The 144,179-nt window shown below is 42.0% G+C and overlaps 4 protein-coding genes and 3 long non-coding RNA genes across 7 annotated transcripts in view; 3 read left to right on the forward strand and 4 right to left on the reverse strand.

Moving 5' to 3' along the window:
- LOC115122204 (microtubule-associated protein 4-like) overlaps positions 1-22,699 on the forward strand; it is a 201,373-nt gene extending 178,674 nt beyond the window's left edge. Inside the window, 8 exon segments of the mRNA XM_065006905.1 lie at positions 2,728-2,804; positions 2,807-2,998; positions 4,205-4,267; positions 11,983-12,075; positions 13,709-13,790; positions 14,055-14,167; positions 17,749-17,926; positions 18,689-22,699. Coding sequence (XP_064862977.1) covers positions 2,728-2,804; positions 2,807-2,998; positions 4,205-4,267; positions 11,983-12,075; positions 13,709-13,790; positions 14,055-14,167; positions 17,749-17,926; positions 18,689-18,693 — 803 coding nt within the window. The 3' untranslated portion in view covers positions 18,694-22,699.
- Positions 22,700-31,740: 9,041 nt separating this feature from the next.
- Positions 31,741-59,289, reverse strand: LOC115104847 (myosin-7-like). The gene is made up of 39 exons (XM_029626176.2): positions 59,235-59,289; positions 58,848-58,893; positions 57,163-57,371; positions 55,733-55,876; positions 55,485-55,641; positions 55,368-55,395; positions 55,172-55,277; positions 48,972-49,064; positions 48,521-48,584; positions 48,332-48,430; positions 47,796-47,899; positions 47,040-47,178; positions 46,826-46,944; positions 46,472-46,621; positions 46,210-46,380; positions 45,736-46,045; positions 45,566-45,639; positions 45,172-45,377; positions 44,949-45,072; positions 44,301-44,437; positions 43,956-44,211; positions 43,486-43,728; positions 43,227-43,403; positions 42,984-43,129; positions 42,819-42,909; positions 41,941-42,330; positions 41,709-41,835; positions 41,493-41,611; positions 41,210-41,406; positions 39,320-39,503; positions 38,791-38,956; positions 34,988-35,112; positions 34,592-34,900; positions 34,281-34,484; positions 33,883-34,179; positions 33,639-33,743; positions 33,444-33,539; positions 33,204-33,338; positions 31,741-31,789 (listed from the first exon to the last, which is right to left on the reverse strand). Exons 3-39 carry the CDS (start codon positions 57,361-57,363, stop codon positions 31,769-31,771), a joined length of 5,814 nt encoding a protein of 1,937 aa, XP_029482036.1. The 5' UTR covers positions 57,364-57,371; positions 58,848-58,893; positions 59,235-59,289; the 3' UTR covers positions 31,741-31,768.
- Positions 59,290-67,209: 7,920 nt separating this feature from the next.
- On the forward strand, positions 67,210-73,347 carry LOC115104848 (uncharacterized). The gene is made up of 2 exons (XR_010460447.1): positions 67,210-67,464; positions 70,819-73,347. It is a non-coding gene; the product is annotated as an uncharacterized LOC115104848 (long non-coding RNA).
- Positions 71,797-86,459, reverse strand: LOC115104846 (myosin-7-like). The gene is made up of 40 exons (XM_029626174.2): positions 86,395-86,459; positions 86,223-86,264; positions 85,008-85,216; positions 84,540-84,683; positions 84,292-84,448; positions 84,175-84,202; positions 83,979-84,084; positions 83,737-83,829; positions 83,253-83,316; positions 83,066-83,164; positions 82,554-82,657; positions 82,237-82,375; positions 82,023-82,141; positions 81,669-81,818; positions 81,404-81,574; positions 80,929-81,238; positions 80,759-80,832; positions 80,365-80,570; positions 80,142-80,265; positions 79,485-79,621; positions 79,140-79,395; positions 78,685-78,927; positions 78,426-78,602; positions 78,183-78,328; positions 78,017-78,107; positions 77,539-77,928; positions 77,308-77,434; positions 77,092-77,210; positions 76,809-77,005; positions 75,849-76,032; positions 75,026-75,191; positions 74,603-74,727; positions 74,212-74,520; positions 73,901-74,104; positions 73,503-73,799; positions 73,247-73,351; positions 73,052-73,147; positions 72,799-72,933; positions 72,424-72,472; positions 71,797-71,924 (listed from the first exon to the last, which is right to left on the reverse strand). Exons 3-39 carry the CDS (start codon positions 85,206-85,208, stop codon positions 72,452-72,454), a joined length of 5,814 nt encoding a protein of 1,937 aa, XP_029482034.1. The 5' UTR covers positions 85,209-85,216; positions 86,223-86,264; positions 86,395-86,459; the 3' UTR covers positions 71,797-71,924; positions 72,424-72,451.
- A 45-nt stretch (positions 86,460-86,504) lies between these two features.
- Positions 86,505-92,231, forward strand: LOC135563734 (uncharacterized). Its single transcript, XR_010460448.1, has 2 exons — positions 86,505-90,388; positions 91,140-92,231. It is a non-coding gene; the product is annotated as an uncharacterized LOC135563734 (long non-coding RNA).
- Positions 92,232-119,592: 27,361 nt separating this feature from the next.
- LOC115104849 (solute carrier family 22 member 17-like) lies at positions 119,593-134,808 on the reverse strand. The gene is given in 11 exon segments (XM_029626177.2): positions 119,593-121,219; positions 121,393-121,504; positions 124,074-124,297; positions 126,020-126,125; positions 126,247-126,362; positions 126,882-127,047; positions 128,826-128,980; positions 130,543-130,646; positions 132,888-133,330; positions 133,333-133,414; positions 134,536-134,808. Coding segments are annotated over 10 exon segments (1,725 nt in total). The 5' UTR covers positions 133,355-133,414; positions 134,536-134,808; the 3' UTR covers positions 119,593-120,942.
- Positions 134,809-138,373: 3,565 nt separating this feature from the next.
- Positions 138,374-141,386, reverse strand: LOC135563875 (uncharacterized). The gene is made up of 2 exons (XR_010460613.1): positions 140,031-141,386; positions 138,374-139,788 (listed from the first exon to the last, which is right to left on the reverse strand). It is a non-coding gene; the product is annotated as an uncharacterized LOC135563875 (long non-coding RNA).
- Between the last annotated feature and the right edge of the window lie 2,793 nt (positions 141,387-144,179).

A 144,179-nucleotide genomic window follows, 5' to 3' on the forward strand; every position in this document is an offset into this window, starting at 1 on the left:
ACTGGGGTTTACAGTGGTCCTGTCTGGTTTATACTGGGGTTTACTGTGGTCCTGTCTGGTTTATACTGGGGTTTACAGTGGTCCTGTCTGGTTTATACTGGGGTTTATAGTGGTCCTGTCTGGTTTATACTGGGGTTTACAGTGGTCCTGTCTGGTTTATACTGGGGTTTACAGTGGTCCTGTCTGGTTTATACTGGGGTTTACTGTGGTCCTGTCTGGTTTATACTGGGGTTTACTGTGGTCCTGTCTGGTTTATACTGGGGTTTACAGTGGTCCTGTCTGGTTTATACTGGGGTTTACTGTGGTCCTGTCTGATTTATACTGGGGTTTACAGTGGTCCTGTCTGGTTTATACTGGGGTTTACAGTGGTCCTGTCTGGTTTATACTGGGGTTTACTGTGGTCCTGTCTGGTTTATACTGGGGTTTACTGTGGTCCTGTCTGGTTTATACTGGGGTTTACAGTGGTCCTGTCTGGTTTATACTGGGGTTTACAGTGGTCCTGTCTGGTTTACTGGGGTTTACAGTGGTCCTGCCTGGTCCTGTCTGGTTTATACTGATTTATACTGGGGTTTACAGTGGTCCTGTCTGGTTTATACTGGGGTTTACTGTGGTCCTGCCAGATTTATACTGGGGTTTACAGTGGTCCTGTCTGGTTTATACTGGGGTTTACTGTGGTCCTGTCTGATTTATACTGGGGTTTACTGTGGTCCTGTCTGGTTTATACTGGGGTTTACAGTGGTCCTGTCTGGTTTATACTGGGGTTTACTGTGGTCCTGTCTGATTTATACTGGGGTTTACTGTGGTCCTGTCTGGTTTATACTGGGGTTTACAGTGGTCCTGTCTGGTTTATACTGGGGTTTACAGTGGTCCTGTCTGGTTTATACTGGGGTTTACTGTGGTCCTGTCTGGTTTATACTGGGGTTTACTGTGGTCCTGTCTGGTTTACTGTGGTCCTGCCTGATTTATACTGGGGTTTACAGTGGTCCTGCCTGATTTATACTGGGGTTTACTGTGGTCCTGTCTGATTTATACTGGGGTTTACAGTGGTCCTGTCTGGTTTATACTGGGGTTTACAGTGGTCCTGTCTGGTTTATACTGGGGTTTACAGTGGTCCTGTCTGGTTTATACTGGGGTTTACAGTGGTCCTGTCTGGTTTATACTGGGGTTTACTGTGGTCCTGTCTGGTTTATACTGGGGTTTACAGTGGTCCTGTCTGGTTTATACTGGGGTTTACTGTGGTCCTGCCTGATTTATACTGGGGTTTACAGTGGTCCTGTCTGATTTATACTGGGGTTTACTGTGGTCCTGCCTGATTTATACTGGGGTTTACAGTGGTCCTGTCTGGTTTATACTGGGGTTTACTGTGGTCCTGTCTGGTTTATACTCTGAGCTGACCTACAGTGCCCTCTGTAATTATTGGACTGACAGTGACACATGTTTTCTGGTTTTCAAATGGTACACTGACTATGAGGTTAAAGTGCAGACGGTCAGCTTTCATTTGAGAGTATTTTCATCCATGTCAGGTGAGCCGTTCCCAAATTAAACTTATTTTTTTGTACATTGTCCACCCATTTTACGGGACCAAAAGTTTTGGGGCAAATTCACTAATGTGTATTAAAGTAGTCAAAAGTTTAGTAATTGGTCCCATATTCCCAGCACGCAATGATTACATCAAGCTTGTGACTCTACAAACTTGTTGGATTCATTTGCAGTTTGTTTTGGGTTGTGTTTCACATTCTTTTTTGCCCAATAGAAATGAATGGTAAATAATGTATTGTGTCATTTTGCAGTCACTTTTATTGTAAATAAGAATATAATATGTTTCTAAACACATTAATGTGGATTCTACCCTGATTTCAGATAGTCCTGGATGAATAGTGAATAATTATGAGTATTATGAGTACATAATTATGAGTACAGACGCACCAATATCATACCCCCCAGTAATGCTAATCTCCCCAGTTATTGTAATGGTGAGAGGTTAGCATGTCTTGGGGGTATGATATAAAATGCTAATCTCCCCAGTTATTGTAATGGTGATAGGTTAGTATGTCTTGGGGGTATGATATAAAATGCTAACCTCCCCAGTTATTGTAATGGTGAGAGGTTAGCATGTCTTAGGGGTATGATATAAAATGCTAACCTCCCCAGTTATTGTAATGGTGAGAGGTTAGCATGTCTTGGGGGTATTATATAAAATGCTAACCTCTCCAGTTATTGTAATGGTGAGAGGTTAGCATGTCTTGGGGGTATGATATAAAATGCTAACCTCCCCAGTTATTGTAATGGTGAGAGGTTAGCATGTCTTGGAGGTATGATATAAAATGCTAACCTCCCCTGTTATTGTAATGGTGAGAGGTTAGCATGTCTTGGGGGTATGATATTTGTGTGTCTGTAAAAACTGTAAAAAGTTCTGAAGTACAGAGCCAAAATAACAAACATGTCGCTGTTCCAATGATTACAGAGGGCACTGTATATCATTTATCTGTTTACTTTTCCCTCTTCCTCCTCCTCTCCCTCCTCCTCTTCCTCTCTCACCTCCTCTCCCTCCTCTTCCTCCTCCTCTCTCTTCTCCTCCTCCCTCCTCTTCCTCCTCTCTCTCCTCCTCCTCCCTCCTCTTCCTCCTTTCTCTCCTCCTCCTGCTCCCCCTCCTCCTCTTCCTCCTCTCTCTCCTCCTCCTCCCTCCTCTTCCTCCTCCTCCTCCTCCTCCTCTTCCTCATCCTCTAGCTGACTCCACCCGGCCCCGGACCAGCACCAATGCCACCCCCCGTGTCCGCCCCACCACCACCAAACCAGCCCCCACCCCTCCTCCACAGTACCAGAGAAGAAGCCCCCTGGGCCCCGTCCCCCCCGTCCCACCTCTAACACCACCTGGGGCAATGTCAGTGCCTCGGGGACCACCTCCCACCCAAGCACAGCCCCCGCACCTGACATCCGCAACGTGCGCTCCAAGATCGGCTCCACGGACAACATGAAGTACCAGCCCGGAGGGGGGAAGGTAGGGAGTCGTGCATCAGTGATGGAGGGGGTGCTTTTGGGTATTGGGGGGGGGATACCATGTTGATGAGCCAGGTTGGGTTTTATACATTAGGTATTCTGTTTCACAGATGGCCTTGCTTTACAGACACTGTTGTTCTAATATTCTGTAGGGTTCTCCATGTTGACCATCTAATGGCTTTACCTCCTACAGCCAGGTTATGTTCAGTAGATGATGCCCCAGTTAACAAGCTATTTTCCCATAGTACCCTGCTCCTAACACCACATCCCGCATTCCCAGTTAACAACCCCCTCCTGCTGGTATCTTCTCCCAGCTAGTAACTGGTCCCAGTTAGTAACTTGTCCCACCTAGTAACTGGTCCCACCTAGTAACTGGTCCCACCTAGTAACTGGTCCCACCTAGTAACTGGTCCCATCTAGTAACTGGTCCCACCTAGTAACTGGTCCCACCTAGTAACTGGTCCCACCTAGTAACTGGTCCCACCTAGTAACTGGTCCCATCTAGTAACTGGTCCCACCTAGTAACTGGTCCCACCTAGTAACTGGTCCCAGCTAGTAACTGGTCCCACCTAGTAACTGGTTTCACCTAGTAACTGGTCCCATCTAGTAACTGGTCCCAGCTAGTAACTGGTCCCATCTAGTAACTGGTCCCATCTAGTAACTGGTCCCATCTCGTAACTGGTCCCAGCTAGTAACTGGTCCAAACTTGTGTTCTATTTTAATTCAAAATGTTTCCCAGTTAACCTCAGTTAACTCTGTGACTTCCGCCATAAATCTCCATTTGATTCCATTGACCATCTTGCATCCATCCTGACATCTCACCCCATTCTCTGAATCTAACCTCTGTACAACTTCACCTCTCACTTTATTTTTCCTGTCTGTCCCCTTATACTATACCTTTCACTTCTACTGTCAAGTGTCAACATGATGGAATGACCAAGTCTAATGTTGGACTAACCAATAACCAACGTTGATAGAAATATGGTTCCACATGTTGAGCTATGGACCCCAAACTGCATGTGCCCAGTAACACAGGCATGCACCTTCTCTGAAATAAACATAGCCCTGCTGTTTTGGATACATCCTCAAATTAGAGGAGGTAGTCCTGCAACCCCCTCTCCTCCCTACCCCCCTCCCTTCCTCTCTCCACCCCTCCGTTGATTTTCCTGTGTGTAGTATTGACCCAAGGTGGGCCTTGTCTCCCCAGGTCTCTGGCAGGAGCGACGCCCTGGGCCAAGGCTCCTCCTCCAAAGAGACCAGACAGGCCAAAGTGAGTTCACCCCCATCTCTCACCCCCATCTCTCTTACCCTCTGTTTATGACTCTCTATTTACTACTCTCTGTTTACTACTCTCTCTCTTACTCTCTATTTACTACTCTCTGTTTACTACTCTCTCTCTTACTCTGTTTACTACGCCTCTCTGTTTACTACGACTCTCTGTTTACTATGCCTCTCTGTTTACTACTCTCTCTCTTACTCTCTATTTACTACTCTCTGTTTACTACTCTCTCTCTTACTCTCTATTTACTACTCTCTGTTTACTACTCTCTCTCTTACTCTCTGTTTACTACGCCTCTCTGTTTACTACGACTCTCTGTTTGCTATGACTCTCTGTTTACTACGACTCTCTGTTTGCTATGACTCTCTGTTTGCTATGACTCTCTGTTTACTATGACTCTCTGTTTGCTATGACTCTCTGTTTGCTATGACTCTCTGTTTACTACGCCTCTCTGTTTACTACGCCTCTCTGTTTGCTACGCCTCTCTGTTTGCTACGACTCTCTGTTTGCTATGACTCTCTGTTTACTACGACTCTCTGTTTACTACGACTCTCTGTTTAATATTCTCTCTTACTCTCTGTTTACTACTCTCTGTTTAATATTCTCTCTCTTACTCTCTGTGTACTACGCCTCTCTGTTTACTACGACTCTCTGTTTAATATTCTCTCTTACTCTCTGTTTACTACTCTCTGTTTAATATTCTCTCTTACTCTCTGTTTACTACTCTCTGTTTAATATTCTCTCTCTTACTCTCTGTGTACTACGCCTCTCTGTTTACTACGACTCTCTGTTTAATATTCTCTCTTACTCTCTGTTTACTACTCTCTGTTTAATATTCTCTCTCTTACTCTCTGTTTACTACTCTCTGTTTACGACTCTCTGTTTAATATTCTCTCTATTTACTACTCTGTTTACTACGACTCTCTGTTTACTACGACTCTCTGTTTACTACTCTCTGTTTACGACTCTCTGTTTACTACTACTCTCTGTTTACGACTCTCTGTTTACTACTCTCTGTTTAATATTCTCTCTCTTACTCTCTGTTTACTACGACTCTCTGTTTACTACGACTCTGTTTACTACGACTCTCTGTTTACTACGACTCTCTGTTTACGACTCTCTGTTTACGACTCTCTGTTTACTACGACTCTCTGTTTACTACTCTCTGTTTAATATTCTCTCTCTTACTCTCTGTTTACTACGACTCTCTGTTTACTACTCTCTGTTTACGACTCTCTGTTTACTACTCTCTGTTTAATATTCTCTCTCTTACTCTCTGTTTACTACGACTCTCTGTTTACTACGACTCTGTTTACTACGACTCTCTGTTTACTACGACTCTCTGTTTACGACTCTCTGTTTACAACTCTCTGTTTACGACTCTCTGTTTACTACGACTCTGTTTACTACTCTCTGTTTACGACTCTCTGTTTACTACGACTCTCTGTTTACGACTCTCTGTTTACGACTCTCTGTTTACTACGACTCTCTGTTTACGACTCTCTGTTTACTACGACTCTCTGTTTACTACGACTCTCTGTTTACGACTCTCTGTTTATGACTCTCTGTTTACTACGACTCTCTGTTTACGACTCTCTGTTTACGACTCTCTGTTTACTACGACTCTGTTTACGACTCTCTGTTTATGAATACTCTCTATTTACTACGACTCTCTGTTTACTACAACTCTCTATTTACTACGACTCTCTGTTTACGACTCTCTGTTTACTACTCTCTGTTTAATATTCTCTCTCTTACTCTCTGTTTACTACTCTCTGTTTACTACCCTCTGTTTACTACTACTCTCTCTTTTTACTACTCTCTGTTTACTACAACTCTCTGTTTACTACTCTCTGTTTACTACTCTCTGTTTACTACTGTCTGTTTACTACTCTCTGTTTAATATTCTCTCTCTTACTCACTGTTTACTACTCTCTGTTTACTATCCTCTGTTTACTACTCTCTCTCGCTTACTCTCTGTTTACTACTCTCTGTTTACTACTCTCTGTTTACTACTCTCTGTTTACAACTCTCTGTTTACTACTCTCTGTTTACTACTCTCTGTTTACTACTGTCTGTTTACTACTCTCTGTTTAATATTCTCTCTCTTACTCACTGTTTACTACTGTCTGTTTACTATCCTCTGTTTACTACTCTCTGTTTACTATCCTCTATTTACTACTCTCTGTTTACTACTCTGTGTTTACTACTCTGTTTACTACTCTCTCTTACCCTCTGTTTACTACCCTCTGTTTACTACTCTCTCGCTTACCCTCTGTTTACTACTCTCTGTTTACGACTCTCTGTTTACTACCCTCTGTTTACGACTCTCTCGCTTACCCTCTGTTTACTACTCTCTATTTACTACGACTCTCTGTTTACTACCCTCTGTTTACTACTCTCTGTTTACTACTCTCTCTCTTATCCTCTGTTTACTCCTCTCTGTTTACTACTCTTGTCATTGTCTTCTAAAGTGTCTTTTCATATCTCCTTCAACCTTCCCCAAACTGTTTATATCTCCTCCATTCTTCCCCAAGCTGCTCTCCGCCTTCTGTTTGTTAATGAAAACATTGCGGGGTTTTTTTGTGCCACATTTCATTCTTCACACACGGAAGCACATGCACTCACTCATTCTCTGATTGTCCCTCATTCACTGCATGGACTGACGGACTGCTGTCTAAAAGTAGATGAACAAGTGACTGACCGACCGACTGACACTGTTCCTGACTTTTCCATTGTGAGAATGAAGCCTGAAAAGAGAGTCATGATTCACTGGTGTGACCTCACAGTGGACTACACACCAGTTTGTTTACAGCCAGACAGCGCTCACAGTGGACTACACACCAGTGTGTTTACAGCCAGACAGCGCTCACAGTGGACTACACACCAGTTTGTTTACAGCCAGACAGCGCTCACAGTGGACTCTACACCAGTGTGTTTACAGCCAGACAGCGCTCACAGTGGACTACACATCAGTGTGTTTACAGTCAGACAGCACTCACAGTGGAGCTCACACCAGTGTGTTTACAGTCAGACAGCACTCACAGTGGACTACACACCAGTGTGTTTACAGTCAGACAGCTCTCATCTCTCTGGAGTTTATCATCAATGTGAGATTTCGTGGCAGCGGACCACAGAAAAGAAACAAGCGTTTAAAATACAACCGTTCTGATTCATGTTGTATTTCAGGTTTCACCTCAAAAACACAGTGATTGTTGAGATATGGAAGAATGGTACATGGGATACCAGATCGGATGGCGTACTCCTCACAGGACCTCATACAGTAACACAAGGCTCAAACCAGAGCCAGAGAGACGGGAGTCCATGTTGACAATGTTGCTTGACAGCATATATACAAATATATACACTGCTCAAAAAAATAAAGGGAACACTTAAACAACACAATGTAACTCCAAATCAATCACACTTCTGTGAAATCAAAACTGTCCACTTTGGAAGCAACACTGATTGACAATACATTTTACATGCTGTTGCGCAAATATAATAGACAACAGGTGGAAATTATAGGCAATTAGCAAGACACCCCCAATAAAGGAGTGGTTCTGCAGATGGTGACCACAGACCACTTCTCAGTTCCTATGCTTCCTGGGTGATGTTTTGGTCACTTTTGAATGCTGGCGGTGCTTTCACTCTAGTGGTAGCATGTGACGGAGTCTACAACCCACACAAGTGGCTCAGGTAGTGCAGCTCATCCAGGATGGCACATCAATGCGAGCTGTGGCAAGAAGGTTTGCTGTGTCTGTCAGCGTAGTGTCCAGAGCATGGAGGCGCTACCAGGAGACAGGCCAGTACATCAGGAGATGGGGAGGAGGCCGTAGGAGGGCAACAACCCAGCAGCAGGACCGCTACCTCCGCCTTTTTGCAAGGAGGAGCAGGAGAAGCACTGTCAGAGCCCTGCAAAATGACCTCCAGCAGGCCACAAATGTGCATGTGTCCGCTCAAATGGTCAGAAACAGACTCCATGAGGGTGGTATGAGGGCCCGACGTCCACAGGTGGGGGTTGTGCTTACAGCCCAACACCGTGCAGGACGTTTGGCATTTGCCAGAGAACACCAAGATTGGCAAATTCGCCACTGGCGCCCTGTGCTCTTCACAGATGAAAGCAGGTTCACACTGAGCACATGTGACAGTCTGGAGACGCCGTGGAGAACGTTCTGCTGCCTGCAACATCCTCCAGCATGACCGGTTTGGCGGTGGGTCAGTCATGGTGTGGGGTGGCATTTCTTTGGGGGGCCGCACAGCCCTCCATGTGCTCGCCAGAGGTACCCTGACTGCCATTAGGTACCGAGATGAGATCCTCAGACCCCTTGTGAGACCATATGCTGGTGCTGTTGGCCCTGGGTTCCTCCTAATGCAAGACAATGCTAGACCTCATGTGGCTGGAGTGTGTCAGCAGTTCCTGCAAGAAGAAGGCATTGATGCTATGGACTGGCCCGTCCGTTCCCCAGACCTGAATCCAATTGAGCACATCTGGGACATCATGTTTCGCTCCATCCACCAACGCCACGTTGCACCACAGACTGTCCAGGAGTTGGCGGATGCTTTAGTCCAGGTCTGGGAGGAGATCCCTCAGGAGACCATCCGCCACCTCATCAGGAGCATGCCCAGGCGTTGTAGGGAGGTCATACAGGCACGTGGAGGCCACACACACTACTGAGCCTCATTCTGACTTGTTTTAAGGACATTACATCAAAGTTGGATCAGCCTGTAGTGTGGTTTTCCACTTTAATTTTGAGTGTGACTCCAAGTCCAGACATCCATGGGTTGATAAATTTGATTTCCATTGATAATTTTTGTGTGATTTTGTTGTCAGCACATTCAACTATGTAAAGAAAAAAGTATTTAATAAGAATATTTCATTCATTCAGGTCTAGGATGTGTTATTTTAGTGTTCCCTTTATTTTTTTGAGCAGTGTATATCCTGACTGATGGTTTTAACATGTGCCTGTCTGCCTTACCGCATAGTGTTAAATGCCCTGAGACAGAGTCGTTGCTGAGGGCTGTTCTCAGTCATTAAGTCATTATGTGTTTCTGAGTTCTGCTCAGTCACACTCTACTAAATCTCTATAATTATCACATTGATACCCACCAGTGTCCTATGGTTGTCAAGGATCTGAGCTTAAACCTCCTACTGCTTAGTGTGTGTTTTTGTTTAACTACCTTTGTTACGGACCAGAATTCCTCACTAGAATAGTAAAACAAGAAACATTTGGACAAGTGGGGACATTTTAGGCTTAGGGGTTAGGTTTAGTTACAGTTAAAGTAGGGTTAGAATTTAGGTTCGATTTAGGATTTACGGCTAGGTTTAGGGTTAGGGTCAGGTGTAGTTTTAGGGTTAGGGTTAGGGTCAGGTGTAGTTTTAGGGTTAGGTTTAGGGTCAGGTGTAGTTTTAGGGTTAGGGTTAGGGTTAGAATCAAGATTAGGGCTAGGAGTTACAGTAAGGTATAGTTTTAGGTTTAGGGTTACAATTAAGGATTGGGTTATAATTAAGGTTCGAGTTAGATTTAGGGTTACGGGTTAGATTTAGGGTTACGGGTTAATAGGATTTTGGATGGGAATCAATTATTTGGTTCCCACAAGGATAGCTGTGTGTGTGTGTGTGTGTGTGTGTGTGTGTGTGTGTGTGTGTGTGTGTGTGTGTGTGTGTGTGTGTGTGTGTGTGTGTGTTCATTTACTTAACTTTCAGCACAAAGGTGGGTGCAGTGATTTCTAACAAAAATGTCAACAGTTTGACGTTTTGTCACGTTCCTGTCTAAATCCAAGTAGTGGGTTTGTGGGTTTGTGGGTTTGTGGGTTCGTAGCACTAATTTCATTTTGTCACACTGTGATTATCGGTCTATGTGCTAACAAGTACGAATGTCTCAATATGGCTGGATATCATCAGAGTGACTATTAAACTAACAGTGACTTACTCCATCCACTTAAGACCATTAAAAGGGCATATCAAATCAAATCAAATTGTATTTGTCACATACGCCGAATACAACAGGTGTAGACAAGCATTTCGCTACACCCGCAATAACATCTGCCAATCACGTGTATGTGAACAATAAAATATGATTTGACCTTACCGTGAAACGCTTAGGTACAATTCCTTAACCAACAATGTGGTGCATAGCAATATACATAGCAATATACATAGCAATATACATAGCAATATGCATAGCAATATACATACCAATATACATAGCAATATACATACCAATATACATAGCAATATGCATACCAATATACATAGCAATATACATAGCAATATACATAGCAATATACATAGCAATATACATAGCAATATACATACCAATATACATAGCAATATGCATAGCAATATACATACCAATATACATAGCAATATACATACCAATATACATAGCAATATGCATACCAATATACATAGCAATATGCATAGCAATATACATAGCAATATACATACCAATATACATAGCAATATGCATACCAATATACATAGCAATATACAATATACATAGCAAAATACAATATACATAGCAATATACATACCAATATACATAGCAATATACATACCAATATACATAGCAATATACATAGCAATATGCATACCAATATACATAGCAATATGCATACCAATATACATAGCAATATGCATACCAATATACATAGCAATATGCATACCAATATACATAGCAATATGCATACCAATATACATAGCAATATGCATACCAATATACATAGCAATATACAATATACATAGCAAAATACAATATACATAGCAATATACATAGCAATATGCATACCAATATACATAGCAATATGCATACCAATATACATAGCAATATACAATATACATAGCAAAATACAATATGCATAGCAATATGCATAGCAATATACATAGCAATATGCATAGCAATATACATAGCAATATGCATAGCAATATACATAGCAATATACATAGCAATATGCATAGCAATATGCATAGCAATATACATAGCAATATACATAGCAATATACATAACAATATACATAGCAATATACATAACAATATACATAGCAATATACATAGCAATATGCATAGCAATATACATAGCAATATACATAGCAATATACATAGCAATATACAATATACATAGCAATATACATAGCAATATGCATAGCAATATACATAGCAATATACATAGCAGTATACATAGCAATATACATAGCAATATACAATATACATAGCAATATACAATATACATAGCAATATACATAGCAATATACATAGCAATATACAATATACATAGCAATATATATAGCAATATACATAGCAATATACAATATACATATACATAGCAATATACATAGCAATATACATAGCAATATACATAGCAATATACATAGCAATATCACCACAGTTCTTGTAATTAGCACTCGTAACAACACAAGTATATTAGCAACAACATACAATACGCAACAGGAGGAAGCATCACTATCATACAATCCCATTTAAAGAGGGGTCTGTTTCAATACGGCAGCAATTGAGCGTCCTCAAAGGGCAGGTGTGGATGTGGGACCCGCATGTGTGACTTAATACACCTCTCTGTCTGTGGCCTCTCGATGTTTCTGCACACTTCTCTTCCTTCCTCGTCACAGCACTATCCCGACCTTCCCTCTAACCTTAACCCCCACGGTGACCCTACTCTTCCTCTTTGCCTGCTATGCTGTGTTTGTAGGTTCAGATAGTCACCAAAAAGCTGGACTTCAGCCACGTCACCTCACGCTTGGGTTCCAAGGACAATATCAAGCATGTTCCTGGTGGAGGGAAGGTTAGTACCGGATTGCAGCTTAGCTTCAATGGCCCCCAACCCCATACGACCGACCGCACGTCATGACCAATAAATACCACGGAGGGTTTTATTTATTAGTCTACTGAAGCCTCTGCTGGAACAGGTTTGAGACAGGCTGAACTAGACTGATACAAAAAATAATAACTCCCGCCCGTTTATTGTAGACTTTTCGGTTGGAGACCTTTTTCAAGAACCTGACTCAAATGATCTGAGTCACTGTCCTGCAATTGACATTTATTGTCAGGATTCTGTTCCAGTCTCGGAAATGCTACAGTGGTGCCCCCTTTTGGCACTGGCACGTCATTGCCTGAACGCAATTATATATTTATTTTTTCAATTAAATGTATATATACAGTGGGGCAAAAAAGTATTTAGTCAGCCACCAATTGTGCAAGTTCTCCCACTTAAAAAGATGAGAGAGGCCTGTAATTTTCATCATAGGTACACTTCAACTATGACAGACAAAATGAGAAAAAAAAATCAGAAAATCACATTGTAGGATTTTTAATGAATTTATTTGCAAATTATGGTGGAAAATAAGTATTTGGTCAATAACAAAAGTTTATCTCAATACTTTGTTATATACCCTTTGTTTGCAATGACAGAGGTCAAACGTTTTCTGTAAGTCTTCACAAGGTTTTCACACACGGTTGCTGGTATTTTGGCTCATTCCTCCATGCAGATCTCCTCTAGAGCAGTGATGTTTTGGGGCTGTTGCTGGGCAACATGGACTTTCAGCTCCTTTCAAACATTTTCTATAGGGTTGAGATCTGGAGACTGGCTAGGCGACTCCAGGACCAAAACTTTTTTGCCCCACTGTATTTTGGTGGCCCCAATTTTCAATCTTTCCTCATCGCTGCAACTCCCCAACGGGCTCGGGAGAGGCGAAGGTGGGGTCATGCGTCCTCCAAAACATGACCCACCTAACCACGCCCCTTAACATCCGCCAGCTTAACCTAGAAGCCAGCCGCACCAATGTGTCGGAGGAAACACCGTTCAACTGGCGACCCTCCCCTAACCCGAACAACGCTGGGCCAATTGTGCTCCGTCCTACGGGACTCCCGGCCACGGCCGGTTGTGGCACAGCCCCGGAATGAACCCGGGTCTGTAGTAACGCCTTAGACTGCTGGTCCAAGCGAGAGGCCCAGAGACACGTCACTCAATCACAGTTTTTTTTCTTTCTGTTGTTTTTGGACATTGGCGACAAGAGGCTGTTGTGTGATATATTTTTTTCAGCCAGCATGGTAGCTCTAGATAACCCTCCTCTGCAGTGCCTGCTACTGCCCTTGGCTTAGACTTCTCCTGTCTCTGTCTCTCTAACTCACTCAACACCAAACACCACCCTTCCCTGTCTGACCTCTGACCTGCACAGACACTCAACTCTGATTGGCTCTCCATGCATACTTCCTCCTTTGATTGGTTGTGCTCTTATTGCTACTGTACTGTATACGCTGGACACATTGGTAGAAGGGGCAGTACAGAACAGATGGCTGATGATAAAGGTAAATAGATTCAACTGCACGGCGAAGAAGATGGCTGCCATGGCTCTTTGACCGATTTTCATGAAGGATCTCTTCAGTGTGTGTAACTGGGTCTGTTGTACGGTTTGCAGGTTCAGATACTCAACAAAAAGGTGGACTTAAGCAAAGTGACATCAAAGTGTGGCTCCAAGGCCAACATCAAACACAAGCCTGGTAAGGTTTTCTTGGATAGACCTGTTGAGTTGTCATCCTGTATGTACACAGTAATTAATGTATCTCTATGGGTTTGATTGACCACAGCACCTTACTGTCATTATCTTCTCAACTCTATACAAATATTGATAGATGAAATCCAAAAGTAATCAAGGAACATTCAAACATGACTACCAAAGATGATTATAAAGATTAAACAAAACATCCATAATCACCAACTGATATATTCCTCAGACCTGTGCAGTGACTGTGTGTGTCCTGCAGGGGGCGGCGATGTGAAGATCGAGTCCCAGAAAGTGAACTTCAAGGATAAGGCTAAATCCAAAGTGGGTTCAATGGACAACCTGTGTCACGGGCCCGGCGGTGGCAACATCGAGGTGAGGTCACCAGACAGAGGAACCTCATACTGAGTAACTTTGTACTCCTACTAACATACACATTACAGTTTAGTCTGCTGCATGTCAGATGTTCAGCCTGGATTAGTCTCGTACGTCTGATATGTTCAGCCTGGTTTAGTCTCGTAGGTTTACTGCATGTCAGATGTTCAGCCTGGTTTAGTCTCGTACGTCTGATATTTTCAGCCTGGTTGAGTCTCGTACATCTGCTGCATGTCAGATGTTCAGCCTGGTTTAGTCTCGTAAGTCTGATTATGTTCAGCCTGGTTTAGTCTCGTACGTCTGCTTCATGTCAGATGTTCAGCCTGGTTTAGTCTCGTACGTCTGAGATGTTCAGCCTGGTTTAGTCTCGTAGGTTTACTGCATGTCAGATGTTCAGCCTGTATCAAATGGCATAGTCGAGATAACAACTTGGAAATGTGATCAACACAATGAAATGACATTCTGAAAAACATTTAAGGGAAGATAGCCAACAGGTACGGTAAGTCTGGCCCTGTTTACTGACCGATGGTCAAGCCACGTTATTAAGTAGTATCTGGCCCTGTTTACTGACCGATGGTCAAGACACGTTATTAAGTAGTATCTGGCCCTGTTTACTGACCGATGGTCAAGACACGTTATTAAGTAGTATCTGGCCCTGTTTACTGACCGATGGTCAAGACACGTTATTAAGTAGTATCTGGCCCTGTTTACTGACCGATGGTCAAGCCACGTTATTAAGTAGTATCTGGCCCTGTTTACTGACCGATGGTCAAGCCACGTTATTAAGTAGTATCTGGCCCTGTTTACTGACCGATGGTCAAGCCACGTTATTAAGTAGTATCTGGCCCTGTTTACTGACCGATGGTCAAGACACGTTATTAAGTAGTATCTGGCCCTGTTTACTGACCGATGGTCAAGACACGTTATTAAGTAGTATCTGGCCCTGTTTACACCGATGGTCAAGACACGTTATTAAGTAGTATCTGGCCCTGTTTACTGACCGATGGTCAAGCCACGTTATTAAGTAGTATCTGGCCCTGTTTACTGACCGATGGTCAAGCCACGTTATTAAGTAGTATCTGGCCCTGTTTACTGACCGATGGTCAAGCCACGTTATTACACTGTGGACAATATCGGCTGTGGAATGTGTTGCTCCCCACTATTTTGCTTGTTTGTTTGTGTGTGTGTGTGTGTGTGTGTGTGTGTGTGTGTGTGTGTGTGTGTGTGTGTGTGTGTGTGTGTGTGTGTGTGTGTGTGTGAGAGAGACAAAGAGAGAGAGAGAGACAAAAGTGAGAGAGACAAAAAGTGAGAGAGACAAAGAGAGACAAAGAGAGAGAGAGAAAGTGAGAGACAGAGGGAGAGAGACTGAGGGAGAGAGAGAGAGAGATAAAGTGAGAGAGACAGAGAGAGAGAGACAGAGGGAGAGAGAGATAAAGTGAGAGAGACAGAGAGAGAGAAACGAGGGAGAGAGAGAGAAAGTGAGAGAGACAGATACAGAGAGAGAGAGAGAGAGAGATAAAGTGAGAGAGACAGAGGGAGAGAGAGAGAGAAAGTGAGAGAGACAGATACAGAGAGAGAGATACAGAGGGGGAGAGAGAGAGACAGAGAGGGAGAGAGAGAGAGATAAAGTGAGAGAGAGAGAGAGACAGAGGGAGAGACAGAGAGAGAGACATTGCTTTGGCAATGTTAACACATGTTTCCCATGCCAATAAAGCCCCTTGAATTGAATTGAGAGACAGAGAGAGAGAGAGAGATAAAGTGAGAGAGACAGAGAGAGAGATACAGTGAGAGAGGGAGAGACAGAGACAGAGGGAGAGAGAGATAAAGTGAGAGAGACAGAGAGAGAGATACAGTGAGAGAGGGAGAGACAGAGACAGGGAGAGAGAGATAAAGTGAGAGAGACAGAGGGAAAGACAGACAGAGAGAGACAGAGACTAAAACACTGTATATATATAATATGACATTTGTAATGTCTTTATTGTTTTGAAACTTCTGTATGTGTAATGTTTACTGTTCATTTTTGTTGTTTTTCACTTTATATATTCATTTTGTATGTTGTCTACCTCACTTGCTTTGGCAATGTTTACACATATTTCCCATGCCAATAAAGCCCTTGAATTGAATTGAGAGAGACATTGCTTTGGCAATGTTAACACATGTTTCCCATGCCAATAAAGCCCCTTGAATTGAATTGAATTGAATTGAATTGAATTGGGAGAGAGATAAATAAAAATAAGCAATGGGGGGGAGCATTGTGTTTAGTTTCTCTGTACTCTTTCCTCACTGTGTTCATAACAACACTTGAAGACGCTGGGAGGTGTTTTACTAATGACTGTTGACAGCATGGTTCTCTCTTCATGTGGCACCTCAAGAATCTCCCTCCCTCCTCCCCCGTTTCTCCTCCTTGGAGATGTGGGAAGACTGGACCTTCAGACATAGCAGTTCTAGTCTGAGCAACAGAGAAAGACCGGGTGATGGAAGGGGGGAGTTGGGGTGGAGGAGAGAGAGAGAGAAGAGGAGGGGAATGTGCACCCTTACAGTGGGGAGATGAGGGGGAATGAGGGTCAGACACAGACTGATTCCCCCAGAAGAGGACATGTGTGAGGGGAGTGAGGGTAACCAAGAGGAGAGGCTGGTAATACAGGAAGGAACTACTATGGCTCCTCTCCTAGGGACCCTCCATCTTTTTACAACCATCTAGGTGGGTAGGGGATGTCTGTGCATCAGCCAGTCCTATCTAGTGTGATGTCGCCTGTCCCCTCAGCCTATCACAGTCCATAATATCAGTCACATGACCATCATCTCAATGGCTGCACCATTCATCTCCTCTGGCACTGGGAATGAACTTGATCTTTCTACAATGCATAGAGAGTACATAGTTGATCATAAACACACACGACGGGACATGTTCTCAGTTGGTCCTCCATCACATTCTTTAGGATTTCATCTCAACAATACTTGTATACAGTTGAGAATATAATGACAGTAAGGTGCTGTAGGTCTGTTTCAGAGATGTTGTAGTATGCCTACACATGCCTATCATCTTACACAACACTTGACCAGTCCATGTTTACATCATAGTTGTTCTGGTACTCTCTGTGATTTCGGCAGGAACATTTCCTTTGAATGAAAAATGGTCAAAAAAAACATGGGTTTGAAATATATTGAAATACCAACTATCTAAATCCACCTGGATTTTGTCATTGATCCCTTCCATTGTAGTCTTTTTGTGAAATAGAGACACATGATTTATGGACCCTGACATACCGTACTCCTAAACCCCAGTCTAAAGATTCTGATTATTATTATTCCGATTGTTAAATATAGCTGAAGGTTATATTCCTCATCTAACATTTTTGATTTAATATAAGCTCTTTATTTTCCACTTGATTTGATACCGTTAAACCACTCACCCTGGTACTGCAATAGGTTTAATGAGTTTCTTACCATTTGAAGACAACGTCAGCGCCTGTTTTCTTTGAGTACTCTTTTTGTTATTGTCCCACTTGTCCTACTGTACACACACTGAAACCCCTGTTCCATTACCCCAACTGACACCCTGCCACTGTGTTTGTTTCTAGGCTGAGGGGGCCCAGGAGATAGCAGAGGGGAATGAGGTTCCCCCCAGTGATACCCCAGTTCCAGCCACGGTGCCAGGACAGGCAAGCAGCCCCTCCCGGGAGAATGGGGTAAAGGAGGATGCCCCCTGCCAGGACCTCCATGACCCCCAGGGCCTGGACTCAATCATCCCTGAGACAAGTAAGTAGAGAGGGGATGTCTGGTCTGGAGAGGGGCCTTTTGAAGTTGGGATACAAAGTCCCTGACCTCCACATTACCTTTGACTTCTTATTCTACAGGCTTCTAATTCTTCTTTGTGTTATCCCTCTACCCTCTTCATCTCAACATCTCCTGTCCCACACTCCTCTCTCCTTCTCTCCTCTCTCTCTCCTCTCTCCTCTCTCACCTTCTCTCCTCTTTCTCCTTCTCTCCTCTCTCCTTCTCTCCTCTCTCCTTCTCTCACTCCTCTCTCCTTCTCTCCTCTCTCACTTTCTCTCCTCTCTTCTCTCTCTCCTTCTCCCCTCTCTCACCTTCTCTCCTCTCTCTCCTTCTCTCCTTCTCTCTTCTCTTCTTCTCCTCTCCTATCTCCTTCTCTCCTCTCTCTCTTCTCTCACTCCTCTCTTCTTCTTTCCCCTCTTCTTCTCCTCTCCTCTCTCCTTCTCTCCTCTCTCACCTTCTCTCCTCTCTCTCTTCTCTCACTCCTCTCTCCTTATCTTCTTTCTCACTTTCTCCCCTCTCCTCTCTTCTCTCTCTCCTTCTCTCTCTCCTCTCTCTCCTTCTCCTCTCTTCTTCTCCTCTCTATCCTTCTCTCCCCTTCTCTCCTCCCTCTCCTCTCTTATTCTCTCCTCTCTCCTTCTCTCCTCTCTTATTCTCCTCTCTATCCTTCTCTCCTCTCCATTTCTCTCCTTCTCTCCTCTCTCCTTCTATCAACTTCTCTCCTCTTTCCTTTTCTTCCTGCTACAGATTGAGTCTTTCAAGCTCAACTTCTGCTAGAAAGCCTGCTCTCGCACGGATCACGGCGCCGACATCATAACCTGGCCAGCCCCAGACAACAGCCCCTCACACCTGCAACCCAGTGTCTCTCTCAATGACTTCCTGGCCTCTGCCGGCTACCCCCAGCCCCTTCCCTCTTCCCCCCGCTAGGGCATGGGGCAACGGCACACTAGCAGGACTCGGATCATGACCCTCAACCCCACACCCCAGTTCCAAACACCTCACCCTTCCTATGATCTAATTCATGTATCATGTTATTACGCCTACCCTGCGCTACCTACCTACCGCTGTCCTGTTCCCATTGGCTGAGCTGACATTGTACATACAGTAGACCAAGCTTCAGGCAGGGTGGGATATCAATGGGAGGGTAACGGAGGCTTGCCATGTTCTCTCTGATTTGTCTGGTTGTGCTAATCTTGTATTAATGTGCTCGGAGGACTTTCCTAGGATCATGGCTTTCCGTTGGTCCCTCTGATCAGGTGATGGGAGGGGCGATGGGCTGTGTTGTATATGAACCTTTTCCTTCCTGGCTTTCTGACAACAGCGCTCATTTTAGATCATGTTTCCTGGTCTCTACAAGAGCAGAACATGGCAGTCACAGTAGCAGACGCCAGTCATGTCCAGTATTACAGTACGTACTAGTGCCGTTTTAGTGAGAGCGTAATCTACCAGGCAACAGCGGCCTTGAACAAACCTGTTTGCTTCGTACAGACACCCCCATAGACACTACCCAATGGGAAACCCTCCTAGACTCACCTGTGGGTTACGTACGGAGAGTAATATGTGTGTAGCACCCCTTTACTTGTGAGCATGTAGGGCTGCCGTGTGTTCCCAATAACCATTAATTATTCACTCAGTATTCACTAACCATCAATTCACTCACTGGTTCACCTCCCTCCTCTCTTCACTGTCCATCATCAGTGCATTTGAAACTAGTAGACTGTTTGAACAGTAGGCTATTTAACTCTCTTTAATCTATGTGTTTGTGATGGTGTGTTTGAGTGAATTCTGCTGTAACAATGAGCTGTGGTGTTCTGTTCCGTTTATTCTCTCTCTCTCTCTCTCTCTCTCTCTCTCTCCTTTGGTTTATTTTCCTCATCTGTTTTGGTAGAAGGTTTTTCTCATCGTTTCCTTCTTTATTAGTATTCTTTCTCGTACAAGCAATACGCTGGATGGTCTATTTACCGTTAGGACTCAGAGAGCTTCTTGAATACACGCAAACATTTTTTTTCTTTTTTTTTTCTTGAAACAAAGGCACACAGTCATGAGGACGCAACTCTGTTTAGGGCTTTGAGACCGAGGAAGCATGTTGGGAATGTGAGGAGGGAGATAAAGACGGATAAGAACAGAGAGACAACGAACACTGAGGCGTAGTGAAAGACGTGTCCACTTCAGTGTGTTAAAACCACAATGTGATGGCAGTGGAACATTCCATGTTCAAAACAGTTTGCGTATATAATATGTACAAACTGTTCTGAACGTTGAATGTTCCACTGTCAGAATAGTAGTCTGGGAAAGTTGAAGAAAGTAGAGTTTGGAAGCTTTTATTTTGAATACAGTACAAGGGACTTGTGTGAAGATTAGTTATTTGAAGGGAAGGGTGTTGGAAATTGGTGGAGCTGTGTGTCTTGTACGTGCCTCCTGTCCTGTTTACCTGAAACTGGGATGGAACTCGGGCTGGAAGCTCAAGCTGATGGGCCCTTGTCCCTGGAGAGTAACAGACCCGTCAAGCCGCCTGGTGGCTCTGTAGTCTGATTAGGATTTACAATAATTCTATTTTGTAACTAATCCTTGTTGTTGTTCCATTTCAGCTCTTTTCTGAGGGTTCTGGCCAGATGTTTTTTGACAGTTATAAGTGGACTAGCTAAAGGACTTCTCTTGTCAGGCTATTGGCAGTGGAACATTCGATGTGGCTTATTGTACATGTAGTAATGTATCCAACGATTGCCTCCAATTGCTTTATTTTAGTGCATGGCAAGGTAATATCATGCCCAGAGCAGAAAGCCTATGTGCATTAAGACTTGCAGTGTTGTGGTTCAGTATATTTGTCCTTGGGGGCAAATCATAGTCAGTGGTTTATCTTTCCTTATTATTGCGTTCTTTGCTTTAGACAGTGGGCAGGAAGAGAGTCAGGGGCAGGAAGAGAGTCAGAGGCAGGAAGAGAGTCAGAGGCTGTCATTTTGCCTGAAAATTCTATTGCGGTTTGGTATATAAATCAGCTATACGTTCATCGGGTTTATTTGTGTTGTACTCAAAATGAGGACAGTACATCAAGTAATGTTTTTGAGTAATGATCTGTTTTTTCCCCCACGCCCCGCTAATTCAAATGTAGACCTCCTAAAAGTAGCACCAACACTCCAATATGTGCAAGAATAATACAACTGACATTTTTTATATCCTCTTAAATCAGAGGTATGGAAACTATTAAAAGCACCTTAAAGGCTTGAATATATCAAAGAGGGTTCACCGTGATGGAAATGTGTATTTGATTGAAGGTAGAGCTATCCCTGGATATGTCTGCAATGCATAGGGGCCACTTAACCAACACTGTTAAGGAGCTTAGCACACTCCTGTACAGCATAGAACTGTGTTTCATCTTGATGGCCTCCCATTTTGCTCCTAGGACCACCATGAAATATTGTTTGAGGGTAACAATCTTTTGAGATGTGTGGAATAATCCCCAGAGCCAAATGTTTTAAGAAAATAGATTTATCAACAATATTTTATTTTGAAATTCTCTAGGTTTGTAGATATTGATATTTGAGAGGTTTGTCGTGCATCAGAGGAGCGCCTGCTGAGGTGGCTCGTAGTATGGCCTCTGGTGCCATGTTCCTCTTCTGATGGGGACATGTCCTCCTTGTGCCTGTCCACAACCACTTTTACTATCACTTTCACCCCTGGTCTTCATGTTCTCTTTGAAATTTCACACGTTTTTTTTTTTGAAATATAGATTTTGACTGTTTATACACTATTTCGCCACAGCAACAACAACAATATGAAAACAACAATTGTATGTGTGGGGGGAGTGTAATAAGGATGTTAAGTATAGCTTTTATGTTCATCTACCTTTAACAGATTTAATGGTAATGAGTAATATTAATTATTATTATTATTGAGCAAGTCTAACTTTTTTCCAAGAAAAGGGCTGCTAAAGTAAAAGAATGTTCTGGAGATTTAGTGTACTAAAGAAACAACACTTTTTCTATGTGTATTTATCTTGTGTATTTATCTTGTGTTCCCATTGGTGCGTGGTGGTTGGGGGAGTGTTAGAGGGCTTATGGAAGGCATAGTGGGGTCTGGTCCAGTTTGTGCATTGCTGTCTATTGAACAGCCTTTCTTTCACAAATTGTAAGAGTTTTGTTAACTTTCACATAACCTTTGTCCATCCCCACAACCCCAGTCTTAAGAAATTGAAATACTGTTATTTACAGGAAGACCTTTTTAGATGTGATTTTGACATTGTAGGATACAGTGGACGACCTCGCGTTGATTTGAAAACAAGATACATGTAACACGAAAGGGATTGAAACTAATATGTATGAATTTCACTGTATAACATACAAAATGGGTGGAAGAGGGATTAGAAATCAGAGTTTGTATCGGGTCATTTAGTAACATTGTTCTGCCCTGGAGTATCATGGAAAGCTCCACGTCCTAACACACCTTTGTGTAAGACTAACAGCAGCTGTCAGGTTTGGCTTGTGTTATACTTAAGAGTTCTCCAGTGATGCAACAATGAGCTCCATAGATCTGCTTCTAGCTGTTAGCTCACACAAAGTGTACTGATAGAAAACACCTACTCAAGAGCAGAAACCATTGGGATGTGTTAGGATGACTTATGTCAATTTATTTTTGTTTTGATTTTTGTTTTTTTCCTTCATTTAGAATTTATTTTTGGGGGTTTTGAAAGAAGTGTTTGTTGTGGTTAATTGTTCATTAGTGATGTGATTATTACAAATGTAATAAAATACAAATGTTTAAGATATTGTGCTTGCCTTTTGATTAATTACGTAATCCTCCTGCCACAGATGAGCCATACGTACAGGATGTAGATTTACATTGCAAATAGAAAGCAGGAAACATTTTGACACATTCCCTTTGGAGAATTACTTAATGAGGCATGATAACATTGTTGATTATGACTGCAATTGATTAGTGAAGAGCAGCGAAATGGTATTGTAGAAGTGAGTCCTATCTGTCGGAAGACAATCTCACATTAACTATTTGGGGGCTTGGTGCTGAGGAGTATTTTCCATGTTAATACAGGAGTAATAAAGGCCTAGTTCACAAATCACTATTACTTTTTTTTAAATCAGGGTGCTGCGCCCTCAGCACCGCAACTTCCCGCGGCTATGCATAAGAGGAATCAATTCAGGTCACATAGTGACAGTGAACTGTAGATTTAAACAAGCTACACACATTTCATCACGTCCTGGTCCACTTCCTGATATTTACTGACCCTGGCTATGACCTCACTCTCTGAGGGTCTCAGGGGGAGTTGGGATATGCAACAAAATACATTTCCAATTCAAATGTGTATAATACAAACTTGTACAAGTGTGAAATAGGACAAATGTTTGCACCCACCAAAATTATTATTAGGTCAAATAGTTTGTTCAGAAGTCAAAGCAGTGTCCATTCAGGGTGGACATGGGGAAATCTGCTTATTTAAAAAGAAATTGGACAGGCATTTTATAATCCCCATTGAGTGTATGCTAGTGCATGACAGTTGACTGGAGCTGATCAATCTTATGTTTGTGTGTCCGCAAAGAAACATTATTGGCTTTGGGGGGAAACTGTTGGCCTATAATCGTCCAATAAATCTCAGCTATAGTCTCATATAGCCTACTCTTGTATTTTTGACAAGCAAATCTCCCTATGAGACAATAAATGATTAATTCACTCCTCCACCAAGCAACCTGGATGGCAACGAGGATGATGGGACTTGGCCTCACATGAGAAAAGTCTACCCTCTATTTCCTTATATAAATGTCTGTCTGGTGCACATATAATAAGTCCTTTGTAGTTTTTCGCTTCGGTGTAAGCCTAACCCATACGGAAAAAATATTGGAATATATTTAAATACAATTGAAACATATGTAAATATATTTGGTAATGTATTTATCAAATACATAAAGAAATTAACATTAAAATATGTAAAATACACAGTCACATCTTATAACCTTCTCTAACCTGATGGTAATGCTATTGACCTTTGGCATTAGGTTCACAAAGTGAGCGTTGCATGCAAAAGTTGGATCAGAAAGTGAATTACGTAGCTAGCCTATTATCATTTTCCTTGAGGTATATCTGCTACTAAATAAAAGACAATAGAACAGTCTTATATATTTGTTTATTTAAATCCATGTGTGTACTCAAAATGATCTAAACTCTCCAAAGTTCTTTAGCCTATCACTTGAATAATTCTGTGTTTAATTTAGGCCTATCCAAATGTTTAACAATAGGCCTTCAACTTGTAGGCATTGCAATTTAGACCATCCTTTTGGGGACTGGTGTCTTGAGGAATCATTTCAAATGAAATGTAATTGTGTTTTATAACTGTTTTTATTATAGGGCTCCCTTTAAAAAGAGACCCTAGCTCACAGTCCTCTAAATATCTTCTCTAAATAAATGTTAAACAAAATAGTTGTATTTGTATTTATTATGTATCCCCATTAGCTGCTGAAAAGGCAGCTTCACAGTCCTCAGTAATTTTCCATCCAGATTGTCAGACCCCGGTGGCTTGTCATTGTTGATAGACAACAATCAAATGATGCAATTATATGGCCATTAAATAACACACAACAGCATGGCATTTGTAGATGGCGGAATAGGCCTAGCCTAAATCATATTTACTTTCTATTTTGCAGCTCAGTTGGCTATTCTAGACAAGACTCTTCAGTGTCTTTATCATTCTCAAACAAGTAATTTGCTGAAGGCCCAAGCCTATACTAAGCCATCTACTGGTGTAACATTCTAAAATAAGCTCTAGGCTTTTATTTTGGAAATTAAACCAGAAGCTGCAAAAATGACTCTATTATCTGGGCTAGAGTTGCTTGATTGACTAGCTAACTCCAACTAGCTACATTTGGTTCATGTCCACTGCAGATGCCACATTACCTGCAAAAGTTTGTAGGTATAAAAAATATATATAACCGAGTAAAGGGTAAAGTAAGAAAAATAAAAAATCTCTCTCTCTCTATATATATATATATATATATATATATATATATATATATATATATATATATATATATACCCCAAAAATTTAAATGACAAAAAATGATACTTGTAAATGTTAATTCGTAGTCGTAATATAGTACATTTACAGATCTAATTTACATTTCACGTTTCACATGGCTTCTCTTATGATCCTAACAATTTACATATGGATTTTATTACAATCCTAACGATAAGTACATTCAACCTTTTGGCAGCTATCTCCCTCCATAGAGGATCCCCATTAACTGACAGTGCGACCGTTACTATTAAAAAAATAAAAACTACATCTGACGAAGGAGAAGACCAGTCATTACCAAAAGCTTTCTCATGGAAAATGGCATTTTATTTCATTACATATGTATAACATTGATTTAAAATATATTTCCACCTGGGTTGACAGAGGAAGAAAATAAATAAATTCGGAACTGCTTGCAAGCAAGAGTTTTCATCGAGCTGGTAACGTTAATGTTAGTTAAAACAGCTAACGTTAGCTTTAGCTTGCCAGTTGCCACCAACTGCCACTTACTGACCAAGTGACCAAGGTAAGAATAATTGTTCTGGAAATGTATGTGTTTAGTTAATATGATATAGGTAATAAATACAATGTAATTGTCAAAGCTAGCTAGTTCATGTTAAATGTTCTTGGTTAGCTAGTTAGTTAACGTTACATAACATACTGGCACGACTATAGTGCCCAGGTGGATAAGAGCGTTGGGCCAGTAACGTTTACCGAAAGATTGCTAAATCAAATCCACGAGTTGACAAGGTAAAAATCTGTCTTTCTGCCTCTCTGATTCAGAGGGGTTGGGTTAAAGCATGCATAAAAACATGTTTTCGCTTTGTCATTATGGGGTATTGTGTGTAGATTGATGAGGATTATTTGTTTAAAAAACAAAACAATTTTAGAATGAGGCTGTAAGGTAACAAACTGTGGAAATAGTCAAGGGGACTGAGTACTTTCAGAAAGCATTGTATACGTTAATGAAGCAATTGTACAATCATACAATCAATTTGACTTTTCTTTTTTTTACCAATCTAACGCCATAACAACATAATGGTAATCAATTATTTGAATGGTATATCTCTTATTGATAAACTGGGTAAATCAAGATGTAGCCTAGGCCTATTAACAGTACAGGTGAATGCATATGTGACCAGATGCCTCCATTCGGTTTTATGTAGCAAAATTTGAAATAGTGTTTTTTTACATTCGATAAAAGTAGAGACCCAGAACTAGAAAATGGTATATCATACACTGCAGTTGAGGAACAATGGGAAAGTAATTCTGCTTTAAAAGTTTATTAACTTGTAACCCCACAGAAGAGCTACTGGAGAGCATTTGTGTGTCTACACCCATTCAGAATCAAAAACAGAAAGTGTCCAGATAAAAATATTTTATAAATATTTTATTATTATTAGATGATTCTTACCCAGACACACTTGTATGGGTCATGTGAAGGAAATGGTCACTTTTGTCTAGACATGTACACATGATCATGAAAAAAAATAGATGGCCTTAATCACTCTCAGACACACCAGGCTAACTTGATGGGTCATGTAATCATCAGGGATGGCAACTAGTCACCTTTCAGCGAAATTCACCGTTTTGATTCCAAAATAGGTGACCTACGTGATTCGTGTAGCTAGACTCTTACCGATACACATGGATGAACGCTTCACAGCAGACTGAAACCATTTAACTCATTTTTTTTTGTAGCCAGTTTTAATTGTAGCCAATTATTACATATTTTTTGGCCAGCGTTGTGTAAAGTCATCTAGTTCACACTGACCGTGGCGTGTGCAAAAAGTAGCCCGTCACTTTTTCCAACTGATCTAATGATAGCGCCTGATAATTTCAGGTTATCAATGTTGTTGAGAAAAGTAGCAAAACTTTTGTAGTTCTTGGTGGCTAATTTTATATCTTTCAAAAACGGCACGGTAGAAAGGTCTATCAACACATAACGAGCAAGCTCACGTTATAGACAGATGCTACAGACCAATCCAAATTCATCTCCCGACAAATCCAGCCAACCCATTATCTCACCCAATCATGGCTAGCCGGAAAATTCCTGGTTTTTGGTTCCTGGTGTCTAAACCAACTAGGCTCATAATTTAACTATTTTATTTGTATTTACAGATGGAATACAAGGTTGTTATTAAGGCACATGAAAGTCCACATGTTCCAGAAGGCATTTCTCCCAAAAAATGCATTTGGATAAAAAATAAATAAAATGAAATGCCTCCTGTGAAGTAGTGACGTGTGACATATGCCTAGTTATCTGAAACGAGTCACATATTCAATAGGAGTGCATGCATGCATTGAGTTATTGAGCTTGTTTTGCTGATTTCACAGGGCAACAGATGACAACAACATTTGCGTTAAAGTAGCTTATTTGATTAAGAAGTGCGCTGTCTCTTGAACCTTTTTGGGATAGGGGGCAGCATTTTCACTTTTGGATGAATAGCTTGCCCAGTGAACTGCCTCCTACTCTGTCCCAGATGCTAATATATGCATATTAGTATTATTATTGGATCGAAAACACTCTGAAGTTTCTAAAACTGTTTGAATGATGTCTGTGATTATAACAGAACTCATATGGCATGCGAAAACCTGAAAAAAATCCAACCAGGAAGTGGGATATCTGAGGTTTGTAGTTTTTCAATGCTTGGCCTACCGAATACACAGTGTCCATGGAGTCAAGTTGCACTTCCTACGGCTTCCACTAGATGTCAACCGTCTTTAGAAACTGGTTTGAGGATTCTACTATAAAGGAGGGGCTCATGAGTTTGAGTCAGTGGTCTGGCAGAGTGTCTCAGGCTCGTGACGCGTGCCCCCGACAGAGTTAGCTCTTGTTCCAGTGCTTTTCTTCAGACAGGAATTCTCCGATTGGAAGCTTATTGATGTTTTATGTTAAAAACATCCTAAATATTGATTCCATACACCGTTTGACTTGTTTCTACGACTTGTAACGCAACTTTTCGAGTTTTTGTCTGGACGAAGTGCTCGCTCCTCATGAAGATGGATTACTGGGCTGAACACGCTAACAACAAGTGGCTATTTGGACATAAATGGTGGACTTTATGGAACAAATCAGTCATTTATTGTCGAACTGGGATTCCTGGGAGTGCCTTCTGATGAAGATCATCAAAGGTAAGTGAATATTTATAGTGTTATTTCTAACTTCTGTTTACTCCAAAATGACGCATATTTCTCTGGCTGGATTGGGCTCTGAGCGCCGTTCTCAGATTATGCTTTTTCCGTAAAGTTTTTTTGAAATCTGACACAGCGGTTGCATTAAGGAGAAGTCTATCTTTAATTCTGTGAATAACAGTTGTATCTTTTATCAATGTTTATTATGAGTATTTCTGCAAAATCACCGGATGTTTTGGAATCAAAACATTACTGCACGTAACGCGCCAATGTAAACTGAGATTTTTGGCTATAAATATGCACATTATCGAACAAAACATACATGTATTGTGTAACATGATGTCCTATGAGTGTCATCTGATGAAGATCATCAAAGGTTAGTGATTAATTTTATATATATTTCTGCTTTTTGTGACTCCTATCTTTGGCTGGAAAAATGTCTGTGTTTTTTTGACTTGGCTATGACCTAATATAATCATATGTTGTGCTTTCGCTGTAAAGCATTTTTGAAATCAGACACGATGGATTAACAAGAAGTTTATCTTTCATTTGCTGTATTGGACTTGTTAATGTGTTACATATTTATATTTTATAATAAAAATATTTTTTAATTTCGCGCACTGCCTTTTCAGCGGAATGTTGTTGAGGGGTTCCGCTAGAGGAACGCCTGCGCTGGAAAGGTTAATTACTAATGCAGTCATTCACGAGGCAAGAGGGGGACTGCCTGGAGTCAGTTCGCTGAGGCAATAGATCATCTTTGGGAGAGGTGAGAGAGAGACCGAGTAAGTGAAGGAATAAAGTTTTGGTGGCAATAAGCTTTGAAATATAGCATAATTTGCATGTTATCATAAACAAAGTACCAGGGTAGTGAATTGATGATAGCTTCAGCTGTAAGCTAGCAAGACAAGTTAGCCTACAAAGCTGGAAGTTACCGGCATCTTCTTGCATTGTAAAGTGTTCTAGCCTGTATGGACATTGTTTTGTGAATAGTAATGAACAGTTTCAACATTCCTACATGTTGTGTCGCATTATTCAAATGTGGTACGGCGATTTTGCACTATAAGGGGGACATTGGCTGCGCTGATAGACAGTGGAATTTTATTTTACCCCTTTTTCTCCCCAATTTCATAGTATCTAATTGATAGTTACAGTCTTGTCTCATCACTGCAACTCTCATAAGGACTCAGGAGCTTACAAGCATACAAGTATGTAAGTATCTGACTGAGCGGTGGTAGGCAGAAGCAGGCGCGTATACATTCATTCAAACAGCACATTCGTGCGTTTTGCCAGCAGCTCTTCGTTGTGCGTCAAGCATTGCGCTGTTTATGACTTCAAGCCTATCAACTCCCGAGATGAGGCTGGTGTAACCGAAGTGAAATGGCTAGCTAGTTAGCACGCGCTAATAGTGTTTCAAACGTCACTCGCTCTGAGCCTTCTAGTAGTTGTTCCCCTTGCTCTGCATGGGTAACGCTGCTTCGAGGGTGGCTGTTGTCGTTGTGTTGCTGGTTCAAGCCCAGAGAGGAGGGAGGAGAGGGACGGAAGCTATACTGTTACACCGGCAATACTAAAGTGCCTATAAGAACATCTAATAGTCAAAGGGATATGAAATAAAAATGGTATAGAGGGAAATAGTCCTATAATTCCTATAATAACTACAACCTAAAACTTCTTACCTGGGAATATTGAAGACTCATGTTAAAAGGAACCACCAGCTTTCATATGTTCTCATGTTCTGAGCAAGGAACTGAAACATTAGCTTTCTTACATAGCACATATTGCACTTTTACTTTCTTCTCCAACACTGTTTTTGCATTATTTAAACCAAATTGAACATGTTTCATTATTTACTTGAGGCTAAATAGATTTTTATTGATGTATTATATTAAGTTAAAATAAGTGTTCATTCAGTATTGTTGTAATTGTCATTATTACAAATAAATAAATAAAAATCGGCCGATTAATTGGTATCGGCTTCTTTGGGCCTCCAATAATCGGTATCGACGTTGAAAAATCATAATCGGTCGACCTCTAATGTGTAGTAGGAAACACTGTACACCAGGCGACAGTGTCAGTGTGCATGCGTCCGGCCCGCCACACGAGTCACTAGAACACGATGGGACAAGGACATCCCTGCCTGGCCAAACAAAAAGTGTGGTTGAGAGAATGCCATGAGTGTGCAAAGCTGGCATCAAGGCAAAGGGTGGCTACTTTGAAGAATCTCAAATATAATACATTTGGATTTGTTTACACTTTTTTGGTTACTTCATGATTACATATGTGTTATTTCATAGTTTTGATGTCTTCACTATTATTCTACAATGTAAAAAATAGTAAAAAATAAAGAAAAACCCTGGAATTAGTAGGTGTGTCCAAACTTTTGTTTGGTACTGTATGTCAATAGATAGATAAACCATTTTTATATAATGCGAGTGCTAGTGGGAAAGTCACTTTCTGTCCAGCATGCCACTGGGCCATGTGATTAGAAGTCAATTTGAATTAAATAACCAAATTAGATTATAGAACATACCAGAAATATTGAAATGGAATCAACACCAACTCTGCTCTCCTGCACCTGACTTCACCTCCCGTACACACCTTCGACAACCAGATATGAAAAACCGTTGTCATACAGGTAACATGTTACAAGGAATACACAGAGGGGCTATTTTAAATTTAGTTTATTCTTTATTCTGCTCATGTTACATGGAGAATATAGAAAACTAAAGCACTACAGTCAGGACATTTTCAGAAAGGTCCATCTGAGAGCTTCACTCTTCATCATGTTCTTTCTGTGACAAAGAAGATAGATAAAGGTTGAGAAAATGTGCTTCTGAAAACGTTATTATTAAATACTGTTCTTCATTTATGTTTAAATCTTACAATCAAATCTTATAATACATAATTTACAAAAACAGTTTTGCTTGTCATTGCACAGAAAGTGACCACTGAAACCATTATGCTTTAGAAATCATGTTTAAAAAATAGTTAAAAGTAAACAATAATACAGTTCATATTTGATTCTGTTTTATAATGGGTGTACATAACATTAGGAATACTTCATAATATTTAGTTGCAACCCCTTTTGCCCTCAGAACAGCCTCAATTAATCTCATTCCACAGGGATGCTGGACCATGTTGACTCCAATGCTTCCCACAGTTGTGACAAGTTGGCTCGATGTCCAATTGGGTGATGTCCCTTTCTTGATACACACAGGAAACTGTTGAGCGTGAAAAACCCAGCGTCGTTGCGGTTCTTGACAAACTCAAACTGGTGCGCCTGGCACCTACTACCATACCCCGTTCAAAGGTACTTAAATTTTCGTCTTGCCCATTCACCCTCTGAATGGCACACATACACAATCCATGTCTCAACTGTCTCAAGGCTTTAAAATTATTCTTTAACTGGGCTCCTCCCCTTCCTCTACACTGATTGAAGTGGATTTAACAAGTGACATAAATAAGGGATCATGGCTTTCACCTGGATTCACCTGCTTAGTCTATGTCATGGAAAGCGCTGGTGTTCCTAATGTTTTGTACACTCAGTGAGTATAAAAATATGATAGTATAGCTGTTTGACATCAAATACTTGTTGACATGAGGGAATTTGAAAATTATAATCAATATAATTATTTTGATGGAAAGAACTGACCTGACAGCTGGCATCACAACTCTTGGCCTCACTCTTCATCCTTTCCTTTCTGTGACAGAGAAGATGGATTGATCATGAGCATTTTTTAATATTACTGTGTGAAGGAAAACATTTTATACTGCCATATACTGTGTCCTTAAAATTATATGGATGGAAACTTCAACAGGTATGTACAGTATGTATATTATGGTAAATGGTTTGTGTTAGTTTTTAGAAATCTGTATTTTTAAAACCATCAGACCATCAAAAAATGTTTTAAACCATTTAGTTTTGCGTTTTATATTGAAAGTCCACAGGTTTCTTTTGCTTCAATAGAGTGATCAGGGGCATGCAACTATAGTTTTCCTTTCCTACACATTCAGCAGAAAAAAAGCGTCATTTTCAAGCTCCCGAGTGGCACAGGGGTCTAAGGCTCTGCATCTCAGTGCTAGAGTTGTCACTACATACGCTGGTTCGATTCCAGGCTGTATCACAACCGGCCGTGTTTGGGAGTCCCATAGGGTGGCGCACAATTGGCCCAGTGTTGTTAGGGTTTGGCTTGTGTAGGCCGTCATTGTAAATAAGAATTTGTTAGCTGACTTGCCTAGCTAAATAAAGGTAAAAAAAAAATTTAAAAATGATGATGACAACAGAAGTGCAATGCTATTTTAGAGCAATTATGTGCAATTAAATAATTCAATGGTCACAAAAAAATAAGTTATGAAATCTGTTACATTTTTTGCCTAATTCAGTTTTTTTCCAAATTCAGTTTTTTTTCCGTTTTGTCAATCCATGTTTCTGTTTTTTGCCCAGTTTTTTCTGTTTTTTGCTCTCAAAATTGCACATTTTAATAGAAAAACAACTAAATTGGATGTTCTAAGTCCACAACAATGGTTTAACTACATCAGGAGACCACTTTTGAGGTCTGGGAAAAATCTGGGTGTAGATACCATTTAATTCAACTGGGCACCAGCAAAAGACTTGTTTGGTTAGTGGTCTTTCTGTACCACACATGTAATTACGGAGTTTGCTAAAAAAAAAAACAGACAAACACGCACACAAAGAAAGGGGCATTCCTGCGTTGCCTCTTCAGAAAGTTGCCTCTTCAGAAAGTTTAAGGAAAATACGAATCACTGATGGATTTTGTTAATGTATTATGATAATCTTGGGCAATACATTTATTTGATTTCCTACTAAGTTCAATAGATTGCTGCTCTTCAACTACAGGATGTACCGCAGAAAATCGTTAAACCTGTTTGTGGAACAAATTGAAGGAGTAATCTAAAACAATTTTAGGATGAGACAATTAAATTAAAGGGGAACTCCTCTAAAAAACAGGAATATAGATAACGATAATGCGAATAGCTATTTGATGTAATATGCCTTAAAGCTATTCCAAGTTTAGTTTTTTGCCATCTACACTACAGTACATGGGATGTTTGCAAATGATCCTTTCAGACTCTTGAAAAAGTAACTTTACTGACCTTGGAGCCGGAATCACGACTCTTGGCTCTCATCTTGTTAACCTGAGACTCAGCAATATCAGCCCTCTCCTCTGCCTCATCCAGTTCATGCTGAATCTTGCGGAACTTGCCCAAATTAGAATTGGCTTGTTCTTCCTGTGAAATGTTTTAATGTTTTAAGTATGATTTAAGTTTTTAGCAAACACAACAATTTGAGAATTACAGATGAATTAGTTGGATGATGGAACATTTTCTACTTACAGCCTCCTCTGAAGTTCTCTTGTAGGATTTGACCTTCAGCTGCAGTTTGTCCACCAGGTCCTGAAGACGGGACAAATTCTTACGGTCTTCCTCAGTCTGTACCCAAAAAGAAAGGAAAAAAATGTAATTTGTGTGTCTTGCATTTGATTCTTAGCATGTTAATAATGCACTGTCAAATTAAAATATGTGATGTACCTGGTAGGTGAGCTCCTTGATGCGTCTCTCATATTTACGGACACCTTTCACAGAATCACTGCTCCTCCTTTGCTCCATTTCCACTTCACTCTCTAGCTCCCTCACCTAGAAAGAAATTATGAATGTTAACACATTAATTCCATTTACGTTGTTAGTTACCACTGCTTTTAATATTAAAGCTAGAAATATGAAAAAATGATTTAGAATTAATAGAAGATTATGTAGCTGGGCCTCAGACACTTACTCTGGACTCCAGCTTCTGGATCTGCTTCTTGCCACCTTTCATGGCAATTTGTTCAGCTTCATCCAGGCGGTGCTGCAGGTCCTTGATGGTCTGCTCCATGTTCTTTTTCATGCGCTCCAGATGAGAACTGGTGTCCTGCTCCTTCTTCAGCTCCTCTGCCATCATGGCAGCATCAGTAATGGCCTTTTTGGCCTTTTCCTCAGCATTTCTGCACTCCTGCACAGCCTCCTCCACTTCATTCTGAAGCTGGGATGTGTCACCCTCTAGCTTCTTCTTCTGGCTCAACAGGCTGGTGTTCTACACATATATATGACAAATTCCTTTTAATATAACCTCAGCAAATCTCAAATCGCAGACATTTTAAGGAGAACACGAATTGTTATCTATTACCGTCTTACCTGTGAGTGCAGCAGCTGAACTCTCTCACTAACATCCAGCAGTTCCTGCTCAGCCAGTTTGCGGCCTCTCTCAGTCTGCTCCACCATGGCTCTCAGCTCATCCAGTTCAGCCTGCATCAGGTTGTTGCGTCTCTCTACAATAGCAATGTTCTCCTTCAGATCATCATTGCCACGAAGAGCATCATCCAGCTGCATTTGAGAATCCTGTAGAGATAATTTATGATTTTACTATATTTTGTTTCACAGTGTGGTTTGGCTTTTTGTGAAGGCACAATCAATGTTTTTAATTCACAATGTTGTGGAGGTGTTACCTTCAGATGGGAATGAAGACCCTTAAGTTGCTTCTGGGCCTCTGCTGCCTGCCTGTTGGCCTGGCTGAGCTGGATCTCCATCTCATTGAGATCTCCCTCCATCTTCTTCTTCAGCCTGAGAGCTTCATTCCTGCTGCGAGTCTCTGACTCCAGGGAGCTTTGCAGGGTATCCACCACTCTCTGCTGGTTCCTCTTATTCATCTCCATCTCCTCATCCTTCTCCACCAGCTTCCGTTCAATGTCAGCTTTGACCTGATTGAACTCCAGCTGTGCTCTCAGGATCTTGCCCTCCTCATGCTCTAGGGAGCCCTATGAGAACACAGCCACCCATAGTTTAGAAGATTTTACAATTCAATTCTGGAACTTTCACTATCAGTAAATGTTTTCTATTCTTACCTCAGCTTCCTCTAAAGCAGACTGTATCTCAGCCTTCTCCTGCTCCAGCTGTTTACGGATTTTCTCCAGCTCATGGATGCTCTTTCCTCCCTCACCAAGTTGCTCAGTCAGGTCAGAAATTTCCTCTGTGGAAAAATGTAATTGTTCATCAGAATATTTGTTATCTCTGATGTTGTTGTATTTTCCATCTTTAATTGTCTAGGTTATGCTATTTAGTGATAAGAAGAAGGAGAAGAAGACGAAGGATAATAATAAGAAGAAGAAGGATAATAAATTGACCCAATTTCCCCAAGTGTTATTATTCCGCTACCAAATATGTTTTATTATGATAATTTATATAAACTCAATTTAATTATACATATTCTCTTTTACAGAAAGTGATTAGATTTGATAGTGACAGAGTCACACATTGTATAAGATACAGGGATGCAAACTAGTCACCTTTAGGCGAAATTAGTTTTGAATCCAAAATAGGTAACATACTTGATTCGTATAGATCCGATGATCATTTTTTATAAATGTTTTTGTCTAATATGGACGTTTTGATCACTACTGACTAGAGGTCGACCGATTATGATTTTTCAACGCCGATACCGATGAATCGACAAATTTTTATTTATTTATTTATTTGTAGTAATGACAATTACAAGAATACTGAATGAACACTTTTATTTTAACTTAATATAATATATCAATAAAATCTATTTAGCCTCAAATAAATAATGATACATGTTCAATTTGGTTTAAATAATGCAAAATCAAAGTGTTGGAGAAGAAAGTAAAAGTGCAATATGTGCCATGTAAAAAAGCTAACGTTCAAGTTCCTTGCTCAGAACATGAGAACATACAAAAGCTGGTGGTTCCTTTTAACATGAGTCTTCAATATTCCCAGGTAAGAAGTTTTAGGTTGCAGTTATTATAGGAATTATAGGACTATTTATCTCTTTACCATTTGTATTTCATATACCTTTGACTTTTGGATGTTCTTAGAGGCACTTTAGCATTGCCAGTGTAACAGTATAGCTTCCGTCCCTCTCCTCGCCCCTACCTGGGCTCGAACCAGGAACACATTGAAAACAGCCACCCTCGAAGCATTGTTATCCATTGCTCCACAAATGCCGCGGCCCTTGCAGAGCAAGGGGAACAACTACTTCAAGGTCTCAGAGCGAGTGCCGTCACCGATTGAAACGTTATTAGCATGCACCCCACTAACTAGCTAGCCATTTCACATCGGTTACACCAGCCTAATCTCGGAAGTTGATAGGCTTGAAGTAATAAACAGCTCAATGCTTGGAGCACAGCGAAGAGCTGCTGGCAAATGCACGAAAGTGCTGTTTGAATGAACGCTTACGAGCCTGCTGCTGCCTACCACCGCTCAGTCAGACTGCTCTATCAAATATCAAATCATAGACTTAATTATAACATAATAACACACAGAAATACAAGCCTTCGGTCAATAATATGGTCAAATCCGGAAACTATCATTTCGAAAACAATACGTTTATTATTTTAGTGAAATACGGAACCGTTCTGTATTTTATCTAACGGGTGGCATCCCCAAGTCTAAATATTGCTTTTACATTGTACAACCTTCAATGTTATGTCATAATTATGTACAATTCTGGCAAATTAATTACGGTCTTTGTTAGGAATAAATGGTTTTCACACACTTCGCAACGAGCCAGGTGGCCCAAACTGCTGCATATACCCTGACTGCTTGCACGGAACACAATTTGACACAATTTCCCTAGTTAAAAGAAAGTCATGTTAGCAAGCAATATTAACTAAATATGCAGGTTTAAAAACATATACTTGTGTATTGATTTTAAATAAAGGCATTGGTGTTTATGGTTAGGTACACATTGGTGCAACGGCAGAGCTTTTTTCATGAATGCGCTTGTTAAATCATCACCCATTTGGAGAAGTAGGCTGTGAATCGATGAGAAATTAACAGACACCGCATCTATTATATGCTACTCAGGATACGCTAGATAAACTAGTAATACCATCAACCATGTGTAGTTAACTAGTGATTATGTTAAGGTTGGTTGTTTTTTATAAGATAAGTTTAATGCTAGCTAGCAACTTTCCTTGGCTTCTTGCTGCACTCGCGTGCCACGCAGGCTTGCTGCACTCGCATGCCACGCAGGCTCCTCGTGGAGTGCAATGTAAGGCAGGTGGTTAGAGCGTTGGACTAGTAACCGGAGGTTGCCATATCGAATCCCCGAGCTGACAAGGTACAAATCTGTCGTTCTGTTCCTAAACAAGCAGTTAACCCACAGTTCCTAGGCCGTCATTGAAAATAAGAATGTGTTCTTTAACTGACTTGCCTAGTTAAATATAGGTTTAAAAAAGTAATACATTTGGCCACAATCGGTGTCCAAAAATAGATATAGATATAAACTAATGTTTTCCCTCTATGTGGTTAATTTTCAGAATGAGAGAATTTGGTGAAAATGAGGCGTTGCTTGTTAAACAAGTGGTTTCAGGAATCAAGTGTAGCTGGAGCTTGGCCTGGCTTAAGTTGGATGCCACTATAGTGGTGAAAGGAACACCATACACTTTCCCTTTTTCTCACATTTTGTTGTGTTGAACTTCACATACTGTAACATTTTGTGAGTATTTTACTTTTTACTCAGTGAATGTTATATATTTCTTTTGTTTTGACTTTTTACCCCTTTTTCGTGATATCCAATTGGTAGTTAGAGTACTGTCCCAATGCTGCAACTCCCATACGGACTTTGGAGAGGCGAAGGTCGAGAGCCATGCGTCCTCAAGCAGTGCGAAACTGCACTGCTTCTTGACACACTGCTCGCTTAACCCGGAAGCTAGCCGCTCCAATGTGTCAGAGGAAACACCATACTGGCGACCAAAGTCAGCATGCATGTACCCAGCCCGCAACAAGGAGTCGCTAGAGCGCGATGGGACAAGGACATCTCGGCTAGCCAAACCCTCCCATAAACCCAGACGACGCAGGGCCAATTGTGCACCGCATCATGGGTCTCCCTGTCGCGGCTGGCTACGACAAAGCCTGGGATCAAACCAGGGTCTGTAGTGACACCTCTAGCTCCGCGATGCAGTATCTTAGACCACTGCGACTATAATCGTAGTCGCTGTAATAGAGCAGAAATAGAATGGATGTTTGTTTGTACTTTACAATGTTTTTTTCCCAAGTGCAATATTTAGTGTGTGTTTGTGGTCACATGCGTTCTATTATAAAGGCTGTCATGGCTAACAGCAGTATCAGTTGTTTGTTCTGTGGACTTGAGTGTCATTTGCAGTAAAGCCTAGGCAACAAATAACATTTGATAGCTTTCCTTAACATTTTTAGCTATGAGTTAGGTTCACATTAACCACTTTTTAGTTTACACAGAGACTGATCATGTCGATAATAATCTTTGTGGTTTAATTAGTACACAGTTTAAACCTGCATTTCAAGAAGGGATCAAGCCTGAATGTCACTAGAAATGTTCACTTTAAAGCAGCAAGTTTCTGTGAAGAAAAAAAACGTGTCACCTTTTTGGGCCCTCACTGAAGATGACTTCCCAAACAAAGTACAATTTTTTTAACTCCTCGACTTTAGAAGGTCAGCTTCTGAATGTCATAGAGACAACCAAATACATTCCCATGTTCATCAGAGTTGTGCCTTTCTCTGGCAGTTTGCTGCTTGTTTTCTAACCTAAAGCATTGCGGATGTATGCATTGTTTTAGATCAGTGTAACAATTGTGAATTGTGCCCTTCAAATCAAGGAAGGAACGTGGGCTCCCCTATGCCGTGCATCTAATAATGCATATCCTCTGACCTTGAAGGTTCTTGTTCTCCCTTTTCATGGACTCCAGATGATCCAGAGATTCCTCATAAGAGTTCTTGAGTTTGAAGAGTTCAGTGCTGAGAGATCTGGCCTCTTTTTGGGAGCTCTCCAGCTCGGTCTGAGCCTCTTCAAACTTCTGCTTCCACTCAGCCAGGACCTGGAAAGATAAGTGGTTTCAGTACAGTATATGATTAGGCTAAGATGTACTTTATTGTCCATTAACTAACAGCGGAAAGACGGTCACAACCCAAGCCCCGAGACACACAGTTGCAGGAAGCAATGGGTCAGCCGCAGTTCTGTGCCCCTGAAGCAATTATAGGGGGTTAAGTGCCTTGCTCAAGGTCACAACTGCAGGCGATGGTAGGATGATGTCAGCAAACCTCCGGTTACCGGCTCACTCCGCACCAGGTTTTCCAGTCTGAAGTTGCTGGTCTACTTCTCTAACCACTAGGCTACCTGCTGCCCCTATCATGTACTATAATGAAGGCTAATTGGACTTGTCTACAATTAATTGTCTTACCTTGTCGAAGTTCCTTTGCTTTTTGTCCAGAGCGGCAGCAGCTGCATTGGATCTCTCCACATCCACCATGAGATCTTCAATCTCATTCTGGAGTCTGTGTTTAGTCTTCTCCAGGGAGGAGCATTTAGCATTAACAGCTTCCACAGCCTCCTCTGCATCCTGCAGACGCTGAGCCAGCTTCTTCCTGGATTAACATAGATGAGAAATATTTAAGACATCTGCCTTTTTTGTACGGTGCATTCGGAAAGTATTCAGACCACTTGACTTTTTCTACATTTTGTTACGTTACAGACTTATTCAAAAATGTATTCAATTATATATTTTTCTCATCAATCCACACAATAACCAATAACGACAAAACAAAAACAGGTTTTTATCAATTTTAGCAAATTTCAAACCAAAAAAGAAATACCTTATTTACATAAGTATTCAGACCCTTTGCTATGAGACTCGAAATTGAGCTCAGGTGCATCCTGTTTCCATTGATCATCCTTGAGATGTTTCTACAACTTGACTGGAGTCCACTTGTGGTAAATTCAATTGTTTGGACGTAATTTGGAAAGACACACACCTGTCTATATAAGGTCCAACAGTTGACAGTGCATGTCAGAGCTGAAACCAAGCCATGAGGTTGAAGGAATTGTTTGTAGAGCCCTGAGAGAGGATTGTGTCGAGGGAAAGATCTGGGGAAGGGTACCAAAAAATATCTGCAGCATTGAAGGATGCCAAGAACACTGTAGCCTCCATCATTCTTAAATGAAAGACGTTTGGAACCACCAAGACTCTTCCTAGAGCTGGTCGCCCGGCCAAACTGAGCAATCGGGGGAGAAGGGCCTTTTGTAGGGAGGTAACCAATAACCCTGTGGTCACTCTGACAGAGCTCCAGAGTTCCTCTGTGGAGATGGGAGAACCTTCCAGAAGGACAACCATCTCTGCAGCACTCCACCAACCAGGCCTTTATGGTAGAATTTCCAGACGGATGCCACTCCTCAGTAAAAGGCACATGACAGCCTGCTTGGAGTTTGCCAAGAGGCACCTAAAGGACTCTCAAACCATGAGTATAAGATCCTCTGGTCTGATGAAACCAAGATTGAATTCTTTGGCCTGAATGCCAAGCGCTATGTCTGGAGAAAACCTGGCACCATCCCTACGGTGAAGCATTGTGTTGGGATGTTTTTCAGCGGCAGGGACTGGGAGACTAGTCAGGATTGAGGGATAGATGAACGGAGCAAAGTACAGAGAGATCCTTGATGAAAACCTGCTCAAGAGCGCTCTGACCTAAAACTGGTGGAAAGGTTCACCTTCCAACAGGACAATGACCCTAAGCACACAGCCTAGACAACACAGGAGTTGCTTCGGGACAAGTCTCTGAATGTCCTTGATTTGCCCAGCCAGAGCCCGGATTTGAACCTGATCGAACATTTCTGGAGAGACCTGAATATAACTGTGCAGCAACGCTCCCCACCCAAGCTTGAGAGGATCTACAGAGAAGAATGGGAGACACTTCCCAAATGCAGGTGTGTCAAGCTTGTAGCGTCATACCGAAGAATACTCAAGGCTGTAATCGCTGCCAAAGGTGTTTCAACGAAGTACTGAGTAAAGGGTCTGAATATTAACGTAAATCGGATGTTTCAGTATTTTTTTTGCTATTAATTTCTAAAAACCTGTTTTTGCTTTGTCGTTATGGGGTATTGTGTGTAAATTGATTAGGGAAAAATACAATTGAATCCATCTTATAATAATGCTGTAACGTAACAAAATGTGGAAAAAGTCAAGGGGTCTGAATACTTTCCGAATGCGCTCAGGTAACACAAGTATCATTCATGTACTTTTGTGTGTCACTAATTCAGCCAAAGTTGAATAGCCTTAAAAGTAAGAAAACGTCCTTACTTTGCATCTTCAAGCTCCTCGGTCTTCTGGATGGCATCAGTTTCATACTTGGTTCTCCACTGAGCCACTTCAGCATTAGCCTTGGACATGCCACGCTGCAGCTCAGACTTGGCCTCCTGCTCCTCCTCATACTGCTCCCTCAGCAGGTCTGAGTCATGGCGAGCAGACTGCACTGCATGGGCAAGTGCGTTCTTTGCCTGGTAAGGACATTTTTGTAAAGAATCAAATTATGTCGGAGGTTAAATGAAGTTGATTATTGACACTGCATTTTTAGTATAAATACCTTGACTTCCTCCTCTAGTTGTCTCTTGAGGTCTTCAATCTGTTGAACGTTGGACTGCTTACCTCTGGTCAGTTGGGAGACCAGAGAGTCCTTCTCCTCCAGCTGTCTGGCAAGTTCACCTGTTTTAATGCAATTCTAATTATTTCAAATTATATTATTTATTTGGTTATCTGTTGTTGCTGTTCATGTGAATGTCCATATTATTTGTTAATATACCATTCTCAGTTTGAAGCTTTGCTTTCTGCATGGTGAAATCATTGATGGATCGCTGTCCTTCCTCAGCTTTCGTCCTGTATTCACTCATCTGGTCCTCGAGAGTGCGGCACATTTTCTCCAAGTTTGTCTAAAAACAGATTTGTTTTTTGAATGACAGAACACCATCACTAGATTGCATCATTTAAAAGCATGTGCAGATAACACGTTTTGATTGCTTAGTGATACCACATACTTTAGACTTGACAATCTGCTCCATGTTGGAGACCACATCGTCCAACTCCAGCCTGAGCTCACTCTTCTCCTTCTCCAGCTTCTGCTTCACTCTCTGAAGGTTGTCAATCTGCTCTCCCAGGTCAGCCACACTGTCAGCATTTTTCTTCCTCAGAGTGGCAGCTGTAGCCTCATGCTGCAGAGTAGCCTCTTCAAGGTCTCTGCGCACCTTCTGAAACTCAGCCTCCCTCTTCTTGTTCATCTCAATCTGGGCAGCAGTGGCTCCACCTGCTTCCTCCAGCCTCTCACTGATCTCTTCCAGCTCTCTGGCCAAGTCTGCTCTCTGTTTCTCCACCTTGGCACGGGCAGCTCTCTCAGCCTCAAGCTCTTCCTCCAACTCCTCAATGCGGGCCTGCAATGGAGGGAATTATGATTTACAGAACAAGTGTCAAGTGTACAATGGTGGAAAGAGTACTGAAATATCCTTCTCAAGTAAACGTAAACAGTAGATAATTTAAAAAGTACTCTGGGTACTTCATTAAGCTTGATAACCTTAGCAAAATGAGCTAATTATCTGAATGTTGTTACACATATTTTCCATGCATTAAATTGAAAAAGTACTCTAGGAAATGAATGTACAGTAGGATCTAAGTTAGTTTATTTTAAAATAAATTAAACATTCAAAGCAATTAAAATCAGGGGTGCAAGGATTACTGAAATATTTTCCTTAAGTAGAATACTGTTACAAAACATTTTCCTCAACTAGAATAAAATAACTGACTTTGAAAAATACTCGGGAAAGCTACTAAATTAAATGAACGAGAGTAGTTGTAATTCGTTACTTTACATCTCTGCAAGTGTAACAGAAAGATTCCCTTTTCAATAATGCTATTGAAATACCTGCAGCTCCTTCAGTTTTTTCTGGAGTTGGGCACCCATGGCCTGCTCATCCTCAATCTTGCTGTTGAGTTGGCTCATCTCAAAGTCCTTCCTATTGAGAAGAACATGCTTATTGAGAAAGCATTTTCTACTGAATAATATTCTATAAGCATTGTTTGCATTTACTTCTTCATTCTCTCCTCCATTTGCTGCTTGTCATTCTCCAGGTCCATTAGGCTCTCCTGGGTCAACTTCAAGTCTCCTTCCAGCTTTCTTTTGGCTCTCTCAAGGTCCATCCTGACCTTCTTCTCTTGCTCCAGAGACCCTTCAAGCTGATAAAGGATATATTAAACAATATTGTGCTGTAGGCTATTTTAGGATATTACTTATTTTGTTGTAATTTTTTATGAATTCCTATTTAATACTCACATCATCAACTTGCTGTTCCAGTTTGGCTTTGGCCTTGGTCAGCGTGTTGACCTTGTCCTCCTCACTCTGCAGGTCATCCAACGTTTGCTGATGAGCCTCCTGCAGAGCCTTCTTCTCCTTGGTCAGCTTGGCAATGATTTCATCCAGAGCTGCCATCTCTTCAGTCAGGTTTTTAACCTAAGGAAACAATGTCGTTACGTTTTCATCCAAAACAATCAATTGGAGTTTTAACAATACAATAATGAAGAACAACTTTTACCTTGTTCTCTGTGGCATGCTTTTCCTTCTCCACTTTAGCCAGAGTGAGCTCCAGATCATCAATGTCCTTCTTGAGTTCTGAGCACTCATCTTCCAGCTTCCTTTTCTTAGCAGTCAGCTCTGAATTCATCTCCTCCTCATCCTCCAGTCTTTCTGTCAGCTCTTTGGCTTTGGCCTCAAGCTGGATTTTGCTCTTGATCAGACCCTCGCATCTCTCTTCAGCATCACCAATAGTGTCTTCTGACTGTCAATGTGTCAATATATTGTAAGTATATCAAATTCTCCAAAGCTCAGAAATGTGTTTGGTGGCAAAATATTTGGAGACTACAAATGCTCCGCTGATTGTACATACCTATTTAGCAAATCATGTCTCCTCTTTCTCTGTTTTTACATTTCTCTAGTTAGCTAAGGCAATTTTGACAAAGGATTTGAGTGCAGCAATGTAACGGTAGTGCAGTTAAAGTTACTCACAGTTTGGACAGCGATCTGCAGGTCATTCTTCTCTTGGATAAGGGAGACCATCTTCTCTTCCAGCTCCTTTCTACGGGCTTCACTTTTAGCATAAGCCTCTTTAAGCTTCAGGAATTCTTCCTTCATGTTCGCCATCTCCTTCTCAGTCTCTGCTGACTTCAGCAGAGGTTTAATCTTGAAGTACATCTTCATCCAGGGCCAATTCTTGACACCCATGAAGGCACGAATGTTCCATTGGATCACAAGCAAGGCGTCCCTGTGAAATGGAACAGAAGTAGCTTTTTATACACCATTTTCCACCTCCACCATATTGTCTGCAGAAGTTTTATCTACTCTTATTTCAACCTGCGTTCAACAATTTTCTGGAACTCAATTCTGGCAAGTAGACCACGTGATCGGGCCTGCATTCCAGTGATGATAAGAGCGAGACGGTCATCTCTCATCTCCTCAAGGGTACCCAGGAGACCAGCCTTGAAGAACACCTAATGAGACACAAAGACCATAATGTGGTGGTTGGACCATCTTGTATTCGGTAGGATTGTATTTTTCTGCCAGTTGACCACAATTAACTTGAATGTGTTATCCCCCATGTTTATAGTCATGTTTAGATTGTTGATGTCTTGCCTCTGTGCGAAAAAGGCACAAATTGACTACAAGGTGGCCTTAGAATGAGAAATTGATTTTACAACCAGCATGTTGACCAAGATTTATAACATTTGGCACGGTCTATCTCAAACAGTATGTGTACAATGCCTTTAATATCTTATATGTAGCCAGATCTGGACTTACTACATGGTGGCGCTACACCAAGTATATATTTGTATCTTTTGACTTGATCCATTTGGCCTAGAGACAGATGATATGTAGTAAGCATGATCAGTGGTATATCAGCAAGTGGCATTGCGCCGTTCGACCTGATGGTGTTGTATTCTTAATGTCATGCTTGGACCCCATAATTGCTGCTATTGTTTTTCATCTATTTAGAGAACGTACCTTCGTGTGTCCTAATCTGTACTGGGTGTGGTCAATGTCCAGAGAGCCCAGCAGTTTTTCTGCTGCCTTCATGTTGTCCATGAACTGACCCTCAGGGACAGCATTTGGATTCAGGATGCGATATCTGAATTTAAATCAGAAAGCAATTATCTTCAAAAATGGAACACCTGAATAGGTAAACAGTTGAATTTATTTTGGACAGGAAATGCATAATGATTTGTACCTTTGTTTGAAGTCAGCATACAGGATCCTGTTGGGGAAGCCCTTTCTGCAGATCCTGATGCCTTCCAGCACACCGTTACAGCGCAGCTGGTGCATGACCAGAGGATTCTCCATGGCCCCAGGAGTTTTGGTCTCGTTGGGGATGAGGCAACGCACAAAGTGAGGGTGAGTAGACCTCAAGTTGGTCATGAGTTTACCCAAGTTCTCCTGTAAGTATGACAAATGTAGAATTTTCCATAAATGACTCCCAGTACCTCACGAGTCATAACGGCATTTAATGCTATCATGCCAATCCACAACAAACTGACATGTCAAATTTAGCACAAATATAATACATTTGTTATTTGCTGCCATTTGAAAACATCAGAAGTATATTGATTTAAAGTCAGATTTACCCTGTGCAATGCAGACACAGTCTGGAAGGAAGAGCCTTTCTTCTTCTTTCCTCCAGCCGCTTTTTCTTCAGGTGCTGTATGATAATGACATCAATTAAATATATTATTGTCATGTACATTTGTATTTATTTCTGTGGTTTGTAGTCTTTGCCGATAAAAACACATAGTACCTCCTTCTGCACCAGCATAGCCCACAAAGAGGTTGGCCAGGAACTTAAGACTTGACTTCTGGAACAGTCCGACCACAGTCTCATTCAGCGGGTCCTTGTTCTTCACCAGCCAGTTACCAATGTTGTAATCAACAGTGCCAGCATAGTGAACCAGGGAGAAATGTGCCTCTGGTCTACCCTTAATAATCCTAGGCTTCTGGAAGCATGCATTTTTGCCCAGATGGGTGTCATACAGCTTAGCTTTGAATGTAGAATCACTGGCCTTGGGGAACATGCACTCCTCTTCAAGGATGGACATGATACCCATGGGCTGAAAGGGGAAAATGAATTAAAATAAATGAATACTAAGGCAAAATAATAAATATGAGAATAATTTGTTGTTGAAGCACATTTATAAAGATTGCCCGTGTAAAGTTTGAAATCCTAAAGATTCAATCATATAAATTAAACTACTGCGAAACTGAAGACACCAACCCTTTCAATGAGGTCAATGCAGGCAGCCAAGTCCATGCCGAAGTCAATGAACTCCCAGACGATGCCCTCTTTCTTATACTCTTCCTGCTCCAGCACAAACATGTGGTGGTTGAAGAACTGCTGCAGCTTCTCATTAGTGAAGTTGATGCACAGCTGCTCAAAGGTGTTGAACTGAAATAGAAGTTTACAGTTACTTTATTTTGTCAGCTGTAATGTTTTAGATTAATAGTTTCATGACATGGCCTTTTATCAAATCACTCACATCAAAGATCTCAAAACCAGCAATGTCCAGCACACCAATGAAGTGCTGGCGAGCGTTCTTCGTGTCCAGTGAAAGGTTGATTCTTATCACCATCCAGAGGAACATGTTCTCATAAATTTTCTTTGCCAGTGCACCAATGGAGTAGTTAACCTACAAAATGTTGAGAAAATAATTTACCAAAACATAGACTCCACATATACGCATAGGGACAGTTTCCCAGACACATATCAGGCCTTGGACTAAAAGGCATCATCAATGAGGAATCACAGGCATGAACATTTTAGCAACTCTAGACAAAAGTTTTATGCTCAAAATTATTATCTCCTGGAAATGTACAACTTTTTTGAGACTCACCTGGTCGACACTCTGACCTTTGGTGACCCACTCATTTCCTACTTTGACCCTTGGGTGACACAGCCCCTTGACCAGGTCAGCAGAGTTCAGGCCCATCAGATATGCAGCTTTGTCAATATCTGGAAAGGCAAAGTTTTATGGTTGGAGGAGGCACTCTGATTGTCAGATTTTTCAAATATTATGTTAAAGTGAGAGGTATTTAATCAGTGCTCACCCTCAGTGCCATCTGCCTCTGCTTGCTCCTCCCGCTGCTTATTCTTGAACTTCAAGTTGCCGTAGTGCATGATGGCCCCAGTCAGCTTATAAATGCCATTAATCTCTTCTTGGGAGAATCCAAGCACATTAAAGGCATCCTAGTTTCGAAATAAAAGCCATTGTTTTGTATTGGAGAGAGAGTTGGATACAACTGGATTATTAACACATACAGTGAGTGTACAAAACATTAGGAGCACCTGCTCTTTCCATGAAATAGACTGACCAGGTGAGTTCAGTGAAAGATTTCATCCCTTATTAATGTCACCTTCAATCGGTGTAGATGAAGGGGAGGGGATAGGTTAAAGAAGGATTTTTAAGCCTTGAAACAATTGAGGCATGGATTGTGTATGTGTGCCATTCAGAGGTTGAATGGGCAATACAAAAGATTTAAGTGCGTTTAGAATGGGGTATGGTGGTAGGTGCCAGGCGTGCTGGTTTGAGTGTCAAGAACTTCAACTGCTGCTGGGTTTTTCACGCTCAGCAGTCTTCCGTGTTTGTCAAGAATACCTAAAGGACATCCAGTCAATTTGACACAATTTTCAGATGCATTGGATTCAACATGGGCCAGGATCCCTGTGGAACGCTTTTGACACCTTGTTGAGTCCATCCTCCAATGAATTGTAGACTGTTCTGAATGCAAAAGGGGATGCAGCTCAATATTTGGAAGGTGTTCCTGAGGGTTTGACGCTCAGTGTTTACAGTATGTTTTACTCACATCAGTAGCCATTAGCTCATCTGCATCATTAATGGAAGTTACAGCAATCTCTCCTTGGGAGATGAAGGCGTAGTCATAGGGATTGCTGGTGATGAGTAGCATATCTGAAAATATTTGAACAGCACAGTTTAATTGTGTTCAGGCTGTGGAATAGGCCATAACATACTATTAGGAAAATTGGCATTGTACAAAAATAACAAAACAACAGTAATATTAGAAATAGACAGGACGCCAAATTAGTCTTAATCAAGTTTAGAAAAACTGCACCTGGAGATTGTTTTTCGTGCATCAAAATGTCAATGTTGTGTGCTTAAATGGCATTTAAATCATTGCAACTTTCTCATGGACAAAGGAAATATTAAGGCATAAATCACAATACATTATGTTGTGAGTTTTACGGTTGGGAATGATGGGTAGCACACTGCATGCGCTGGCTGCACCATAATAATTTAATTGGAATTCATCAGAAATGTTCAGTTTAATTCAGAATGGACCTCAAGCCTGCTCAGTACACAGTTTGATGATGTAATACTCACCCAGCAGTTCTGGTTTCTTTTGGGACAGGATCTGGTAGAAGATGTGATAATCTCTCTCAGCCTTGAGCTGGAAAGTTACACGTGACTTCTCCAGTAGATCTGATCAGTATGGAAAAGTGCTTTTGGTGTTAATGTGTTTCCCGTCAACGAGATCTGTTCAATTCTGAGCAAATATACTATTGTACTCACAAGTCTCAATGTCAGCAGACGAAAGCTTCCCACTGACTCCAAAATGAATTCGGATGAATTTACCCTGTAAGTTATTGTCAAAAGTAGAAATGAATGAGCACACCAGATCTGGGTTCAAGTAGTAGTTGTTTTCTTTTTGAATACCTTCGGTGTGCTTGATTGAGCTTGAATGGGTTTAAATCCCACCTATCTGGTAGGCTCAATTAAACACTGAAAGTATTTGAAATAAAACAAATAGTATTTAAACCCAGGTCTGTTGCACACATACAGTCCCAAAGGGAAGATTAGCTGATGGACCCGAGGAAGATTAGCTGACGTCATGACATCAACTAATGGGGATCCTAATAAAAGTATTATCCTTATAAAATTCAAATCGAGAAGATAAAAGATAAGATTAAAATATAGGATAAGATTTGAATGGTCTTTGACTGCAAACAGAGAACAAACTTACGAATCGAGAGGAGTTGTCATTCCTGATGGTCTTGGCATTACCAAAAGCCTCCAGGGCAGGATTGGCCTGGATGATTTGATCCTCCAGTGTCCCCTAGAAATCAACATCCATACAGTGTGAAAATGCTGCAATGAACACCAATACTACATTAATAAAATGGGATCTAATCAAATGGCTTTTTTTGCATTGCCCCTTTTACAACCCTGCTACTCTCTGTAGTTATCATCTATGTATAGTCACTAATAACATGTACATATTACCACAACTAACCGGTGCCCCCGCTAATTGACTCGGTACCGGTAACCACTGTATATAGTCTCGCTATTGTTATTTTACAGCTGCTCTTTAATTACTTGTTACTTTTATTTCTTATTTTTATCTGTATTTTTTTTAAACTGCATTGTTTGTTATGGTGCTCGTAAGTAAGCATTTCACTGTAAAGTGTTGGATTCCGCGCATGTGACTAATAAAATTTGATTTGATTTGATATGCTCAACCAGCCATGAACATTTTTTACTTTAGGATAGATATTGATGATCACAGGGCTCGACATTAACGCTTGGACAAGAAGAATATAGATTTAAGTTGTCCGACTGGACAAGTAAAAAGAATCACAGAATAACCACAATGTGTGTCATCAGTGGATCAGTGTCCTCTGGATGCAATGTGTTGCACACTGTTCTCCCAATCTCTGCAGAGCAAAGAGTATAATTATTGTAGGCCTTCATTGACAGGCATGAGTGGTCTTTCAATCATGCAGTCGCGAGAAAGCCACATTGCTAGTTAGTGAGTTATTTCCGCAATTATACCAACATTTTGATCAGCAATGAAAATCCTGGAAAGGTCATGATGTTTGCATCACCTACATGTGCCAGTGGGCCTTTGCCAGAGGAGAGAGAGAGACAACAACAGACAGTGGCAACCCATCATTCAATGCAGGTGGGGCAGAGACCCACCTGTTTTGAGCCCTACATGTTTAGCTAATGTATTTATTTATTTGCCCATTTTGAATGTCATTTTGGAATTAATTAACGTTACATATCAGTTTGCAAACAATGTTAAAAATAAAATAAATAATTTAGTTAATAAAGCCGGATACAAACATGTTCTCTTGAGTAAGACAGGTCCAAATTGTTTCAGCCTAGCTCAGTGCTTCCTGTGGTGGAGGGGCAGCCAGCGAAAGCACAGAGCATAGACGTTGGTCATTTTCTCTAGTTGCGCTGTGATTGGCTGTGTTCTGTAACTCATGGGGAAACTAGCTCATCGCAGAATCTTCAGGGAGAGCTAGGTAGTTCAAGCCCCCTAGGGTGCTGCCATAGAGTTACATTAGATGTACCTGTCCAAGAAGGCTCAAGGTCAAGATAAAATGATGTCAAATCACGTTATATCTACAGTAGCTTTGATTGGACTGTTGTCAACATCATACTTTCAAAATCTTAGCTAGCTAGCTAGGCAAGCAGTCATCATCATGAATCACGTCGACAATCTTTTCAATCTCTGTCATATGAAGATAAATTATACAGAAAACGTATTGGTGCTCATCGGTCATTGGACATAAACATTACACAAAAGTCAGACATCGCAAATTCAACAATGGAAGGAATGAATTGGAAGGAATGAGTGGCTAATTGCGATGCAAAACAATAACTATTTTGCTTCCCCTGCCTGCAATTCGGTGGAGAGGGTGTGTGGTCCAAGTCTGGGTTTAAGAGTTGAAAACATCTGTCTGAAATGGTCTCTTTTCCGAGCTTAAAAGGATAAACATTCACAAGCAACACCATGGGCCAGAAATTGTTGAATACATTGGCCACTCTGTCAATCCATCATGGATTCTGCCTGGTTCAAAACAACTCGGAACTCAGAACTGGGAAATCTCCGACTTCAGTGTGTTCAAGACAACTGGGAACTATGGGGGGAAAAAATGAATTCTGACTGGGAAATTGTGTTTTGAACGGTCGTCAAACTCGGAATTCCAGTCAGGAACTTGGATCTCTTTCTAGAGCTCTGACTTCCAGACCTAAAGATCCCTGATATCTTGATTCAACCCTGTTTTTTCAGAGTTCCCAGTTGTCTTGAAAGCACCGTAAATCCAAAGAATGACAGTCTTTGATGACAATCTACAGAACACTGTTTGTCACCGTTTTAGTGCAATTAACGAGCGGTCGCATCTGCACTCGGTCCGCAGGAGACTCTGCTAGCTAGCCAACAGCTAGCCAACGTCTACCGAACAGAACTTCTGCACTCAACAATCCGGTCGCATTTCGCTTCGCTCCACAGGTAGTATCACATTTTTCATTTCATTTCATTACAGTACAACGGCTTGATTTGTTTGATCGTAGCTAGCTACATAGCTAGCTACATAGCCGTCTTTGTATCAAAGATAATTGTGTAGTCTAGAGCGATTTCCTAGGTTAGCTAGCCAGCTATTGTCGTTCTTTTAACGCAACGTAACGTAATCAACACTGCTAGCTAGCCAGCTAGCCCCGAATAGCAGCACAGTAGAAACTATTACACTCAACGGAACGACTTGATTAGTGTAGTGTCAACAACGCAGCCAATGCCAGCTAGCCTACATAGTCAACAACGCAGCCTCTGCCAGCTAGCCTACTTCAGCAGTACTGTATCATTTTAATCATTTTAGTCAATAAGATTCTTGCTACGTAAGCTTAACTTTCTGAACACTCGTGACGTGTAGTCCACTTGTCATTCCAATCTCCTTTGCATTAGCGTAGCCTCTTGTGTAGCCTGTCAACTATGTGTCTGTCTATCCCTGTTCTCTCCTCTCTGCACAGACCATACAAACGCTCCACACCGCATGGCCGCGGCCACCCTAATCTGGTGGTCCCAGCGCGCACGACCCACGTGGAGTTCCAGGTCTCCGGTAGCCTCTGGAACTGCCGATCTGCGGCCAACAAGGCAGAGTTCATCTCCGCCTATGTCTCCCTCCAGTCCCTCGACGTCTTGGCACTGACGGAAACATGGATCACCACAGACAACACTGCTACTCCTACTGCTCTCTCTTCGTCTGCCCACGTGTTCTCGCACACCCCGAGAGCTTCTGGTCAGCGGGGTGGTGGCACCGGGATCCTCATCTCTCCCAAGTGGTCATTCTCTCTTTCTCCCCTTACCCATCTGTCTATCGCCTCCTTTGAATTCCATGCTGTCACAGTTACCAGCCCTTTCAAGCTTAACATCCTTATCATTTATCGCCCTCCAGGTTCCCTCGGAGAGTTCATCAATGAGCTTGATGCCTTGATAAGCTCCTTTCCTGAGGACGGCTCACCTCTCACAGTTCTGGGCGACTTTAACCTCCCCACGCCTACCTTTGACTCATTCCTCTCTGCCTCCTTCTTTCCACTCCTCTCCTCTTTGACCTCACCCTCTCACCTTCCCCCTACTCACAAGGCAGGAAATACGCTCGACCTCATCTTTACTAGATGCTGTTCTTCCACTAACCTCGTTGCAACTCCTCCAAGTCTCCGACCACTACCTTGTATCCTTTTCCCTCTCGCTCTCATCCAACACTTCCCACACTGCCCCTACTCGGATGGTATCGCGCCGTCCCAACCTTCGCTCTCTCTCCCCGCTACTCTCTCCTCTTCCATCCTATCATCTCTTCCCTCTGCTCAAACCTTCTCCAACCTATCTCCTGATTCTGCCTCCTCAACCCTCCTCTCCTCCCTTTCTGCATCCTTTGACTCTCTATGTCCCCTATCCTCCAGGCCGGCTCGGTCCTCCCCTCCCGCTCCGTGGCTCGACGACTCATTGCGAGCTCACAGAACAGGGCAGCCGAGCGGAAATGGAGGAAAACTCGCCTCCCTGCGGACCTGACATCCTTTCACTCCCTCCTCTCTACATTTTCCTCTTCTCTCTCTGCTGCTAAAGCCACTTTCTACCACTCTAAATTCCAAGCATCTGCCTCTAACCCTAGGAAGCTCTTTGCAACCTTCTCCTCCCTCCTGAATCCTCCTCCCCCTCCCCCTCCTCCCTCTCTGCAGATGACTTCGTCAACCATTTTGAAAAGAAGGTCGACGACATCCGATCCTCGTTTGCTAAGTCAAACGACACCGCTGGTTCTGCTCACACTGCCCTACCCTGTGCTCTGACCTCTTTCTCCCCTCTCTCTCCAGATGAAATCTCGCGTCTTGTGACGGCCGGCCGCCCTACAACCTGCCCGCTTGACCCTATCCCCTCCTCTCTTCTCCAGACCATTTCCGGAGACCTTCTCCCTTACCTCACCTCGCTCATCAACTCATCCCTGACCGCTGGCTACGTCCCTTCCGTCTTCAAGAGAGCGAGAGTTGCACCCCTTCTGAAAAAACCTACACTCGATCCCTCCGATGTCAACAACTACAGACCAGTATCCCTTCTTTCTTTTCTCTCCAAAACTCTTGAACGTGCCGTCCTTGGCCAGCTCTCCCGCTATCTCTCTCAGAATGACCTTCTTGATCCAAATCAGTCAGGTTTCAAGACTAGTCATTCAACTGAGACTGCTCTTCTCTGTATCACGGAGGCGCTCCGCACTGCTAAAGCTAACTCTCTCTCCTCTGCTCTCATCCTTCTAGACCTATCGGCTGCCTTCGATACTGTGAACCATCAGATCCTCCTCTCCACCCTCTCCGAGTTGGGCATCTCCGGCGCGGCCCACGCTTGGATTGCGTCCTACCTGACAGGTCGCTCCTACCAGGTGGCGTGGCGAGAATCCGTCTCCACACCACGTGCTCTCACCACTGGTGTCCCCCAGGGCTCTGTTCTAGGCCCTCTCCTATTCTCGCTATACACCAAGTCACTTGGCTCTGTCATAACCTCACATGGTCTCTCCTATCATTGCTATGCAGACGACACACAATTAATCTTCTCCTTTCCCCCTTCTGATGACCAGGTGGCGAATCGCATCTCTGCATGTCTGGCTGACATATCCGTGTGGATGACGGATCACCACCTCAAGCTGAACCTCGGCAAGACGGAGCTGCTCTTCCTCCCGGGAAGGACTGCCCGTTCCATGATCTCGCCATCACGGTTGACAACTCCATTGTGTCCTCCTCCCAGAGCGCTAAGAACCTTGGCGTGATCCTGGACAACACCCTGTCGTTCTCAACTAACATCAAGGCGGTGGCCCGTTCCTGTAGGTTCATGCTCTACAACATCCGCAGAGTACGACCCTGCCTCACACAGGAAGCGGCGCAGGTCCTAATCCAGGCACTTGTCATCTCCCGTCTGGATTACTGCAACTCGCTGTTGGCTGGGCTCCCTGCCTGTGCCATTAAACCCCTACAACTCATCCAGAACGCCGCAGCCCGTCTGGTGTTCAACCTTCCCAAGTTCTCTCACGTCACCCCGCTCCTCCGCTCCCTCCACTGGCTTCCAGTTGAAGCTCGCATCCGCTACAAGACCATGGTGCTTGCCTACGGAGCTGTGAGGGGAACGGCACCTCAGTACCTCCAGGCTCTGATCAGGCCCTACACCCAAACAAGGGCACTGCGTTCATCCACCTCTGGCCTGCTCGCCTCCCTACCACTGAGGAAGTACAGTTCCCGCTCAGCCCAGTCAAAACTGTTCGCTGCTCTGGCCCCCCAATGGTGGAACAAACTCCCTCACGACGCCAGGACAGCGGAGTCAATCACCACCTTCCGGAGACACCTGAAACCCCACCTCTTTAAGGAATACCTAGGATAGGATAAAGTAATCCCTCTCACCCCCTCCCCTGAAAAGATTTAGATGCACTACTGTTCCACTGGAGGTCATAAGGTGAATGCACCAATTTGTAAGTCGCTCTGGATAAGAGCGTCTGCTAAATGACTTAAATGTAAATGTAATGTATTGTGTTGTGTAGTGGCTTTGCTGGCATATATCCCAAAAAATGTTATAGAGTTTGCCCACCAAGATTTACATGCTAACTAGATAACCAGCCAAACTACACAATATGTTTTGAATTGGCTATCTCGCTAGTTAACTATTTAGCAGGTATTAATGTCATTGTCATGTCCGATGTCCTAAAATAACTTTCCACCGGCATTCCTGTGTCACTGCAACTGGCTTGACAGGTCATAACCTGTACCCGCGCACATTGACTCGGTACTGGTACACCCTGTATATAGCCTCGTTATAGTTATTTTATTGTTACTCTTTTCAAGGACAAGTTACTTGAGCTTTCGGACAAGTAAAACAAAAGTTTTACTTGCATTCTATTTTCTGTTTACCTTTTTTTCTTCTGCAGCACTTTTCTTTCCACTGACAGCAGCAATGCTGGCAAAATACTGGATGACCCTCTTGGTGTTCACAGTCTTTCCAGCACCGGATTCTCCGCTGGGATTGAAATACAAATGTTGATGTTTCAGAATTTATCTTAATCTTAAATAGCTTCAAATCAATATAACCTTTGGTTGATGTACTTACGTGATAAGAACAGACTGGTTTTCCCTGTCTGTTGAAAGAGAAGTATCAGTAAATGTGTCATTACACAAAAATGATTTGATATGCCAATGTAGATGAAAAGGAAAAGTGATATTTTACCTGACAACATGTACTGGTAGGCATTGTCAGAGATGGAGAAGATGTGAGGAGGAGCTTCTGTCCTCTTCTTGCCTCTGTATGCATTGACAACAGACTGATCGTACACTGGCAGCCACTTGTAGGGGTTGACAGTGACACAGAACAGCCCTGAGTAGGTCTGTGGAAGACGAGGGAGATGCAGATTTAGTTTCATTCATTTGAATGAATGTTTGATTTAATGGAGATATTAGCAGTCAGGCTTGACTTACGTAGATCATCCAGGCTGCGTAACGCTCTTTGAGGTTAAACAGCACAGCAGGCTCGTGCAGGAAGGTGAACATCGCCATGTCCTCAATTTTATCAAACTTTGGCGGGTTCTGGGGGTGAACGTCATCCTCCTTCACAGTAACAGTCTGAAAGATGGGCAAATTAAATGATTTTGTTTCATTTTCAAGGTGTAGAGGTATTCACTTTTGACACAAATCCTATCTTGATTTTTCACAAATTATCAATTGACATGTAATGCCTGATTTGCATGAAAGTTAAAGATCTCAAGTCAGGATTCTGCTCTTAGTTTTATATATATAGTGTACAACAATGTGGACACCCCTTCAAATAAGTGGATTCTGCTATTTCAGCCATACCCGTTGCTGACAGGTATATAAAATCGAGCACACGGCCATGCAATCTCCAGTAGAGCTCTGTGACTTTAAACTTGGCACTGTCGTAGGGGATGCCACCTTTCCAACAAGTCACATTTTTGCCCTGCTAAAGCAGCCCTGGTCAACTGTAAGTGCTGTTATTGGGAAGTGGAAACGTTTAGGAGCAACAGCAGCTCATCGCGGAGTGGTAGGCCACACAAGCTTACAGAACGGGACCGGCGAATGCTGATGAGGGTAGCTCGTAAAAATGGTCTGTCCTCGGTTGTAACACTCACTACAGAGTTCCAATCTGCCTCTGGAAGCAACGTTTTGTTTCAGCCTAGCTCAGTGCTTCCTGTGGTGGAGGGGCAGCCAGCGAAAGCACAGAGCATAGACGTTGGTCATTTTCTCTAGTTGCGCTGTGATCGGCTGTGTTCTGTCACTCATGGTGACACTAGCTCATGTGGACACCCCTTCAAATAAGTGGATTCTGCTATTTCAGCCATACCCGTTGCTGACAGGTATATAAAATCGAGCACACGGCCATGCAATCTCCAGTAGAGCTCTGTGACTTTAAACTTGGCACTGTCGTAGGGGATGCCACCTTTCCAACAAGTCACATTTTTGCCCTGCTAAAGCAGCCCTGGTCAACTGATGCCACCTTTCCATACAGAAATTGTTTGTCAAGATTGGTGTGGAAGAACTTGGCTGGCCTGCACCGAGCCCTGGTCTCAACCCCGTTGAACACCTTTGGGATGAATTGGAACGCTGACTGCAAGCCAGGCCTAATCGCCCAATATCAGTCCCCGATTTCACTAATGAGTGCCCGACCTCACTAATGCTCTTGTGGCTGAATGGAAGCATGTCTCCGCAGCAATGTTTCAACATCTAGTGGAATGCCTTCCCAGTGGACTGGAGGCTGTTATAGCAGCAAAGGGGGGACCAACTCCATATTAATGCCAATGATTTTGGAATGAGATGTTCGACAAACAGGTGTCCACATACACTACATGACCAAAAGTATATTTTAAGAAGATTTTTAATAGTAAAATATTTACCTTTCCAAACTCAGTATCAACGGTGACTTTAGCCCCATCTCTGCTGGTGATTGTGGCCTTGACGTACTCAACCTCAGGGTCTGGCACATAGCACTCTCTCTTTATGTCAAAGGGTCTAGTCTGGCATTCCATACGCTCCTTGTCTGACTTACGCAGATAGGAAGCTGCGGCACCAAACTCTGCCATCAACGCGTCCCCCATTCTTAAACCTGTGCAGACAGAAACAGAGTGCAGCATGGATATTATTTACACACAGTACCAGGTTGAAATGAATGCCAACCCCAAACTCTGCCATCAACATGTCACACATTCTTAAATTTGTGAAACAGAGCTTTGAATGCGTACAGTGGGGTTCAAAATGATTGACACCCTTGACTGTAGAAAATAAATGGTATTATTTTATACTAATACAATTGCATAGAGGAAGATATTATTATTTATTTTTTTCAAAAAGGTAGGGATCAAAATTATTGACACCTAAAGATTCTTATAAATGAAGTAGTCAAAAGTTTAGTAATTGGTCCCATATTCCTAGCATGCAATGATTAAATCAAGCTTTTGACTCTACAAACTTGCTGGATGCATTTGCAGTTCGTTTTGGTATTGTTTCAGATAATTTTTTGCCCAATAGAAATTAATGGTAAATAATGTATTGTGTCATTTTGGAGTTACTATTATTGTAAATAAGAATAGAATATGTTTCTAAACACTTCAACATGAATGTGGATGTTTTACAGCCCTTTGATTTTGCCTTAATACTTCACTAAATTAATTTTTAAAAGTCGGTCCCAAACATTTCCCCCAAAGACCTAAATGAATTGGAATATTGGATATTAGTATGACTTTATGTCTGTTTTGTATATGAACAGTATACTGTACCAGCATGGCAGACCAATAGAACTTTCAAATATATGGAGTGGCTGTGGATCCAACTTTTTCTGGATTTTTTGTCCCCTGTGCTAAAACATCCGGAGCTTCCCGAAGCCTCTGCGCATGTGCATATTCTCACCTTTAGATGCAGCGAACAGGCTACTCAGGCGAATGGTCACGGTGCTTGTTATGTGATCTTGCAGACACTGATTCAGCTTTGATCTAACTTTATTATTAAACAAGCGCCATTCGCTTGAGTAGCCTGATCTCTGCTCATAAAGTAGAGAATATACACTTTCGCAGAACGGGATCTGCGCATAAGCTTCGGAAAGCTCTGCATCTTTGAGTGAGGCCGAAAAAGTTGGATTTGCAGCCACGGCCCAAAATAATAGCCTAAAAAAGACACGAGGGTCGAGGCAGAACACCGGTGGGCTACCAGATTTAGAACCCTAGATTGATAGGACTTTATCTGAACAATATGAAGGTCAGCAAACCAATAACACACTGAAAATAAACCAAAACATGTGAGGTTCACACCAGACCAAAAGTAGCTAGGTCCACTGTAGCTCAAATCTACAACTTGTGTTAGTGATGACACTGACTACATGTAATTACTATACGGAAAGACGTATTATGCATCATATACAAGTTGACTAGATTGATGAGTAGACAACAAAATAAAACATTAGTATAGTAATATATAGTTGTCATGGAACACATTGAAAGTCTTCATGCAAACCACTAAGAGGCGGGTTGTAAAACCTATATTTAAAAACCTATATACCTATATACTAATAGAAGACTATTAGTCTTACCTGTCCTTGGTCACACCTTGAATATGTTTGGTGGAAAGGATCTCGACTGAGAATGAAATAGACAAATACAAAGACAATATCAATCAACTGAACACATATGTGTGGTAATGACAATTGTTTGGTCCTGTGATGATTATCTTTGCCCTCCTCAGCAGACTGCCTCTTTTTTTTTTTTTTTTTCACCTTTATTTAACCAGGTAAGCAAGTTGAGAACAAGTTCTCATTTACAATTGCGACCTGGCCAAGATAAAGCAAATCAGTTCGACACATACAACGACACAGAGTTACACATGGAGTAAAACAAACATACAGTCAATAATACAGTAAAAAAAAAAAAAAAGTCTATATACAATGTGAGCAAATGAGGTGATATGTATATATGCTTACCTTCAGGATGTCCAGTGCCTTGTGTCTCCCCCTAGTCTGTCTCCCCTGGTCTCCATCACTCTATATAAAGAGTGTTGCTCAGCCCTATATGGAGATGGGCCATCTATTGTAATAAATTAGTCTGATTATTTTAGAAGATCTGTATTTGGAAGTAGAGGGTGTGTTTCTCAGACCAATGAGGTGGGAGGAGGGGAGCAAAATCCCAAGGTGCATGTACAGCATCACCCTTTGCTGTAACTCCTTTTTTGGATTGTCACTTTACGAGATGGCTACATGACGACGTTAGGACATTTCAGAGACTATTTTAGCACCCTCCTTTATAGAGCAGTTTCAGGCACCATGTATATCCAACACTTATCAATCTGGTATGTTTGAGCATTGGAAATCTCTTGCATTTAGTGTTTTGGTGCAATATGTCAGCAATGCCAGTAAGTGGGAGTAGTCATTTTTTGAGTTTTGCATTTTATGTTCTAGTAAATGTTTGGTAACAAACTTGGATGTCTCTTATGAACACTTTTGTTGTTTGCGTGTTGTGATCGCTTAAGGTCATTGAGATGACATGAAAGTCTTCTTGCATGGTGTGAAATCATTGCAAGACAACTGCAGCTGTCCTCATTTGTTCACAAAGGCAAGGTCACTGTCCTATGCATTGTCGCCGAGATTCCCATCTACTGTAAGCATAACCCTAGGCCCCATCTTGTTGACGTGGCATTGTCTACTTTTTATCCTTGAGGACAAATATAAACCTGTGAAATTCTTATTGGATTCCTTCTCCTGTGGCCCTCACCATGTGACATTGTAATAGCTGCAACCTTTTCATGTAAATATTTCCAGGCCACAAATGGAAGAACACAAGTCACCTTCCTCAAGCAACTCATGTTGGGGGACTCAAAATCAAATAAAATTGTATTTATCACATGCTTCGTAAACAACAGGTGTGGACTAACAGTGAAATACTTACTTACATGAGTTGTAAACAAAACTTACACCCAGGGCGTCATACATAAGTTTGAAATAAAGTTTTTTATTTATTTTACAAATAATGATTTAGTGCTCCTTCAAGAAAAAATGTGTCCAACAGGCCAGATACTCGTAAAGCTTTCACTTTCAAAGACAATATCACATTTAAATGTTGGAAAATAGCCTTTTATAGTTTTACCCTCTTATTTATTAGCATCTTTCGTGTAAATTATGGATCAACTCAGTCTTAATACAATTCTATTCTCACAAAAACATTTAATTCTATTCCACTCTCTCCCTTTAAATTTCCATTAGACTAAGTGGATATCTGATAAGGTGCTGAGACAAGGGGCATGGGGTCTTAGATTTGTAAGTGCCACACTGTTAAAGATCAAGATAGCTGTCAGGGCATCATGTACAATATGGGGAAAGTCAAGCTGTTAAGGTGATGATGTAGGGGTGACATAGCTGGAAAGTGTGTTACCTCCTTCAAGACCTGTGCATTATAGTATACTGGAGGCCTTTAGACTCTTTCAACTTCACACCTTGTGCCTCACTTCAGCCTTGAGGTTCTGCAATAGCTTCCAAAGCTGAACATACCATCTCCTGCCCTTCAATGACTTGCTACGGGTCCCATTCCCAGCTGTTGTGTGTTTGTGTGGAGGGGAGAAGGGGTGGCTGTGTCCTCCACTGCCGTCTCAGTGTGTGTGGTGTGGGGCCTGGTGGCTGGGTATGTGTGTGTGTGTATGTGTGTGTGTGTGTGTGTGTGTACTTGAACACATGAACTCACCTTAACCTATTCTCCTGTCATCCTTTTTCTCCATAGAATGACAGACTGCCAGTCCATCTCCATGGCTCCCCCAGGCTGAGACCATCTCTTTCCTCACCAAGGCACGTGGGCTCCCTGACAGGGAGTGAGTGAATGAGGTAGGCTAGTAATGCAGGAGCAGTCTCCAAAAACATTCCTCTAGCAAGATAATCAGCACTGACCAAGGTAAGTCATAATGACATTATCTGTAACTCATACATAACTGTCAGTATGTGGTATTCAATGTGTAGGTGCAGTGATTTCATCTTTTAAGAAATAAGTGTGGCTATTATTATCAAATTGGAAATTAGTGAGTGACATGGTCTGTATCCCAAAGACGGAACGAAAAGCCTTTATTTTACAGGACCTTACTCCCATTTCGTTTTGGTATAGATAATTTGTTGTGAGTTCTGATAACCAGTAGTGGCATTAGAAGCCAGTAAAGAGGTGGATAATAGTTCAGTTTATTTTCTACCTTCCCCAAGTGGACAAAATTGGAAGTACAGGGAGAACTGCAGCCCAGGAGGTCACTTCACAGTCCCTGTACTTTCACCCTGTAGGAAGGGTAACAGATGAAATATGACCTTCTTTTTGTTCAAGTATTAGTTATTATTTTTTAAAGATTTTTTATTGAAGGTAAGTATAACACTTTTCAAAACTATACTGAACAAGAATATAAACGGGTGGGTACAGCCCACCCAGTGGGGAGCCAGGCCCAGCCAACCAGAATGAGTTTTCTCCAAACAAAAGGGCTTTATTACAGACGGAAATACTCCTCCGTTTTATCAGCTGTTCGGGTAGCTGGTTTCAGATGATCCCGCAGGTGAAGAAGCCGGATGTGGAGGTCCTGGGCTGGTGTGGTTACACCTGGTCTGTGGTTGTGGAGGTCCTGGGCTGGTGTGGTTACATGTGGTCTGTGGTTGTGAGGCCAGTTGGACATACTACCAAATTCTCTAAAACGATGTTGGAGGTGGCTTATGGTAGAGAAATTAACATCAAATGATCTGTCAACAGCTCTGGTGGACATTCCTGCAATCAGCATACCAATGGTACGCTCCTTCAAAACTTGAGACATCTGTAGCATTGTGTTGTGTGACACAAGTACACATTTTAGGGTTGCCTTTTATTGTACCCAGCACAAGGTGCAGCTGTGTATTTATCATGCTGTTTAATCAGTTTCTTGATATGCCACACCTGTTAGGTGGATGGAATTTCTTGACAAAGGAGAAACGCTCTCTAATATGAATGTAAACAAGTTTGTGCACAAAATTTCAGAGAAATACGCTTTTTGTGCGTATGGAACATTTCTGGGACATTTTATTTCAGCTCTTGAAACATGGGACCAATGCTTTACATGTTGTGTTTGTATTTTTGTTCAGTATATTTCATGTAAAATAAATTGTATATGAATTATCAAAACATTTACTACCATGAAAGTCCTTAAAATATGGTTAAACATACACGCAGAACCAAGGCTACTATAAAATAATCAATTACTTAACAGCTTTCCAAAATACAGGATATTCATCAGAACTGCTCTGTGATGTAGTGATATTATCCTGTGATTACATTATTGGTGGATTATTAAACAAACTAATTGGTCAATTAAACTTTTGCAGTTCACCGTCAATAAACCCAAGTTATTGAATACCAAAACTGTTTTCAGTGAGAAGTTAGGGCTGGTCAAAAGCCAAAAAAGCCAGGAAATGTAAATAAGCATCACAGCACAACCTCACCCATGCAATACCAAGGTTTTCCAGCACACAGCTGTGATACTTGCTACATTAAAGTGTAGAATACTACTACTAAACTATTAGAGTAGGGGTATTCAAATCCATCCTTCCCTGGAGGTCTGCTTGTTTTATGTTGTACCTGATAATTAATTGTATATATTTTTTTCTTTAAAGTTGAGGATCTGGCTATGAAGTCCAGATTTGAATTAGAATATACTAGAGCATACTACATAAAGAAGAAATATTAAATTAATAGACATGCATAATAAGTTTAAAGGTCCAATGCAGACATTTTTATATCGCAATATCAAGTCATTTCTGGGTAACAGTTAATGTAACGCTTTTCTTCCGTTGAAGGAGAGGACCAAAGCTCAGCGTGGTTAGTGTTCATCTTATTTAATAATAAATTCAAACTGAACACTTCAAGTTACAAAAACAACAAATGTGTTAACCGAAAACAGTACCGTGGTGGTGTAAAACACAGACACGGAAACAATCACCCAAAATAACACAGTGAAACCCAGGCTACCTAAGTCTGATTCTCAATCAGAGACAACTAACGACACCTGCCTCTGATTGAGAACCATACAAGGCCGAACACAGAAAAACAACCTAGACACACAAAACATAGAATGCCCACCCAGCTCACGTCCTGACCAACACTAAAACAAGGAAAACACAAAAGAACTATGGTCAGAATGTGACAGTGAAACACCTTTTGATTGTTTTCAATTAAAATGGTCAAAAATAGACAAATAAAGCTTCTTAGAAAATAGTAATTTAAAGCAAGAATTTAGCTAGGACTGTCTGGGAATGGTCTGAGTGGGAAGGGGAAAACTGAAAACTAGCTGTTATTGGCAGAGGTTTGGAACTCCCTTTCTTATTGGTCTATCAACTAATTTACTGTTGCCAATGTCAACAGGCAGGCCAAAACTCCATCCCACCAATACACACTGACATTTCAGCTCTTACACTAAAAGGGCATAATAATTGTAACAATTGTACAGTATAATTCCAACCTCATAGTGTGGAAATATATATAAAACACAGGAAAATATAGTTTTTGACTGCACTGGGATTGAAGAGTAAATACTATTACTGTGAGTAGTGTAGGCCTGTAGGATTTGCATCTTCAAATCAAATTTTATTGGTCACATACACATGGTTAGCAGATGTTAATGCGAGTGTAGCGAAAAGCTTGTGCTTCTAGTTCCGACCGTGCAGTAATATCTAACAAGTAATCTAACAATTTCATAACAACTACCTTATACACACAAGTGTAAAGGAATGATTAAGAAAATGTACATATAAATATATGGATGGCCGAAACGGCATAGGCAAGATGCAGTAGATGGTATAGAGTACAGTATTTACATATGAGATGAGTAATGTAGGGTATGTAAACATTGTTTAAAGTGACTAGTGATACATTTATTACATCCAATTTTTAATGATTAATGTGGCTAGAGATTTGAGTCTGTATGTTGGCAGCAGCCACTCAATGTTAGTGATGGCTGTTTAACAGTCTGATGGCCTTGAGATAGAAACTGTTTTGCAGTCTCTCGGTCCCAGCTTTGATGCACCTGTACTGATCTCGCCTTCTGGATGATAGCGGGGTGAACAGGCAGTGGCTCGGGTGGTTGTTGTCCTTGATTATCTTTTTGGCCTTCCTGTGACATCAGGTGGTGGAGGTGTCCTGGAGGGCAGGTAGTTTCAAATCAAATCAAATTTTATTTGTCACATACACATGGTTAGTAGATGTTAATGCGAGTGTAGCGAAATGCTTGTGCTTCTAGTTCCGACAATGCCGTAATAACCAACAAGTAATCTAACTAACAATTCCAAAACTACTGTCTTATACACAGTGTAAGGGGATAAAGAATATGTACATAAGGATATATGAATGAGTGATGGTACAGAGCAGCATAGGCAAGATACAGTAGATGGTATCGAGTACAGTATATACATATGAGATGAGTATGTAAACAAAGTGGCATAGTTAAAGTGGCTAGTGATACATGTATTACATAAGGATGCAGTCGATGATATAGGGTACAGTATATACGTATGCATATGAGATGAATAATGTTTGGGTAAGTAACATTATATAAGGTAGCATTGTTTAAAGTGGCTAGTGATATATTTACATCATTTCCCATCAATTCCCATTATTAAAGTGGCTGGAGTTGAGTCAGTGTCAGTGTGTTGGCAGCAGCCACTCAATGTTAGTGGTGGCTGTTTAACAGTCTGATGGCCTTGAGATAGAAGCTGTTTTTCAGTCTCTCGGTCCCAGCTTTGATGCACCTGTACTGACCTCGCCTTCTGGATGATAGCGGGGTGAACAGGCAGTGGCTCGGGTGGTTGATGTCCTTGATGATCTTTATGGCCTTCCTGTAACATCGGGTGGAGTAGGTGTCCTGGAGGGCAGGTAGTTTGCCCCGGTGATGCGTTGTGCAGACCTCACTACCCTCTGGAGAGCCTTACGGTTGTGGGCGGAGCAGTTGCCGTACCAGGCGGTGATACAGCCCGCCAGGATGCTCTCGATTGTGCATCTGTAGAAGTTTGTGAGTGCTTTTGGTGACAAGCCAAATTTCTTCAGCCTGCTGAGGTTGAAGAGGCGCTACTGCGCCTTCTTCACCACGCTGTCTGTATGGGTGTACCATTTCTGTTTATCCATGATGTGTACGCCGAGGTACTTTAAAAGTTTCCACCTTCTCTACTACTGTCCCGTCAATGTGGATAGGGGGGTCTCCGTATGCTGTTTCCTGAAGTCCATGATCATCTCATTTGTTTTGTTGACGTTGAGTGTGAGGTTATTTTCCTGACACCACACTCCGAGGGCCCTCACCTCCTCCCTCTAGGCCGTCTTGTCGTCGTTGGTAATTAAGCCTACCTCTGTAGTGTTGTCTGCAAACTTGATGATTGAGTTGGAGGTGTGCATGGCCACGCAGTCATGGGTGAACAGGGAGTACAGGAGAGGGCTGAGAATGCACCCTTGTGGGGCCCCAATGTTGAGGTTCAGTGGGGTTGAGATGTTGTTTCCTACCCTCACCACCTGGGGGCGGCCCGTCAGAAAGTCCAGGACCCAGTTGCACAGGGCGGGGTCGAGACCCAGGGTCTCGAGCTTAATGACGAGTTTGGAGGGTAGAAAGCATTGTTTCAGCTAGAAAGCATTGTTTAACGACTTATTACCAAAAAAAACGTTAAACAATGATATTACTCATTATAGTTACATTTTAATTAGCGTCTTTCAAAGGTGTAATGAAGAAATTAATAGAGAAGCATCAACAGAAGCAGAATACAGGTATGGTTGTGATTGAATTATAACCCTTAATATAGGAGGTGTCTTTAATAATGGGAGTGTAGCTGTTGCTGTCACTCAAGTTGCTGGTTTGTGTGGTGTTGTTTTGGTTCACTATATTTAAGCCAAATCTCTAATTTTCATGTAAATGGCATGTTATAGAAGGGTCCAGACATTTTTTTTTCGATTTCACTTGGTTTCGAGAAACTTACCACTGTGCTGCGCAGGCTACTGGGAGAAACAGCACAGCTGGTAGGAGAAATCGCTCCATTCGCACAAAATCGCACAAAATGGAATATTACGTTGCTGAGTGCTTTTCTCTGATTGAGATGGACAGATTCTGAGGTACATTGATATCTGAGATAAATAAAGCAATTTAAGATCATTACTAATAATAATTACTGCAATGTTCGTCCTTGAACGAAAGCATCACTAAAGGTGAATGGAGGGAATGTATTCATTATTTCAAGTTTACTATAACGAGTGCATGCTTGTCAAGGCCATAGAGAGTAAACATTTCTGAGAAGCATTCACTTGGAGAACCAGCTGGTGCGTGTGATTGAACCGTAGTTGAGGATGGGAATGCGGATGCTATGCTTGAGGGCAGGAGGCTACAACAGCAAGCAAATAGTTAAGTTTTAGGTCAGGGGTCAATAGCTGCGTTGCCACCTTTTAGCACCATCTAAAAGGAGGGACTGCTCCAAAGTAAGTCGTTGAAGCCTTAGAAAGGGAAAGGGGGATACCTAGTCAGTTGTACAACTGAATGCCTTCAACTGAAATGTGTCTTCCGCATTTAACCCAACCCCTCTGAATCAGAGAGGTGTGGGGAACATCCACGTTTACTGCCTTGTTCAGGGGCAGAACGACAGATTTTTACCTTGTCAGTTCGGGGATTCGATCCAGGAACCTTTCGGTGACTGGCCCAACGCTCTAACCACTAAAAGACCTATTCACTGAGTAAATGTGGTTGTTTAAAAACAAAAACAACTTGGTCTTGTAATGTACGAAAAAGAGACTGTAGTTTCAATGGGACCCCTGCTTAAATAAAGGTTCAATGAGGTCCCTTGCCTTGTTTGAACCTACTGTAAGAATGTCTTAATATATCTTAAGTCATTAATGGTGCTGTCTAAAGTGTTCACGCAACCGTAGTATGCGGCTTAGGGAATTGGGAACAGCCCCCAGCTGTTCAGACCAGACTCGTCTTCCAATCAATCTGCCTTACCACACACACTAGTCACACTCTGTTGCAGCGCTCCGTAACTTCATGCTTGTGTGGCCTTATTCATCTGTGCTTCCCTTATTGAAGGAGCAAGATGGCCTGCTGCCCCACTCTCACCTTTCTTTTAATGAATATGTCTGATCTGATTCCATTCCTGTAGGTGCAGCTCCACTGAGGACCGGAATTCTTATTGAAATCCTTATCATGAGGTGGGTCAACTTTACAAATCCTGTATTAGCCTGTTAATATGGTTAGTAATACATCATGTGTGTTATTCCCTTTTTTGCTCATAAAGAAGGCGCTATACATGTTATCCGACATTAACATTTTTATGGAATTCTGGGTGGGGTTAATTCGGATTGCTTTGGCTGGACTGACAGAATTATTAAAGTACCTTTTTCCATTACTTCCATGCTTCTCTCTACTAGTGTTACAGTGTATACTGGTAGCACGGTAATATCACGGTACCAAAACGTCATGATACTTCAAACATTGCAGAATACCTTAGTACCGTTTCATATTTTTCAGCCCTACCGATCTAAAGAACATGCCTGGCACCTTTTATAAAATATTTACAAAGTCAGTTTTGTTTATAAATTCTGTTGAATTTAAGCAATAGCCACTAGTCCCCCGCACATTGACTCGGTACCGGTAACCCCTGTATATAGCCTCGCTATTGTTATTTTACGGCTGCTCTTTAATTATTTGCTACTTTTATTTCTTATTTTTTGACTTATCTGTTTTTTACTTAGCACATGTTTTTCTCAAAACTGCATTATTGGTTAAGGGCATTTAATTATTTATTGGTTAAGTAAGTATTTCATTGTAAGGGCCACACCTGTTGTATTCGGCGCATGTGACAAATACCATTTTATTTGATGGTCTCTTGTATGCGCAGGTCGCATTCCCTACCAGCCCTCACTCACCTGCTTCTCTCCACTCCTCGTGCGCATTTATTCCTCCGTCAGTTAAAAAAATATTGACTTTAGCAGCGGGGATGCAGACCCAGACCCTGCTGAGTCTTCTGCTGTTAGATTTGTACATGTGTTACATTGGAGCAGCGTGCAAAGCAAGCAATGTTGATACATTGTATAATTTCATCGCCTGTTTTAACCAAGAGCACAGGCCAATCTGAGTAGACTTTGCAAGTTCACTGTCGTGCAACCTCTGAGTGTCAGAGAAGGACAATGGAGCACTGCTTCACAACAGTCATGCTTCCATGGCTTGTTTCTAGTCTAAACGGTTAAAGAAATATGACCCATATGACAAAAATATGCCCCATAATAGCGGAGATGACTTTTAAAAGTCTAGCGGCATTTGCACACATTTATGAACATTTCACAAACCATGTTGCGGGCCGTTTTAAACTAATCCCGGGTAGATAATTATGGGCTTAATAACAAACAACGTTGTTCAGTCATGTTACCTAGCTAACAACCTGGTAACTTGTTGGTTGACACAGGAAGAAAGGAAAAGTGTCTGCTAGTCATGAGATGTGCTTCAAAGGTAGGATTCATATACAGTGCATTTGGAAAGTATTCAGACCCCTTGACTTTTTTACCCAAAAAATTACATTACAGCCTTATTCTCAAATTGATTAAATACATTATTTTACTCATTAATCTACACACAATACCCCATAATGACAATGCAAAAAAAGGATTTTAGACAACAGAAATGCCTTATTTACATAAGTATTCAGACCCTTTGCTATGAAACTCGGTTGATTTGATCAATTGATCATCCTTGAGATGTTTCTACAACTTGAAAGGCACACACCTGTCTATATAAGGTCCCACAGTTGAAAGTGCATGTCAGAGCAAAAACCAAACCATGAGGTCGAAGGAATTGTCCGTAGAGCTCTGACACAGATCTGGGGTAGGGTACGAAAAAATGTCTGCAGTATTGAAGGTCCCCAAGAACGCAGTGACCTCCATCATTCTTACATGGAAGAAGTTTGGAACCACCAAAATTCTTCCTAGAGCTGGGCGCCCGGCCAAACTGAGCAATCGGGGGAGAAGGGTTTTGGTCAGGGAGGTGACCAAGAAACCGATTGTCACTCTGACAGAGCTCCAGAGTTCCTCTGTGGAGATGGGAGAACCTTCCGGAAGGACAACCATCTCTGCAGCACTACACCAACCAGGCCTTTATAGTAGAATGGCCAGGCGGAAGCCACTCTTCAGTAAAAGGTACATGACAGCCTGCTTGGAGTTTGTCAAAAGGCACCTAAAGGACTCTCAGACCATGAAAAACAAGATTCTCTGGTCTGATGAAACCAAAATTGAACTCTTTGGCCTGAATGCCAAGTGTCACGTCTGGAGGAAACGTGTCACCATCCCAAAGGTGAAGCATGGTGGTGGCAGAATCATGCTTTGGGGGTGTTTTTCAGCGGCAGGGACTGGGAGACTAGTCAGGATTGAGGGAAAGCTGAATGGAGCAAAGTACACAGAGATCATTGATGAAAACCTGCTCCGGAGCGGTGCGAAGGTTCACCTTCCAACAGGACAACGCAGAAGTGGCTTCAGGATGTCCTTGAGTGGCCCAGCCAGAGCCCGGACTTGAACCCGAACGTACATCTCTGGAGAGACCTGAAAATAGTTGTGCAGCGACGCTCTCCATCCAACCTGACAGAGCTTAAGAGGATCTGCAGAGAAGAATTGGAGAAACTCCCCAAATACAGGTGTGCCAAGCTTGTAGCCCAAGAAGACTTGAGGCTGTAATCGCTGCCAAAAGAGCTTCAACAAAGTACTAAGTAAAGGATCTGAATACTTATGTAAATGTTATATTTTAATACGATTGCAAAAACGTATAGAAATCTGGTTTTCCTCTGTCTTTATGGGGTATTGTGTGTAGATTGAGGGGGAAAAGAATATGGAATCCATTTTAGAATAAGGCTGTAACGTAACAAAATGTGGAAAAGATCAAGGGGTCTGAATACTTTACGAATGCACTATAGGCCTAATGTAAGCCTAAACAAAATAACAATTATAAATATATACATTTGTTTCTTGTGCTCCTTAAATTCTGTTTGTTGCTTAATGTTTTAAAAGTTTGGAGTTGAGTAATGTCATTGTTGTGTGTGTGGGAGAGAGAGAGTGGTGTGGGTGTTTGAGAGGGAGGGAGGGAGGGAGACAGAGAGTGGTGTGTGTTTGGGAGGGAGGGAGAGAGAGAGAGAGAGAGTGGTGTGTGTTTGTGTTTATGAGAGGGAGGGAGGAAGAGAGAGAGAGTGGTGTGTGTTTTATAAGAGGGAGAGAGAGAGAGTGGTATGTGTGTTTATAAGAGGGAGAGAGAGAGAGTGGTGTGTGTGTTTATGAGAGGGAGGGAGGGAGGGAGAGAGAGTGGTGTGTGTGTGTTTATGAGAGGGAGGGAGAGAGAGAGTGGTGTGTGTGTTTATGGGGGGGGGGGGGGTGTAAGGTAAGGAGGGAAAGTGTGTGTCTGAAGAGAAAATAAGCTTTCATGCAATTTTCCCTTACTGACAATGACATGCAGATCATGATGCATATATATTCATTCCTCCAGCCAAATGTTTTTTTATTTGTTTTTTTTTACCTTTAATTAAATAGGCAAGTCAGATGAGGACAAATTGTTATTTACAATGACGGCCTACCCCGCCCTAACCCGGATGACGCTGGGCCAATTGTGCGCCGCCCTATGGGACTCCTAATCACGGCCGGATGAGATTCAGCCTGGATCACAGGTAGGCCTTTGCAAATATGAGCAAATCAGCCATTCTATGCAGCATTCTATTACACAGTGAACAGTGGGAAGTTAAATTCAATGTGTTGTATTGAGTAGAAGTGTGAATTTCAGTGACAGATTTTTTGAGAACGGGAACAAGTGTCAGGGGACGTAGCCAACAGGATGCTAAGCCACCGATCTTTGGTGATTTTATGTTGTGTAAATTCACTTGCCACATAATTGTCGCTGTGTTGATTTCTTTCAAGAGAAAATCAACAAACGCCTTTGTCAGTAGATAAAGATAGTCCATGGATGTAATGTTGGGTCACATGCAAATATGATCTAATATTAATCAAATTGTCATGAAACCTCATAAATCCTAAGTTTTAGGCAAACAAAATACATTGTTCATCGGTGTGGGTAGTAGTTTCACTTTCTGTCTAATTAGGTATTTTCTGAACAATGTACCTGTCCATTTAGGGCAGTTCCCAACCTTTTTCGATTACTGTACGACAAACTGAATTTTGCTCTGCCAGAATACCACTGAAGTACCCTCTCCTGCATTTGACCAGTAGGCCTATGGTCTCATGAGTCTTCCCAAGTACCCACCGTGGATAGGCTAAGTACCCCCAGGGGTCCTTAGTACCCCTGGTTGGAAGCCACTGATTTAGGGGACACAATTTGGCCCAGGAGCACCACCAGAGATGTTTGTCTATTTTCCTGATTCTCTGTGGGGTCCCCTAAATCTCAGTATATTCTATGAAAACCAGTGTTTACTTAATTTTGTTAAATAACAGTTGATTTCATGCTAATAAAATGTCTAGAATTCCTGTTTGTAATAGAAACAAGCAAAACACAGAAGGCCTATTTTAAATTGACTTTATTCTTTATTCTGCTCATGTTGCATGGAGAATATAGAAAACTAAAGCACTACAGTCAGGAGATTTTCAGTAAGGTCCATCCAAGAGCTTCACTCTTCATCATGACATTTCTGTGACAGAAGATGGATAAAGGTTCAAATTGAATTAACTATCGTGAACACTAAAAACATTCTTAGAATATTCTGTGGGTCATCAACTATAAATTAAACAATGGGGCACCTTGTTTGAGTTTACAGAGTACACTACAAACATCATGCATTACACAAACTGTTTACTAGTAAATTAAAGATTTTACAAAAATAATTAAAGAAGCAATGATGTCTAGTGTTTATCTAAGTAAATGTCTAGTATTTATAAGTAAATAAAAATGCGTTGCTTGCCATCACAGTAAGTCACCACTTAAACCAATAAATATGATGCTTTTGAAAAAACATTTTTTAACCCATGACAGAAAATATTATTCAAATGTATAGAATATAATAGAATAACACTTTATAGGTAGTTGTATGGTTATTGGACATCAAATACTTACAAAGATATTGATGTTGGGGTCGTCGTCATACATGACAAATGAAAACCAATATAATTATTTTGATGGAAAGAACTGACCTGGGAGCCAACATCACAACTCTTGACCTCACTCTTCCTCCTTTCCTTTCTGTGATGGAGAAGATGGATTGATTATGAGAAAATGTTTTATACTGCCATTTATACTGTGACCTCTGGTTGAAATTTTACAGTTGGGAACTTCAACAGGTGTAGTTACTTAGTAACAATTTAACAAATAATTAATGTATTACTTATTTTCTTCAGGAATCAATGGGTGAATATAGAGAATTGAAATGACCATTAAACAGAGTCCCAGATCCCAGACTTTAGCATTGAAGCTATTTAAGGTTGAGGATTTTGCCATACATTACAAATGGGAATCTGCTTAATTATAACCATTACAGCTATGTACATTGAAACAGCAACTTCACTGACCTTGGAGCCGGAATCACGACTCTTGGCTCTCATCTTGTTAACCTGAGACTCAGCAATATCAGCCCTCTCCTCTGCCTCATCCAGTTCATGCTGAATCTTGCGGAACTTGCCCAAACTGGAATTGGCTTGTTCCTCCTGTGAATAATGTTAAATATGAATGTTAAAAATCCTGTGAATAATGTTAAGTTTCTTGCAAACAACAATTTGAGAATTACAGATGTATTAGTTGGATGATGGAACATTTTCTACTTACAGCCTCCTCTGAAGTTCTCTTGTAGGATTTGACCTTCAGCTGCAGTTTGTCCACCAGGTCCTGAAGACGGGACAAATTCTTACGGTCTTCCTCAGTCTGTACCCAAAAAGAAAGGAAAAAAATGTAATTTGTGTGTCTTGCATTTGATTCTTAGCATGTTAATAATGCACTGTCAAATTAAAATATGTGATGTACCTGGTAGGTGAGCTCCTTGATGCGTCTCTCATATTTACGGACACCTTTCACAGCATCACTGCTCCTCCTTTGCTCCATTTCCACTTCACTCTCTAGCTCCCTCACCTAGAAAGAAATTATGAATGTTAACACATTAATTCAATTTACGTTGTTAGTTACCACTGCTTTTAATATTAAAGCTAGAAATATGACTATAAATATGAAAAAATGATTTAGAATTAATAGAAGATTATGTAGCTGGGCCTCAGACACTTACTCTGGACTCCAGCTTCTGGATCTGCTTCTTGCCACCTTTCATGGCAATTTGTTCAGCTTCATCCAGGCGGTGCTGCAGGTCCTTGATGGTCTGCTCCATGTTCTTTTTCATGCGCTCCAGATGAGAACTGGTGTCCTGCTCCTTCTTCAGCTCCTCTGCCATCATGGCAGCATCAGTAATGGCCTTTTTGGCCTTTTCCTCAGCATTTCTGCACTCCTGCACAGCCTCCTCCACTTCATTCTGAAGCTGGGATGTGTCACCCTCTAGCTTCTTCTTCTGGCTCAACAGGCTGGTGTTCTACACATATATATGACAAATTCCTTTTAATATAACCTCAGCAAATCTCAAATCGCAGACATTTTAAGGAGAACACGAATTGTTATCTATTACCGTCTTACCTGTGAGTGCAGCAGCTGAACTCTCTCACTAACATCCAGCAGTTCCTGCTCAGCCAGTTTGCGGCCTCTCTCAGTCTGCTCCACCATGGCTCTCAGCTCATCCAGTTCAGCCTGCATCAGGTTGTTGCGTCTCTCTACAATAGCAATGTTCTCCTTCAGATCATCATTGCCACGAAGAGCATCATCCAGCTGCATTTGAGAATCCTGTAGAGAGAATTTATGATTTTACTATATTTTGTTTCACAGTGTGGTTTGGCTTTTTGTGAAGGCACAATCAATGTTTTTAATTCACAATGTTGTGGAGGTGTTACCTTCAGATGGGAATGAAGACCCTTAAGTTGCTTCTGGGCCTCTGCTGCCTGCCTGTTGGCCTGGCTGAGCTGGATCTCCATCTCATTGAGATCTCCCTCCATCTTCTTCTTCAGCCTGAGAGCTTCATTCCTGCTGCGAGTCTCTGACTCCAGGGAGCTTTGCAGGGTATCCACCACTCTCTGCTGGTTCCTCTTATTCATCTCCATCTCCTCATCCTTCTCCACCAGCTTCCGTTCAATGTCAGCTTTGACCTGATTGAACTCCAGCTGTGCTCTCATGATCTTGCCCTCCTCATGCTCTAGGGAGCCCTATGAGAACACAGCCACCCATAGTTTAGAAGATTTTACAATTCAATTCTGAAACTTTCACTATCTGTAAATGTTTTCTTACCTCAGCTTCCTCTAAAGCAGACTGTATCTCAGCCTTCTCCTGCTCCAGCTGTTTACGGATTTTCTCCAGCTCATGGATGCTCTTTCCTCCCTCACCAAGTTGCTCAGTCAGGTCAGAAATTTCCTCTGTGGAAAAATATAATTTTACATCAGAATCTTTTTGTGACAACTAGTAGGGTTGGGCTGTATCTAGATGTTCATGCTGGGGTATACGGTATTACCGTTATTGCATATTTATTTGGCACATCTTAGATAGTTACATTTACAGTATTGAAAATCATACCATCGGTATTTCAAAATGACCCGGTATACGATACATATGAAAAAACACCCAAGCCTAATAACTACAATATTTTTGTGATCTCTATAACCTATCAATCTTTAATTAACTAAGTTATATAGGCAATAATGCACATTCTCTGACCTTGAAGGTTCTTGTTCTCTCTCTTCATCGTCTCTAGATGATCCAGAGATTCCTCATAGGAGTTCTTGAGTTTGAAGAGTTCAGTGCTGAGAGATCTGGCCTCTTTCTGGGAGCTCTCTAGCTCAGTCTGAGACTCTTCAAACTTCTGCTTCCACTCAGCCAGGACCTGGACACGTAAGTGGTTTCAATACAGTATATGATTAGGATAAGAGGTACTTTATTGTCCATTAACTTACAGAAGAACGATGCTCACAACCTAAGCCCCCGAGAAAACACGGGCAGAATGCAATGGGTCAGCCGCAGTGCAACTCCCCTGGAGCAATTATAGGGGTGAAGTGCCTTGCTCGAGGGTATGTAGGATGATGACAGCAACCTTCTGGTTGTCGGCGAATTCAACGCCAGATTTTCTCATCTGAGCTGGGATTCAAGGCCTGCTTCTCTAACCACTAGTCTACATGCTGTCCCTATTATGTACTATAATCAATCAAATGTATTTATAAAGCCCTTCTTACATCAGCTGATATCTCAAAGTGCTGTACAGAAATCCAGCCTAAAACCCCAAACAGCAAGCAATGCAGGTGTAAGAAGCAGGGTGGCTAGGAAAAACTCCCTAGAAAGGCCAGAACATAGGAAGAAACCTAGAGAGGAACCAGGCTATGAGGGGTGGCCAGTCCTCTTCTGGCTGTGCCGGGTGGAGATTATAACAGAACATTGCCAAGATGTTCAAATGTTCATAGATGACCAACAGGGTTAAATAATAATCACAGTGGTAATGAAGACTAATAGGAAGGCTAATTGGACTTGTCTACAATTAATTTTCTACCTTGTCGAAGTTCCTTTGCTTTTTGTCCAGAGCGGCAGCAGATGCATTGGATCTCTCCACATCCACCATGAGATCTTCAATCTCATTCTGGAGTCTGTGTTTAGTCTTCTCCAGGGAGGAGCATTTAGCATTAACAGCTTCCACAGCCTCCTCTGCATCCTGCAGACGCTGAGCCAGCTTTTTCCTGGATTGACATAGATGAGAAACATTTAAGACATCTGCCTTTTTTCTGTCTGATATTTAATGGTTCTATATCAGGTAATCTATGTATCATTCATCATGTACTTTTGTGGGTCACTAATTCAGCCAAGGTTGAATGGCCTTAAATGTAAGACAGAAACCTTGCTTTTTTTTGTAAGCTTCAATATTGCAAATAGATTGTGGCTTCTATCAATGTAATTGTCTGCATACTTTCCAATCCCCCATAAATCTTTTTTTTTTAAGATATATTATTTAATGTATATATTTTTTAAATATGTGTTTGTTTATTATTTTCCCCCAACCCTACCATCCCTCCCCTAATTGGAGTAAACTAATGGACGACAACAACAACACTTAGGCTCCTACTTCCATCTTATATATACATTTTACAGACACAGTATATTTTACATTAGTTATGTTTTGTTTGTTTTCAGTCCCATCTTTCAGCTACCCTCAACCCCACCCATCTATCTCTGAACACCATACAGTTGTGAAGTTTCACAAAAGTTTTGAACCTTTCTTTCTATTCTCTTAGTTTCTACAGATTTTAAATTAAAAATAACAATTTTTGCTAAGTGTGTTATTATTTTATTGATCGATTTGACTATGACTTTTCAGATGACCCAGTAGTGCTATTTGCAGAGTTAACCAGGTAAATGTTGCAATCCTTCAGCCATTCCTGAATCTGTATCCCCCATATATATAACATTCTATTGGTTACAATACTTTTGTATAATAATTTAAATTAAGCGTCCTTACTTTGCATCTTCAAGCTCCTCGGTCTTCTGGATGGCATCAGTTTCATACTTGGTTCTCCACTGAGCCACTTCAGCATTAGCCTTGGACATGCCACGCTGCAGCTCAGACTTGGCCTCCTGCTCCTCCTCATACTGCTCCCTCAGCAGGTCTGAGTCATGGCGAGCAGACTGCACTGCATGGGCAAGTGCGTTCTTTGCCTGGTAAGGACATTTTTGTAAAGAATCAAATTATGTCGGAGGTTAAATGAAGTTGATTATTGACACTGCATTTTTAGTATAAATACCTTGACTTCCTCCTCTAGTTGTCTCTTGAGGTCTTCAATCTGTTGAACGTTGGACTGCTTACCTCTGGTCAGTTGGGAGACCAGAGAGTCCTTCTCCTCCAGCTGTCTGGCAAGTTCACCTGTTTTAATGCAATTCTAATTATTTCAAATTATATTACTTATTTGGTTATTTGTTGTTGCTGTTCATGTGAATGTCCAGATTATTTGTTAATATACCATTCTCAGTTTGAAGCTTTGCTTTCTGCATGGTGAAATCATTGATGGATCGCTGTCCTTCCTCAGCTTTCGTCCTGTATTCACTCATCTGGTCCTCGAGAGTGCGGCACATTTTCTCCAAGTTTGTCTAAAAACAGATTTGTTTTTTGAATGACAGAACACCATCACTAGATTGCATCATTTAAAACATGTGCAGATAACACGTTTTGATTGCTTAGTGATACCACATACTTTAGACTTGACAATCTGCTCCATGTTGGAGACCACATCGTCCAACTCCAGCCTGAGCTCACTCTTCTCCTTCTCCAGCTTCTGCTTCACTCTCTGAAGGTTGTCAATCTGCTCTCCCAGGTCAGCCACACTGTCAGCATTTTTCTTCCTCAGAGTGGCAGCTGTAGCCTCATGCTGCAGAGTAGCCTCTTCAAGGTCTCTGCGCACCTTCTGAAACTCAGACTCCCTTTTCTTGTTCATCTCAATCTGGGCAGCAGTGGCTCCACCTGCTTCCTCCAGCCTCTCACTGATCTCTTCCAGCTCTCTGGACAAGTCTGCCCTCTGTTTCTCCACCTTGGCACGGGCAGCTCTCTCAGCCTCAAGCTCTTCCTCCAGCTCTTCAATGCGGGCCTGAAATGGTTGGAATTGAAATGTTTTGGTAAGAACAGAACATAAACAAGTGTAACACAATGACTTTTCAACAATACTATTAAAATACCTGCAGCTCCTTCAGTTTCTTCTGAAGTTGGGCACTCATGGCCTGCTCATCCTCAATCTTGCTGATGAGTTGGCTCGTCTCAAAATCCTTCCTGATAAGTAAAGCACACATTTTAGACCTTTCTGTAAAGGAATTATTCATTAGATTTTGTGGGTTGTGATCTTACTTCTTCATCCTCTCCTCCAGTTGCTGCTTGTCGTTCTCCAGGTCCATTAGGCTCTCCTGGGTCAACTTCAAGTCTCCTTCCAGCTTTCTTTTGGCTCTCTCAAGGTCCATCCTCACCTTCTTTTCTTGCTCCAGAGACCCTTCAAGCTGATAAAGGATATATTAAACAATATTGTGCTGTAGGCTATTTTAGGATATTACTTATTTTGTTGTAATTTTTTATGAATTCATATTTAATACTCACATCATCAACTTGCTGTTCCAGTTTGGCTTTGGCCTTGGTCAGCGTGTTGACCTTGTCCTCCTCACTCTGCAGGTCATCCAACGTTTGCTGATGAGCCTCCTGCAGAGCCTTCTTCTCCTTGGTCAGCTTGGCAATGATTTCATCCAGAGCTGCCATCTCTTCAGTCAGGTTTTTAACCTAAGGAAACAATGTCGTTACGTTTTCATCCAAAACAATCAATTGGAGTTTTAACAATACAATAATGAAGAACAACTTTTACCTTGTTCTCTGTGGCATGCTTTTCCTTCTCCACTTTAGCCAGAGTGAGCTCCAGATCATCAATGTCCTTCTTGAGTTCTGAGCACTCATCTTCCAGCTTCCTTTTCTTAGCAGTCAGCTCTGAATTCATCTCCTCCTCATCCTCCAGTCTTTCTGTCAGCTCTTTGGATTTGGCCTCAAGCTGGATTTTGCTCTTGATCAGACCCTCACATCTTTCTTCAGCATCACCAATAGTGTCTTCTGACTGTCAATGTGTCAATATATTGTAAGTATCAAATTCTCCAAAGCTCAGAAGTCTGGTGGCAAAATATTTGGAGACTCCGCTGATTGTACATACCTATTTAGCAAATCATGTCTCCTCTTTCTCTGTTTTTACATTTCTCTAGTTCGCTAAGGCAATTCTGACAAAGGATGTGAGCGCAGAAAAGTAACTGTGGTGCAGTTAAAGTTACTCACAGTTTGGACAGCAATCTGCAGGTCATTCTTCTCTTGGATAAGGGAGACCATCTTCTCTTCCAGCTCCTTTCTACGGGCTTCACTTTTAGCATAAGCCTCTTTAAGCTTCAGGAATTCTTCCTTCATGTTCGCCATCTCCTTCTCAGTCTCTGCTGACTTCAGCAGAGGTTTAATCTTAAAGAACATCTTCATCCAGGGCCAATTCTTGACACCCATGAAGGCACGAATGTTCCATTGGATCACAAGCAAGGCGTCCCTGTGAAATGGAACAGAAGTAGCTTTTTATACACCCTTTTCCACCTCCACCATATTGTCTGCAGAAGTTTTATCTACTCTTATTCCAACCTGCGGTCAACAATTTTCTGGAACTCAATTCTGGCAAGTAGACCACGTGATCGGGCCTGCATTCCAGTGATGATAAGAGCGAGACGGTCATCTCTCATCTCCTCAAGGGTACCCAGGAGACCAGCCTTGAAGAACACCTAATGATAAACCAAGGCCATACTTTGGTGCATGGATTGTCTTGTATTTGTACGATTGTATTTTTCTGCCAGTTGACCATAAATAACTTGAATGTGGTATCTCCCAGATTTACAAAACGTAGTAGTTTAGAAGGCTAATTTCTTGCCTCTGTGAAAATGGCACAAATTTGACCACAAGTTGGCCTTGTCATGTGCAATTGATTTTACAACTTCTGTCCCAGCATGACCGAGAGTGAAAAAAAATGTGCAGAAAGTCTATCTCTAACAGTATGGCCACAATGCTTTTGATATCTTATGTAAAGCCAGATATGGATCTACTACATGGTAAATATTTGCATTTCTTGACTTGATCCATTTCCCCTAGAGACAGATGATATGTAGAAAGCATGCTCAGTGGTATATCATCAGTTATTTCAACAGGCATTTATCAGGTAAACCTAGTGGTAATATACTGCTTGGACCCCGTAATTGCTGCTGGTCCAACAGGTCTAATTGCTTTTCATCTATTTAGGGAACGTACCTTAGTGTGTCCTAATCTGTACTGGGTGTGGTCAATGTCCAGAGAGCCTAGCAGTTTTTCTGCTGCCTTCATGTTGTCAATGAACTGACCCTCAGGGATAGCATTTGGATTGAGGATGCGGTATCTGAATTTAAATCAGAAAGCAATTATCTTCAAAAATGGAACACCTGAATAGGTAAACAGTTGAATTTATTTTGGACAGGAAATGCATAATGATTTGTACCTTTGTTTGAAGTCAGCATACAGGATCCTGTTGGGGAAGCCCTTTCTGCAGATCCTGATGCCTTCCAGCACACCGTTACAGCGCAGCTGGTGCATGACCAGAGGATTCTCCATGGCCCCAGGAGTCTTGGTCTCGTTGGGGATGAGGCAACGCACAAAGTGGGGGTGAGTAGACCTCAAGTTGGTCATGAGTTTACCCAAGTTCTCCTGTAAGTATGACAAATGTAGAATTTTCCATAAATGACTCCCAGTACCTCACGAGTCATAACGGCATTTAATGCTATCATGCCAATCCACAACAAACTGACATGTCAAATTTAGCACAAATATAATACATTTGTTATTTTTTGCCATTTGAAAACATCAGAAGTATATTGATTTAAAGTCAGATCTACCCTGTGCAATGCAGACACAGTCTGGAAGGAAGAGCCTTTCTTCTTCTTTCCTCCAGCCGCTTTTTCTTCAGGTGCTGTATGATAATGACATCAATTAAATATATTATTGTCATGTACATTTGTATTTATTTCTGTGGTTTGTAGTCTTTGCCGATAAAAACACATAGTACCTCCTTCTGCACCAGCATAGCTCACAAAGAGGTTGGCCAGGAACTTAAGACTTGACTTCTGGAACAGTCCGACCACAGTCTCATTCAGCGGGTCCTTGTTCTTCACCAGCCAGTTACCAATGTTGTAGTCAACAATGCCAGCATAGTGAACCAGGGAGAAATGTGCCTCTGGTCTACCCTTAATAATCCTAGGCTTCTGGAAGCATGCATTTTTGCCCAGATGGTTCTCATACAGCTTAGCTTTGAATGTAGAATCACTGGCCTTGGGGAACATGCACTCCTCTTCAAGGATGGACATGATACCCATGGGCTGAAAGGGAAAAATGAATTAAAATAAATGAATACTAAGGCAAAATCATAAATATGAGAATAATTTGTTGTTGAAGCACATTTATAAAGATTGCCCATGTAATGTTTGAAATCTCAAAAGATTCAATCATATAAATTAAACTACTGCGAAACTGAAGACACCAACCCTTTCAATGAGGTCAATGCAGGCAGCCAAGTCCATGCCGAAGTCAATGAACTCCCAGACGATGCCCTCTTTCTTATACTCTTCCTGCTCCAGCACAAACATGTGGTGGTTGAAGAACTGTTGCAGCTTCTCATTAGTGAAGTTGATGCACAGCTGCTCAAAAGTGTTGAACTGAAATAGAAGTTTACAGTTACTTCAGCTGTAATGTTTCAGATGAATGGTTTTTTGACGTGTCCTATTTATAAAATGTACATCAAACACTCACATCAAAGATCTCAAAGCCGGCAATGTCCAGCACACCAATGTAGTGCTGGCGAGCGTTCTTTGTGTCCAGTGTAAGATTGATTCTTATCACCATCCAGAGGAACATGTTCTCATAAATTTTCTTTGCCAGTGCACCAATGGAGTAGTAAACCTACAAAATGTTGAGAAAATAATTTACCAAAACATAGACTCCACATATACGCATAGGGACAGTTTCCCAGACACATATCAGGCCTTGGACTAAAAGGCATCGTCAATGAGGAATCACAGGCATGAACATATTAGCAACTCTAGACAGAAGTTTTATGCTCAAAATTATTATCTCCTGGAAATGTAAAACTTTTTTGAGACTCACCTGGTCGACACTCTGACCTTTGGTGACCCACTCATTTCCTACTTTGACTCTTGGGTGACACAGCCCCTTGACCAGGTCAGCAGAGTTCAGGCCCATCAGATATGCAGCTTTGTCAATATCTGGAAAGGCAAAGTTTTATGGTTGGAGGAGGCACTCTGATTGTCAGATTTTTCAAATATTATGTTAAAGTGAGAGGTATTTAATCAGTGCTCACCCTCAGTGCCATCTGCCTCTGCTTGCTCCTCCCGCTGCTTATTCTTGAACTTCAGGTTGCCGTAGTGCATGATGGCCCCAGTCAGCTTATAAATGCCATTAATCTCTTCTTGGGAGAATCCAAGCACATTAAAGGCATCCTAGTTTCGAAATAAAAGCAATTTTTTTGTATTGGAAAAAGAGTTGGATATAAGTGGAATAAATCAAAATCAAATCACATTTTATTTGTTCACATGCCCTGAATACAACAGGTGTAGACCTTGCTGTGAAATGCTTACTTCCAAGCACATACAGTGTTCATGAACATATTTTACTCACATCAGTAGCCATTAGCTCATCTGCATCATTAATGGAAGTTACAGCAATCTCTCCTTGGGAGATGAAGGCGTAGTCATAGGGATTGCTGGTGATGAGTAGCATCTCTGAAAATAATCGAACAGCACAGTTTGATTTGTGTTCAGGCTGTGGTATAGGCCATAACATAATATAGTGTAAGGCCCCCCCCCCCCCCCCCTACCGACCAGGGCGCACCCAACAGTTTGAGAACCGCTGGTCTAAGATCCCTCCCAATGTCATTTTAGAAAAAGGCTCAGTGTCGTTGTCCTCACAAGGATTTTGTTAAACAAAATCTCTTTCTCTGAGCAATTGAATTAGTATAAAATGTATATAATAAAACAAATGTAGCTAAGTATTTGTATTACAGTATTTGTTTTGCTCATCTTTATCATGGGATCCAATAAATCTGTACCCCACTGTAATCAGTAGTTCTCAGTTGAATTCAGAATTAGACCTTAAGCCTGCTCAGTAGTGTTTGATGATGTAATACTCACCCAGCAGTTCTGGTTTCTTTTGGGACAGGATCTGGTAGAAGATGTGATAATCTCTCTCAGCCTTGAGCTGGAAAGTTACACGTGACTTCTCCAGTAGATCTGATCAGTATGGAAAAGTGCTTTTGGTATTAATGTTTTTCCTGTCAAAGAGACCTTCAATTCTGAGCAATTATACTATTGTACTCACAAGTCTCAATGTCAGCAGACGAAAGCTTCCCAGTGACTCCAAAATGAATTCGGATGAATTTACCCTGTAAGTTATTGTCAAAAGCAGAAATGAATGAGCACACCAGATCTGGGTTCAAGTAGTAGTTGTTTTCTTTTTGAATAGGTGTGCTTGATTGAGCTTGCGTGGTGTAGTGGAACTGATGGAATAGTCTCAAAAGTTTAAATCACACCTTTCACACTCTAGGCAGACTCGATCAAACACAAAGTATTTGAAAGAAACAACAAATAGTATTTAAACCCAGGTCTGTTGCACACATACAGTCCCAAAGGGAAGATTAGCTGATGGACCCGAGGAAGATTAGCTGACGTCATGACATCAACTAATGGGGATCCTAATAAAATTATTATCCTTGTAAAATTCAAACCGAGAAGATAACAGATAAGATTCAAATATAGGATAAGATTTGAATGGTCTTTTGACTGCAAACAAAGACCAAACTTACGAATCGAGAGGAGTTGTCATTCCTGATGGTCTTGGCATTACCAAAAGCCTCCAGGGCAGGATTGGCCTGGATGATTTGATCCTCCAGTGTCCCCTAGAAACCAACATCCATACAGTGTGAAAATGCTGCAATGAACACCAATACTACATTAATAAAATTTGATTTTGTCAACATATGCTCATCCAGCCATGAAGAATGTTTCATTTGGGATTGATAATGATGAACATTTGCATTCTATTGACCTTTTTTTCTTCTGCAGCGCTCTTCTTTCCGCCGACAGCAGCAATGCTGGCAAAATACTGGATGACCCTCTTGGTGTTCACAGTCTTTCCAGCACCGGATTCTCCGCTGGGATTGAAATACAAATGTTGATGTCTCAGAATTGATCTTAATCATAAATAGCCTCAAATCAATATAACCTTTGGTTGATGTACTTACGTGATAAGAACAGACTGATTTTCCCTGTCTGTTGAAAGAGAAGTATCAGTAAATGTATCATTACACAAAAATGATTTGATATGCCAATGTAGATGAAAAGGAAAAGTGATATTTTACCTGACAACATGTACTGGTAGGCATTGTCAGAGATGGAGAAGATGTGAGGAGGAGCTTCTGTCCTCTTCTTGCCTCTGTATGCATTGACAACAGACTGATCGTACACTGGCAGCCACTTGTAGGGGTTGACAGTGACACAGAACAGCCCTGAGTAGGTCTGTGGAAGACGAGGGAGATGCAGATTTAGTTTCATTCATTTGAATGAATGTTTGATTTAATGGAGATATTAGCAGTCAGGCTTGACTTACGTAGATCATCCAGGCTGCGTAACGCTCTTTGAGGTTAAACAGCACAGCAGGCTCGTGCAGGAAGGTGAACATCGCCATGTCCTCAATTTTATCAAACTTTGGCGGGTTCTGGGGGTGAACGTCATCCTCCTTCACAGTAACAGTCTGAAAGATGGGCAAATTAAATGATATTGTTTTCAAAGTGAAGAGGTATTCACTTTTGACACAAATCCTATCTTGATTTTTCACAAATTATCAATTGACATGTAATGCCTGATTTGCATAAAAGTTAAAGATCTCAAGTCAGGATTCTGCTCATTGTTATCTCTTGTGAGAAGAATGTTTATAGTCAACAGTAAAGCGCATAACTCAATTCAGTTTATAACTAACTGTTCATCAATCATAGAGTTATCCTAGCAGAAAATGTATTATCTTGTGATTTTCTCCAGGTCATATATTTTCAGAAATGCTTTTCCCCAAAATATTTACCTTTCCAAACTCAGTATCAACGGTGACTTTAGCCCCATCTCTGCTGGTGATTGTGGCCTTGACATACTCAACCTCAGGGTCTGGCACATAGCACTCTCTCTTTATGTCAAAGGGTCTAGTCTGGCATTCCATACGCTCCTTGTCTGACTTACGCAGATAGGAAGCTGCGCCCCCAAACTCTGCCATCAACGCGTCCCCCATTCTTAAATCTGTGCAGACAGAAAAAGAGCATTGGACACATACATATGTATATATTACACACAGTACCAGGTTTGAGTTGGAATAATATAATGTATTTGTTGTAGATATGTATGTATTTGTGTATATATTATTAGGTTACATTTACTAAACTATAGATTTACATGTGGCTGTCTTCTCACTGTTGCCAAGGTGTGTTGTATGCTAGGATTCTCATAACAAACTGTTCTCAAACTTAAAGCTGCAATATGTCACTTTTTGGGCGACCCAACCAAATTAACATAGAAATATGTGTTATAGATATGTCATGATCATTGAAAGCAAGGCTAGGAAGCTGTTCTATATGCACTATTTCTATGCTTCCCGTTCTTAAGTTTTGTTTTTGTGTATTTTACTTTCAGTTTTCTACAGCTTCAAAAAGCTGAAAATATAAAGTTATTTTACATCGTTTTAGATAGTACAATGATTCTCTACACTATACTTGTAAATTAGCCTTAATACTTAAATTATTATTATTTTAAAGACCTAAATCAATTGAAATATTAGTATCACTGTATGTATATACTGTTTATGTGAGTAGTATTCTGTAGCATGGCAGACCAATAGAACCTTTAAATAATAGCTTTAAAAAATGGTGTCGTGTCAGAACACCGGTGGGCTACCAGATTTAGAACCCTAGATTGATAAGACTATCTGAACAATATGAAGGTCAGCAAACCAATAACACACTGAAAATAAACCAAAACATGTGAGGTTCACACCAGACCAAAAGTAGCCAGGTCCACTGTAGCTCAAATCTACAGCTTGTGTTAGTGATGACACTGACTACATGTAATTACTATACGGAAAGACGTATTATGCATCATATACAAGTTGACTAGATTGATGAGTACAGACCAAAATAAAAAATGGCATTAGAATAAGAATTTGGAAAACTGTCAATAGTTTTCATGAAACACATTAAACCACTAGGAGGCATGTAGTAGAACCCCTACTTTAGAGGATTATGATTCTTACCTGTTGTTGGTCACACCCTGGATACGTTGGAAAGGATCTCTACTGAGAATGAAATAGACTAATATAAAGACCAATATCAATCAACTTGCCAGTTTAAATGTGGTAATGACAATTGTTTGGTCCTGTGATGATTATCTTTGCCCTCCTCGGCAGACTGCCTCTATATGCTTACCTTCAGGATGTCCAGTGCCTTGTGTCTCCCCTGGTCTGTCTCCCCTGGTCTCCATCACTCTTTATAGAGTGTTGATCAGCCCTATATGGAGATGGGCCATGTCAGGACATGAATTAGACTGATTATTTCAAAAGATCTGTATTTGGGGCTAGAGGTGTATACCTCTTTTGACCTATCAGGCTCGTTCTAACAACAGGCTATTCCAGGGTGGACAGAGGAGGGGAGAAATTGGCTGCATTGAAAGCCCACTTGATCATAGGGCAGTCTCAGGCACTGTAGTCATCTAAAAATGCCAAGCATGTATATTTGACCAATGGGAATTAATCCAATTATATATTTTAACGTGCACTGACACAAAGTAAGTTAGTTCCAAAAACAGTTTGAAACGTTGAAACCATAAGTAATGTATGTCCGTTTTTTGTTTTTGAAATACCCCGTTATACTTTGCTCATTGTGAACACTTGGGGGTGACATAAGAAAGTGTTGTTGCAGTGCGTAAACTCACAATAGGGTTCTTATGACAAGTGCAGCTGTCTTTTGTTCACCAAGACAAGGTCACTCTTCTATGCATTGTAACAGCTACTGAAGTATTAAACTCGACCTCATCTTGTTGACGTGGCATAGTTTCTTTCCCTTTGTCCTTGATGACAAAAATAACCCTGTGAAATTGTTCTTTGGGTGTACAGTTTATGAAGAGCCCATAATTCAATTAATTTAAGCCACAAATGGAGCAAAGTATGAAAATGTATGAACTCACTACTGTAAGTCGTTCTGGATGAGAGCGTCTGATAAAATGTAAACTGCCTAAATAAAGGAAAGGCCAACATAGGAGCGTTGGGCCACAACAACCTGCCAGAACATAGATTCTACAAGTCTCTGGAACACTATTGGAGGGATGCGACACCATTTCTTCCAGGACAAATTACATAATTTGGTGTTTAGTTGACGGTAGTGATAAACTCTGTCTCAGGCGCTGCTCCAGAATCTCACATAAGTGTTCAGTTGGGTTGAGATCTGGTGACTGAGACACACACAACCTTTAAACCCCCTATGCTCCTTTGAGACCCCTCTTTCAAAGTCACTGACATGTTTTCTTCTAGCCATGGAAGTAAAAAAAAAAATGGGCAACTGGGCATTTTTATACATGACCCTAAGCATGATAGGGTTTTAATTGCTTAACTAACTTAGGAAACACACCTATGTGGAAGCACCTGCTTTCAATATACTTTGTATCCTTCATTTGTTCAAGTGTTTCCTTTATTTTGGCAGTTAGATGTACATGTCACTTTCAAGAAACTCATGCTAGTTTTAACAAGGGGGACTCAAAATGTAAAAATGTTTTAAATAACTTGTGTAAGGTGCTGACTAATCAAGTTAGAAACGTCTGTGTAGAGTAGTATGTAAGGTGCTGACTAATCAAGTTAGAAACGTCTGTGTAGAGTAGTATGTAAGGTGTTGACCCAAGGGACATAATAAGGTCTTAGATTTGTAGTAACGTGCTGTTAAAGGTCAAGATGGCTGTCAGTGCATTAGTGTGAAGCTGTCTACAAGTTGTCTATGAGGTGATAATACTATATAAGTGGTTGTCATCACCAGAGAGTTTCCCTCCTTAGACCTCTTCAGGAGCACCTTTGACTCCTACAATTTCACACCTTGGGCATTCAGCCTTGAGGTTCTTTACTCTACTTCCACATGCTACTCCTCAATGACACTGTTAGGTGTCCAATTCCCAGCTGTCGGGAAATTAATTCCTGTCACTACAGGAGGGAACACATACTGATCATGACAAAACAGTCCGTTTTTACCCTAAAACCATATCAGTGGATGGTTAAAAACAAATGATATTCTCTCTCTCTGGAAGATGGATTTCAAAAGAAGCAACGTATTGTATGCCAATACTATCACTATTCTTTACCATGAGGAGAATGTAACACCCTGCAACCCATCAGCTAATACATTTATTTATTTTCTTATTTTTTACCCCCTTTTTCTCCCCAATTTCGTGGTATCCAGTTGTTAGTAGTTACTATCTTGTCTCATCGCTACAAATCCCATACGGGCTCGGGAGAGACGAAGGTTGAAAGTCATGCGTCTTCCGATACACAACCCAACCAAGCCGCACTGCTTCTTAACACAGGGCACATCCAACCCGGAAGCCAGCCGCACCAATGTGTCGGAGGAAACACCGTGCCCCTAGCGACCTGGTCAGCGTGCACTGTGCCCGGCCCGCCATAGGAGTCGCTATGGTGGGCCGGATATCCCTACTGGCCTAACCCGGACGACGCTAGGCCAATTGTGCGTCACCCGGCTGCGACAAAGCCTGGGCTCGAACCCAGAGTCTCTGGTGGCACACAGCTAATACATTTCAAGCCTATAAAATTGACCATGACCCACAACCCTCAAATGTTTGAATTAAGCAGTTAGCCCCAAGGAGGTGTGGTATATTGGCCATATACCGCAAACCCCTGAGGTGTCTTATTGCTATTATTAACTGGTTACCAACATAATTAGAACAGTAAACAAGTAATTTTGTGTCATACACGTGGTATATTTAAGCAAAAAAGGCCCAGGGGGTGTGTAGTATATGGATAATATACCATAGCTAAGGGCTGTTCTTACGCAGTGCCATGGTATATTGGCCATATACTACAAGATCCTTATGGCTATTATAAACTGGTTACCAATGTAATCAGCACTAAAATCAGTAAAAATACATGTTTTGTCAAACATGTAGTATACATTCTAATATACCACGACTGTCAGCCAGTCAGCATTCAGGGCTCGAACCACCCAGTTTATAATGTCTAATATACCATGGCCTTCAGCATCTAGGACCCAAACTACCTGGTTTATAATATAAAATATATTCAATTTAACAGACGCTTTTATCTACAGCGACTCAATGTGCTTATGCTCCCGGGAATCTAATCACCCATTCTGGTGTTGCAAGTGCCATGCTCTACCAACTGAGCAACAAAGGACCACACTCTCATCAAGCTCCTTACTTAGTCTCAATACTTGAGCAGTCTATTCTAGGCTCAACCTTTCTTTATACGTCCTCATTCTCAGCTGTCCAGTCTTCTCGTGTTATCAACACTGTTCTCTCTGTCAGATAGAAGGAATGATGGCTGGACACCTTACCACTGTTCTGCTGTGTAACCTGATTCTCCTTTGCATTTCAAGGACTGCACTATCTTTAGGATGTCCATGCATCTGTTGTGACACAAAGGTCGTTGAAAACTCACGCAACTCACATCTCAGTGTTTGTCTTTGTCCTTGGCATTGCTGTTAACGCTCTGATGCTATTGGGCTTGTGCTATTCCCATACTGTAGATGTTGTAACAGAACAAGCTCATCGAAATGTGTTGCACTATAAACGTAACTGATTGTTGGTTTTAGAATGATTTTGAAAGCTGAGTTTAAAGTGGTTGCAAGAAAGGTTGTTGTTTGTCACTTGCATTTCTGTGTAAACCCAATACAATGGTGAACCTCCTTGTACAGTAAAGTAGCTATCTACATTTCTTCATTGACTGGCAAATTGTTTACTCTGTCACCTCGCAGATATTGAATATTAGACAGTTTTGCCGAATTTTGTCACACTTAGTTTTTTATTTGTGGGGTAACTGAAGACTCCCTTTGGAACTGCTGGCTGTTTTAAAGTGTTGTACTACAGTATGGCTTACTAACAATTAACAGGATAACAGACGTGTCCTGTTTGGACTCAGGCAGTTACGGTGTAGTATTAACCTTATTTGTATCAGATGTAGAAGGTGTTTCTTACAACCTTCATTTTAAACTCAGCTTTCAAAATCATTCTAAAACCAACAATCAGTTACATTTATAGTGCAACACATTTTGATGACAGTTTGTTCTGTTAAAGCATCTACAGTATGGGATGGGACTCTCCTCCATGTGACTCACAGATGCAGGTCCAGCCTCTTGCATTGGGAGACCTCCTGTCAGGGACTCCAAACATGACCACACACAAGAGATGGTAAGAAGTTAACAATCTTTGGTAGCATTAAATTGTACACTGTTACAGTGTCTATGGTTTTATTTACTTTTAATTAGATTTGTTATGTCTTTAATTTCTGTCTTTTGATACCATGAACATACAGATGCACTGGTTAACAAGTTACCTTTTCTGCTCACGACACGCTGCGGCAGCAAGCACAATTGCTAGTTTTATTTCCATCTATCGTTGCAAGCTAGTTTTGAAGAAAATACACTCATTTATTTTTAATAGAATTTACCGTAGAACGTTAGATATTTATTGAATTCCCATCGGGACGGAGGGTAACTTTTAAACCAGCTGATTTCTGTGATAAACTTTTTTTATTTTCTCAATTTGATCTTACTGTCACACCCTGACCATAGAGAGCCATTGTTTCTCTATGATGTAGTAGGTCAGGGTGTGAATAGGGGGTGATCTAGTATGTCTATGTTGTGTTCTAGTTTCTTTTTCTATGTTAGTGTTCTGTATGATTCCCAATTAGAGGCAGCTGGTAATCGTTGTCTCTAATTGGGGTTCATATTTAAGTAGTTCTTTTTTCCCACCTGTGTTTGTGGGATCTTGTTTATGTGTAGTTGCCTGTGAGCACTTCATTGTCTTCACGTTTCGTTCATTCTTTATTGTTTTGTGCGTTTCAGTTAATAAACATGTGGTAACCATATCACGCTGCACCTTGGTCCGATAATTCTTACGACGAACGTGACACTTGCATTTCACTTTTCATCTCTTTCAGCTAATTCATTTTGCTTTCAAGTTCCTTCTACATCTGTACATCAGCTCATTTCAAGTTCCTTCTACATCTGTACATCAGCTCATTTCAAGTTCCTTCTACATCTGTACATCAGCTCATTTCAAGTTCCTTCTACATCTGTACATCAGTTCATTTCAAGTTCCTTCTACATCTGTACATCAGTTCATTTCAAGTTCCTTCTACATCTGTACATCAGTTCATTTCAAGTTCCTTCTACATCTGTACATCAGCTCATTTCAAGTTCCTTCTACATCTGTACATCAGCTCATTTCAAGTTCCTTCTACATCTGTACATCAGTTCATTTCAAGTTCCTTCTACATCTGTACATCAGTTCATTTCAAGTTCCTTCTACATCTGTACATCAGCTCATTTCTAAATATTCTATCTGATTGTTGTCTCCATGTCTTCTAAACTTTAGATTGGGCCCTTATAAATGTACTTTTTGTAACCGAATACAGTTCAGGTACCGTTAACAGTTTTTAATGGGTCGGCCTCTAAGTAGCCTATGTAAAACAAGTGCTCTTGTTTAGATTTTTTTTATTTATTAAAAAAAATGTATTACTTTTTATTTTCTTACTTTATCCATGCATTTCTCCATATAATTTGTAGGTTTTTCTCTGTTCAAGCTGTTGCACTACTTTGCTCATTTATATTTGCTGTAAGACTTTCCTCTATCAATAGTTATTCTGTTTGATATACTGTATGCATTCATTATCATTTTTAAAAATATATTATTTTGTATTTAACTAGGCAAGTCGGTTAAGAACAAATTATTATTTACAATGATGGCCTACACTGGCCAAACCCGGACAACACTGGACCAATTGTGAACCGCACTATGGGACTCCCAATCACAGCCGGTTGTGATACAGCTTGGATTGGAACCAGGGTGTCTGTAGTGACGCCTCTAGCACTGAGATGCAGTGTCTTCAACCACGGGATTAGTTGACCTGAAAGGTCTTTAAGTGAAGTTAGCACTGTACTCTGGAACCTGTCGTGTTGTAGGGTCTGGGCCTTCAAAGACCAGAACTGACTAGCCATGGCTTTAATAAAAATACATGTATTGTACAAGACCTAATTGTAATGTACCAAATGAATTTACGATATGAAAATATTTCATGAGGATACACTTGTAGGTCACCTTCAATTTACTCTCAGGATAGTATTGTCTTTCCACAGGAAACATAATGGGTGATGTAACAGCAGATGTGAAGTTTATCCTCATAACAATGTTCTTTGTTTTAGCTAAACCCTCGTGATGGGGGCAAAAATCAATACAGTTCCATGTCACAATATCATTTTTTTAATCATATTATATTGATATTTGACTCCCAAGTATCGATTAAAAAAAATATGTTTTTTAAAGTCTACGTAGCATTAGCTAGCGCTAGTCGGCTGTAACTGTGCCAAAACTCCTGTATTTTTCATCCTAAAGCTTGGCTTCAATCTTCTTTTTAAATAGTGAGCCAATATGTTTTCAGCACCTTTATTTCCATGACTGATCCCCCAGAAATTTGACATGATCTGTCTTGTCTCTCTGTATAAGTGAGCAATATGTTTGGAACATTAAATCAAAAATAAAATCATGTGAATTGCAATACATATCATATCGGCACCTAAGTATTGTGATGATATCATATCATGAGGTCTCTGGCAATTCCCAGCGGTAGTAAGCTTGTGTTTGCACAAAATCACAGTGAAAATAAAATACTTAAAAAATCAAATTAATGTTAGACAATGTAATACTTTTCATATACATGTAAGACTGAAATATTAAGGTCAAAACACCCCACTCGTGTAGCCCTATTGCAAAAGTTCAGTCAGCCATGATGGCATATGTTCGGCCAGCCATGATGGCATACGATCAGCCAGCCATGATGGCATACGACCGGCCAGCCATGATGACATACGTTCAGCCAACATTGATGACATACGTTCAGCCAGCCATGATGACATACGTTCAGCCAACATTGATGGCATACGTTCAGCCAACATTGATGGCATACGTTCAGCCAGCCATGATGACATACGTTCAGCCAGCCATGATGACATACGTTCAGCCAGCCATGATGGCATACGTTCAGCCAGCCATGATGGCATACGTTCAGCCAGCCATGATGACATACGTTCAGCCAGCCATGATGACCATTCAGCCAGCCATGATGACATACGTTCAGCCAGCCATGATGGCATACGTTCAGCCAGCCATGATGGCATACGTTCAGCCAGCCATGATGGCATACGTTCAGCCAGCCATGATGGCATACGTTCAGCCAGCCATGATGACATACGTTCAGCCAGCCATGATGACATACGTTCAGCCAGCCATGATGGCATACGTTCAGCCAGCCATGATGGCATACGTTCAGCCAGCCATGATGGCATACGTTCAGCCAGCCATGATGGCATACGTTCAGCTAACATTGATGACATACGTTCAGCCAGCCATGATGGCATACGTTCAGCCAGCCATGATGGCATACGTTCAGCTAACATTGATGACATACGTTCAGCCAGCCATGAATATCTTCATAGGAGTATGTTGTCGTCTGTATTCAAGGCTGTCAACAAGACACTGTTCGAATACAGTGGTCTAAAATCTATGTACATCTAGGATAATGCAGATATGGAGACTAAATTGTAATTACACAGAAAGGGCTACAAGAGTGTTCAAGACGATGTATAGATACATATTTGGTCACCTTTAATGTTGTTGATGACAAGAATACAGATTTTCCCTACCTCATATTCTTAGTGTGGTCTTTGTTTTGTATATAACAGTGTTTCCCCTAGGACATATCCTGTCTTGTATAGTTTTAGGACACAAAAGATGCCAGAGAATGATTTAATATGAATATATAATATGTTCTCCTATTCAGGAAAAACAAGCACTGTACCAAAACCATTGTACCATCTAAACAGCTGAAATATTCATTCCATCATGAACATTTGTATATTTTCTGCTGTTTGAAGCTGGTGTACAAAACCGAAAGTAAAAGACACAAAAAATAAACTTAAGAACGGGAAGAATCTAAATAGCGCACCTGAAGATATCCCCATGTGCAGCAGGGTAGCGTGTTTTTTTGGGGGTGGGGGGGGTTACCCCTCAAATCAAGTAAGGCCCTGCGACCTCCCCCATCAGGAAACTTTGGTGCCCCCCTGTGGGGGCCACATTTACATTTGAGTAATTTAGCAGCCCTGGGTTAGGAACCACTGAGTTATATGATGAAACGTTTTCCAATCAATGTTTGATTTAATTGAGATTTCAGCAGGCAGGTCATTACTTACGTAGATCATCCAGGCTGTGTACAGTAGATCTCTCTGAGGTTAAACAGCTCAGCGGGCTCGTGCAGGAAGGTGAACATCGCCATTATCGAACTATGGCGGGTTCTGGGAGTGGCAGTCAATCTCCTTCACAGTAACATTCTAAAAGAAGAGTAAATTATGTTTCCACAGTGTATGTTGTCTCCAGCTTTAGCCACCTATTACTTTAAATTATATTATCAATTCAATCAACAAATGTTTTGTTTCATTTTTAAAAGTGCATAACTCATTATACGGTGCCTTCAGAAAGTATTCTTACTCTGACTTGTTCCACATTTAGTTGTTTTACAGCCTGAATTCAAAATTTATTACATTTTTTTCTCTCACTCATCTGCACAGAATTCCCCATAATGACAAAGTGAAAATGTGTATATCTAATTTACATAAGTATTCACACCTGAGTCAATACACGTTAGAATCACCTTTGACAGTTATTACAGCTGTGAGTCTTTCTGGCTAAATCTAAGATCTTTGCACACCTGGATTGTATAATATTTGCATTATTCTTTTTACATTTCAAGCTCTGTCAAGTTGGTTGTTGATCATTGCTAGACAGTCATTTTTAAGTCTTGTCGTAGATTTATAAGCCGATTTAAGTCAAAACTGTAACTAGACAACTCAGGAACATTCAATGTCGTCTTGGTAAGCAACTCCAGTATGTATTTGACCTTTTGTTTTCGGTGTGTTGTGTTGGATTTGCCCCAAAAATAATGTTTTGTATTCAGGACATAAAGTTCATTTCTATGCCACATTTCTTTGCAGTTTTACTTTAGTGCCTTTATTGCAAACAAGATGCATGTTTTGGAATATTCTTATTCTACAGGCTTTTTCTAAGTTCCTTTTTGTGGCAGCTGACCACACGACTGAACAGTAATCCAGGTTCAACAAAACTAGGGCCTGTAGGACCTGCCTTGTTGATAGTGCTGTTAAGAAGGTAGAGCAGTGCTTTATTATGGACAGACTTCTCCCCATCTTAGCTACTGTTGCATCAATATGTTTTGACCATGACGGTTTACAATCCAGAGTTATTCCAGGCAGTTTAGTCACCTCAATTTGCTCAATTTCCACATAATTTATTACAAGATTTAGTTGAGGTTTAGGATTTAGTGAATAATTTGTCTCACATACAATGCTTTTAGTTTTAGAAATATTTAGGACTAATTTATTCCTTGCTACCCACTCTGAAACTAACTGCAGCTCTTTGTTAAGTGTTTCAGTCATTCCAGTCGCTGTAGTAGCTGACGTGTATTGTGTTTAGTCCTCGCATACATAGACACACTGGCTTTACTCAAAGCCAGTGAAAAAATAATAATTTGAGGTGCGAGTTTTTTACGATCATTTTTTATGTAATTTATCTTTGTTTCATAGTGTAGTTTATTCTTCTTTTTGTTCAGTTTAGTCACATGATTTCTCAATTTGCAATACGTTTGCCAATCGGTTGTTTGCCATTCCTTTATCCTCATCCCTCTCAACCATAACATTTTTCAATTCCTCATCAATCCACAGGGATTTAACAGTTTTTACAGTTATTTTCTTAATAGGTGCGTGCTTATTAGTAACTGCAATAAGCAATTTCATAAATGTGTCAGGTGCAACGTCTGTTTGCGCCTCATTACAGAGGCGCAAACCAACAAATATTCTTTACATCAACATGATAGGTGAGGATTGTCTGTTAATTGAATGATTAGAATATTCCGCCCTGAAACATATAATTGTATGGAATTGATTAGAATTTATAAAATCATAATCAATACATGTGTAGTCCTAGTCAGAATTAGGGTAAAACAATATGTCTTTATGGTATTTTTAACACAGGCTGTCTGAGCTTGGTGCCGACCTGACTCGAGATTTGGGAGAGAACGGGGGAGTACGTCTCAAGGACAACGTCACTATCTCTGTCGGCTGGGAAGTGTGACAGACAGTGTGTGCATAGCAGGACATGTGTGTGTGTATGTATGTATGTGCGTCTGTTTGTGTGGGCGTGAGAAGTTAGTATAAAATGAATTGATTTGTATTCTTGACTTCAGAACGTTCCATGAATTAACATTTAACTTTGGTAGACTGGCCCTCTGTCTGTTTTCGTTTCTATCAGTATCTTACAAATCCTGATATAACAGACTGAGGGTAACATAATTGAATTGGTTAATGAACAGGAGAATAGAATTCTCATAACACAACAACATAGGAATCACTACAAAACATATTGTATGACCTCTTATGCACTATATTAGGCCCAGCCTTTGGAACTTTGTTTTTCATAGATCTGGCTACTATATTGTGATCACTACATCCGATGGATCTGGATACTGCTTTCAAGCTCATTTCTGCAGCATTAGTAAAGATGTGATCACAGCAGGTGGCCGTGTGGTTAGAGCATTGGGTCAGTAATCAAAAGGTTTCTGGATCAAATTCCCGAGATCACAGGGTAAAGATATGTTATTCTGCCCCTGAACAAGGCAGTTAACCCACTGTTCCCTGGTAGACTGTCATTGTAAATAATAATGTGTTCTTAACTGACTTGCCTAGTTAAATAAAGGATAAATAAAATCAATATGTTGATGATTTCATTCCTGTACTACTTTTAACTACCCTGGTAGGTTGACTGATAACCTGAACCAGGTTGCAGGCCCTGGTTACAGTTTGAAGCTTTTTCTTGAGTCGGCAGCTTGATGAAAGCCAGTCAATATTTAAATCTCCCAGAAAATATACCTCTCTGTTGATATCACATACATTATCAAGCATTTCACATGTTATCCAGATACTGACTGTTAGCACTTGGTGGTCTATTGCAGCTTCCCACAAGAATGGGCTTTAGGTGAGGCAGATTAACCTGTAGCCATATTACTTCAACAGTATTTGAGATCTTTACAGATCTAAGCTTTACAGGAATGTGGTTCTCAATATAAACAGCAACACCACCACTGGCATTTCAGTATTTTCTGTAAATGTTATAACCTTGTATTGCTACCAGTGTATTATCTAAGTGAGTTTCAGAGATAGTCATAATATGAATGTCATCTGTTACTAGAAAATTATTGATTTCATGAACCTTGTTTCTTAATGGGATTGGTGTCCCCCTGCGGGACGGTTGAGCTAATGTAGGCTTTGATAAGCATGAGGTTGTAAGTAACAAAAAAAATCCCAGGACATAGACATATCTGATATGAGGAGAAAGCTTAAATTATTGTTAATCTAACTGCACTGTCTAATTTACAGTAAAATAATACAATGCTATTGTTTGAGGAGAGTGCACAATTATGAACTTGAAAATGTATTACTAAACCAATTAGGCACATTTGGGCAGTCTTGATATAACATTTTGAACAGATATGCAATGGTTCATTGGATCAGTCTATAACTTTGCACATACCCTGCTGCCATCTAGTGGCCAAAATCTAAATTGCGCCTGGCCTGGAATAATACATTATGGCCTTTCTTTTGCATTTCAAAGATGATGGTTCTTTGTATTATCTTTTACCAGATCTAATGTGTTATATTGTCCTACATTAATTTCACATTCCCACAAACTTCAAAGTGTTTCCATTCAAATGGTATCAAGAATATGCATATCCTCAGTTCCTGAGCTACAGGCAGTTAGATTTGGGTATGTCATCTTAGATGAGAATTGAAAAAAGGGTCAGATCCTTGAGAGGTGTTAACGTGGGCTATTTTGAGAACTTTTCTTCTGGGATGCTTACTTGTTTTCATTGCTTTACTGGGAAGCTTGGTGGAGGTAGATATGCTCATGTTATTCATGTTAGTGCAGGGTGAGCTACACACAGTGGACTTCCTACTAGGGCACACCGCCTCAGTGCTAACCGTATGCATATGGTTCATAGGCACATCATTACTGCATACAAAAGCTGTAGGATCAGCAGAGTTACTTACATTGTGTCTACCAACTTCCCTGGTATAATGTACATTTGCTGAAGCATCATGACAACTCAGCGTCACAATGGTAAGGATTAACTGAGCTGGGCTTGGGTCATTGATAAATAATTGTCTCAACGCAGCCTTATAATGCTGTGAAAGGATCCAGGAACCCACATGATTTGGGTGGATCCCAACCTCCATATAAAATGTGTTTTGTTTCCAAAAGGTATCAAAATTGTCCAAAAAAAAGTTACACTCATTGTACTGCAATAATCACATAGCCAATTGTGAAGAGAAAGAATCCTGCTAAAGCATTCAATGCCACGATTCAGAGGGCACAGTGACAGATATGATGGGTCTTTTATTAGTATCGCAGAGAGTCAATCAGCTCTTTAAAATCCAGTTTCAACTCTTCAGAGCTGCCCTTCATAATATCATTAAAAACCCACATGGACTACGATTCAATCGATTTCCATGTAACGACATAGTACATTCGTGAGCAGCTTAGTAATGTAATTTACTCGAGCTCTAGGATAGGACATTGTTTTTACACCAGGAATGGTCACATTTCTTACCATGGAGCTGCCCAAAATCACGGCTGGCAAGCAGTACGAGGAAATCCGCCCACTCCCACGCTTCACAGGATTCGGAGAACCCTTTATGGACGGGCGAGAGGCAGGATAACTTGAGCCTGTTGCTCTCTGCACCTGGTGCAGGCCTCCGACAGATGTAGAAGCCCCGCTCGATCCAGGGCAGGAAGGTTGCTGACTTCGAAATCGTAGGAGTAGGCACTGCGACCGCAGACACAGGTACCCCCAGTGACGAAGGTGCAGGAAAATCAGGCTCCAGGACGGCGAAATGATTCGTTGGGAGTGTAGACTGTTTTGTGGGAGGCCGCTGTCTTCGGCTTCCACCGCTTGTGACATGCGACCATCGTTGATTGTCGTGCTCCTCTTGCTGTGCTCCTTCGACTCCGCTCTCTGATGGGGAAGCTCCAGGAAACACCGCCCAGTCGCATATCGACAAACGACAAGGCGGAGATGCATCCAACAACCACAAATGCTGTCCCGCCCCCGGTGTAGAAAAGGTAAACATTCCACTCTGCGTTTTCCCCAGTTTCTTACGTAGGTTTGCGACCTGCGTGATCAAGGAAGGCACCTCAAGCCTATAATCTTCGGCAAGTAATACAATTGCCACATTGGAACTCTGAGTGATCCGGTTTATCCCGTGACAAAGTGTAGTAGTGTCCTGCCTTTTATTTCAGTGAATAGATTGAATTGGGGCCATTGTCAAGAGTGTGTGCCTACACAACAACCTTAGGGTGGAAGTTTACGATTCTTACCTGTTGTTGGTCACCCCTTGTTTGGTAGAACATATCTCTACTGAGGATGAAATAGACAAATACTTCAGACCAACATCAGTCAACTGACAAGCTACGTATTTTCTGATTTTGAGCCTAGTGATGATGTGTCAATGATAGTTGTTAGGTACTTTAATGTTTATCTTCCTCTGCAGACTTCTTCTACCTTCAGGATGTCCAGTGCATTGTCTATCTCCAGACCTTCATCCCTCTTTATAAAGAGTGTTGTTCAGCCCTATATGGAGAGGGCCATTAAAAAGTAGTCCTCCTCCCATCTTGTTTACATGTCATCGCTCCTTCCTTTTATCCTTGAGGACAAAGATAAACCTGTGAAATTGCTCTTGGATTCCTTCAACTGACCATGAGGCACTTCAATGTGCGTGACTGTCTGGGCCTCACCATCTGACATTGTAATAGCTGGGGCCTGTTTGCAAAGGACTCACATAAATACATCTTGGACATACATGAAAGAACACTTGTCACCTTCCTCAAGCAACTCATGTTAGACTCCATTTACCTTATGAGATGTTAACAAAATGTCCACCCCAGGGCATTATGCCCTGGAAAATATAGAGAATATTGTATATTTTACACATAATTACATCAAATTTGGTCAAATTTACTATCAGTGGCTCCTTTAAAAAACATGGGTGGATTACACCTCTGCTTCCACCATGACATATAGCATTAGGGCTGGGCAATATGGCAAATAAATTATCATGATATCTCTATATTTTTTCATTCAATAACGATAATTATCACGATATTAATCAAATCATGTCTAAAAGGTGCATGTCTGCTTCAAACTCAAGAATGCCTGAACAAACTGTGGTTAGAGTGTTGGGCCAGTAGCCAAAAGCTGACAAGGTAAAAATCTTGTCTTTCTACCCCTGAACAAGGCAGTTAACCCACTGTTCCCCGATGGGCCTTCATTGTAAATAAGTTGTTCTTAACTGACTTGCCTAGTTAAATAAAGGTTAAAAAAATATATAAATGTATTATGTGAGCTACACACAAAATTATACTTGAAGGAAAATTGTTCCATGTTTGCGGCCTGGGAGCACGTACCTGGGGACAATTCAATTGATAAGCCTCTTGAAACCTTCCCTTTCGGCTGCTAATTGGTAGCATGTCCTTAGCAATGCAATGCATACTAGCATTTGTGATGTCTTTGTCTTTTGCCACTGTTTTCGCCTACATCACACATTTTTCATGGTTAATAGTGGCTACTCCATCACTCGAGGTGCTAAGTGGTTTTTAGTGGGCGTATACCTCTCCATGGCTCCTCCTCCACCAGGTGCTAAGTGGTGTTTAGTGGGCGTGTACCTCTCCACGTGCATATTGTCACTTCTCTGCACGTTCCTGCTGCGTCACAGAGGTGAAATGGACTGCTGTACCTAATTATTCTATATCGACATTATCGTAAATGAATCTAACCGTTTTTACATCGTTATTGAGTGAAGTAATTACCTCAACAATTATTTATATTGATTTATTGCCCAGCCCTAGATTACCATTCACCCTCAAAAGACAATATCCCATTAAAACCTTGTTAAATAGCCTTTTATATAGTTTTTCTCTATATTAGCATCCTCTGATTAATGTATGCATTAACTCAATCTTGGTTACAACACTGATATTAACAAGTTATAGATGATCATTCTATCTCTGGAGATAGGTGGGGACGTGCTAAATAACTTACAAGCGTAGATAAATCTGGACATTCATAAATTGGGCCAAAGTCAACATTATCCGGCCATATGACAATGGATAACATATTTTATAAAGTAATATAACTGTATGTAACTGCTTCCCGGGTAATATAATAATAGATTATGGTGAGTAACTATTTGATCTGTTTGATAAGGAAATACTTTTTGGGGGGGGGGGGGGGGGGGGGTCTCGAGTGACAACTACCCAGGTAAGTGCAACAGATATTGTGACTGAGACACGGTGGCTGTGGTAAGACATTAGTGAAGGTGTGAAGCTGTCTACAAATGGATAATGTAGTGGTTGACACAGCTGGAAAGAGCCTTATACACTTTTAGAAAAAAGGGTATTAACTAACTTAAAATGATTATTCGGCTGTCCCCATATGAGAACCCTGTGGGTAACCCTTTTTGGTTCTAGATAGAGCCTTTTGGTTCCAGGTAGAAGCTTTTTGGGTTTCATGCGAAACTGTTTTCACAGAGGGTTCTATGTGGATCCAAAAAGGGTTCTCCTATGAGGACTGCCGAAGAACCCTTTTGGAACCCTTTTTTCTAAGAGTGTACCTCCTTCAAAACGTGCGTGCAGGCGGTAAGTGCTCTGTTTCGTCTTAAGTTTACCATAAAAAACATTTTGACAACTTCACACCTTGCACCTAGCACATACCAGTCTGTGTCCCTCAATGACTTGTTAAGGGTCCCATTCCCAGCTGTCGTGTGTGGAGGGCATTTGAGTCTTGCTTAATAGACTTGACCAAATGTTCACTTACACTTATGGAAGGGGGTAAAGGGATTGTCCACCCAAATTAGGTTTCCTTAACTGGTAAGTGGTGTATGGACAAGGTAAAACCATGCTTTGGTTTTGTTTAACTAGCAATTGTCTCAAAATGCTTTTCTGGACCAAAATGCAAGTAAATATTAGGAAACCAATATGTACATTTCTAATTTGGGTGAACTATCCCTTTTTGGGGTTATTTGAGCCTTGCTTGATGTACTTGAACACATGGACTCACCTTAAACTATTCTCCTGTCATCCATTGTCTTCATAGAATGACAACTGGCAGAGATCTCTTTCCTAACCAAGGCACGTGGGATCCCTGACAAAGGGTGAGTGAAAAAGGAGAGGATGTGTAGTTGGCTAGGGTAGTGAAGCATGGGTAGCCTCCAATCCACACCAGGGTGCTGTGTGGGCTCTTAAAATGAGTTCCAACAAAGTAATGTATTGGTTAAGCATTTTTATCTCACTGAGACTTTCACCAGATTGAAAAAGAAACAGAATTTATTGAGGTACTATTCAGCATGCACTATTGCTTTCCAGAACCATAGATTATTCCTCAGTTATCATATGAAGATACTTTTGGCCATGTAGTGTATGTGGACACCTGCTCCCTGAAACCCCACCTCTTTAAGGAATACCTAGGATAGGATAAAGTAATCCCTCTCACCCCCCCCCCCCCTTAAAATATTTAGATGCACTACTGTTCCACTGGATGTCATAAGGTGAATGCACCAATTTGTAAGTCGCTCTGGATAAGAGCGTCTGCTAAATGACTTAAATGTAATGTAAATGTAAAATCATGGCCATTAATATGGAGTTGGTTCCCCCTTTGCTGCTATAACAGCCTCAACTCTTCTGGGAAGGCTTTCGACTAGATGTTGTAACATTGCTGTGGGGACATGCTTCCATTCAGCCACGAGCATTAGTGAGGCCGTGCACTGATGTTGGCCGATTTAGGCCTGGCTTGCAGTCGGCGTTCCAATTCATCCCAAAGGTGTTTGATTGGGTTGGCGTCAGGGCTCTGGGCAGGCCAGTCAAGTTCTTCCACACCGATCTTGACAAAGCATTTCTGTATGGACCTCGCTTTCTGCACAGGGCCATTGCCATGCTGAAACAGGAAAGGGCCTTCCCCAAACTGTTGCCACAAATTTGGAAGCACAGAATCGTCTAAAATGTATGCTGTAGAGTTAAGATTTCCCTTCACTGGAGTGAAGGGGCTTTGCCTGAACCATGAAAACATCCCCAGACCATTATTCCTCCTCCACCAAATGTTTCAGTTGGCACTATGTATTGGGGCAGGTAGCGTTCTCCTGGCATCCGCCAAACCCAGATTCGTCCATCGGACAGCCAGATGGTGAAACATTATTCATCACTCCACAAAACGTGTTTCCACTTCTCCAGAGTCTAATGGCGGCTAGCTTTACACCACTACAGCCAACGCTTGGCATTGGGCATGGTGATATTAGGCTTGTGTGCGGCTGCTCGGCCATGGAAACCTATTTCATTAAGTTCCCGACTAACAGTTCTTGTGCTGACGTTGCAACCGAGAACGGACAATATTTTACACGCTTCAGCACTCGGCGGTCCCGTTCTGTGAGCTTGTGTGGCCTACCACGTCGCGGCTGAGCCGTTGTTGCTCCTAGACGTTTCCACTTCACAATAACCACACTTACAGTTGACTGGGGCAGTTCTAGCAGGGTAGAAATTTGACGAACTGACTTGCTGGAAAGGTGGCATCCTATGACGATGCCATGATGAAAGCACTGAGCTCTTCAGTAAGGCCATTCTGCCAATGTTTGTCTGTGGAGATTGCATGGCTGTGTGCTCAATTTTGTCACTGACTAAAATACAGTAGAATAGAATACAGTTTTTACATATGAGATGAGTAAAGTAGTATGTAAACAGTATTTTAATATTATTAAAGTGACTTGTGTTCCATTATTAAAGTGAACAGGGATTCCAAGTCTATGTATATAGGGCAGCAGCCTCTAAGGTGCAGGGTTGCGTAACCGGGTGGTAACCGGCTAGTGATGGCTATTTAACAGTCTTATGGCCTTGAGACAGAAGCTGGTTTTCAGTCTCTTGGTCCCAGCTTTGATGCACCTGTACTGACCTCGCCTTCTGGATGGGAGCAGGGTGAACAGGCCGTGGCTCGGGTGGTTGATGTCCTTGATGATCTTTATGGCCTTCCTGTGACATCGGGTGCTGTAGGTGTCCTGGAGGGCAGGTAGTTTGCCCCGGGTGATAAGTTGGGCAGACCGCACCACCCTCTGGAGAGCCCTGCGGTTGTGGGCAGTGCAGTTGCTGTACCAGGCGGTGATACAGCCTGACAGGATGCTCTCAATTATGCATCTGTAAAAGTTTGAGAGTTTTAGGGGCCAAGCCAAATTTCACTGTATCTTCAAAGGTATTGTCTAGGTGAGTTTCAGAGATAGTCAGAATATGAATGTCATATGTTACTAGCAAATTATTGATTTCATGAACCTTGTTTCTTAAGCTACATATGTTAACGTGGGCTATTTTGAGAACTTTTCTTCTGGGATGCTTACTTGTTTTCATTGCTTTACTGGGAAGCTTAGCAGAGGTAGATATGTTCGTGTTATTTATGTTATTTATGTTAGTGCAGGGTAAGCTACACACAGTGGACTTCCTACTAGGGCACACCGCCTCAGTGCTAACAGTATAATTCTGGTTCATAGGCACATGATTACTGCATACAATATCTGTAGGATCAGCAGAGGCATTCAGGGCAGTTAGAGGGACATCAATTAAGCTACTTACATTTTTGTTTACCAATGCCTCTAGTATAATGTATATTTGCTAAAGCTTTATGACCACTCAGTGTCACAATGGTAGGGATTAACTGAGCTGGGCTTGGGTCATTGATAAGTCATTGTCTCCACGCAGCCTTATAATGCTGTGAAAGGATCCAGGAACCCAAATGATTTGGGTGGATCCCATCCTCCTTATAAAACGTGTTTTATTTCTAAAAGGTAGACATTTTCAACAAAAGTTACACCCATTGAGCTGCAATAATCACGTAGGCAGTTGTGAAGAGAAAGAATCCTGCTAAAGCGTTCAATACCACGATTCAGAGAAGGCTCAGGGGAGCATCGCTGGGGAGTTTCTCCCGTTATTTACTGCAAATTCTCTCAAGCTCTGTCAGGTTGGATGGGAGTGTCGTTGCACAGCTATTTTCAGGTCTCTCCAGAAATGTTTGTTTAAGTCGGGCTCTGGCTGGGGCACTCGAGGACATTCAGAGACTTGTCCTGAAGCTACTCCTGCGTTGTCTTGGCTGTGTGCTTTGGGTCATTGTCCTGTTGGAAGATGAACCTTCTAGTCCGGTCTGAGGTCCTGAGCACTCTGAAAAACATCCCCACAGCAGGATGCTGCCTCCACCATGCTTCATCGTAGGGATGGTGCCAGGTTTTTTCCAGACGTGACGCTTGGCATTCGGGACAAAGAGTTCAATCTTGGTTTCATCAGACCAGAGAATCTTGTTTCTCATGGCCTGAGAGTCCTTTAGTTGTCTTTTTGGCAAACTCCAAGCGAGCTGTCATGTTCCTTTTACTGAGGAGTGGCTTCCGTTTGGCCACTCTACCATAAAGGCCTGATTGGTGGAGTTCTGCAGAGATGGTTGTCTTTCTGGAAGGTTCTCCCATCTTCACAGAGGAACTCTGGAGCTCTGTCAGAGTGACCATCGGGTTCTTGGTCACCTCCCTGACCAAGGCCTTTCTCCCCCGATTGCTCACTTCTTCCATTTTAGAATAATGGAAGCCACTTTGTTCTTGGGGACGTTAAATGCTGCAAAAATGTTTTGGTACCCTTCCCCAGGTCTGTGCTTCGACACCATCCTATATTGGAGCTCTATCTCAATTTTGAGTCTCATAGCAAAGGGTCTGAATACTTATGTAAATAATATTTCTGTTTTTATGTTTAATAGATTTGCAAACATTTCTAAAAACCTATTTTCGCATTATCATTATGGTGTACTGTGTGTAGATTGATGATAATTATTTTTAAAATTAATTTTAGAATAAGGCTGTAATGTAACAAAATGTGGGAAAAGGGAAAGGGTCTGAATACTTTCCAAATGCACTTCTAATTGAGCTGTTCTTGTATATTAATGTTCTGTATTATGTCATGTTTTGTGTTGACCCCAGGAAGAGTAGCTGCTGCTTTTGCAACAGCTAATGAGGATATTAATAAAATACCAAATATGTCTGGAGAAAACCAGGCACCACTCATCACCCGTCTAACACCACACGTACCGTGAAGCATGGTGGTGGCAGCATCATGCAATGGGGATTATTTTCAGCAGCAGGGACTGAGAGATTGGTATGGATAAAGGGAACAATGAATGGAGCCAAATACAGGAAAATCCTTAATGAGAACCTGCTTTTTTATTTTTTATTTTATTTATTTCACCTTTATTTAACCAGGTAGGCTAGTTGAGAACAGGTTCTCATTTGCAACTGCGACCTGGCCAAGATAAAGCATAGCAGAGTGAACAGACAACACAGAGTTACACATGGAGTAAACAATTAACAAGTCAATAACACAGTAGAGAAAAAAAAGGGAGTCTATATACAATGTGTGCAAAAGGCATGAGGAGGTAGGCGAATAATTACAATATTGCAGATTAACACTGGAGTGATAAATGATCAGATGATCATGTACAGGTAGAGATATTTGTGTGCAAAAGAGCAGAAAGGTAAATAAATAAAAACTGTGGGGATGAGGTAGGTGAAAATGGGTGGGCTATTTACCAATAGATTATGTACAGCTGCAGCGATCGGTTAGCTGCTCAGATAGCTGATGTTTGAAGTTGGTGAGGGAGATAAAAGTCTCCAACTTCAGCGATTTTTGCAAATCGTTCCAGTCACAGGCAGCAGAGTACTGGAACGAAAGGCGGCCGAATGAGGTGTTGGCTTTGGGGATGCTCAATGAGATACACCTGCTGGAGCGCGTGCTACGGATGGGTGTTGCCATCGTGACCAGTGAGCTGAGATAAGGCGGAGCTTTGCCTAGCATGGCCTTGTAGATGACCTGGAGCCAGTGGGTCTGGCGACGAATATGTAGCGAGGGCCAGCCGACTAGAGCATACAAGTCGCAGTGGTGGGTAGTATAAGGTGCTTTAGTGACAAAACGGATGGCACTGTGATAAACTGCATCCAGTTTGCTGAGAAGAGTGTTGGAAGCCATTTTGTAGATGACATCGCCGAAGTCGAGGATCGGTAGGATAGTCAGTTTTACTAGGGTAAGCTTGGCAGCGTGAGTGAAGGAGGCTTTGTTGCGGAATAGAAAGCCGACTCTTGATTTGATTTTCGATTGGAGATGTTTGATATGGGTCTGGAAGGAGAGTTTGCAGTCTAGCCAGACACCTAGGTACTTATAGGTGTCCACATATTCAAGGTCGGAACCATCCAGTGTGGTGATGCTAGTCGGGCAAGCGGGTGCAGGCAGCGATCGGTTGAAAAGCATGCATTTGGTTTTACTAGCGTTTAAGAGCAGTTGGAGGCCACGGAAGGAGTGTTGTATGGCATTGAAGCTCGATTGGAGGTTAGATAGCACAGTGTCCAATGACGGGCCGAAAGTGTATAGAATGGTGTCGTCTGCGTAGAGGTGGATCAGGGAATCGCCCGCAGCAAGAGCAACATCATTGATATACACAGAGAAAAGAGTCGGCCCGAGAATTGAACCCTGTGGCACCCCCATAGAGACTGCCAGAGGACCGGACAACATGCCCTCCGATTTGACACACTGAACTCTGTCTGCAAAGTAATTGGTGAACCAGGCAAGGCAGTCATCCGAAAAGCCGAGGCTACTGAGTCTGCCGATAAGAATATGGTGATTGACAGAGTCGAAAGCCTTGGCAAGGTCGATGAAGACGGCTGCACAGTACTGTCTTTTATCGATGGCGGTTATGATGTCGTTTAGTACCTTGAGTGTGGCTGAGGTGCACCCGTGACCGGCTCGGAAACCAGATTGCATAGCGGAGAAGGTACGGTGGGATTCGAGATGGTCAGTGACCTGTTTGTTGACTTGGCTTTCGAAGACCTTAGATAGGCAGGGCAGAATGGATATAGGTCTGTAACAGTTTGGGTCCAGGGTGTCTCCCCCTTTGAAGAGGGGGATGACTGCGGCAGCTTTCCAATCCTTGGGGATCTCAGACGATATGAAAGAGAGGTTGAACAGGCTGGTAGTTTCAGAAATAGAGGGTCCAGATTGTCAAGCCCAGCAGATTTATACGGGTCCAGGTTTTGCAGCTCTTTCAGAACATCTGCTATCTGGATTTGGGTAAAGGAGAACCTGGAGAGGCTTGGGCGAGGAGCTGCGGGGGGCCGGAGCTGTTGGCCGAGGTAGGAGTAGCCAGGCGGAAGGCATGGCCAGCCGTTGAGAAATGCTTGTTGAAGTTTTCGATAATCATGGATTTGTCGGTGGTGACCGTGTTCCCTAGCCTCAGTGCAGTGGGCAGCTGGGAGGAGGTGCTCTTGTTCTCCATGGACTTCACAGTGTCCCAGAACTTTTTGGAGTTGGAGCTACAGGATGCAAACTTCTGCCTGAAGAAGCTGGCCTTAGCTTTCCTGACTGACTGCGTGTATTGGTTCCTGACTTCCCTGAACAGTTGCATATCGCGGGGACTGTTCGATGCTATTGCAGTCCGCCACAGGATGTTTTTGTGCTGGTCGAGGGCAGTCAGGTCTGAAGTGAACCAAGGGCTGTATCTGTTCTTAGTTCTGCATTTTTTGAACGGAGCATGCATATCTAATATGGTGAGGAAGTTACTCTTAAAGAATGACCAGGCATCCTCAACTGACGGGAGGAGGTCAATGTCCTTCCAGGATATCCGGGCCAGGTCGATTAGAAAGGCCTGCTCACAGAAGTGTTTTAGGGAGCGTTTGACAGTGATGAGGGGTGGTCGTTTGACTGCGGCACCGTAGCGGATACAGGCAATGAGGCAGTGGTCGCTGAGATCCTGGTTGAAGACAGCGGAGGTGTATTTGGAGGGCCAGTTGGTCAGGATGACGTCTATGAGGGTGCCCTTGCTTACAGAGTTAGGGTTGTACCTGGTGGGTTCCTTGATGATTTGTGTGAGATTAGAGGGCATCTAGCTTAGATTGTAGGACTGCCGGGGTGTTAAGCATATCCCAGTTTAGGTCACCTAACAGAACAAACTCAGAAGCTAGATGGGGGGCAATCAATTCACAAATGGTGTCCAGGGCACAGCTGGGAGCTGAGGGGGTCGGTAGCAGGCGGCAACAGTGAGAGACTTATTTCTGGAGAGAGTAATTTTCAGAATTAGTAGTTCGAACTGTTTGGGTATGGACCTGGAAAGTATGACATTACTTTGCAGGCTATCTCTGCAGTAGACTGCGACTCCTCCCCCTTTGGCAGTTCTATCTTGACGGAAGATGTTATAGTTGGGTATGGAAATCTCTGAATTTTTGGTGGCCTTCCTGAGCCAGGATTCAGACACGGCAAGGACATCAGGGTTAGCAGAGTGTGCTAAGGCAGTGAGTAAAACAAACTTAGGGAGGAGGCTTCTAATGTTGATATGCATGAAACCAAGGCTTTTTCGATCACAGAAGTCAACAAATGAGGGTGCCTGGGGACATGCAGGGCCCGGGTTTGCCTCCACATCACCCGCGGAACAGAGAAGGAGTAGTATGAGGGTGCGGCTAAGGGCTATCAAAACTGGTCGCCTAGAGCGTTGGGGACAGAGAATAAGAGGAGCAGGTTTCTGGGCATGGTAGAATATATTCAGGGCATAATGCACAGACAGGGGTATGGTGGGGTGCGTGTACTGCGGAGGTAAGCCCAGGCACTGGGTGATGATGAGAGAGGTTTTATCTCTGGACATGCTGGTTGTAATGGGTGAGGTCACCGCATATGTGGGAGGTGGGACAAAGGAGGTATCAGGGGTGTGAGGAATAGGACTAGGGGCTCCATTGTGAACTAAAACAATGATAACTAACCTGAGCAATAGTATACAAGGCATATTGACATTTGAGAGAGACATACAGCGATGCATACAGTGAACACAGGTGTTGAATTGGGAAAGCTAGCTAAAACAGTGGGTGAGACAACAGCTAATCAGCTAGCATAACAACAGCAGGTGAGATGGCATTGACTAGGCAACTCGGCCGACAGATAAAACAAACAAGCAGAATGGAGTACCTTGATTAATGGACAGTCCAGCGTGCATCAGCTATGTAGCCAAGTGATCAGAGTCCAGGGGGCAGCGGTGGATGGGGCAGGGGGGCTGGGCTGGCGAGTGTTATCCAGGTTAAGAAAACTAACAATGACTAAATAGCTTGTATCTAGCTAGCTGGTTAGCTTCTGGAGGTTCTTGAGTGTGTTCTAAAAATAAAGATAATAGCGATTCCGTATCACATTGGGTGAGGCAAGTTTCCGGAAGGTATAAACAATTTTTTTTTTTTTAATCGGGAAGAGATAGAGTACATATGGGCCACTGCGTTTTTGGGACGCGGCGGGACGGTTAGCAGGCCTGTGCTAACAAGCTAACAGATTAGCAGGCCGGGGTAAACAAGGTAGTAGTTAACGGACCTGGGCTAAACAAGCTAGCAGTTAGCGTGCCGAACTAGCAAGCAAGGAGATAGCGAGGGCTAGAGAGTTAGCCTTTGGAGGACGTCGCGATGGGGTGAGTCTGTTTATTCCTCTTCATGCAGTGATATCGATAGACCGGTCGTAGTCAAGGTATTGTAGCCCAGGAGTATGCTAGAAGCTCTGGCCGGGCTAGCTTCAAGCTACGTGGGTGGAAACGCTAGCCAGGAGTAATCAACCAGGGTTGATGTTTCGCTCGATAGCTAATTGCGAGGATCCAGCTGAAGAATGTTCTGTTTGTGGTGGGAATCCGGGGGTAAAAAAAATTAATTAGGTCCGTTATGCTCTGGTTAGTTGATGACCGCTAGCATAGCTGGTAGTTAGCTGGCTAGCTTCAGTTGAGAGAGTCCGGTTCCGAAGTAAATATAACTACTTTAGGAAAGTAGCTACATTGGCGGGTTGCAGAAGAGTATTTGGAAGCTTAGGTTTAGCAAAATGTTTTTAAGGATATGCGAAGAAAAAAATATCAAAAAAATATCTAAAACGAAAAAGAGACGATATTTACAGAGAGACGATACGACAGGACAACTACTGCTACGCCATCTTGGCTTCATAGGTCAAACGACAGACTGGGGGGTGAAGATTTACGTTCCAACAGGACAATGACTCCAAGCATACAGTCAAAGCAACGCCGGAATGGCTTCAAAACATGAAAGTCCTTGAGTGGCCCAGCCAAAGCCCAGACTTGAATTCCATTGACAATCTGTGGAAAGACTTGAAGATTGCTGTTTACCGCCGCTCCCCATCTAACTTAACAGAGATTGAGAAAATCTTCGATCCAGATGTGCAAAGCTTATACAGACATAACAAAGAGGTCTCAAAGCTGTAAATGCCGCCAAAGGTGCTTCTTCAAAGTATTGACTCAAGGGTGATAGTTCTATTTTTCATTTTCAATACATTTGCAAACATTTCTAAAAACATGTTGTCACTTAGTCATTATGAGGTATTCTGTGAAGATGGGTGAGAAGAAACAAAATATTGAATCCATTTTGAGTTCAGGCTGTAACACAACAAAATGTGAAAAAAGGGTATGAATACTTTCTGAAGGCACTGTGTACATCGAAAAGTAATATACTTCCTAAAAATACTATTTAAAATTGAATAAAAATATCTAATTGTTTTGCCTTTAGTTAGAATAAAGTGTAAACTATATTGTGTTTTAATCCTACAGAATAAAGATACTTGAAACATAATATAATAGCTTACTGCATGTGATATGACAATGGTGTCTACTGCTTAATGTACGTTAGTTAGATCCAAGTCATGTTTATAATTTCACCCAGGTTGAACTAATACACTATTACCAGATTGCCCAAACATCGTTAATTGGATTCCTAGGTATTCATAGGGAATGAGTGGGTTTCATGGTCTGAGTCTCAAAGACTGAGAGAAAAAAGCCTTGATTTTACAGGCTTTCACTTCAATAGTTATGTTTTATCTCTTGTGTGTTTTTATTTCAATATACAACATAGTGTATGTTATCAGTTGAAGACATTCAGTTGTACAACTGGCTGGGTAACCCCCTTTCTCTATCTTAATGCTTACACAATGCATTAGTTCTCACAATTTACCAGTAGGGGGGTGAGAAGCCAGTAAAGAGGTGGGTAATGGTACCGCTTATTTTCTACCTTCCCCAAGTGGACAACATTGGAAGTACCTAGGAGGTCACACACAGTTTTCACCCTTACTGTAGGCAGGGGGAAACAAGACAGGGAAAGGGGGATACCTAGTCAGTTGTCCAACTGAATGTATTCAACTGAAATGTGTCTTCCGCATTTAACCCAACCCCTCTGAATCAGAGAGGTGCGGGGGGCTGCCTTAATCGACAATCCACGTCTTCAGGACCCGGGGGAACAGTGGGTTTAATGCCTTGCTCAGGGGCGGAACGACAGATTTTGACCTTGTTAGCTCGGAAGTGTTACCTTTTTTAAAAATTGAATTTTGAATTACAGGTAAATATAATATTTCACTCCTTAGTGGGAAATGGAGGTTCCTGTTTTTACCATCTGCAATCATTTTGGGTTGATCAGTACAGTAATGTAATTAATTCCAAATATTAATAAAGCAGAGAACTGTTTCAGTAGTCTACATGTCTCATTAATATGTGTGCATTGATGTGACCCGCAAAATGAAAACATGCATGGTGTCTTTATACAGTAAGATATGTAGCCATGACCTCTTGCTTAGGTTAGTTGTCCATCATTTATAATTATAAACCTCCCATTGACATTGACACGCCTAAAACAGTTGGCCTTTATGTTGTAACAGACGTCATGTGTCTGAAAGGGTAGCAGGGCTTTTCCGAGACACTTGTTCCATGCTTTGACACTCCCTCCAGTGTTATGGCAAGGTACAGCAATATGGCAAGACAAAAATGATTTTTATTTTACTAGGCAAGTGACGGCCTACACCGGCCAACGTTGGGCCAATTGTGCGCCACCCTATGGGACTCCCAATCGCGGCCAGGTGGTGATACAGCCTGGAATTTGACCAGGGTGTCTGTAGTGACGTCTCAAGCACTGAGATGCAGTGCCTTAGACCGCTGCACCACATGGGATAATTGACTTTCATACTTCTGCAGTGACGCATGGGAGTGAAGTAGCCCAGGTTTGGGCTACTTATACAGTGGTAATAATTACATTGAAGTAAATCCCTTGCAAGTAGAACTTGTGTTTTGCATGCAGCAAAGCAAGCACAACTTCAAAAGATCAATGCAAATAGGAGACGTGTCCACACACACGACTGTCAAAATATGCTTTTGAAATTGACAGAATTCCCCAGCCCCAACTGGTGGTGGAGCTGCAGGTTTTAATGAATGATCCTATAGGATCGTTTAAAGAGCAAGTTAAGATTCAGCTTCGTCCTAGTACTGAATCAAAGCATTTTCAATTCAACTGCTTTTGATTATTGGCAGAAAAATAACAGCTTCTACATTTACATTTATGTTATAAAATCTGAGAGAGAAAAAAATGTAATCTGATGTCAGAATCCTAAAATATTCAAAACAATTGAATATAGATAAGGGCACCTTACCTCCAGCGGCTAACGAGAGCAGCCTAGCTTGTTCTGAGTAGCCTAGCTTGTTCTGAGTAGCCTAGCTTGTTCTGAGCAGCCTAGCTTGTTCTGAGTAGCCTAGCTTGTTCTGAGTAGCCTAGCTTGTTCTGAGTAGCCTAGCTTGCTGTGGAGAAGTATTTTTATTTGCTGTAGAGGAGCCTGCTAATTATAGGACCTGATGCACGTCACGTCTACAAGTGAAGACAATAATCAAACACTCCCATGAAAGTCCACCATTCCTCATAATATGATAAATACACACAGAACCTGCTACAATGTTATTTGTTTAACGTTATGTTAAGACTTTTCAAAATGCCGGTTATTCATTAGAAATCTGTGCTAGATAATATCCTGATGTATCAATGCAGCTTTGTGCCGTTTCACTAATTTCAACATCATTAAACTTAAGTTATAAAGAAATGATATTCAAAGAATTGTAGTCGTGTATTTATTTCCAGATCAGCTTTATCCTTGTCTGACCAAGTAGAGAGATGTTATTGTGAGTGGACACACTACAGATATTACAGTATACCCTCTTAACATTTTGAGGATGTATTTGGCGCAATGGGGCGGCAGGGTAGCCTAGTGGTTAGAGTGTTGGACTAGTAACTGGAAGGTTGCAAGTTCAAATCCCCGAGCTGACAAGGTACATATCTGTCGTTCTGCCCCTGAACAGGCAGTTCCTAGGCCGTCATTGAAAATAAGAATTTGTTCTTAACTGACTTGCCTGGTTAAATAAAGAAAAAATAAAAAAATGATTATGTAAATAAATAACATGTCCAAAATGCTTTATTGTTGTGAGTAGTGTAGGCTTATATTGTTTGCGCTTGTCCAATTCATTGAAGGTTATTAAGAAGATATGATTAGCGAACTCATTAGGGAAGATATTTTGTAATTAATGTGGCTAGATTTTGTTAGCTGAAGAATGCAGAAATCCAACATGTCCTGAACAATCCTTTCCTTCTCAATCACGATGTGTTGACAGATACTGTGCTCAGAGCTGTGGCCTCTCTTTATAAAGACCGCACTTTTAGTGCTGATATCTCAGGAATCCCACTGCCTGAGTTATTGCAGTTGAGTGACTTTGATTTTTATTCATTATTGCTTAACAGTTTCCAGAAAAACTGATGAAATGCAGAATTGACATTAATAAAAAATTGCATAGAAAATAGTGTGTGTAAGCCAAAGGTGGGATGTTAAAGAATAATGAGACGTAGGCCTAGCTGTTGCTGTCTCACAAGTTGATGGATTGTGAAGTGTAACCTTAGCTGGAACGTTCCACAATCTTTATAGAGGGTGCCAATAATTTTGTACCTGACTATGTGTAGGAGGTGTCTTTAATAATGGGGATGTAGCTGTTGCTGTCTCTCAACGATGGTTTGTGAGGCGTAACCTTAACTCGTATTTACACCACATTGTTTCCCTTCCTTTGTCCTTCAGTACAAATATAACCCAGTGAAATTCCTTCCGAGTGCCTTTCTGATTGAGGTGGACAGATATCTGATCTAGATTAGGTGCTATAAGTGTTTTATCAGAGATTAATCCTACCACATGCCTGATTGTCCAGGTCATGGAAATGAAACTCTTTTTGAGAAGCATTCACTACTAGTGAAGGGATTTGGGGGGATGACAAGTAGATGAGAATGTCGATGCTGATCTTCAATTAATTTGGGGGTAATAGGTCGTTTTCAATAACATGCCACAGTGAGGCTCAAAATGTTTAGAATGACAGGAAATGAGCTTTTAAAATGGGAAAATATTCTTTCAGCTTCATGTCAAAATGTGTAGCATAGCAGGAAATAGCAGGGGGTGCTTGCTCGAACCTTTCGGGGGGCTCGTGAAACGCCACGGTCTCTGATGACTAAATTACGGTAGATAACGTTAGCTAGCATTTACATTTACGAAAAACATAACATTACATACATAGCTACCGGTAGGTAACGTTCAAAGACACAGCTCACAGTGAGTGAATATATATTTTTTGTGCATAATTTCAATTCCAATTGTCATCTCTGCAGACCATGACTAACGTCCGATAACTATACAACGTCTTGAGTGGCACCTTTCGAAACTCCTATTTCTCATTGGTTCCTTTAGAAATCCCCATTTCTCATTGGTTCCTTTCGAAACCCCCATTTCTTATTGGTTAATTTTGAAACCCCTACTTTTCCTGAGAGATGTTTGATCTGGACCCCAATCTGTGTTAAAGAGACCTACATCTCCTCTAAAACCATTGACACATGCGTGCCGTTTTCAAGGGATTGTTAAATGTTAACTATTTGGTTGTAATATAACCTCTTGAAGAGCATTGTCAGACCTACACTATTCAGTTTATTCCATGCAAAAAATAATTTCGCACATTGAGCTCTATCAGAGTTATACAGTAAGTAACTGCATGCTATTCGTGATGAGTAAACATCAATGATCATGTAATTTCAGATACGGATATCTCTCAATATTGGCCATCATTAATTGGATATTTGAGTGAAATAAAAAGTGAACTATTACTTGACAAGTATGAGTGATTTTGCTAAATGTCCCATCTTTTTTTCGTCTCTGCCTGTCAAGCAGCAGAAGGGCATTTGCAGTGGTAACGTTAGTGTTAGCTGATGTTTACTTTGCAAGTTACTGGTAGAAACGTTGTACAGTTGGCTAATAGTGGTAAATGGACCTAATGTAGGCCTACCTAGCTAAATTAGCTAAAATGTTCCCCTTTTCAACATTGGGTTTAATTACGATTACTGCTGACAGACATAATATAAGGCTACATTGTTTGAAGGATCACATCAAATTGGCTAGCTATCTAAAAGATCACGTCAGTATGGCTAGTTAACAAGCCAACTTTCAGGGGATAAACTTGCCATCTATAGTGATGACAGTAGTCAGACAATTTTACCAGGACGAGGATTTGCCGATGTCAAACTATTTCCCAAATCCTATAATCTCGGATGAAGCAAACAAAATGATGTTGTTTGCTTAGCTTCACGTATCTGAAATTACATGATCATTCATGTTAACTGATCATGAATAGCATATAGCTATTTGCTGTATAACTCTGATGATGGAGATACATTTGCGTAATTTTTTTGCATGGAATAATCGGTAAATAGATGATATTATAACCAAATAGTTCTAACATTTATTTAACAATCCCTTGAAAACGGCCAACCTGGTCTCAGAGCATTTCGCATTATTCTGTACGTAAATCTGAGACACTCAATTTAGTATGATATGTTGTGTTTGGCATGGTTACATACAGTGGTGATTTTAGCATGTAAATCTTGGTGAGACAAAAAAAACATAATTATGTGGGATGCATGCCCCCAAAGCCACTACACAACACTAAACAATACATTAATTGCACTATAACTGTGACAAACGGTGCCCACAAACTGTTAGGACCTAGATAAAGCTGTCCCAACAGCAGTCCATAAGGGGACGACAAGCAGATAAGAGGCCATCCAGAATTCCGATTAAGACATTAATGAGCGAGCTAGGACGGACATAGTTAATATAATTATTTGTTCAGCACTTTTGAAATGTACAGCAACAGAATTCAGAACATGATCCGTTCTTACAGTGTTCTCCCTGTACACCAAGTCAGAACCATAGGATAAATAAAGGAGGCATATAAGCAGACAATGAAAGCTCTTACAATATTCAATGATTACATTTCTCAAAAACAGGTTATAGGCTACATGTGCACCACCAAGTCAGAACAGTAGGCGAAATTAAGAGGTGAAAGTAGACCAAATTATTAGGGAGAGGCACATGGGCTACTAACAGCTTACTACACAGCATAACTTAGTATTACTTTCTTAGCTACAGTATACATTTCTCCCTGGAATATTACATTGTTTATGCAGCAGAATACAATACATTTTGGGACATAATTTTGGGACATAAGAATTTGAACATAAAGTAATTGGCTCAGTAGAACAGAATAAATATTTTAGCATAAGTATAATACAGGAAGGCACATTTTATATTTACACATGTATCAGGGAAGGAGTGATTGGGGGGCAAGTGTTTAAATTGAGCATTATTAGCACTAGTAAATAATAGTCTGGTAACAGCTGTTGAGATGTGTGTGTCTGATGGCTTGTAGATACAAACTGTCTCTAAGCCTGTTGGTGTCAGACCTCCAGCTTCAATACCATCTGCCCAACAGTAAGGGAGTATGAACAGCTCATGGCTGGGGTGTGTGGGACTCCCTGGATGGGAGCACGGTCCCAGTGATGTACTGGCCGTCTTCACCACCCGCTGGAGGGCCTTTCGGTCGTGGACAGAGCAATTCCTGTACCAGGCCGTGATGCAAATGGTCAGTACGCTGTGGATGGTGCAGCTATAGTATTTGGAGTAGACCCCGAATGGCATGCTACATTTCTTCAGCCGCCTGAGGAAGTAGAGGCGTTGTTGCGCCCTCTTGACAAGAGGGGTGGTGTTGTTGGTCCATGTTAAGTCACCGGTGATGTGGACGCCGATGAACTTAAAACTGCTGACTCTGCTGCAATCCCGTTTATGTGGAATGGGCTGTTCCCTCTACTTCCTCAAGACAACAATCAACTCCTTTGTTTTGCTGACTTTGAGGGAGAAGTTGTTGTCCTGGCAACACAATGCCAGTTCACTTGCCTCTTCCTTAAAGGTTGACTCGTCGTTGTTGATTATCAGGCCTACAACAGTTGTGTTGTCAGCAAACTTGATGGAGTTGGTGTGGTGCAAAGCCACACAGTGGTGGGTGAACAGGGAGTACAGCAGAGGGCTGAGGACACACCCCTGGGGGGACCCCTGTGTTAAGAGTCATTGTGGAGGATGACTTGTTGCCAATCCGCACAGCCTGTGGTCTGCCCGTCAGGAAGTCCAGGATCCAGTTGCAGAGGGTACTGTTCGGACACAAAGCTTTTGAGCTTGGAGGGTACAACAGTGTTGAATGCTGAACTATATTTACTCTTTTGAGAGTTTTCCTTACGTCAACCTTGGGAGAGTGAAAACACCTAGTCGTCCAGAGCAGAGAGAGTCTTCCTGGTGGCTCGGTATTGTCTGCCTCGAAGTGAGCATAGAATGTGTTCAGCTCGTCTGGGAGGGAGGCTTCGGTGGGAACCACACAGCTGGATTTGCCTTGTAGTCCATATAGCCTGTAGTCCATGATAGATAGCCTGTAGTCCTTGCCACATGCGTTGCGAGTCTGAGTTGTCAAACATCGATTCAAGTTTGAGTTTGTATAATTCTTTTGCATCCCTAATGGATTTGCGGCGCTCGTACCAATCTTTATCAGAAACACTTTGAAACATCTCTACGTTGTTTTCTGGGGGGAAAGGTATGCGTAACAAAAAGTAAATGATGCAATCTTAAAACCAATATCCAAGATCAATAGGATGATCTGTTAGCTTCCTGACGACAAGACACCCATCAACACAGACAAGACAGACAACAACCCATTGTTTACTTAACATTTTATTTTTTGATTCAATCAGGTTATTAGAGTTATTAACATAATTACATTGCTGTTATTGCTTAATAGATCATCTTAAGGAGCCAGCAATGTCTAACAACATATTACTGTTGTCAAGTTACTCATAGTTATTATCATCATCAATAATATCCATATTATTATTAGATTTGTTTAGTGCATTTTAAAGAAACTACCAAAGACCTGCAGCGGGAGGTGTCTCTTTTCCCCTTCCTAACTTCAAACCCCATTCAGTCCCCCCTCCACACACACCTCTGCCCAGAGAAGGTTCTGGAGTAGATCCAGTCAAAAAAAACATCAAACAGCTAGGTCCTGAATGTTTCAAATAAGACATACAGGACCAAATCCTTGCGACAAGGTGCCTGTTATGCACATCACCATCACTCTATTATAGTGAGTTCCTGTATTCTAAAAGGAGAAATGCATCGCCCAGGTCTGGAAACAGCCCTTAGACCTCACCCCCTAGCCTAGGGCCAAGATGCTTGTGGAGATCTGAAAGGTATAAGCAATATCCTAATAGCTTCACCATGCCGCATGATAAGCTGGATGGATTGTTGTACCTAGCCAATCCTTTCAGATCAGTGCCTAAGGGGTGGGGGCCTGGTTTCTGGACGCAGCTATAATTCAATGCTGCAAACTGTTCACGGCATTTCCCCACAATAATATTTAGCGTAGAACTGATACAATATAGAAATGTGTGTCCATTTTCTACCGTACATTTCTATCTATCAAAAGGTTTTCAGCTCTGAATGCACAGGCACGCTCCCTATGTCTTCAGGGAAGCCGGGTAAGACAGGTCTGACAGCCTAGACGATCAAGATGAATGTCCCATAAACAGTACTGGCTCCAAGTCACATCTGGAAATTGAATTCATATCGTTTTATCACATCCAACCAAGTCTGAGGAACTACAGTACATTTAAATGTCACAACCAAGTCTGAGGAACTACAGTACATTTAAATGTCACTTTCTCCATCTTTTGTTATTCAGCGGATTGTACGGACTCTTGGGTTTGAGGAAGGAGCCTATTAGTATTTATTTAATGCAAGTTCAAAGTTTCACCAAACTACCCTCAAGTATAACGTTACTCATAAAGAATCTTCAATCAATATAATTTCCCCCAATGTCTTTAAGAGCAGTAGACAAAATTGCCCTCATCTCGTCTTAGTACGATGCTTTTCGACAATACAAAGTACCCTTCCAAAAACTTCCAGAAACAAAACTTTTTTTTATAAATAGATAACCTAGCATTCATAAAGTTGAAGAAACTACGTTGTAGGTATTTACAGGACCGTTTCCATAACATACCTGCCTCTACCTCTGTGAGCTGTGTGTGATGCCATACTCTGCCAGATAATACACCTATCAAAAGGGCCTCTCTGATGGTGGCAGACGGGAGCACGGGCAGAACGCATCTGCTCCCTTTCCTGACACACAGGCCTTATGGGAAAGGTGAGGGGAGGTGTGGGTCCCTTCAACCACCCTCCTTCATTGGCTCAGCACAACTTCTTCAGCAGACAGCTGACCCTCTTCTCCCTCGCCATCTTCCTCTCCGCAACCTGCTGACACTCTGGGCTGGCGTTATGACATGCTAGGTCTCTGGGTTGGGGGTGGCCAGCAGGGGCACGTTGTCCCTCCTCCTCCGACCCAGCGAGGGGCGCCGGTACTGCTCCCCGTCGGCCAGCGTCTGGGGCAGCGGTTTCCTCTTGCTCTCGGGCAGCAGCAGGATGGAGAGCACGGCCAGCAGGGCCAGAGAGGAGTACACCACGTGGTGAAGGAAGTAGCCGTAGTGGTTGCGCAGGTCCATGAGCGGCGAGGTGAGCCGACCCACACAGCCCAGGGCCAACACCGTGCCCACGCCAATGCCCCTGGACGAGAGGGAAAAGTTCAAAGGTTAGTGATCTCCAAGAGGAAAGATGAGGATCAAGCCAAAAATGACACCCATTAATATGAATATTAGGCCTAAATAATACATCTAATACACAGAACAAGCCTAGATGGGGAAGACTCGTGTGACAGTCTATGAGTTGCTGGTCCTTACCTGATGATGGTGGGCATGATCTCTGCTGTGAAGAGGACACAGAGAGAGGCAGCCGCCTGGGAGGAGAAGAGACCCATCACTGAGAACACAGTGATGGCCGCCTCACTTAGATCTGAGAGAAGGATAGGAGGGGGAGTTAACTTAGAACTGAGAGTTAACTTAGGACTGAACTCCACAGACTGACTGGCTGGCGATTACATCTGAAACTGAGACACGACTTTGACATTACTGCCACGGCAGTGTCCTTCATGAACTGGTATACCACCATTCAGCCACAAGGTGGTGCCATGCAGAAATAACCTGTGCTTCCTGTATTCAATGTCAATTGAGAAAATGATGGAGTCGTAACTACTTCATGACATGTGGTCTCCTATGAACTGAATTACATTTACCCTCTATGTATTCCAGGTGAGGACTATCTATGTGTACCTAACTATGTGTATTCCAGGTGAGTAGGTTGAATTCGGCCCCTAAATCTGTGTATTCCAGGTGAGGAGTAGGTAGAATTTGGCCCCTAAATCTGTGTATTCCAGGTGAGGGGTAGGTAGAATTTGGCCCCTAAATCTGTGTATTCCAGGTGAGGGGTAGGTAGAATTTGGCCCCTAAATCTGTGTATTCCAGGTGAGGGGTAGGTAGATTTTTGCCCCTAAATCTGTGTATTCCAGGTGAGGGGTAGGTAGAATTTGGCCCCTAAATCTGTGTATTCCAGGTGAGGGTAGGTAGAATTTGGCCCCTAAATCTGTGTATTCCAGGTGAGGGTAGGTAGAATTTGGCCCCTAAATCTGTGTATTCCAGGTGAGGGGTAGGTAGAATTTGGCCCCTAAATCTGTGTATTCCAGGTGAGGGGTAGGTAGAATTTGGCCCCTAAATCTGTGTATTCCAGGTGAGGGGTAGGTAGAATTTGGCCCCTAAATCTGTGTATTCCAGGTGAGGGGTAGGTAGAATTTGGCCCCTAAATCTGTGTATTCCAGGTGAGGGGTAGGTAGAATTTGGCCCCTAAATCTGTGTATTCCAGGTGAGGGGTAGGTAGAATTCGGCCCCTAAATCTGTGTATTCCAGGTGAGGGGTAGGTAGAATTCGGCCCCTAAATCTGTGTATTCCAGGTGAGGGGTAGGTAGAATTCGGCCCCTAAATCTGTGTATTCCAGGTGAGGGGTAGGTAGAATTCGGCCCCTAAATCTGTGTATTCCAGGTGAGGGGTAGGTAGAATTTGGCCCCTAAATCTGTGTATTCCAGGTGAGGGGTAGGTAGAATTTGGCCCCTAAATCTGTGTATTCCAGGTGAGGGGTAGGTAGAATTTGGCCCCTAAATCTGTGTATTCCAGGTGAGGGTAGGTAGAATTTGGCCCCTAAATCTGTGTATTCCAGGTGAGGGGTAGGTAGAATTTGGCCACTAAATCTGTGTATTCCAGGTGAGGGGTAGGTAGAATTTGCCCCCTAAATCTGTGTATTCCAGGTGAGGGGTAGGTAGAATTTGGCCCCTAAATCTGTGTATTCCAGGTGAGGGGTAGGTAGAATTTGGCCCCTAAATCTGTGTATTCCAGGTGAGGGGTAGGTAGAATTTGGCCCCTAAATCTGTGTATTCCAGGTGAGGAGTAGGTAGAATTTGGCCCCTAAATCTGTGTATTCCAGGTGAGGGGTAGGTAGAATTTGGCCCCTAAATCTGTGTATTCCAGGTGAGGGGTAGGTAGAATTTGGCCCCTAAATCTGTGTATTCCAGGTGAGGGGTAGGTAGAATTTGGCCCCTAAATCTGTGTATTCCAGGTGAGGGGTAGGTAGAATTTGGCCCCTAAATCTGTGTATTCCAGGTGAGGGGTAGGTAGAATTTGGCCCCTAAATCTGTGTATTCAGGTGAGGGTAGGTAGAATTTGGCCCCTAAATCTGTGTATTCCAGGTGAGGGGTAGGTAGAATTTGGCCCCTAAATCTGTGTATTCCAGGTGAGGGGTAGGTAGAATTTGGCCCCTAAATCTGTGTATTCCAGGTGAGGGGTAGGTAGAATTTGGCCCCTAAATCTGTGTATTCCAGGTGAGGGGTAGGTAGAATTTGGCCCTTAAGCACTGACACAGGATTATATGTTTTAGTGGATGAAAACATATCTGATCCTATATCAGTGGTTAAGGGACTATTTCTACAAAGCATTATGCCAATCCGTATTTGAAACAATAACAAAGTGGCCACCCCATCTCTGTTTTGGTAAAAAGCTGAGGGATAAGCCTGAATAAATGTAAACACTCAAATGCATAGACAGAGCTATGAATACAAGGACTGACCATCAATGACATCAACATGACAGTTTTAACCATGTTTTAAGGTTATACAGTGATTGTTTACAAACATTGAAGTAAAAACAGCTTATATTTTGGCTTCTGATGGGGTAACATTGAAGTAAAACAAGCTTATATTTTGGTTTCTGATGGGGTAACATTGAAGTAAAACAAGCTTATATTTTGGTTTCTGATGGGGTAACATTGAAGTAAAACAAGCTTATATTTTGGTTTCTGATGAAGTAACATTGAAGTAAAACAAGCTTATATTTTGGTTTCTGATGTGGTATAACAGTTTAACTAAGCTCATGAGGCATTTTAGTTATATTCTTCAAGATTCAATGGGTAATAAATCATTAATTTACAAGTCCAAAAATGGGTGTAGTAACTAAGGATTCTACCTTGAACGCCAACTTACACTCCATCAGTCCGAGAAGAATCAGAGATGCCAGCCCTGTCATCGTCATGGCGAGGAGCAGGATACCACGTCGACCACACCTGTTCACGGTTGCCCATAACAACAGCCAGGCCCCTCCTCCCGCACAGACAGAGAGTAGATAGGTCCAATAGAAGCTGGGGGCAGTGCCTCTGACATCACCGCGGAACGAGCTGTAACAGTGACTAATGCCATGGGAAATGAACCTGACAGACAACAGGAGAAGATGGAGAGGGAGAATCATGGTCTGATTGGCAACTACTGTATGAATCCTATGGGTGCCAACCTGTAAAATGTTGATAGAAGCAAGGCCAAACCTTTACATTACACTATATGTAGCATACATACTACTATGATTGATTACCAAAATGTTGTTATATCTTATTAGTAAACGGTGTAGTTATTGTGTAGTTACACAAAGAAGTTAAACTTTCATGTACTGTATTTGTATTTATTATTGATCCCCATTAGTTCCTGCCAAGGCAGCAGCTACTCTTCCTGGGGTTTATTATGGATCCCCATTAGTTCCTGCCAAGGCAGCAGCTACTCTTCCTGGGGTTTATTATGGATCCCCATTAGTTCCTGTCAAGGCAGCAGCTACTCTTCCTGGGGTTTATTATGGATCCCCATTAGTTCCTGCCAAGGCAGCAGCTACTCTTCCTGGGGTTTATTATGGATCCCCATTAGTTCCTGCCAAGGCAGCAGCTACTCTTCCTGGGGTTTATTATGGATCCCCATTAGTTCCTGCCAAGGCAGCAGCTACTCTTCCTGGGGTTTATTATGGATCCCCATTAGTTCCTGCCAAGGCAGCAGCTACTCTTCCTGGGGTTTATTATGGATCCCCATTAGTTCCTGCCAAGGCAGCAGCTACTCTTCCTGGGGTTTATTATGGATCCCCATTAGTTCCTGCCAAGGCAGCAGCTACACTTCCTGGGGTTTATTAAGGATCCCCATTAGTTCCTGCCAAGGCAGCAGCTACTCTTCCTGGGGTTTATTATGGATCCCCATTAGTTCCTGCCAAGGCAGCAGCTACTCTTCCTGGGGGTTTATTATGGATCCCCATTAGTTCCTGCCAAGGCAGCAGCTACTCTTCCTGGGGTTTATTATGGATCCCCATTAGTTCCTGCCAAGGCAGCAGCTACACTTCCTGGGGTTTATTAAGGATCCCCATTAGTTCCTGCCAAGGCAGCAGCTACTCTTCCTGGGGTTTATTATGGATCCCCATTAGTTCCTGCCAAGGCAGCAGCTACACTTCCTGGGGTTTATTAAGGATCCCCATTAGTTCCTGCCAAGGCAGCAGCTACTCTTCCTGGGGTTTATTATGGATCCCCATTAGTTCCTGCCAAGGCAGCAGCTACACTTCCTGGGGTTTATTATGGATCCCCATTAGTTCCTGCCAAGGCAGCAGCTACACTTCCTGGGGTTTATTAAGGATCCCCATTAGTTCCTGCCAAGGCAGCAGCTACTCTTCCTGGGGTTTATTATGGATCCCCATTAGTTCCTGCCAAGGCAGCAGCTACACTTCCTGGGGTTTATTAAGGATCCCCATTAGTTCCTGCCAAGGCAGCAGCTACTCTTCCTGGGGTTTATTATGGATCCCCATTAGTTCCTGCCAAGGCAGCAGCTACTCTTCCTGGGGTTTATTATGGATCCCCATTAGTTCCTGCCAAGGCAGCAGCTACTCTTCCTGGGGTTTATTATGGATCCCCATTAGTTCCTGCCAAGGCAGCAGCTACTCTTCCTGGGGTCCAAACACATTAAGACACTTACATTACATATAAAAACTAAAGATAAAACAGCACATCATATAACGTTATTACACCACTGCATATCTACTACTGGTAGACCTACTACTATTACTATGTGTGCAGCTAATTAAAGTCTGACATGTGAGGGCAAACTTCAAACAACACAGTTAGGGGACTTACGAGGTGAAGCCGAGCACACATATGTTTTTCCAGATGTTCCTGCTGTGTACGAGCTCTGGGAAGGACAGATGTGGGCGAGTAGAGGGAGATAGCTCGGAGTCCAGCTCTGAAATAATGACAACACCACAAGTCACACTGGAGGCATCAGCAGAGAATTGTTTTTCTAATAAAAGTCATAAATCTCATGAAAAGACCCACACAAAAAAGACAAAATGGTTCCCACACACCTGTGAAGCTCTCGTCATCCCTCACTCTATCTCTTCTTTCACTGAAGGAATTCAGATCAGCAGATCTCTCAGAGAGGAGGAGCCAGCGAGGAGACTCAGGAAATACTCCTGGAATACTGAAACAAAAACATTTTCATGTAATTTTCTCCTAGCTTCCTTCTAGGTTGAAGATAACAACGGTTAAGACAAGAGGGTTGTAATTAAGTCATAAGGCATGAGAATCCAGGGATTACCGTGTGATAACTCCTGATTAAGGGCTGTTCTTAGGAAGAATTTTAAATAATGGGACCAGCGATGCTAGTTAGCTTCCACATGGAATTATTAGGTTCTTCAACCTAGGATCCATCCCAAGCTATTCTCTCCTTGGAACAGCAAAGTTCATATTTCATTTGCTCTGTGTTCAATTTACTATTTGCAATAAAAGGTCATGAGGAGTGTGGGAGGGACACTGCACCTTGAAGCCAAATGCTAATGTATTCTGACTTGAGTTAATGGCTGAAATCAATACAATGCCAGGATGCTCTCAGCAAGTCAGTTTGCATTTACTTCTTTAATGAAATGACTACCATATTCCCCTTCCCCCTTGTCCATAAGCTACTATCCCGCAACACACACACACACACACACACACTCACCCATAGGTGAGGAACAGAGAGAGTGGTGCAGCCCCAGTTCCAAGTAAGCCTCTCCAGGACTGGTAACCCAGAGCAAAACCCAGCAACAGCAGCTCCCCAGCAACTGTAGTTAGTCCTGCCACCATGGTGACTAACAGACGTAGTGAGGGGTCACAGAGTTCAAGACCTGTCAATCAAACACACAAGACAAAACAATGAATGATAACAAAAGATCAGCAGTGGTCATCATGGCAGTAGACTTTTGATGCTTTTGTTAGAGCCTTTTGTACTATGGCTCTGTGTTTTGACCAATCATGTGACGTGCCTGGATTTGAACTTTTTAAAATTTTATTATCAAACTCCCTTTTTTCTCCATATGTCAGATGGTTCAGCATCATCCTCAGGAAATTGTTTAAATTTTTGGAGTTATTCTCATTTCTGGATAAGGCTTGAAATACAGAATAAAATTATGATATGTCACATGCGCAATACACATGGCCCTAACTATGACACCAGTATCTGAGACTACTCACGTGTGATGTAAAGGCCCTAACTATGACACCAGTATCTGAGACTACTCACGTGTGATGTAAAGGCCCTACCTATGACACCAGTATCTGAGACTACTCACGTGTGATGTAAAGGCCCTAACTATGACACCAGTATCTGAGACTACTCACGTGTGATGTAAAGGCCCTAACTATGACACCAGTATCTGAGACTACTCACGTGTGATGTAAAGGCCCTAACTATGACACCAGTATCTGAGACTACTTACGTGTGATGTAAAGGCCCTAACTATGACACCAGTATCTGAGACTACTCACGTGTGATGTAAAGGCCCTAACTATGACACCAGTATCTGAGACTACTCACGTGTGATGTAAAGGCCCTAACTATGACACCAGTATCTGAGACTACTCACGTGTGATGTAAAGGCCCTAACTATGACACCAGTATCTGAGACTACTCACGTGTGATGTAAAGGCCCTAACTATGACACCAGTATCTGAGACGACTCACGTGTGATGTAAAGGCCCTAACTATGACACCAGTATCTGAGACTACTCACGTGTGATGTAAAGGCCCTAACTATGACACCAGTATCTGAGACTACTCACGTGTGATGTAAAGGCCCTAACTATGACACCAGTATCTGAGACTACTCACGTGTGATGTAAAGGCCCTAACTATGACACCAGTATCTGAGACGACTCACGTGTGATGTAAAGGCCCTAACTATGACACCAGTATCTGAGACTACTCACGTGTGATGTAAAGGCCCTAACTATGACACCAGTATCTGAGACTACTCACGTGTGATGTAAAGGCCCTAACTATGACACCAGTATCTGAGACTACTCACGTGTGATGTAAAGGCCCTAACTATGACACCAGTATCTGAGACTACTCACGTGTGATGTAAAGGCCCTAACTATGACACCAGTATCTGAGACTACTCACGTGTGATGTAAAGGCCCTAACTATGACACCAGTATCTGAGGGACTCACGTGTGATGTAAAGGCCCTAACTATGACACCAGTATCTGAGGCGACTCACGTGTGATGTAAAGGCCCAACTATAACACCAGTATCTGAGAGGACTCACGTGTGATGTAAAGGCCTAACTATGACACCAGTATCTGAGAAAGTAGGCTTCAGGCGACTCACGTGTGATGTAAAGGCCCTAACTATGACACCAGTATCTGAGACTACTCACGTGTGATGTAAAGGCCCTAACTATGACACCAGTATCTGAGACGACTCACGTGTGATGTAAAGGCCCTAACTATGACACCAGTATCTGAGACTACTCACGTGTGATGTAAAGGCCCTAACTATGACACCAGTATCTGAGACGACTCACGTGTGATGTAAAGACCCTAACTATGACACCAGTATCTGAGACGACTCACGTGTGATGTAAAGGCCCTAACTATGACACCAGTATCTGAGACTACTCACGTGTGATGTAAAGCGTGAGGTAGACACCGGCGCTAGCAGCAGCCAGGCAAAAACGCATGGCAATAAAGAATGGGGGAGCGGTAGAGACGCATACAAGCACGCCAAATACAACTGAGAGGGTCAGAGAGGTGAGTAGTGTCTTCAACCTGCCCAGTCTGAGGAAAACATAGAGAAGATACAAAGCTCTGTTTTAGTAGTGCTTAAACACTGGCCGGTTTCATGGAAAGTAAATTCATATATAGGCCTCTTAAAAACAGGTTTAAAAACCAAGTTAACAGTCCTGGTTTATTGAGTCCAAGAATTTAAAAAAGTAAATAACCAGGGTCATTTCCACGTAAATACATAGTTATTTAGGGACATTTAGTCTAGAAATATATGTAAACAATGTTCATTCAACCACATTTCTTGATTCAAGTGCAGCCCAGGCCTGAGTCTGGATTCAAGTGCAGCCCAGGCCTGAGTCTGGATTCAAGTGCAGCCCAGGCCTGAGTCTGGATTCAAGTGCAGCCCAGGACTGAGTCTGGATTTAAGTGCAGTCCAGGCCTGAGTCTGGATTCAAGTGCAGGCCTGAGTCTGGATTCAAGTGCAGCCCAGGCCTGAGTCTGGATTCAAGTGCAGCCCAGGCCTGAGTCTGGATTCAAGTGCAGCCCAAGCCTGAGTCTGGATTCAAGTGCAGCCCAGGCCTGAGTCTGGATTCAAGTGCAGCCCAGGCCTGAGTCTGGATTCAAGTGCAGTCCAGGCCTGAGTCTGGATTCAAGTGCAGCCCAGGCCTGAGTATGGATTCAAGTGCAGCCCAGGCCTGAGTATGGATTCAAGTGCAGCCCAGGACTGAGTCTGGATTCAAGTGCAGGCCTGAGTCTGGATTCAAGTGCAGCCCAGGACTGAGTCTGGATTCAAGTGCAGCCCAGGACTGAGTCTGGATTCAAGTGCAGGCCTGAGTCTGGATTCAAGTGCAGCCCAGGACTGAGTCTGGATTCAAGTGCAGGCCTGAGTCTGGATTCAAGTGCAGCCCAGGACTGAGTCTGGATTCAAGTGCAGCCCAGGACTGAGTCTGGATTCAAGTGCAGCCCAGGCCTGAGTCTGGATTCAAGTGCAGCCCAGGACTGAGTCTGGATTCAAGTGCAGCCCAGGACTGAGTCTGGATTCAAGTGCAGCCCAGGCCTGAGTCTGGATTCAAGTGCAGCCCAGGCCTGAGTCTGGATTCAAGTGCAGCCCAGGACTGAGTCTGGATTCAAGTGCAGCCCAGGACTGAGTCTGGATTCAAGTGCAGCCCAGGACTGAGTCTGGATTCAAGTGCAGCCCAGGACTGAGTCTGGATTCAAGTGCAGCCCAGGACTGAGTCTGGATTCAAGTGCAGCCCAGGACTGAGTCTGGATTCAAGTGCAGCCCAGGCCTGAGTCTGGATTCAAGTGCAGCCCAGGCCTGAGTCTGGATTCAAGTGCAGCCCAGGACTGAGTCTGGATTCAAGTGCAGCCCAGGACTGAGTCTGGATTCAAGTGCAGCCCAGGACTGAGTCTGGATTCAAGTGCAGCCCAGGCCTGAGTATGGATTCAAGTGCAGCCCAGGCCTGAATCTGAAACTGTCGTTGAAAGCTTAATTTGATGATCTTAATGAACTGAACCTGGTTGGCTAATTACATTTGCTTCATCTCACTTTAAATCCACAAGAGCTCTCCTCCTCCCCAGTCTAACCCTTTGTATTTCTCAGCTCGTCTCACCTGTCAGCTGCAAAGCCCAGTCCCAGGCATCCTGTCAGAACGCCCAGGATGAAGGACACCTCTTCGACTGGGACCAGCCAGTACTGACCACACACCAAATCCCACTGGGAGGAGAGGAAAACAATGAGGTGGGAAACCAACAGAAGGATACAGAAAGGGAAGAAACAGTTAAACATTTTATGTTATGCACAATCACTCCATCAATAGGTCATTTTTCCAGATCATACACTTTAAAAAAAAATTCAACCAAACTACAGTATATTTAAATGTGATTTCAATAATTTCCTTTCAGTGTTTTAAATGACTTGAGTGTGACTTTGTTATTACATCTCAAGAGCTCTGCATTTTCTACTGTTGAAAGCTAAGTGATTATAATGATCTCTACAGAGATAGCATCGTTTTTGGGCACAGTCAGGGAAGCTGCTGCTAACAATACCTTAATGTTACTGGAACCTATGCAGGGACGCATAAAAGCCTGTCAAATACTATCACTCATCCTCACTGGTCGGCATAGATGCACTGTATAGTAACCTCACACATGAAAGCATAGCGGATGAGGTGCTTGGTTTGAGAGAAAAGAAAAAATGCAAAACCTGCACACAAACAAGTTCACAAACTGCCCAAACCGGTTATAAACCTGACTCGAAAGCATTATAATGCCCTTGGCCAAAACCTTTGCCTTGCATTTTTTCCCCTCTTATAGTAAACGTCCTCATGTCAAAGGAGCATATAGGCTGCCATGGTGTTACGAGGCAGCTGCTTAAAAGGTGCTTAGTTCAGTATTCCACTGAAGCCTTATTGAATAAAGGCGTGTACTGATCAGAGCTTTTCTGGCCTCCGTGAGAAGTTACTGAAGAAGCACCGTGGTGTTGTACAGGTGGATCATGACAAGGTAAAAATACACTCTGAAACCAACCACTAAATCAGGCCTTGTGTCTATGAAAAGACTAACTGAATGATATTCCTGCCGTCTATAGGTGCATGGAAACACCGCTGCAGTCGTCTGTCTCTTCAGTTAGAGTGACTCCTTGAGACCAGTGTATGTTCAGTTAACCACAGAGGGCAACAGGCCCACAGAACAGCTTACAGAAGAAGCATTGGGTATGCCACCCGCGCCACCACGCATTAGGTATGCCACCCGCGCCACCACGCATTGGAATTCAAAACAAATAGAGAGTCGGTCCACAGCGAGCCAATTGAGAGCTTAAGACATCCATGGAAAAATTGGGTGTGGTGGACATTTGTCAAGAGTTCTGCCAAAGACATTAGGCCTGGTGCGTCATAAGGCATTGTAGAACAAGTACACACAACAGTAAATGAAGAAAGGCAGGATGAGTTTGGTTGTACATTTCCCATTACTACCCTCTACGTGACTATTTATAACATAGGCCTACTTCATCAAAGCTGTGTTAATGGTGAAAGCCTTTTTTACTGTTGACGTGATTTTGACAGTTACTTACAGGCAGCTCATTGGCAAGTAAGTTTGTTTTTTCCCCCTTCATGTTACAGTACACCTACTGTAATCTAATTACGGTATCAAAGCAAGTACCGTGTAATGACATACAGTACACTACTGTAAAATGTATTATATTATATCGTAAAAAAAAAAAAAGTAAATACAACTGTAATCGGAATGAATGGATCAATGGATGTAATTAATTGAGGGGAGGGGGTTTGTATTTCACAGTATTTTAATGTAATTACAAGGGATACACATTACAGCATATCTATAAATATGTGGGGTATTATATCACTTGCACTTCTAGAGGCCTTAACTTATTCGGGATCGGTGTCTCATCCACGGGACGGTTGAGATAATGTAGGCTAATGCGATTAGCATGAGGTTGTTAGTAACAAAAATATTTTCCAGGACATAGACATATCTAATATTGGCAGAAAGCTTAAATTCGTGTTAATCTAACTGCACTGTATAATTTACTGTAGTTATTACAGTGAAAGAATACCATGCTATTTTTTGAGAATGCACAGTTTTGAACTTGATAAGTTATTAGTAAACAAATTAGGCACATTTGGGTAGTCTTGATACAAAATGTTGAACTGAAATGCAATGGTTCATTGGATCAGTCAAACTTTGCACATACAATTTACAGTACGCTGCAGTTAAATATTTCAAAGTATTTTACTAATGCTAATACCAAAAATTACTGTATAAATGACAGTTTTCTGTTACAGTGCATGTAAGGGTATCAGAACTTCACTGAAGAATGCATTGTATCATTGTTAAACAATCATTCCCTGCTCCCCTAGGAGCCACTTGGATTCTGAGACCGGGAATTACAAACTAATCAAGAAAACAACGAAGCCGACAAAGTTCCTTGAGGTACCTCAGTAACAATGTTAATCCTCAATCCTTCTGTGACATTGTAGTCCCAGCCAGCTTCACAGTTTTCCACCCCGGAATGGGTACCGTTGATATACTGCTTACACTGAGACAGCCCCCCGCTGTCCCCCACTCTGTCCCCCTTCTCCCAGGGCAGGGACGCGTTAAGGATCTGGGCGGCAGGCAAGGGTCCCGGGAGGCGGCAGTGGTGGGGTGAGGTGAGGGTAAGCAGGGCGTCCGAGGAGAGAAGGAAGGCCAGGAAGAGATTGGGCAGGATGGAGAGACCGATGAGCATCCTCTGCTTCTTCCTCCCCAGGGCCAGGACCATCACCTCCCCTGTGGGAGGCAGGGAGGGGGGATGTGGGAGGGAGGAGGAGGGAGTGGGAGATGAGGGAGTGGGAGAGGAGGGGAGGGAGGATGGGGGAGGCGGACAGGGGGAAGGGGAGGGGAGGGGGACTCAGGTGATGTCATGACTGAGGACCAGAGAGGCTGTGGTCACTTCTTAGATGGACTGGGAAATATGGGGAATATCTGTGGTGGGAAAACATACACAAATATTGACAAGCTTGGATTCACCATTACTACTTTCTCCAAAATATATTATTAGCTACAGTATACAGTTCACCTGCATAATAAGAATAAATAGCTCAGTGAATGGATCTGCTTTCTTATTTATCTACAGACTTGAACAGTCAGTTTTACAACTTTCACCTGCATACTTAATTAATCACGAAGTCTGGCAAATGATATCTCCAATCAATCCCATAAAAGAGCCTAGAGGGAGCAATGCCAACCGCATGACATAATGTTTAGCCAAATATTCGATTGGTGGAAATACCCATTCTATTACTGGGTAAAAAAGAGAAAACGTTTTTATCTGTAGCATGACTATAACACGTGTAAGAAATACGTTGTACTGTTATATTTTATAGCCCAAGATCATGGAAGGTTTTTGGACACGTCTATACTATCAGCCATAAGGGCATGGTCCATTATACTGGCAAGGCCATGAACTAGGCTACTGCTAAAGGAATGAAGTTACATAATAGGTTTTTCAGACAGGGAAAGTACTGCATCGAAAGAAAAGAGCCAACGCATATTTTTAAGAGGTTTTGAGCAACACACACAAAGCACCAGAAAATAAAAATGTCTAACATTATTGTGTAACATTGTAACATGAATAAAACTGGCATGGTAGTGACATAATCGGTCACTGAAACGCACGCACGCACGCAATCTGCCCGGGGCAGACAGCAAAACACATTCTTTTGTAAATATACAATATTGTCACAGGCTGTGTGGCATGGGGACAGTTGCAGCAAAATGAATGACGTACCCCTTTCCAGGATTATTATAGTCGTCGGATATTATAATAAATCCACTGGGTTAACGATTGCCCATTGTCACTTCCGAACGTCAGTTTTGGTAAATCCAAAACATTGAAGGGGATAAAGGGAACAGTTCCGAATTTAGTTGAAATTTCACCGCAATTATCTCAACTCTTCCTATGCGTCTTCTCTGTCGGCTTTGGATATTATTCCATCCTGTGATATATAGGCTTCTGTCCCGGGGTGGTGTTATATGAAGCACTGGAAACTAAAGTCCTGTCAGAGAAGATAACGCAGAGCTTCAACATTGACACTGAAACCTACTTTAGGAAGCAGTCCGTTTTGTTGTATTGGCAGACAGGTTGATGCTCGACTTCTACCGTCCCTGATTTCTAACATTGTTGCTCGACGGAAGTATATGTCCGCCGACATGAAACAAAGAAATTCAATATTAAATTATTATTTCTGACATCATCTTAAAGGGGACGGGTCACATAACTGCTGGCTGGCTGGCTGGCTGGCTGAACGAGGCGAACCGATCATTTCTGTCTCTGGGACAAAGAGGTCTGCATTGGTAGAAGCGATCTCCAGACTCGTGAGAAATCGGGTGTAGTCGTTGAGGGGACGTCCCCAGTTTTCACTGCAAATTGAGTCATCTGCCGCATGGTGGGGCCATACATCACAGATTATTCTCAAGGTTGAAATAGCTCGCATTATGCGCTGTATTATAAATGGACTGTCCAGATTATTTTGTCATTTGCATGGAGAGCATATTGTAGATATTCCCATCGTGCCTCTACCCTTGGGCACACTGTGCCGTCCTACTTCTCACACCAGTGTAGCGAATTCAGGGGAGTAGCCTGACCAGGACTAGAACACAGGTCTCTGCAATTGTCCATCCAAAAAAGTGATCATTAGGTCATCATCATTCCTTCTTTAAGTGCGTCCCCTGCTATATTCATACCGTTGGTACACACTTTTGATGGCTGCACTTGGGTCAGAGCCGGTCCCTGCCATTCTGCTACCATAGGTGAAACCAAAAAAATGCCCCTCCCTGCAAAAATAGAATACTCCCAGTAAGCAAAATGAAGTTGAAAAGACGTTAAAAAAATATGGATTTTCTGTACTTTGATATCAGGTACATTTTCGGTTCTAAATGAAAGTTGAAAATAATTATTTTCCGGATGTTGAAAATACGTATTTTACAGACGTTGAAAATATGAATTTTCCGGGTGTTGAAATCAGGCTCACTGTTGGTTCTGAATGAAATGTAAAAACAAGTTATTTATATATGTCTATGTTCGTTCAGATTTGGCCCGCAGCCAAATGTGGAAATCTTGACCGGTCTTGAACTGCAACAAAAAAAGATGTCCAGAAGGCGTCGGAGTTTGTCGGTGCTTACTGAGTTGCAGGCAACACTGTTGCCTGAAATTAAATTTTATGAATGCCCATCTATCAAATCAAATTTGATTTGTCACATACACAATGTTAGCAGATGTTAATGCGAGTGTAGCGAAATGCTTGTGTGCTTCTAGTTCCGACCATTGCAGTAATTTCTAACAAGTAATTTAACAATTTCACAGTTACCTTATACACACACAAGTGTAAAGTAATGAAAAATAATATGTACATAAAAATATATGGATGAGCGATGGCCGAATGGCATAGGTAATATGCAGTAGATGGTATAGAGTACAGTATATACATATGAGATTAGTAATGTAGGGTATGTAAACATTGTTTAAAGTGACTAGTGATACATTTATTACATCCAATTTTTAATGATTAATGTGGCTAGAGATTTGAGTCAGTATGTTGGCAGCAGCCACTCAATGTTAGTGATGGCTGTTTAACAGTCTGATGGCCTTGAAATAGAAGCTGTTTTTCAGTCTCTCGGTCCCAGCTTTGATGCATCTGTACTGACCTCGCCTTCTGGATGATAGCGGGGTGAACAGGCAGTGGCTCAGGTGGTTGTTGTCCTTGATGATCTTTTTGGCCTTCCTGTGACATCGGGTGGTGTAGGTGTCCTGGAGGGCAGGTACAGTAGTTTGCCCCCAGTGATGCGTTGTGCAGACCTCACTACCCTTTGTAGAGCCTTACGGTTGTGGGCGTTGCAGTTGCCGTACCAGGCGGTGATAAAGCCCGTCAGGATGCTCTCGATTGTGCATCTGTAAAAGTTTGAGTGTTTTTGGTGAATTTCTTCAGCCTCCTGAGGTTGAAGAGGGGCTGCTGCGCCATCTTCACCACGCTGTCTGTGTGGGTGGAACATTTCAGTTTGTCTGTGATATGTACGCCGAGGAACTTAAAACTTTCCACCTTCTCCACAACTGTCCCGTCGATGTGGATAGTGGACTCAACCCACTCAAGTGACGCACCCCTCCTAGGGACGGCATGGAAGAGCACCAGTAAGCCAGTGACTCAGCCCCCGTAATAGGGTTAGAGGTAGAGAATCCCAGTGGAGAAAGGGGAACCAAACAGCAAACAGGAAAACGCTTATCCAGAGGCGACGCTCCTAGTGACCGGGGACTTTAATGCAGGGAAACTTAAATCAGTTTTACCTCATTTCTACCAGCATGTTAAATGTGCAACCAGTGGAAAAACAATTCTAGACCACCTTTACCCCACACACAGAGGCGCGTACAAAGCTTTCCCTCGCTCTCCATTTGGCAAATCTGACCCCAATTCTATCCTCCTGATTCCTGTGTACAAGCACAAATTAAAGCATGAAGCACCAGTGACTCGGTCTATAAAAAAAGTGGTCAGATGAAGCAGATGCTAAACTACAGGACTGCTTTGCTAGCACAGACTGGAATATGTTCCATGATTCTTCCAAAGGGATTGAGGAGTCACTGGCTTTATCAATAAGTGCATCGAGGACATCGTCCCCACAGTGACTGTAGGTACATACCCCAACCAGAAGCCATGGATTACAGGCAACATTCACACTAAAAGGGAAGAGCTGCCGCTTTCAAGGAGCGGGACTCTAACCCGAAAGCTAAGAAATCCCACTATGCCCTCCGACCATCAAACAGGCAAAGCGTCAATACAGGACTAAGATCGAATTGTACTACACCAGCTCTGACGCTCGTCGGATGTGGCAGGGCTTGCAAACTATTACAGACTACAGGGAAGCACAGCCGAGAGCTGCCCATTGACACGAGCCTACCACACCAGCTAAATAAATTCTATGTTCGCTTCAAGGCAAGTAACACTGAAACACTGTCGACTGTGTGATCACGCTCTCTGCAGCCGATGTGAATAAGACTTTCAAACAGGTCAACATTCACAAGGCCGCAGGGCCAGATGTGTACTCCGAGCATGCGCTGACCAACTGGCAAGAATCTTCACTGACATTTTCAACCTCTCCCTGTCTGAGTCTGTAATACCAACATGTTTCAAGCAGACCACCATAGTCCCTGTGCACAAGAACACTAAGGTAACCTGTCTTAATGACTACCGACTCGTAGCACTCACATCTGTAGCCATGAAATGCTTTGGAAGGCTGGTCATGGCTCTCATCAACACCGTTTTCCCAGGAACCCTAGACCCACTCCAAATTGCATGCCGCACCAACAGATCCACAGATGATGCAATCTCTATTGCACTCCACACTGCCCTTTCACACCTGGACAAAAGGAACACCTACGTGAGAATGCTATTCATTGACAACAGCTCAGCGTTCAACACCATAGTGCCCTCAAAGCTCATCACTAAGCTAAGGACCCTGGGACTAAACACCTCCCTCTGCAACTGGATCCTGGACTTCCTGACGGGCAGACCCCAGGTGGTAAGGGTAGGTAACAAAACATCCGCCACACTGATCCTCAACACGGGGGGCCCTCAGGGGTGCGTGCTCAGCCCCCTCCTGTACTCCCTGTTCACTCATGACTGCACGGCCAGGCACATATCCAACACGATCATTAGCTTTGCAAAGTACAGAGAGGTCCTTGATGAAAACCTGCTGAGTAAAAAAACATTCTGAGTAAAGGATCTGAGTACTTTTTTCTTTTTTAACTTCACCTTTATTTAACCAGGTAGGCTAGTTGAGAACAAGTTCTCATTTACAACTGCGACCTGGCCAAGATAAAGCAAAGCAGTTCGACACATACAACACAGAGTTACACATGGAATAAACAAACATACAGTCATTAATACAAATGTGTAAATGTAAATGCGATGTTTATTATTTAATACATTTTGCAAAAAAATTCTACAAACCTGTTTTTGCTTTGTCATTATGGGGTATTGTGATGTCATTATGGGGTATTGTGATGTCATTATGGGGTATTGTGATGTCATTATGGGGTATTGTGATGTCATTATGGGGTATTGTGATGTCATTATGGGGTATTGTGTGTAGATTGATGAGGGGGAAAAAAACGAATTAATCTATTTTAGAATATTGTGTAATGTAACAGAATGTGAAAAAAGTCAAAAGGTCTGAATACTTTATGAATGCACAGTATGTAAATGTTGTGTTAGTAAAAAAAATATTTTAAAAAATCATAACACAGAATGTTGAGAAATAGCCATCAAAATACTTATTTCAAAGAAATGTAATTGCACAATTACTTAACTTTTGCCAGATATCTACTAAATAATATTGTGGTATTTATGGAACTGGTCATTTCTTTCCTTTCAACAATATTTGTGACAACAGTAGTGGTGCTTATTTCAGGGAATCTTTTTGATACCATATAAAGTATTGGGTAATCAGATTCGTCAATCATTCGTGCCATGTCATTTCCAAAGGAAAACAGTGTAGTTAGATAGTGTACTGAAATCTGTGTCACATTTAACCATAGACAACACAAAGATATCCTACTGTATCTTGGAATGTTTTGTTCTTTGATTCACAACCTTTGTTGACTTTAGGATTAGATATGTCAACACTTGGAATACTTCCAGATGGAAGCAGGTACAGTTGAAGTCAGAAGTTTACATACACTTAGGTTGGAGTCATTTAAAACTCATTTTTCCACCACTCCACAAATGTCTTGTAAACAAACTATAGTTTTGGCAAGTCAGTTAGGACATCTACTTTGTGCATAACAAGTAATTTTTCCAACAATTGTTTACAGACAGATTATTTCATTATAATTCACTGAATCACAATTCCAGTGAGTCAGAAGTGTACATATACTAAGTTGACTCTGCCTTTAAACAGCTTGGAAAATTCCAGAAAATTATGTCATGGCTTTAGAAGTTTCTGATAGGTTAATTGACATCATTTTAGTCAATTGGAGGTGTACCTGTGGATGTATTTCAAGGCCTACCTTCAAACTCAGTGCCTCTTTGCTTGACATCATGGGAAAAATCAAAAGAAATCAGCCAAGACCTCAGAAAAACAATTGTAGACCTCCACAAGTCTGGTTCATCCTTGGGAGCAATTTCTAAACGCCTGAAGGTACCACGTTCATCTGTACAAACAATAGTACCAAGTATAAACACCATGGGACCACGCAGTCGTCATACCGCTCAGGCAGAGGACGCGTTCGGGCTCTTGGAGATGACCGTACTTTGGTGCGAAAAGTGCAAATCAATCCCAGAACAACAGCAAAGGACCGTGTGAAGATTCTGGAGGAAACAGGTAAAAAAGTGTATGTGACTGTTTCAGTGTATAGGAATGTACAATTTCAAACAACAAAATAACATGTTTTCATTCAGAACTTCACTAAACAATAAATAGTTGCTTTAATTCTCTACCACTAAACTCCTGCTATAAATCTGCTGGATAGCAGCTTCTGCTAAATTATTCAAATGTAAAATGTACACTCCCCAACACACTCAACAGCCCTCTTCCCTGGTCACATTCTCACCCCTGGGCCGTAGGTGACTCTGTGACAAGATGTGTTTGATTGCTGGTCCAATGTGTCCAATAGCTGGGTGATTTTCCCTATGAGTATCTGCAGCCGGTGGTTCTCCTCTTGCAGCTGCAGAGCCCTTTGGTGGGTGAGCTGTATGTGCCAACTGGCCTTGTCTCGGCTCTTCCTCATAGCAATGTTGTTCCTCTCCCGCCGCAGTCAATACGTACTTGGTGTACTTGGCTTCGCAGGGGTGGGGGCCGGGAGGAAGGGAGAAAAGTTCTGTAGGAGAGGGAGTTGGGATGTAAGGGTTTGGAGGGAGGAAATAACATTCACTTTAAGAAGGAGAAAATGGGATGCAAGAAAATAGAAAGATTTTCAACATTGAACTAACTGCAACATGTGCATTCTGATGAAAACAGAAACATAGCGGAGTATCCACATACCTGTTGCAGTAGGAGACTGTGTTGGCCGGTAGTCTCTGTGGAAGGTGCGTCGGACAGGTATGACAATCCCATCATCTGCTCTGCTATTCTGTTACTGCCAGTCCTGACCAATCCCTGAGCCCCCAGTGACTGGCTGTATGGAATCCCCTCCATCTGGGGCATATGATTGGTTAAGGGTGCCGGGGTCGATGGGTCTGGGTTTGAGGCCCGGGTTGTAGTAGCGGGGGTGGTAATGTGACTGAAGGTTGTGAATGGGACAGAAGCAGGACGACTGAATCACAGAAGACTGAGACAACTATTTGGAATTCGACTCATTTTAGAATCACCTCCAGATGCATTAATCACCTCTATTGTGAATTAATAACTTTAGAACTGTAGGTCTGTTGAAATGTTTTAAAATGTTATAAAACAAGCCGAATAAACCCGAAGATTCAGTCAACATTTCTTTCCATCTCTGATGAAACTGTCTTTTTGCACACGTAGCCAACAGTGGTACATTGTTGTTGGTTATATAAGTGTGTTTCAATATATACAGCAGAATACCTCTTTCACACCACACATGAGCTGGTATATATTTTCTTTTAGTCTTGTTTTCAATTTACTTCTCCCTTTTTCACATCACATCCTGCCATTATTACATGTTTTCCGACATTTTATCCTGTCTATCAGGTGTCCTGTGTAGCCTATATCCTGTCTATCAGGTGTCCTGTGTAGCCTATATCCTGTCTATCAGGTGTCCTGTGTAGCCTATATCCTGTCTATCAGGTGTCCTGTGTAGCCTATATCCTGTCTATCAGGTGTCCTGTTCTGTGTAGCCTATATCCTGTCTATCTGGTGTCCTGTCCTGTGTAGCCTATATCCTGTCTATCAGGTGTCCTGTCCTGTGTAGTCTATATCCTGTCTATCATTCCAAATGAGTTACATATTGTATATATATTTCACATTAGTTTGCTGGTAAAAGTTGAATATATTCTGTGGAACTTGAGGCCATTGTTACTCTGTCTCTAAAGGTAGGCTACCTGTGTCCCACTGTTTGCATTGTATAGGCTACCATATTACTTTAACATTACAGTAATGTTGTTTTGTTATAGTTGTGGTCTGCTTTTTTGTGTGTTTTGGACTGTATGTATAGCCTACACCCAGAATAGGCCTGTGTTACTGTGTCCTTTTTGTACAATATTTCTAATTAGTCTTCCACTGGGAGGCAGGGATGTAGGCATGGGTGAACACAGACCCTGGCAAGGCCCACCCAATCAGATTGAGAAAGAAAAAAAAACAAGGATATATTACAAGAATACTCACGTGGAGGCTGATGGGAGGAGCTATAGGAGGAAGGGCTCATTAATGGCTGGAATGGAGTAAAAGGAACGGTCTCAAACACATCAAACATATGGAAACCACGGACGGTTCCATTCCAATGAGCCTGTCCTCCTATAGCTCCTCCCACCAGCCTCCTCTGGTGGATAGTAAATGTGTATTTTTGATGTGATATGAAAGTACAGTTCTTTATATTTCTAGAACCATACTGCACTTGAGAATCGATTCATGTTTAGATGGAGTATTTGGCTGTTTTGGCTGCCAGAGCCAGTTCACCTCTAAACAGAACATGTAAGGTCCTTATAAGGATTCATGTTAGGCTCCTTTAGTCCACCCTTGGCCTAATAGCTAGCTAGCTATTTGTCTTCTGTAGCCTTATTGCTAATAATATATAGCTACGGTAGCGTTGCTGAACAGTTATACTGTATATATCTCTACTTACTGAGATCTATTACCTGTCACACAGATGTATAAGGTCTGTACACATTCATTCCTAGGTGGCTTCAGGTACAGTGCATGTTGAGAGATTTACACGAGGGTCCAAGATGGAACATCCAAGGTAAGTACTGTCATTGAAGGTTCACATTGGCGTGGACTCACGATGATTCATGAAACTGTTAAGTTGATCAAAAAGTTAATTTCCCACTATCTTGTAGGGTTTGTCTTTCCTGGACGTGCGATAGCAGCTGCTGCTGTTTTACCTACGATGTCACTCACCTGGTCAGTCTCAAATGAGAGTAGGGAAGTGTTAAAGACAATGGCGCCCTTCACAGACTGGCCACCGTTAGAACGGTAAGATGCCCTCATTTCCAAAAATGCGATTCAAAATTCGAAAAAGAGACGCTGTTTCTCATTTTGTGATGTATTGTCGTTGCATTTCTGTGCATCTTGGGACCTTACAAAAGTTCAGCAAAGAACAGTAAAATGCCCTCCTTTCCACTTCTAATCTCCTGGCATCTCAATCTGTGTATAATGAATACAATTATTGTTCATTTTGTTTCATTGCTCCTTATCACTTCTGAATGTCTTCACCTTAAAATGTTATATTTAATTCCAAAGCTAAATGAAATCAGAAGACCGAGAGTGAAAATGGAAAAGGCTAAAGGCGCTAAGAAAAGTTCCATCTAGTGGCAAGAAACATGTTCCCCCAAGATTGCTTGAATGCACTATGGTCATTTCCTCTCCGTTAAATCGTATGTACTCACCCCCTCTTAAAAACCATACCCACATCTTCCCAAAGCTGCCATGTTTCTGTGGTATGATTTTACAAAACCATTTGCTGTGATGTATAATACTTCTCTTTACCTGACCCACAGAGGGAGACATGAACGATGCAGACAAATACAAAGCAGAGACGTGGCGCCCTCCTTAGCTGTGTGATCAAAAAGCTGCGGCAGCCGTACAGCGACGCTCCCACAGCCACCACAGGGACGTCAAGACAGAGTCGAGAGCAGGTCAGTGCTGTCGTCAGACTCATTCAATAAGATTGTCATTGATACGTTTCTCGTTTAACTGTAAAGTACTACAGTAGTTTGTCATCTCATTTAACTGTATAGCACTACAGTAGTTTGTCCTCTCATTTAACTGTATAGTACTACAGTAGTTTGTGCTCTCGTTTAACTGTAAAGTACTACAGTAGTTTGTGCTCTCGTTTAACTGTAAAGTACTACAGTAGTTTGTGCTCTCGTTTAACTGTATAGTACTACAGTAGTTTGTGCTCTCGTTTAACTGTAAAGTACTACAGTAGTTTGTGCTCTCGTTTAACTGTAAAGTACTACAGTAGTTTGTGCTCTCGTTTAACTGTATAGCACTAGAGTAGTTTGTCCTCTCATTTGGTCCCTTCATGTCATTATTTTCCTTTAGGAAAAACTTAGTCAATGATGCATCTGCAAGTGCCCCAAACGAGAGAAACACTTCAAATGAGGCGTGCATGCTAGGAATGTCTGGTCAGCTAAGTGACATCACAGCCCTGAAGGGTGGATGGGGACCGGTGAGTTGGACACATTTCAGTGACGTGCCACTCCTATACTGCCATGCAGTGGTCGATAAGTGTACAAAACATTAAGAACACCAAGTTGCACCCCGCTGCCCCCTCCCCCCCTCCGAACAGCCTCAACTCGTCAGGGAATGGACTCTACAAGGTATCTAAAGAGTTCCACAGGGATACTGGACCGTGTTGGACTCCAATGCTTCACACAGTTGTGTCAAGTTGGCTGGATGTCCATTGGGTGTTGGAGCATTCTTGATATACACGGGAAACTGTTGGAGCGTGGAAGAGCCATCGGTGTTGCAGTTCTTGACACACTCAAACCGGAGCGCCTGGCACCTACCGTGACCCAGGCAATTCAATATTTTGGCTTGCCCATTTCACCCTCTGAATGTCACACAATCCATGTCTCCA

The sequence above is a fragment of the Oncorhynchus nerka genome, linkage group LG22 (genome assembly GCF_034236695.1).
Source record: "Oncorhynchus nerka isolate Pitt River linkage group LG22, Oner_Uvic_2.0, whole genome shotgun sequence".
NCBI lineage: Eukaryota > Metazoa > Chordata > Actinopteri > Salmoniformes > Salmonidae > Oncorhynchus > Oncorhynchus nerka.

Coding starts and splice junctions, on each gene's coding strand:
- LOC115104846 (XM_029626174.2), bottom strand. CDS start 85,208: ATGGGGGACGCGTTGATGGCAGAGTTTGGGGGCGCAGCTTCCTATCTG. Junction 79,622..80,141: donor ACAGATTAGGACACACTAAG/GTACGTTCCCTA, acceptor GTTTATCATTAG/GTGTTCTTCAAGGCTGGTCT. Junction 78,108..78,182: donor CTGGAGGAGAGGATGAAGAA/GTAAGATCACAA, acceptor TTTACTTATCAG/GAAGGATTTTGAGACGAGCC.
- LOC115104847 (XM_029626176.2), bottom strand. CDS start 57,363: ATGGGGGACGCGTTGATGGCAGAGTTTGGTGCCGCAGCTTCCTATCTG. Junction 42,910..42,983: donor ATGGAGGAGAGAATGAAGAA/GTAAATGCAAAC, acceptor TCTTCTCAATAG/GAAGGACTTTGAGATGAGCC. Junction 38,957..39,319: donor AGCAAAGGAACTTCGACAAG/GTAAGACAATTA, acceptor TTATCTTTCCAG/GTCCTGGCTGAGTGGAAGCA.